Source organism: Ranitomeya imitator, chromosome 3 (assembly GCF_032444005.1).
Source record: "Ranitomeya imitator isolate aRanImi1 chromosome 3, aRanImi1.pri, whole genome shotgun sequence".
Taxonomy (NCBI): domain Eukaryota; kingdom Metazoa; phylum Chordata; class Amphibia; order Anura; family Dendrobatidae; genus Ranitomeya; species Ranitomeya imitator.
In genome coordinates, this window is record NC_091284.1 from 836,964,993 (window position 1) to 837,109,171 (window position 144,179).

At 47.0% G+C, this 144,179-nt stretch overlaps 1 protein-coding gene across 1 annotated transcript; it reads right to left on the minus strand.

The window, feature by feature from the left end:
* Positions 1-11,555: 11,555 nt before the first annotated feature.
* LOC138672388 (vitamin D3 hydroxylase-associated protein-like) lies at positions 11,556-76,786 on the minus strand. The gene is made up of 15 exons (XM_069760325.1): positions 76,571-76,786; positions 74,083-74,196; positions 56,563-56,706; positions 56,269-56,402; positions 45,518-45,724; positions 42,119-42,159; positions 33,140-33,264; positions 32,819-32,944; positions 31,511-31,605; positions 28,248-28,347; positions 28,005-28,048; positions 23,278-23,317; positions 15,165-15,273; positions 12,384-12,529; positions 11,556-11,996 (listed from the first exon to the last, which is right to left on the minus strand). Exons 1-15 carry the CDS (start codon positions 76,784-76,786, stop codon positions 11,871-11,873), a joined length of 1,767 nt encoding a protein of 588 aa, XP_069616426.1. The 3' UTR covers positions 11,556-11,870.
* Between the last annotated feature and the right edge of the window lie 67,393 nt (positions 76,787-144,179).

The window sequence follows — 144,179 nt, forward strand, 5'->3', positions numbered from 1 at the left end:
GGTGGTGAAGAGACAGATGGCTGCTCTCCAGTGCTCTGTGCCTGAGAGGATGTGGCACTAACTGAAGTCGATGCCGAGGCGTTAGCTGCCATCCACCCGACAACGGCTTCAATTTGGTCTTCACGCAGCAGCGGTGCACGGCGCTCTCCGACAAAGCTGCGCATGAAGGACTGTTCCCTGCTGAAACTGAGTGACGACGAGTCACCGGCGCCCGCAGCAGGCACAGAATCACCGCGTCCTCTCCCTGCTCCTCTCCCTGCTCCGCGCCCACGCCCACGCGCCTTACTCCCTGCCCTCTTCATCTTGGTTGACAGATAAAGATAAGCAGAAAAGTACTAAGGCCTTAGTGTGCTTATTCCTGAAATGCTCCTCCTAAGAGGTGTAAGAAACACTAATGTTGTAAATTGTGGACTAAACTTTATTATTTTTCAAATCTGGCCTACACAAGTGTTAAGTTGTGTTTGGTGAACTTAACTTTTTTTTTGTGCAGATCGGGCTACAGAGCTAGTTTAAATCACACGGAGACCGTGCAGACAGCCGTAAACGGCGCTGCAAGGCCAAAAAACCCTCCTCTCGGTTATCCTATATAGTGTTTTTCCACTATTTAGCTGGATACGAGTGGAAAGACACTAATAGGAATTTTTTTTTTCAAATTTTAAACTGGCTGCACTATTTGAAAAAAAGGAAATTGTTTTTCAAGGTATGAGGCAGTAACGCACCCTGAGCTGAATCCAACCGGCTATGGTTGCACACAGACTACAGGGCGAGCTGCGCTCACACAGAGACCGTGCAGACAGCCATAAACGGCGCTGCAAGGCCAAAAAACCCTCCTCTAGGTTATCCTATATAGTGTTTTTCCACTATTTAGCTGGATACGAGTGGAAAGACACTAATAGGAATTTTTTTTTTTCAAATTTTAAACTGGCTGCATTATTTGAAAAAAAGGAAATTGTTTTTCAAGGTATGAGGCAGTAACGCACCCTGAGCTGAATCCAACCGGCTATGGCTGCACACAGACTACAGGGCGAGCTGCGCTCACACAGAGACCGTGCAGACAGCCGTAAACGGCGCTGCAAGGCCAAAAAACCCTCCTCTAGGTGATCCTATATAGTGTTTTTCCACTATTTAGCTGGATACGAGTGGAAAGACACTAATAGGAATTTTTGTTTTTCAAATTTTAAACAGGCTGCACTATTTGAAAAAAAGTAAAATTTTTCTCTAGGTATGAGCCAGTAACGAACCCTGAGCTGAATCCAACCGGCTATGGCTGCACACAGACTACAGGGCGAGCTGGGCTCACACGGAGACCGTGCAGACAGCCGTAAACGGCGCTGCAAGGCCAAAAAACCCTCCTCTAGGTTATCCTATATAGCGTTTTTCCACTATTTAGCTGGATACGAGTGGAAAGACACTAATAGGAATTTTTTTTTTTCAAATTTTAAACAGGCTGCACTATTTGAAAAAAAGTAAAATTTTTCTCTAGGTATGAGCCAGTAACGAACCCTGAGCTGAATCCAACCGGCTATGGCTGCACACAGACTACAGGGCGAGCTGGGCTCACACGGAGACCGTGCAGACAGCCGTAAACGGCGCTGCAAGGCCCAAAAACCCCCCTCTAGGTTATCCTATGTAGTGTTTTTCCACAATAGAGCTGGAGACTGGTGGAAAAACACTAATAGGAAATTTGAGAAAAAATGTGCAGCAGGCTGCACTAAAAGCAAAAAAGGACAACTGTGTGAGGCAGTGTGAACCCCCCCTGAGCTGAATACAACCGGGTATATGGCTGCACACAGACTACAGAGTGAGCTGCACACACACACACACAGAGACCTTGCAGAACGCTGTTAAAACAGCGCTGCAAGGCAAGAGCAAGGTGAACAGCGAAGAACACACAGCGTTTTGCTAAATTAGCCTTTGGAAAGGAAAATAAAGCAATTAGCTATCTCAACTGGCCCTCAGTTAGAACACAGCGTCCTGTCCCTAACTGAAATCACAGCAGAGTGAGCGCAAAATGGCGGCAGCGTTTTTTATAGTGCAGAGTGACATCATTTCAGCAGCCAATCCAAGCCTTGCCAGTACTTACATGCCCACCATGCTAAACAGGATGTGCCCACACTTCCAATCATTCCTCATTGGCTGCTGCGTTCAGTTTGAATTCTGGGAACTTCCGATTCCGGTATCCGATACGCGGGAAGTATCGGAATTCGGTATCGGAATTTCGATACCGCAAATATCGGCCGATACCCGATACTTGCGGTATCGGAATGCTCAACACTAGTTAGGAGCATTAAAGGGGATGTCCAGGTTTGTGATGAGTCTGCAGTCATTCTTTGTGACTGCAGACTTCTGACTTCTCACAGTGCGAACTGCACGCTGTCAGGATTCTCGTGCTGGCGATTTACATACATGCGGTCACATGCTGACTAGACATGTGTGACCTCAGTCAATGAAAATGAACTAAGCGAGGCCGGGCACGTCTAGTGGGAATGTGGTCAGAAGTATACAAATCACATGCTTGTGCTGACATGACTGTCCACTGGCAGGGGAGAATCCTAGTAGTGTGCAGTGCATGCGTTGTGAGAATTCAGAAGCTGCGATGTCAGGATTCAGCTCTGCAGGTTCCAGTAGTCATCACATGGACACTTCACTCACATGTGATTTTCATACTTATGGTCCTGTGACATCGAGCTTCTCTTCTGCTTCTCTCAGTTTTTCACTGAACATTGAGAGTGTTAGAGAGAGGAGCTCGTGGGCACATGACTAAGTGTGCAAATCGCATATGTCCTTGGTGGAGGGGGGGCACCAAAATGAATTCTTGTCCCTGGTGCCAGAAACCCTAGATACACCTCTGCTGGTATGCTACTGTGAGCGGTGATTACCGGGTCCGGTGGAGGGATGTGTGTGCACAGGCAGTGAGGCAGGGACTGTGGGGGGGGGGGTGCCATTCTTCCGTTCGCCTCAGGCAGCAGAGAGGATAGTTTCACCCCTGCATAGAAGGACAGCTTATGCCAGGTGTCCAGCTTTGAGACCCAATAGTTGAAAGTCACAAAGGAATTAGGGAGCACGCCGGTATGGTCGGCCAGGAATTCTTCTTGTCAAAAATACCCGGTCAACAGGCCCATGGCACTGGGCTGGTGAAATGAAATTGGCCCACGCCTTTGACAGTGTACACCTGCCTCTGCTGTGTGTTTTCATAGCCTCTCCTCCTTGGTGGGGCAAGGAAGCTCGCCACCTGTGCAAGTATTGGCTGATGGGAATTTTTTCAACATATTTTCCACAATGGCCTTCTGGTATAGCACCATTGTAGAGGACCTCTCAATCTTGTAGCATGGGTCTAGCAGGATGAACAACCAGTACTATTCTTTTTGGCCAAGATGAATGTAACGCAAGGTTCAAGGGAAAGGTAGCCGTACATAAAGTTGGCCATATGTGCCAAGCTCCATCCAGCCAACACTTCCCTGTCTCCACCATCATGACGACTCTCCATCTCCTCCTACTCCCTCTCGTCCTCCTCATTCCCCTCAGCCCATCCACATAGGAGAGACGAGCTGAGTGTTGTGTGGCAATTAGCCTTGGTTGTGCTAGCCACCAGCTCCTGTCCCTCCTCTTCTTTCTCCTCAGTGTCCACCTCCTTATTGATTCCCAATCCGCACTGAGCAAATGAGACTGGCTGGACTGGCTACAGTCTCTCTGTGTCATGACTTCCTCCATCCCCACCTGCACTGCATGCAATGCTTCATATTTAATTGTGAGCAGCAACTGTTTAAGTAGGCAGGATAGTTGCACTAACTATGGCGTCATTGCCGCTCTCCATCTTTGGAGACCTCAAAATCTTGGAGAACCACTCAAATGTCAGACATCCATGCTAGTGATGAACAAATATATTCGGCACTATTCGTTTCTCTCACAAATAGTATGGTATTCGGGCTATTCATTACTCGGCGAGTAATTTGGTATACGCAATGGTATATTCGAGTGACCCGCTCAGCATGTTTGGCGCTTTATTTGCAGGCAATGAACATGCTGGGCTTGCTTGCCAATCACAGTAATGCCAGCACCCTCTTCGGTGTGTCATTACTGTGCTTGGCTGACCAGAGGTAACCTCGATGACGCCACCGCCGGTCACTGACGTTGCGCTTGCAGCAGCTCATTCACCAGTGGTTCTCAGCCTGGACGGTTGCATCTTGGCACCTTCCAGTTTGAAAACTGTTTATCCTCCAGCCATGGATTACGGCATGGGACAGAACATCGGACAGGTGAGGGATATGGTTGTTTTTTGTTTTTTCTTTCTTACAGGAGACGAGGGATTCAGTGGAATTGGTCGTTAGGTGAATATAGGTGTTTGTTATTTTTAAATAAAAATGGAAAACTGTGTTATGTTTTATTTCTAATAAAAGACTTTATTCTGGCCGTGTCTTTATTTACCATGTAACTATAGGATTAGTAAAGGATAGGTGACTTATAAACGCCTTTCCATTACTAAGCTGTGGGCTTGATGTCACCGGACAATACAAAGGTGACATCAACCCCACAAATATGAACCCCACTTGCCACCACTACAGGGCAAGTGGGAAGAGCTGGGCAAAGTGGCAGAATTGGTGCATCTAATAGATCTGCCTTTTCTGGGTGGCTGCGGGCTGCTATTTTTAGGCTGTGGGGGACCAATATCCATGGCCCTATACCAGCCTGTGAATACCAGCCCCCAGTTGGCTGCTTTAGCAAGGCTGGTTGTCAAAAATGGGGGGACCCCAAAAGTTTTTTTTTATTATTTATTTAAAAAATACAGTGTGGGGACCCCTCTATTCTTGCTAACCAGCCTTGCTGAAGCTGACAGCTGTGAGTTGCAGTACCCAGCTGTGAGTTTTGCCTGGCTGGTTATCAAAAATATAGGGGAAACCACGCAGTTTTCTTTTTCTAACTATTTACAGCACAGGAGCGGCTGATGAATACTCCCATCTGCCGCTCCTGCTCTCACTGACTCACTGACATTAGCGTCAGCAGGCGTCAGCTGATGAGAGCTGTAGTCCCACCCACTGACATTAGTGACCGGAGGTAAACTTTATACCTCCGATCACAGGTGTACGCTCATGATGTTTTTGACAGTGTGGGAACCGCGGCTCTCTGACCTGCGGGGATTATTTCACTGCTGATCAGAAGCGGTGTTTGCCGCGCTGTCAGGTCCATGGAGCATATATGGGGCCATAATGAACGGTGCAGAGCATCTATTTTTATTTTTGAAATTCACCGGTAGCTGCTGCATTTCCTACCCTAGGCTTATACTCGAGTCAATAAGTTTTCCCAGTTTTTTGTGGCAAAATTAGAGGGGTCGGCTTATACTCGAGTATATACGGTAATATATATACATACAGTCAAGGCCAAAAGTATTGACACCCCTGCAATTCTGTCAGATAATACTCAGTTTCTTCCTGAAAATGATTGCAAACACAAATTATTTAGTATTATTATCTTCATTTAATTTGTCTTAAATGAAAAAACACAAAAAGAATTGTCCTAAAGCCAAATTGGATATAATTCCACACCAAACATAAAAAAGGGGGTGGACAAAAGTATTGGCACTGTTCAAAAAATCATGTGATGCTTCTGTAATTAGTGTAATTAACAGCACCTGTAACTTACCTGTGCACCTAACAGGTGTTGGCAATAACTAAATCACACTTGCAGCCAGTTGACATGGATTAAAGTTGACTCAACCTCTGTCCTGTGTCCTTGTGTGACCACATTGAGCATGGAGAAAAGAAAGAAGACCAAAGAACTGTCTGAGGACTTGAGAAACCAAATTGTGAGGAAGCATGAGCAATCTCAAGGCTACAAGTCCATCTCCAAAGACCTGAATGTTCCTGTGTCTACCGTGCGCAGTGTCATCAAGAAGTGTAAAGCCCATGGCACTGTGGCTAACCTCCCTAGATGTGGACGGAAAAGAAAAATTGACAAGAGATTTCAACGCTAGATTGTGCGGATGTTGGATAAAGAACCTCGACTAACATCCAAACAAGTTCAAGCTGCCCTGCAGTCCGAGGGTACAACAGTGTCAACCCGTACTATCCGTCGGCGTCTGAATGAAAAGGGACTGTATGGTAGGAGACCCAAGAATTCCAAAAATTCCATGGCACATTGCGGGGGGACAGGAAACATGGCATCGGACCATTTTTCTTTTCGTAATTTTTGGTTTCCTGTCCCCCGCAATGTGCCATGGAATTTTTGGAATTTTAAAATGTTTCTAATAAAGGATTTTCATATTTTTATGGATTGTTGCCAGGAGCTAGAATCTTCTCTATTGATCCCTATACTTCACGTTTTGGTGAGAACGTCATTCATTCATTCCGTGCATACTGGACTACATAACGCAGGATGTGCTGAGCTGGTTCCAATTTTACTTTTCTCTTATAAGTAACATATGAGGGTTCAGTGATGGCGGCAGCCGGGGGCGGGAGTCGCCTCTCATCTTCATTCGTCTTCTTAATTCTCCGATTTTGTCAGTGAAAAATATGTCGAAATCTTTCCATTGTGAAGCTCCCCCCTCACTGGTGCGATTATCATTCCCCACCCTCCATAGTGTAATATCCCCCCACCCTATATATTATCACATTCAGTAGGGGGAGATTTCCCCGCATAGTGTATAATGAATTATGCCTCGTCCTGAATATTATGCAGAATTTTTTTTTCTCAAGCCGACAGAGACATTAACCCCTTCCCGACCTGTGACACAGCGTATGCGTCATGAAAGTCGGTGCCAATCCGACCTGTGACGCATATGCTGTGTCACAGAAAGATCGCGTCCCTGCAGATCGGGTGAAAGGGTTAACTCTCATTTCACCCGGCCTGCAGGGACAGGGGGAGTGGTAGTTTAGCCCCCCCCCGTGGCTACGATCGCTCTGATTGGCTGTTGAAAGTGAAACTGCCAATCAGAGCGATTTGTAATATTTCACCTAAAAAACTGGTGAAATATTACAATCCAGCCATGGCCGATGCTGCAATATCATCGGCCATGGCTGGAAACACTTATGTGCCCCCCCCCAGTCCACCGATCGCCCCCCCCAGCCCCCCGATCTGTGGTCCGCTCCCCTCCGTCCTGTGCTCCGCTCCCCCTTCCTCCTGTCCGCTCCCCCCGTGCTCCAATCAGACCCCCCGTGCTCCAATCAAACCCCCCCCTCACTCCGATCCCCCCCAGCACAGCGATCCCCCCCGTGCTCCGATCCACCCCCCCGCACAGCGATCCCCCACCCCGTGCTCCAATCCCCCACCCCGTGTTCCGATCCACCCCCCCCGTGCTCCAATCCACCTCCCCGTGCTCCGATGCCTTCCCCCCCGTGCCCTGATCTCCCCCCGTGCCCTGATCTCCCCCCCTTATACTTACCTAGCCTCCCGGGGTCCGTCCGTCTTCTTTGCTGGGCGCCGCCATCTTCCAAAATGGCGGGCGCATGTGCAGTGCGCCCGCCGAATCTGTTCCAAAGTGAGTTTTGATCATTGAGATATGACCTATCTCAGTGATCAAAATAAAAAAAATAGTAAATGACCCCCCCCCCTTTGTCACCCCCATAGGTAGGGACAATAAAAAAAATAAAGAATTTTTTTTTTTTGTTCCACTAATGTTGGGGTAAGAACTAGGGTTAGGGTTAGGGGTAGGGTTAGGGTTAGGGGTAGGGTTAGGGTTAGGGGTAGGGGTAGGGGTAGGGTTAGGGGTAGGGTTAGGGGTAGGGGTAGGGTTAGGAATGTGCACACGTATTCTGGTCCTCTGCGGATTTTTCCGCAGAGGATTTGATAAATCCGCAGTGCTAAACCGCTGTGGATTTATCGCAGATTTACCGCGGTTTTTCTGCGCATTTCACTGCGGTTTTACAACTGCGATTTTCTATTTGAGCAGTTGTAAAACTGCTGCGGAATCCGCAGAAACAAGTGACATGCTGCGGAATGTAAACCGCTGCGTTTCCGTGCAGTTTTTCTGCAGCATGTGTACAGCGATTTTTGTTTCCCATAGGTTTACATTGAACTGTAAACTCATGGGAAACTGCTGCGGATCCGCAGCGTTTTCCGCAGCGTGTGCACATACCTTTAGAATTAGGCTATGTGCACACGGTGCGGATTTGGCTGCAGATCCGCAGCAGTGTTCAATCAGGTTTACAGTACCATGTAAACATATGGAAAACCAAATCCGCTGTGCCCATGGTGCGGAAAATACCGAGCGGAAACGCTGCGTTGTATTTTCCGCAGCATGTCAATTCTTTGTGCGGATTCCGCAGCGTTTTACACCTGTTCCTCAATAGGAATCCGCAGGTGAAATCCGCACAAAAAACACTGGAAATCCGCGGTAAATCCGCAGGTAAAACGCAGTGCCTTTTACCCGCGGATTTTTCAAAAATGGTGCTGAAAAATCTCATACGAATCCACAACGTTGGCACATAGCCTTAGGGTTAGGGTTGGAATTAGGGTTGTGATTAGGGTTAGGGGTGTGTTGGGGTTAGGGTTGTGATTAGGGTTATGGCTACAGTTAGGATTAGGGTTAGGGGTGTGTTGGGGTTAGTGTTGGAGGTAGAATTGAGGGGTTACCACTGTTTAGGCACATCAGGGGGTCTCCAAACGCAACATGGCGCCACCATTGATTCCAGCCAATCTTGTATTCAAAAGGTCAAATGGTGCTCCCTCACTTCCGAGCCCCGACGTGCGCCCAAACAGTGGTTTACCCCCACATATGGGGTACCAGCATACTCAGGACAAACTGCGCAACAATTATTGGGGTCCAATTTCTCCTGTTACCCTTGAGAAAATAAAAAATTGCTTGCTAAAACATCATTTTTGAGGAAAGAAAAATGATTTTTTATTTTCACGGCTCTGCGTTGTAAACGTCTGTTAAGCACTTGGGGGTTGAAAGTGCTCACCACATATCTAGATAAGTTCCTTTGGGGGTCTAGTTTCCAAAATGGGGTCACTTGTGGGGGGTTTCTACTGTTTAGGCACACCAGGGGCTCTGCAAACGCAACGTGACGCCTGCAGACCATTCCATCAAAGTCTGCATTTCAAAAGTCACTACTTCCCTTCTGAGCCCCGACTTGTGCCCAAACAGTGGTTTACCCCCACACATGGGGTATCAGCGTACTCAGGAGAAACTGGACAACAACTTTTGTGGTCCAATATCTCCTGTAACCCTTGGGAAAATAAAAAATTCTGGGCTAAAATATTATTTTTGAGGAAAGAAAACGTATTTATTATTTTCACGGCTCTGCATTATAAACTTCTATGAAGCACTTGGGGGTTCAAAGTGCTCACCACACATCTAGATAAGTTCCTTTCGGGGTCTAGTTTCCAAAATGGGGTCACTTGTGGGGGGTTTCTACTGTTTAGCCACATCAGGGGCTCTGCAAACGCAACGTGACGCCCACAGAGCATTCCATCAAAGTCTGCATTTCAAAACGTCACTACTTCACTTCCGAGCCCCAGCATGTGCCTAAACAGTGGTTTACCCCCACATATGGGGTATCAGCGTACTCAGGAGAAACTGGACAACAACTTTTGGGGTCAAATTTGTCCTGTTACCCTTGGGAAAATAAAAAATTGCGGGCTAAAAAATCATTTTTGAGAAAAGAATTTTTTTTTTTATTTTCATGGCTCTGCGTTATAAACTTCTGTGAAGTACTTGAGGGTTCAAAGTGCTCACCACACATCTAGATTAGTTCCTTTGGGGGTCTAGTTTCCAAAATGGGGTCATTTGTGGGGGATCTCCAATGTTTAGGCACACAGGGGCTCTCCAAACGCGACATGGTGTCCGCTAAAGAGTAGAGCCAATTTTTCATTTAAAAAGCCAAATGGCGTGCCTTCCCTTCTGAGCCCTGCCGTGCGCCCAAACAGTGGTTTACCCCCACATATGGGGTATCTGCGTACTCAGGACAAACTGGACAACAACATTTGTGGTCCAATTTCTCCTATTACCATTGGCAAAATAGGAAATTCCAGGCTAAAAAATCATTTTTGAGAAAAGAAAAATTATTTTTGATTTTCATGGCTCTGCATCATAAACTTCTGTGAAGCACCTGGGGGTTTAAAGTGCTCAGCATGCATCTTGCTAAGTTTCTTGGGGGGTCTAGTTTCCAAAATGGGGTCACTTGTGGGGGAGCTCCAATGTTTAGGCACACAGGGGCTCTCCAAACGCGACATAGTGTCCGCTAACAATTGGAGCTAATTTTCCATTCAAAAAGTCAAAAGGCGCGCCTTCCCTTCCGAGCCCTGCCGTGTGCCCAAACAGTGGTTTACCCCCACATATGAGGTATCGGCGTACTCGGGAGAAATTGCTCAACAAATTTTAGGATCCATTTTATCCTATTGCCCATGTGAAAATGAAAAAATTGAGGCGAAAAGAAATTTTTTGTGAAAAAAAAGTACTTTTTCAATTTTACGGATCAATTTGTGAAGCACCTGGGGGTTTAAAGGGCTCACTAGGCATCTATATAAGTTCCTTAGGGGGTCCAGTTTCCAAAATGGGGTCACTTGTGGGGGAGCTCCAATGTTTAGGCACACAGGGGCTCTCCAAACGCGACATGGTGTCCGCTAACGATGGAGATAATTTTTCATTCAAAAAGTCAAATGGCGCTCCTTCCCTTCCGAGCCTTACCATGTGCCCAAACAGTGGTTTACCCCCACATGTGAGGTATCGGTGTACTCAGGAGAAATTGCCCAACAAATTTTAGGATCCATTTTATCCTGTTGTCCATGTGAAAATGAAAAAATTGAGGCTAAAATATTTTTTTTGTGAAAAAAAAGTACTTTTTCATTTTTACGGATCAATTTGTGAAGCACCTGGGGGTTTAAAGGGCTCACTATGCATCTAGATAAGTTCCTTGGGGCGTCTAGTTTCCAAAATGGGGTCACTTGTGGGGGAGCTCCAATGTTTAGGCACACAGGGGCTCTCCAAACGTGACATGGTGTCCGCTAAAGAGTGCAGCCAATTTTTCATTCAAAAAGTCAAATGGCGCTCCTTCCCTTCCAAGCCCTGCCGTGCGCCCAAACAGTGGTTTACCCCCACATATGCAGTATCATCGTACTCAGGACAAATTGGACAACAACTTTCGTTGTTCAGTTTCTCCTTTTACCATTGGGAAAATAAAAATATTGTTGCTGAAAAATCATTTTTGTGACTAAAAAGTTAAATGTTCATTTTTTCCTTCCATGTTGCTTCTGCTGCTGTAAAGCACCTGAAGGGTTAATAAACTTCTTGAATGTGGTTTTGTGCACCTTGAGGGGTGCAGTTTTTAGAATGGTGTCACTTTTGGGTATTTTCAGCCATATAGACCCCTCAAACTGACTTCAAATGTGAGGTGGTCCCTCAAAAAAATGGTTTTGTAAATTTCGTTGTAAAAATGAGAAATCGCTGGTCAAATTTTAACCCTTATAACTTCGTAGCAAAAAAAAATTTTGTTTCCAAAATGGTGCTGATGTAAAGTAAACATGTGGGAAATGTTATTTATTAACTATTTTGTGTCATATAACTCTCTGGTTTAACAGAATAAAAATTCAAAATGTGAAAATTGCGAAATTTTCAAAATTTTCGCCAAATTTCCATTTTTATCACAAATAAACACAGAATTTATTGACCTAAATTTACCACTAACACGAAGCCCAATATGTCACGAAAAAACAATCTCAGAACCGCTAGGATCCGTTGAAGCGTTCCTGAGTTATTACCTCATAAAGGGACACTGGTCAGAATTGCAAAAAACGGCAAGGTCTTTAAGGTCAAAATAGGCTGGGTCATGAAGGGGTTAAGCATCTCCCTTTTCAGCAGTCAAACTCCATTATAGATCTCAAACGCTGTAGTTTACACCACTTTACTCCATCAGCGGACAATACTGGTGAGGCGCCATTTATCTCTTGTGGTGGCGGCTACTGAGGGTCTCAAGTTCCTTCATGAGGCGCAAGCAGATCTCATCCTGGTAAGGGAGCGAAACACACTGGACCGACAGCGGCAGACCCACCCCGCCTTCAACAGCCTGCAAAGAGCATATATAAAGAGAGAGAGTCACCAGAGGTGGCAAAAAAAGGTGAAATGCATCATTATATGCAGAGAGTCACCAGAGGTGGCAGAAGAGGCGAAACGCATCATTATATACAGAGTCACCAGAGGTGGCAGAAGAGGCGAAACGTATCATCATATACAGAGAGTCACCAGAGGTGGCAAAAAAGGTGAAACGCATCATTATATGCAGAGAGTCACCAGAGGTGGCAAAAAAGGCGAAACTCACCAATTCATAGAGTCTCAAAAGAGCAGGAGAAGAGGTGAAACACCCCATTAATATTCAGAGAGTCACCAGAGGAGGCAGAAGAGATGTTGGGCAGATACTCCCTTCATCCCTTCTGTCTCCTGCCCTTGTACTCACCTTTTTGTAGAGTTTGTCCCACGGGTCGTTGTTGTAGCCTCTGTAACTTTTTAGTTTCTTCTCATCTTCATTGGTAACAGAACCAAAAGGTATGACTCCAGCCGGGAACTGTGTGATGTTGTAGAGCATGGTGCAGGAGAGCGGAGCTGTGGGGACATAAAGGCGACAACATCAGATCTAATGCTGGGATTTCTGATCTCTTTGCCTTTTTGGGGTTCTTGACTCTGGGATTCCTTGGGATTGTGTCTGGGCCTTCAGGTTCTGTGATCTGACGGCAGTGTCTGGATACAGGGGTCAGGTAGCATGGCTCCAGGGGTCCGTGGATCAGTGTCACCTTTGAAATTTGCTTTATTTAGACAATTTCTGTGTTTTATTGGCAACTCCACAATCTATGGAGATGACACAAGAGCTGACCATACAGTCCTCATCTTCTGGGCTATCTGCTGTCCAGAGACCATATGAGCCTCAAACAGCTGGAAGTTCAAACTACCATGAGTGACACAGACCCAGGACACATGTCAGTCTTTACTGCAAGATCCGACCAGGAAATCAAAAGTAACAAGAATCCTGAGTCATTAACGATCAGGAAAGTGACAAAGGGACAGAAATTATGTCATTACGTAGGAACAGAATGGCGCCAATCCAAAGGAAGAAAGAATTACATAGGATGGAATTGATGTCACCACATACAGTGGTATATAAAAATTTGTACACCCCTGGTAAAAATGACTGTTATTGTGAACAGTTAAGCAAGTTTGATCTCTAAAATGCCAAAAGTTACAGCTGACACATTTCCTTTGTATTTTAGGCACGTATCTTGTAAACCCTTTTTGTATCCAGACAAGAGTCTTTCAGTTCTTGTGTGAGGGATTTTCCTCCGTTCTTCCTTGCGGAATTCCTCCAGTTCTGTGAGATTCCTGGGGCGTTTTGCTTCCTCTGCTATTTTGAGGTCTACCCACAGATTTTCAATGATGATCAGATCAGAGGACTGTGAGGGCCATTGTAAAACCTTCATCTTGCGCCTTTTGAGATCTATTGTGGATTGTGACGTGTGTTGAGGATCATTCTCTATTTCTAGAAGCCGTCCTCTTCCTCGTCCTCTTTTCACCTTCAGCTTTTTTACAGATTGTTTTATGTTTGCATCAAGAATTTGTAGAAATTTCATTGAATCCATTCTTCCCTCTGCTTGTGAAATGTTCCCTGTGTCATTGGCTGCAACACAACCCCAAAGCATGATTGATCCACCCATGGATAATGGTTGGCAGGATGTTCTTTTCCTGAAGTTCTGTAAACTTTTCGCCACACATACCTTTGATCACTGATCATAGTTCCATTTTAGCTCATCATCCACAGCACTTGTTTCCAAAATGCAAAAGGCTCATTTAGATGTTCTTTTGCAGACTTCTGACACTGAATTTTATGGTGAGTGAGGATGCCGGAGAAGTTTTTTTTCTTGTAATGGCTCTCCCATGAAGGCCATATTTATGCAGGTGTCTCTGAACAGTAGAACAATGTATCACAACTCCAGAGTTAAATCTTCCTTAAGGTCTTTGCATTCAAGCGGGGATTCTGATTTACCTCTCTAGCAATCCTATGAGCAGCTCTCACTGAAGTTTTGTTTGATCTTCCACATCTTATCTTGATCTCTATTATTCCTAGTAACGGCCATTTCTCAATTACATTCCTAACTAAGGAAAGGGCAACTTGGAAATGCTTTGCTATCTTCTTAACGCCTTCTCCTGCTTTGTGGCCTCCACCATTTTCATTTTCAGAGTGCTCGGCAGCTGCTTAGAAGATCCCATGGCTGCTGTTTTTTGGCACAAGGTTAGAGGAGGCCGGCTTTGTATAAAGCTTGGAAGTGTGCATCATCTGGCCTCTCTGCCACACTGTGACGGTCTTCGGTAAGGAAGGGGGGGCCTCATACTTGAAACTGGGACCCTAACTATCCCTGTCCTGGGGGTATTCTTGAAGGTCTATGACCTTACTATGCTCCTATTAAACCCCGATCTGCCCCTCTCCCACCACATGAGGCATGGGACCAAAAAGTAAGGTAAACAAATACAAATACAAAACATAGATAACCAACAATATGGAGGAGGATAGGTACAGAAAGGACTAAACTAAATGGGAACATGGACCAGGAGATACACACACACACGTACTACAGCAAACCACAGAACACTTCCACAACAACTCTACTCCAACCACTTAGCTTTAGCACACAGCACAGGAAGACAAATCTTTCACTGGCAGGGACAATAAGGTCTGATCAATTTTTTTAAGAAGAGGTAATGACCCGATCAGGAGCAGCTGAAATGCAGATGCATGTTGCTGACCAGCACAGAAAGGGTCATTAACCTCTTCAGCACCAGAAGAAACTAAATCCATTTAATATGGGAAACAAATCAGACCTGCGATCCAAGTGACTGTCTAACTCCATGTTTTCCAGGGAGACATGACACCCTTGTGGTCTCCCGCGCACAGCAACTTTGGGATTAATTGAAGACCGATCTATTGCAACATTTCAGCTGTATATATGGACGGACACCGAGACAAAAGAATATCGTCACCCATTGCAGGATGCCACAGCTCTCCATGGGAGAGTTTGGGGTCATTAGTGTCATCCACAATCATTCACCATACACCATACACATGAATAGTTGTACGCTGACCACCACGACCCCTGAGAAACGGTCCACCAATCTCATGATGATGTGAGCGCTGACCACGTCTCAAAAACACAATAATGGAAGAGACCAGTGAATGGCCCCTCGTATTTACCGAGCAGTCTCCCAGGATAACCATGGTTGTAGGCCGGACCCAACATGGGGCAGACAATGGCGTCCAGATTCAGCTTCCTCCATTCACTGATGAACTCTGCCCGATACTCCTGGAAGAGAGCAGGAACAACAAGAGCTGACAATCAGGGCTCAAACAGATGAATGGTCCATGTCTGCTATGGACCACACGTAGAGCACACGGACACATAGAGCAAATGCTCCAGTCCACGTGGATGATTTTCCACAGATTTCATTTGTCCGCATATGTCACGATATGGTATGAAATACCAGCAGCATCCCATAGACTGGGATATATGGAAACTGCCCTAGCCTGATTGCCTGCAATGCTTTTAACATGTGAGTGTTATCTTTTCTCTTTTATTCCCTTTATGTTATAATTACCCATGTACATATTTGCAATTGTCTCATTTGTAACTTCTTTATAAAATATTTTTGATAAAGCACTGCCTAATTAATTTCAATGGGATATACTATTATATATTAGTCCGTTCTCCTGTTCTAAACTTACCCTGTCTTCTGAAGGGAAATACGCTACTGTTACTGTTGTGTTGGGTTAGCTTCGGACCCGTTTAATCGAAGCTGGTGGCAGCGATATGTGTGCCGACTGTTGAGGGATGCTGTAGTGACTGCGGCGTTAATAATTATTGTTCCTGCCTGAGTGGGAGTAGTTATCGCGTCGCTGCAGCGTGCCCAATAGCCAGTACATAGCAGGCAGTCTGTCTGGCGACTAATTACCCAGGGTGCAGTACCTAATCTGACCTGAGAGTAAGGGGGGCGCCAGAGAGCTGCAAGTGTTAAGTGGAACTGTAAGCGGGATATACATAAATCCCTGCAGTTCGTGGTATATAGAAAAGCAGTGGGATACCTAGAATAAGCCCCTGCTGTAAACTAAGAGGTCAATAGCCTTGTGTGTGTTTTTTTTCATCACATCGTGGAGTGGAGGGATAACTAAGATAAGCCCCCCTGCACATGTGATAGCCGTCTGTTGGCCTAAAGTCACCTCAATCCGTGACGTAGGGGTGACGGTCACGGTGTGAATCCTGACCCATTGGTGACAGCGGTCAGGGGAATCGTGACAATTGGTGGCAAGGCGGTGGGATATCTTAGAGCATTAGTGATTTGGTTTGAGCAATCATTCCTCTCACTAAAAACTTGCAGAAAGTTCTTGCGAGGACTCTGCGCAAATAAGTTTGGAGAACGAACTCAGTGCTTTTTAGTTGTGAGACAATTGCGTACTGGTAATTATCCCCTCCCTTTCTCTTCGTTTTTCTATCCTATCTTTTATTTGGCAACCATGGCTGCGAAAGGGGAAGCCTGGTACAACCAGCAGAAGAAGGACATTCTTGCTGGGATATGCACGTACCATGGCCTGAACCCCCAGGGTAAGACCAAGACTCAAATGGTCGCTGAACTGGTGCAATTTGAAGCAGACCAAGCCAGTTCACAGAGCCCAGAGGCCGCAGAAGCCAGCACAAGTGAATATGGTGCTGCAGCAGAGGTCCAACCCCTGAATACGGGCCCTACTGGCAACCAGGGGGGTGCAGACCTCCTCCTGCAGCTGGCTCTGCAACAATGCTCCGCAGATGACCTAGAGAGACGTCTGCAGCTGATCCAGCAATACCAGGAGCAAGCCGAGAGACAGGCCCGAGCTGAGAGAGAGGCCCAGGCCCAGCGAGCTGAGAGAGAGGCCCAGGCCCAGCGAGCCGAGCGGGAGGCTGAGAGAGCTGACCGGGAGGCTGATAGAGCCGAATGCCAAGCTCAGCGAGAACATGAACTGGAGATGCTCCGGCAGGGGGGGATGCCCTCCACCGCCCAGAGACGTGAGCCCAGCAGCGCTCAGATACCTAAGCCCCGGCCCGATCACTTTCCTGTTATGGAGAAGGACGGGGACTTGGACACTTTTCTGCGGGCCTTTGAGAAAGCCTGCAGACAGTACCGGCTGCCTACCGATGAATGGGCCCGATACCTGACACCAGGGCTGAGAGGTAAAGCTCTGGAGGCGTTTGCTGCCCTCCCTCAAGAACAAGATGGTGACTATGAGGCCATCAAGCAGGCTCTGATAGCCAAGTACCAGCTTACACCCGAGGTGTACCGTAGAAAGTTCCGGACCCTCCAACGTGGCCCACACGACAGTTACAGTGACGTGGTGCATGGACTGGGGACCCACTTTGACCAGTGGACCCAAGAACTGTCAGTGACCACCATTGCACAGCTGTGAGACCTGATGATCAAAGACCAGTTCTTTCATCTTTGCCCAGCTGAGGTGCGACAGTTCGTGATGGACAGAGAACCCAAAGACGTGACGAAAGCAGCGCAGATTGCCGATGCCTATGAGGCCAACCGTAGATCAGAAGTGCGGAAGCCAGTCACCACCAGCTGGAGAGGGGGTAAGCCTGCAACCAATGCCAGTACCCCTGCCAGCCAACACACCAGAGGTCCTGGCCCTGTGGCCAACAACACCAGACCTACCACCGAACCGCGCAAGTGTTTCACCTGCAATCAGACTGGTCATATCAGTACCTACTGCCCAACCAAGCAGAAGAACACCCAAGCCAAGGCCCCAGGGCCTAATGCAGCAGTTCTTTTGGTGGGTGGTGTGGTTGGGAGGGTATGTGACAACGTACAGCACGTCACTGTGGGAGGCCATGTTGCTACAGGCCTCAACGACAGCGGGGCTGAACAAACCCTCATCCGACCCGAACTGGCGGCCCCTGAAGAAATCATTCCGGGGAAAACCCTAACTGTCACTGGGATTGGGGGCATCAGCTGTCCCTTACCGATGGCCCGGGTTTTTATTGATTGGGGTGCTGGGAGCGGGGTGAAGGAAGTGGGGCTGTCTGATAATTTGCCCACTGATGTTTTGTTGGGGACTGATTTGGGGAGGATGTTTGCATACTACGTTCCTGACACCCCTCCCCAATCTACTAATGCGGGTAAAGTTAACCCTGATGATGATGATGATGATGGGAAATCGCATGTGTTACCTGACCATGCTTTATCTTGTAATGATGCATCTAATAACCATTTTTTTCCCTAGGATTGATGGTGAAAATGTTGTACCTGTGCCAGCTGAACCTGATAATGATTTTTCTGTGAAGGTTAATGTGTCCATAGGTACAGGCGTGCCCAGCCACGTCGCTCTGCGGAGTGAGACGGCTGAGGAACCCCTAACAGGGGCAAGTGTCGGTGCTACAGGAAATGGGGAGATGCATGGGAACCATGAGGAAGGTGATGCCATGAAAGTGACCAGTGCCACCGAGGAAGGTAACTGGCCCATAAGTAGCACTGCCCCTGGAGTGTTGGGGGTGGATGGGGAGGTAGAGCCCATAGCAGCGCCGGCTGATGGGCCTGTAGAAACCCCCGGGGAGACAGCCTACGTAGCTGCTGTCACCCGCAGTCAGAGTGCCCGGAACGCAGATAACTGTCTGCCTTCCGGACCCTCCTCAGTCACCACTGTGACTGAACCAGAGGTGGACCCAGAGCAGTTCCCAGAGGGTTCCCGTGGGGAAGGGGCCCTGACGTCGCTTTTGGCTTCCCCTAGCCAGGAGTTTCAGGCCGCTCTGCACACAGATGCGAGCCTAGAGAGTTTGAGACAACTCGCCGGGACGCGCTTCTCCGAGACTGATAAGGAGAGGGTGTTCTGGGAACAAGGAAGGTTGTACCGGGAGACAGTACCCGGAGAATCACAAAAGGAGAGGTTGAGGGAAAGACAGCTGGTCGTCCAGCAGCAATTCCGGGGTGAGTTGTTGCGGATTGCCCATGAGATCCCGCTAGCTGGACACTTGGGGATCAGCAAAACTAAGGCCCGGCTGTCTCAACACTTCTATTGGCCTAAGATGGGGACAGATGTGTCAAACTACTGCCGCTCCTGTGTCACTTGTCAAAGAGTGGGGAAGGCGGGACCTGCTCTTAAGGCTCCCCTGATCCATTTGCCAGTGATAGAGGAGCCTTTCCAGAGGATCGCGGTGGACATTGTGGGCCCGCTGGCCGTCCCCAGCAGCTCTGGAAAGCAATACATCCTTACTGTGGTAGACTATGCTACCCGGTACCCAGAGGCAGTAGCTCTGTCGTCAACTAGGGCAGATAAGGTGGCGGATGCCCTGTTGGCCATCTTTTCACGTGTAGGGTTTCCCAGGGAAATGCTTACTGATCAAGGGACCCAATTTATGTCTCGCCTAATGGAGGCTCTCTGTAAGAGAATGCAGGTGAAGCACAGACCAATGGCTTGTGTGAACGCTTCAATGGTACCCTCAAACAGATGCTGCGCATGCTGGTTGAGACTCAAGGGCGCGACTGGGAGCAGTACCTCCCACACCTGCTGTTCGCTTACCGAGAGGTTCCGCAGGCCTCGACGGGGTTCTCCCCCTTCGAGCTCCTGTACGGCAGGCGAGTTCGGGGACCCCTTGGGTTGGTAAGAGAATCCTGGGAAGAGGAGCCGAACCCTTCTGAAGTGTCCATAGTGGAGTATGTCATGCGCTTCCGTGACAAGATGCAGACCTTGACGCAGTTGGTGCATGACAACATGACGCAGGCTCAGGCTGATCAGAAGCACTGGTACGACCAGAACGCCTGGGAGCGGACCTACCACGTGGGTCAAAAGGTGTGGGTGCTGGTCCCCGTACCAACGGATAAGCTTCAGGCAGCCTGGGAGGGCCCATACGTCGTCCACCAACAGCTCAACCCGGTCACTTACGTGGTCACGCTTGACCACGCTCGGGGTAGGCGAAAGGCCTTTCACGTCAACATGATGAAGGCTCATCACGAACGTGAACCTTTCGTCCTACCAGTCTGCAGCTTGCCCGAAGACGGTGAGGAAGACACCCTCCTGGACTTGCTGGCCCAAGCCAAGGCCAATGGGTCCATTGAGGACGTGGAGGTAAGCGCCTCGTTAACTGAACCCCAGTGGGTGCAGTTGCAAACCACACTGGAACCTTTCCGGGTCGTGTTCTCCAACCGACCTGGGAGGACTGAGTTAGCAGTCCACAAGGTGGACACCGGGAATCACGCCCCACTACGGCGAACACCCTATCGAATCTCTGACCAGGTGCAGCAGATTATGCGCCAAGAGATTGATGAGATGTTACAGCTAGGGGTGATTCGACGGTCAAAGAGTGCGTGGGCCTCACCTGTAGTTCTCCTGCCAAAGAAGGACCGGACCACCCGGTTCTGCGTGGACTACAGGGGGCTCAACCCCATCACAGCCTCTGACTCGCACCCCATGCCGCGCATCGAGGAGCTGCTTGAGAAGTTAGCTGGCGCAAAATACCTGACAATAATGGATTTGAGTAGAGGATACTGGCAGATTCCCCTGAGCCCCGAGGCGCAGGAGAAGTCCGCCTTTATCACGCCCTTCGGACTGTACGAGTCCACGGTCATGCCCTTCGGCATGAAGAATGCCCCTGCCACTTTCCAGCGGATGGTCAACCTCCTGCTTCAGGGACTGGAGACGTACGCCGTGGCGTACTTGGATGACATTGCCATCTTCAGTCCCTCCTGGAAGGAACACCTGCAGCATCTCGAGGAGGTGCTCAGGCGAATTCACCAAGCAGGACTGACTATCAAGCCGGGAAAGTGCCAGATGGGCATGAGGGAGGTTCACTACCTGGGGCACCGGGTAGGCGGGAACACCCTGAAGCCAGAGCCTGACAAAGTGGGAGTGATCGTGAACTGGCCCACTCCCGTGACCAAAAAACAGGTGATGTCCTTCTTGGGCACTGCAGGGTACTATAGGCGCTTCGTACAGCACTATAGTAGCCTGGCAAAACCTTTGACGGACCTCACCAGGAAGAAGCTACCCCACATCGTCAACTGGACAGATGGCTGTGAGGGGGCCTTCCAGGCATTGAAAACCGCACTGTGAAACGCCCCTGTGTTGAAAGCAGTCGACAGCAGTCGACCGTTCTTGGTGCAGACCGACGCCAGCGAGTTTGGCCTTGGTGCTGTGCTCAGCCAGGTTGACTCGGAGGACCAAGAGCACCCCGTGTTATACCTGAGCCGGAAACTTTTGCCGAGGGAAGTGGCCTACTCCACAATCGAGAAGGAGTGCCTGGCCATAGTCTGGGCCCTGCAGCTCTTGCAGCCCTACTTGTACGGTCACACTTTCACTGTGGTGACCGACCACAACCCTCTGCGCTGGCTAAACGCCATGTGTGGAACCAACGGCAGGTTGCTACGCTGGAGCCTTGCCCTTCAGCAGTTTGACTTCACCATTGAACACAAAACGGGCAGGGAGCATGGGAATGCAGATGGACTCTCCCGCCAGGGTGAACCTACTGAGGTGCCCATGGAGGCATACCGTCGGGTTCTACCTCCCTAGCGCACACCAAAAGGGGAGGTGTCACGATATGGTATGAAATATCATAAGTAGTTCTCTTGCTAGCCTGCGTGGGCTAAGCCCCCCTTCTTGGAGTAACAGTTTGTAGCTGCAAATTCCTGGCTTTCCTTCTCTGAGAGTATGGGGGAAGAGAGGTTTTAGTGCCGAATGGAATTTACGACTGGCATTTCCTGTGTAAGCTCTTGTTCAGCTATACGTGAAGTAGAAACTTCAAGGATCCATGAAAGATTCTTTGTTTAGTTTTTGTTAGATATTAGGCAAACGATTTAAGCTAGAAATACGAAAATATATATTCTTAGTCTCACTCGGTGTATCTACACATCCCATGACACTCGGGCTTCTAACTCCATCTGCTAAAGAAGTAGGGATTTCTCTGTAAATATGTATCCCAGATAGGACATATTTGATCTCATTAGAATGCTAACGTTAATCTGAGATGAATGATAGGTTGAGTCTGACTCTGTCATGTTTTGTAGCAAAGTTATAGCAAGTAGATAAATTTAAGATTGAAGTACTCAGAATGTAGAGAGAGGAGGGTCTGGATAAGCCAGCCTTTCTGTGATGTCACAGCCTTGAAAGTATAACTGGCTGCACACATCCCCAGCTGTGCCTCTGCTAGATTTCTTCCTGACTTCTTGTCTTCTCCTGAAGCCAGCAGCATCCCATGGACTGGGATATATGGAAACTGCCCTAGCCTGATTGCCTGCAATGCTTTTAACATGTGAGTGTTATCTTTTCTCTTTTATTCCCTTTATGTTATAATTACCCATGTACATATTTGCAATTGTCTCATTTGTAACTTCTTTATAAAATATTTTTGATAAAGCACTGCCTAATTAATTTCAATGGGATATACTATTATATATTAGTCCGTTCTCCTGTTCTAAACTTACCCTGTCTTCTGAAGGGAAATACGCTACTGTTACTGTTGTGTTGGGTTAGCTTCGGACCCGTTTAATCGAAGCTGGTGGCAGCGATATGTGTGCCGACTGTTGAGGGATGCTGTAGTGACTGCGGCGTTAATAATTATTGTTCCTGCCTGAGTGGGAGTAGTTATCGCGTCGCTGCAGCGTGCCCAATAGCCAGTACATAGCAGGCAGCCTTTCTGGCGACTAATTACCCAGGGTGCAGTACCTAATCTGACCTGAGAGTAAGGGGGGCGCCAGAGAGCTGCAAGTGTTAAGTGGAACTGTAAGCAGGATATACATAAATCCCTGCAGTTCGTGGTATATAGAAAAGCAGTGGGATACCTAGAATAAGCCCCTGCTGTAAACTAAGAGGTCAATAGCCTTGTGTGTGGTTTTTTTCATCACATCGTGGAGTGGAGGGAATCGTGACAGCATAAAAAAAATCCAGCATGCATGGGTCAGTTTTATGGACCAGAAAATGCATGAAGGAAAGGCGGCTCCAGCGCCCGTCCATGATGTGGAGGAGCACATGGAGCTGCACATGGAGCCAGGCACATCTGAATCTTCAGTAAGGCGTCTGAGCCCGACCTTACCCCGACACTGATACTTATTAGTCAGAATTTTGCTGACACATTGAAGTCTCATCAGCCATATCTGTTAAAGGCTCGGGAATTGCAGTAGCGGAGAGGACAGTAGATTCCTCTCAGCTTCTGTGCAGCTCACCAGCACAGCGTCCCAACACTTCACACTAGTGAGTACTGCAATAAATGAGGGACTTGTTTCTGTGTGTGTGATCTGTACGTGACAGGGAAAAAATCCGGGTAAGCTTCATATAAGGTTACACTCTGTACCTCGATCTCTATCTGGTCAGCCCAGTGATCCTTCACAGACCTAGATGGGGAGAGAGAGGGAACAACACATGTATATCAGATATCGAAAACAGGTACGAGGGCAGGAGGACGAGGATACAAACAAGTCAGGACAGGTGTATGAAGACAGAGTACTAGATTAGCATAGGACAGGTATATGAAGACTGGAGAATGAGGATAGGAGTACTAGGACAAAACAGGACGGGGGTATGAAGATAGGAATACCAGGATAGAGCAGGACGGGGGTATGAGGACATTGGAACCAGGATAAAACAGGACGGGGGTATGAGGACATGAGTACCAGGATAAAACAGGACAGGGGGTATGAAGACAAAGTACCAGATTAGCATAGGACAGGTATATGAAGACTGGAGAATGAGGATAGGAGTACTAGGACAAAACAGGACAGGGGGTATGAGGACATGAGTACCAGGATAAAACAGGACGGGGGTATGAGGACATTGGTACTAGGATAAAACAGGATGGGGGTATGAAGACATGAGTACCAGGATAAAACAGGACGGGGGTATGAAGACATGAGTACCAGGATAAAACAGGATGGGGGTATGAAGACATGAGTACCAGGATAAAACAGGACAGGGGGTATGAAGACATGAGTACCAGGATAAAACAGGATGGGGGTATGAAGACATGAGTACCAGGATAAAGCAGGACAGGGGGTATGAAGACATGAGTACCAGGATAAAACAGGACAGGGGGTATGAAGATATGAGTACCAGGATAAAACAGGACGGGGGTATAAAGACATGAGTACCAGGATAAAACAGGACGAGAGTATGAAGACATGGGTACCAGGATAAAACAGGACAGGAGGTATGAAGACAAAGTACCAGATTAGCATAGGACAGGTATATGAAGACTGGAGAATGAGGATAGGAGTACTAGGATAAAACAGGATGGGAGTATGAAGACATGAGTACCAGGATAAAACAGGACGAGAGTATGAAGACATGAGTACCAGGATAAACAGGATGGGGGTATGAAGATAGGAGTACCAGGATAAAACAGGATGAGAGTATGAAGACATGAGTACCACGATAAAACAGGATGGGATTATGAAGATAGGAGTACCAGGATAAAATAGGACGAGAGTATGAAGACATGAGTACCAGAATAAAACAGGACGGGGGTATGAAGACATGAGTGCCAGGATAAAACAGGACGGGGGTATGAAGACATGAGTACCAGGATAAAACAGGACGAGAGTATGAAGACATGAGTCTTCCAGGCTCGATGGTCGCTCTTTTTCTCCCGTTTTGATTTTGTGGTGTCATACCTTCCGGGATCTAAGAATGTGAAGGCTGACGCCCTGTCAAGGAGTTTTGTGCCTGACTCTCCGGGTGTTCCGGAGCCGGCGGGTATTCTTAAAGAGGGGGTAATTTTGTCTGCCATTTCCCCTGATTTGCGGCGTGTGCTGCAAAAGTTTCAGGCTGATAGACCTGACCGTTGTCCTACGGAGAAACTGTTTGTCCCTGATAGATGGACTAGTAGAGTTATCTCTGAGATTCATTGTTCAGTGTTGGCTGGTCATCCTGGAATCTTTGGTACCAGAGATTTGGTGGCTAGATCCTTTTGGTGGCCTTCTTTGTCACGGGATGTGCGTTCTTTTGTGCAGTCCTGTGGGACTTGTGCTCGGGCTAAGCCCTGCTGTTCTCGTGCCAGTGGGTTGCTTTTGCCCTTGCCGATCCCGAAGAGGCCCTGGACGCATATTTCCATGGATTTTATTTCAGATCTCCCTGTTTCTCAAAGGATGTCGGTCATTTGGGTGGTTTGTGATCGCTTCTCTAAGATGGTTCATTTGGTACCCTTGTCTAAATTGCCTTCCTCCTCTGATTTGGTGCCATTGTTTTTCCAGCATGTGGTTCGTTTGCATGGCATTCCAGAGAACATCGTCTCGGACAGAGGTTCCCAGTTTGTTTCGAGGTTTTGGCGGTCCTTTTGCGCTAAGATGGGCATTGATTTGTCTAACTAATCAGACTTTGGAGACATATCTGAGATGTTTTGTTTCTGCTGATCAGGATGATTGGGTGTCCTTTTTGCCTTTGGCTCAGTTCGCCCTTAATTATCGGGCCAGCTCGGCTACTTTAGTTTCTCCTTTTTTTTTGTAATTCTGGTTTCCATCCTCGTTTCTCTTCAGGGCAGGTTGAGCCTTCGGACTGTCCTGGTGTGGATGCGGTGGTGGACAGGTTGCAGCGGATTTGGACTCATGTGGTGGACAATTTGACATTGTCCCAGGAGAAGGCTCAACGTTTCGCTAACCGCCGGCGTTGTGTTGGTCCCCGACTTCGTGTTGGGGATTTGGTTTGGTTGTCATCTCGTCACGTTCCTATGAAGGTTTCCTCTCCTAAGTTTAAGCCTCGTTTCATTGGGCCTTATAAGATTTCTGAAGTTCTTAATCCTGTGTCATTTCGTTTGGACCTTCCAGCTTCTTTTGCCATCCATAATGTGTTCCATAGGTCGTTGTTGCGGAGATACGTGGCGCCTATGGTTCCCTCCGTTGATCCCCCTGCCCCGCTGTTGGTCGAGGGGGAGTTGGAGTATGTGGTGGAGAAGATTTTGGATTCTCGTGTTTCGAGACGGAAACTTCAGTGCCTGGTCAAGTGGAAGGGTTATGGTCAGGAAGATAATTCCTGGGTTTTTGCCTCTGATGTCGAGCTCCCTCCTGTGGTCGTGAATGGTACTTCGGCGAGTTCTGTCTATGGGCTCCCTCTGGTGGCTATGAGTGAAGCTGCGGCTTCTGAGGTTCCTTACACAGGTGACGTGGTTTATCCTTTGGTTGGCTGCTCTATTTAACTCCTCTCAGATCGTTACTCCTTGCCAGCTGTCAATGTTTTTGCATTTGTTCAGTTCGCTCCTGGATATCTCTGGTGACCTGCCTTCTCCTGCAGAAGCTAAGTTCCTGATAGTCATTATTTGTTCTTTGTTTTCTTGTCCAGCTGGTTATCATGATTTTGTCTTGCTAGCTGGAAGCTCTGGGATGCAGAGTGGTCCCTCCGCACCGTGAGTCGGTGCGGAGGTCTTTTTTGCACACTCTGCGTGGTCTTTTGTAGGTTTTTGTGCTGATCGCAAAGTTACCTTTCCTATCCTCTGTCTATTTAGTAAGTCTGGCCTCCCTTTGCTGAAACCTGTTTCATTTCTGCATTTGTGACTTTCATCTTTACTCACAGTCAATATATGTGGGGGGCTTCCTTTACCTTTGGGGAATTCCTCTGAGGCAAGGTAGGCTTTATTTTCCATCTCTAGGGCTAGATAGTTCTTAGGCTGTGACGAGGCGCCTAGGTCTGGTCAGGAGCGCTCCACGGCTATTTCTAGTGTGTGTGATAGGATTAGGGCTTGCGGTCAGCAGAGTTCCCACATCCCAGAGCTCGTCCTGTATGAGGTTTAACTATCAGGTCATTCCGGGTGCTCCTAACCACCAGGTCATAACAATCCTGGTACTCATGTCTTCATACTCCCATCCTGTTTTATCCTGGTACTCATGTCTTCATACAGGACGGGGGTATGAAGACATGAGTACCAGGATAAAACAGGACGGGAGTATGAAGACATGAGTACCAGGATAAAACAGGATGGGAGTATGAAGACATGAGTACCAGGATAAAACAGGATGGGAGTATGAAGACATGAGTACCAGGATAAAACAGGATGGGAGTATGAAGACATGAGTACCAGGATAAAACAGGATGGGAGTATGAAGACATGAGTACCAGGATAAAACAGGACGGGGGTATGAAGACATGAGTACCAGGATAAAACAAGAGGGGGGTATGAAGACATGAGTACCAGGATAAAACAGGACGAGGGGATGAAGACATGAGTACCAGGATAAAACAGGATGGGAGTATGAAGACATGAGTACCAGGATAAAACAAGAGGGGGGTATGAAGACATGAGTACCAGGATAAAACAGGATGAGGGGATGAAGACATGAGTACCAGGATAAAACAGGATGGGAGTATGAAGACATGAGTACCAGGATAAAACAGGACGGGAGTATGAAGACATGAGTACCAGGATAAAACAGGACGGGGGTATGAAGACATGAGTACCAGGATAAAACAGGACGGGGGTATGAAGACATGAGTACCAGGATAAAACAGGACGGGGGTATGAAGACATGAGTACCAGGATAAAACAGGACGAGGGTATGAAGACATGAGTACCAGGATAAAACAGGATGGGAGTATAAAGACATGAGTACCAGGATAAAACAGGATGGGAGTATAAAGACATGAGTACCAGGATAAAACAGGACAGAGCTATCAGGACAGGAGTACCAGGATAAAACAGAGTGAGACAGGCGTACCAGATTAGTATAGGACAGGTATATGAAGACTGGAGAATGAGGACAGGAATACCAGATTAAAACAGAATGGATATATGAGGACAGGAGTACCAGTGCAAAACATGACAGATGTATGTCGCCAGGAATATCAGGATGGGACAGCATGAGTGTATAAGGACAAGACAGGACCAGTGTTTTAAAACGGAAGTACAAGAGCAGAACAGGATAGACGTACTCGGTCATGATTATCAGGATACAACAGGACAGGAGTATGAGCACAGAATAGATCAGGTGTATGAGGCCATGAATATCGGGATAGCACACCATGGGTGTATGAGGACAGAACAGGATGGGTGTGTGAGGACAGGACAAAAGAGGACGGATGTATGAGAATGAGTCTCACCTTGCTCCACACATTGAGTTTAAGCTCCTGGAAATTCTGGGAAACTGAAAATAAAATAAAATAATTGAGCTACAGGAAGAACTTTGATATGACACTAAACAGAGACAAACAGGCGTCTCCACCGGTTCCGGTCCGATAGTCTGTGGTTACATTTAATGATGCAGGAAGGATTTATGGGTTTTTGTGATAAGACAGGAATATTTCCACATTTTGTGGCCGGCGCCATCAGTTGCCTCTACTTACAACAGGGCGGAGAACGAATGCGAGGAACTTCTTCATCACACCAGACATTTTGTAGAGAAATAAAGTTTCCTCCAAGTTGGGGTCCACAAAGTTGTTGTCACTGATGGGAATAGAAGAGACAGAGAGGTTATGTGGCCCACCCATACACACGAGGGGAACGTCTGAAGACTTGTTCCACCATCCTCCATCTTCTCTGCATATTTCAGGTCACATAATTGTCATCCATCACATCCACCTCTAGTTATAAAATGTCAGCTGTCTTCCAGGAATAAGATCCCACCGACACGTATACTTGTATCTACACAAGCACTGGAGCCTGAACCTGTGTGCAGTAAGTATGTGAACCCCAGCATAGGACATCTAATATATAAAGCTGAATGTGTGTGTGTGTGTGTATGTGTGTGTGTGTGTGTGTGTGTGTGTGTGTGTGTGTGTGTGTGTGTGTGTGTGTGTGTGTATGTGTGTATATCCGGGATTGGCATCTGCACCGTCGCCGCTACAGCCACAAAATTTTGCACAGTCACACGTCTGGACCCCGAGAGCGTCATAGGCTATGTTGTGAGGTGAAATTTTAACCCTGCGCATTCCAATTCACCAAACCATTTTGCCCCTATCTAGATAATGGAGAAAAAGTGAAAGGAAAAGTGTTGGAGGCAAATTGACAGCTGCCAGATGTGAACAAGGGGGACTTAAAGAGTGAGAGCGATGGCGCCAAAGAGTATATACCGTATAGTTGCTAAGGTGGGGTCCCGACATGGGATACTCACCACACACGGGGATATGAACACACACACAAAATGTGCCACACACTACCACGTGCTTGAACACATATTACCCTCATCACACTATTCACCACACATACACCAACCTCGCCACATAAAAGTCTAAACACAAAAGTCACCGCTCAAAATTCACCACGCTCAAAACTCGCCACATGTAAAACTAGGCTCACGCAAAACTCGCCACAAGTGCAAAACTCACCTCATGGAAAACTCGCCACACGCAAAACTTGCACACGCGGAAAAATTGCCACATGCACAAAATTTGCAACACATGCAAAAGTTGCCTCACACAAAACTTGCACATACTCAAAAGGCACCACACATAAAACTCGCCACGCGCAAAACTCGCCACACGCAAAACTTGCACACGCGGAAAAATTGCCACATGCACAAAATTTGCAACACATGCAAAAGTTGCCTCACACAAAACTTGCACATACTCAAAAGGCACCACACATAAAACTCGCCACGCGCAAAACTCGCCATGCGCAAAACTTGCTGCACACAACTTGCTACACTAACCTGTCACATGCAACTCGACACACAAAAGTCGCTACATGCATGTCACCACACGCAACTCAACACACACAATTTGACACAGGAAACTCGCCCTAAAACACACACAAGTCTGGTATTATCCTTCAAAAATAAAAATCTGATTAATAAGCAGACAAACTACAAGAGCAACAAATGTACCATATAGGAAATACGGCAGCTGTCAGTCACATGACCTGTCTATTATGTGTATGTGTGAGCTAATATATACTGCCAGGGGGGAGGGCTTACTGTTGGCTGGGGATTTATCAGGCTGCCAATTTAGCTTACAAATACTGAGGTAAATATACTGAGCAAATAACGTGTGAACGCGGTCTAATACAGGAGGAGATGACACACAGGTATATACTATATACAGGGGAGATGACACACAGATATATACTATATACAGGAGAGATGACACACAGGTATATACTATATACAGGAGGAGATGACACACACATATATACGATATGCAGGGGAGATGACACACAAGTATATACTATATACAGGAGATGACATACAGGTATATACTGTCTATATACAGGAGGAGATGACACACAGGTATATACTATATACAGGGGAGATGACACACACATATATACTATATACAGGGGAGATGACACACAGGTATATACTATATACAGGAGGAGATGACACACAGGTATATACTATATACAGGAGGAGATGACACACACATATATACTATATACAGGGGAGATGACACACATATATACTATATACAGGAGATGACATACAGGTATATACTATATACAGGAGGAGATGACACACAGGTATATACTATATACAGAGGAGATGACACACACATATATATTATATACAGGGGAGATGACACACAGGTATATACTATATACAGGAGGAGATGACACACAGGTATATACTATATACAGGGGAGATGACATACAGCAGGTATATACTATTTACAGGGGAGATGACATACAGGTATATACTATATACAGGGGAGATGACATACAGGTGTATACTATATATAAGGGAGATGACAAACATGTATATACTGAGGTGAAAATGAAAAGGTGTGAGTGCAAAATGAGAGGAGTGAGGGAAAATAGTGGAGTGATCGGAAAATGACAGATGTGAGGTCGAAATGACAAGTGTTAGGGGGGAATGTGAGGAGTGAGGGTCTCCGGTGTATAAGAAAGACATACCTGAACTAGAGCGGGTGCAGAGAAGAGCGACCAAGGTTATTAGAGGACTGGGGGGTCTGCAATACCAAGATAGGTTATTACACTTGGGGCTATTTAGTTTGGAAAAATGAAGACTAAGGGGTGATTTTATGTTAATGTATAAATATATGAGGGGACAGTACAAAGATCTTTCTGATGATCTTTTTAATCATAGACCTGAAACCGGGACAAGGGGGCATCCTCTACGTCTGGAGGAAAAAAGGTTTAAGCATAATAACAGACGCGGATTCTTTACTGTAAGAGCAGTGAGACTATGGAACTCTGTGCCGTATGATGTTGTAATGAGTGATTCATTACTTAAATTTAAGAGGGGACTGGATACCTTTCTGGAAAAGTATAATGTTACAGGGTATATACACTAGATTCCTCGATAGGGCGTTGATCCAGGGAACTAGTCTGATTGCCGTATGTGGAGTCGGGAAGGAATTTTTTTCCCCAATGTGGAGCTTACTCTTTGCCACATGTTTTTTTTGCCTTCCTCTGGATCAACATGTTAGGGCATGTTAGGTTAGGCTATGGGTTGAACTAGATGGACTTAAAGTCTTCCTTCAACCTTAATAACTATGTAACTATGTAACTATGAGGGGGAAAATAAGAGGAGTGAGGGGGAAAATGAGAGGTGTGATGGGAAAATAAGAGACGTGAGGTGCTATAAATAACCACAGATATTTACTATGCCCAGGCAACGCCGGGCTCTTCAGCTAGTTTACAATAAACGTACAACTTATCCGCTAGCGTTCTCCCTCCATCTGAAACGAGAGCTTTCAAAAATATCTGGAACATGTCGTCTACCCGTGGGGGCTTAAACGGGATGAGCTGAGGACAAAAGAGAAGAGTAAAAAGCAGAACGTGGAGGAGGACGTACACAGGTCATAAATAGACAGCATCTTTGTGCCAGGTAGGTGGAGAGCCACCCATATAACTATATGACCTGTGACCTCCACCAGCCTAGAGCACAGAAGCTTCTAGAATATTCCTGAATGAAGAATGTTAAAGCCCACAATTGAAGAAAATCATTGCTATAAAAGGACTCTAAGCTCCAAAGATGATGAAGAGGCACACGTCCCAGTGACCCCCAATCATACATAACAGGAGATAAGAAGAGGCAGCGCTCTACAGTTGGTGGAAAACCAATGTATCGTAATCTACATACTATTTTTTTAAGCTACTCATTTATATAGCGCCATTAATTCCTCAGCGTTTTTCATACACCATCATCACTGCCCCCATGGGATCTCACAAACTACATTCCCCATCAGTATGGCTTTGGAGTGTGTTAGAAAATCGGAGAACTTAGGAGAAACCCAGCAAACACGGAGAGAAGATATAATCTCCTCTTAGATGTTGACCTTGGTGAGACCTTGGTGAGATTTGATCTAAGGACATCAGACTACAATCTTAATCACTGATAGTCAAGAAAGATCTAGAAGTAACCCAAGTGAACTGCGTTATTTCGGGAGGTCTAAGCTGTTCTCGGATCTCTTGCAGTTGAAGCGTTGTATTGCGTTTGGATTACATACATCGGTTTCGCACCCAGGTTGGAGCGATGTCTCCGCAGTCTAAGTGGATCGCCTGCCACCTGCTCTGTGGACTAAGTAGATTTCCCCATTCTTCATGCTCTGACCAGCTTTTGAGGACTGGACTGTGACCTCTCTACCTCTGTGAAGCTTTGTCTTTAAGGCCTTAAGGACAGCAATAAGTCTTCCTCCAAGACTTTCTTCTATATCCTCACACTTCTCACGGAAGTCTACGCACCATTGCCTCCATTGTGTCAGTTATTACCAATGATGAGAAGGCCAGGGGATTTGCAGTGAGGTCCAACTGTCCTTTCATGCCCAGAACAGGTCTTCTCACTAAGCCAGGTGATATCTTGGTAACTACTTATGATTTCCTAAACCAAGTGTCTGCTTCAGTGGAGATCATGGTAAGATGCGTCATAGCAATGGGGACGAGCTCTGAATTCAGCAATACACAAGAATGTCCAAGCCTGAGCACAAACCTGGACCTTGAATCACACACGTGCCCTCACCTGGTGCCCAGCCTCCTCCAGAAGCTGCTTGGCCTCCAGTAGAACCCGTTTCATTCCAGGATTAGTCTGGAAAAATCCATCCTCTGTATAGTATCCAATGCGGAGGGGAGCGGTGGAGGAGAACGTCTGCAAAACATGGGGGAAGATCAGGAAATACCTGAGTAAGGGCAAAATAACATTATCCTATGGATCAATTCCCTCATTCTTCCACCCCAATAATCTACTGGGTTCCATTTCTTAAGACAACTGCAAGACCACTTTCCTAACTGCTTCTCTTACTTCCTATGGAAACCTCCATACATCACATGGTTGTCTCATTACCTTCTCATTAAAATACATTGGGGGAATGTATGGGTCCAGCTGGAACAACTCATCACACCATAAAGCCTTCATGGTGAGGATCAGACTGTCCACGTCTCTTGCCATAGGTCCAATGCAAAATGGCACTGAAATAAAGACATAAAAATCGTCAGTCCTGCCCCAAGAAGCCCAATAGACATGCCTAAAGTGTCACCCCCTACTGCTGCTGAAATAACCGACTGAGATGTCTTCTCCGGGACTCCCATAGTTCTCTCAGAACTGATGGATGGGCGAGATGTCTCCAGCAGGGTGGACATATTGGTGCAACCTATGCAGCCGCACAATGACCCAAGACTTAAAGGGAGCTACTACTGCCTCCAAAGTAGGTGGAATTGTGCATTATGATGAACTTCTGGACTGGAAAGGGCCCATATATTGTTTTATTGTCAGTAAGTCGGCGATTATCTGATAGGGAATTAACTCTTTGTAACTCTCTTATATGTCGTTGTTCTTAGCTCGTGTCAGTTGATTTATGACCACAGACAAATCAAAGTTGAATGTGCAACGAAGCAAAGAGCCTGTAAAAACTGACAATGCTAAATAATTTTTAAAGAAACTCAATTGCAAACACAATTTTTAGCCTGAAATTAATGAATTTAAGTAAAAAAAAAAAACCCAAAGGTGGACAACCCCTTTAAGTTGGTAAACCTACCCTTTCACAGATCTGTGACCCCGCAGAATCTATGAATCTGTTTCAGTATGAATCCATATTAGAATCGCAACATTAAGCAATCGACATGGAACGAGTCCTGGTCACAGGATTATGAAATGGGAGATAAGAGGATGTGAAAGATTGTTCTGATAAAAATGGACCGATAAGATAGGAATAATGTCATGGCTCAGTTTCGGGGTTCAATCCGGTGATCTTATGCTGCATGGTCGGCTTCCCTCTGTGCTCAGCTATAGTTCTTTTCGTCTCTGTCCAAATGCTGACTTCTTGTTTTGTCTTGGTTTTCCTTTCTTGGTTGGCTTCTCGTCAGGCGTTTTTTTTCATTTTCCCTTTTGGCTCTGTCCTATCACATTTTGGGATGGGCTTTTTATGTTTAACTTTCACTTACCTCACTTGCTGGCTATACTTCCATATACATTGATATTTGGAGCTCCAGCTCCTCTGCTAGGGGTTTAACTTGTCCAGTGAGCCTCAGTTGTTTTTTTCTGCTGTGAATTTGTGAGTTTTCCTCCCCAGCACCTGTCCCTTCTTCCTGTTTGGGGGTCTGGGAGGTTTCACTTATTCTGTTTGTTATTTTGGTTCTCCTTATTTATCTCTGTCTATCTTTTGTGAACTGGTTTTAGTTTCTCACCCTAGAATCTTGTGCCTCCCTGCACACTTTCTACCTTTGTTAGATATGTGTTGCAGCTTCCCCTCTGGTTCCTCAGGAGATACGAGAGACCCCTTGATGGCCTTTTAGGGAGCCAGGTCTATATAGTTGTGTGGCTAGGGCCTCATCTAGTTTGTACAGGGACCAGTTGGGTACAGGCGCAGCTTCTCTCTTTGGCAGTCCTTTCCTTCTTCTGCTTCCTATGCGAGTGTGTGAGCACGATCATAACAAATAATTGTTCTCATGAAAAGGGGTGAGAGGTGAAATGGGTGAAGGTTCATTCTGATGAAAGGATCAGAGGAGGGTTCAAAAAATTATTCTGATCGGAGTAAAATGTGAAGAAGCGTTGTGATGAAATTGATGAGAGGGAGATGTGAAGAATTGTTCTAATGAAAGGTGTTAGAGGAGGGTGTGAATAATTATTCTTATAAAGGAATATTCATTCACAGGTTTCAGAGGAGCCAGGATGCGCCAAGAAAATCCTCCCCTATCACTTCTCCACCTCTAGCAGCCTGACAAGGGGTCATCCATATACACAAATATCAGAAAATCTACCCCTCCCCATTACTTCACTTACATCCGGAAAACAGTAAGAAGGTTTTAAAAAAATAAATAAATAAATAAATAAACACACCCTAGATTCTTAGCCATTTCCTGTGTCGCTGGTGGAGAAGAGTAACGTTTCTCGCACGTTCTGTCTCCTCTGATACTTGTGGAAGGATCAATCTTTCATGTCAGTCTGGTGGAGGTGTAGTAATGTTGGAGGAAGGTCTTTTTGGTGCACCCCGGCTCTTTCAATACCTATGGATGGATGAATCCTTCCTGTCTGGCTGGTGAAAGTGCATTATTTGGGAAGGTTGGTGCTCGCTGATTCTGCCGATACCTGTGGGTGGATGATTCCAATAGTGGAAGAAGAGATCCGACCCACAAACAGATGAGAGATGTAACTCCGAACGAAGACGTCCAGTGCTTGCTGCACACTGTGCATCCATCTGTTATGGTCGTTCAGCTTTCCCCCCCTCATGTCGTTCCATTATGGGTGGATGTGCTGCCTGCCAAGAACAAGTTCTACATCAGCATAAAAGATGTGATCAATGACTGTCAGAGGAATAGGTAAAAATCCATACACACATCTCCAGAAGGGAAAAAGAGTTGACACTAAAACTACTTTTGAAGTAGAACTACACATTGAACATCTGGGATTAATTACGCCTAGAGAAAGGGAATGTAATTAAACAACCGAAATAAGGCAAGAGATAACGCTTTAACCTCTTTTGAGGTAGAGATCTCCTGAAGTGGCCAGTGTAATGCAACTGCAAGGCAGTTGCACAAAACCTCCACCGGGGGGCGCAGGTAAGGGGAAAAAGGTAGCACTCACCCTGCAGCACCACAGCGCAAAGTGCGGAGCACCACCAGGACGCAACCAACGGGCACTTCATCGCATTCAAACAGTCCCTCACTACTTTCAAGACCACACTCGCCACAGCTAAACAAAGCTACTTCTCATCTCTCATCCTCCCTGTCTCACAACCCGAAACAGTTATTCAACACCTTCAACTCTCTCCTCCGTCCCCCAACACCTCCTCCCTCCCCACTCATCTCAGCTCAAGACTTTGCCTCATTTTTCAAGCAGAAGATTGAGAATATCAGAGACAGTTTTAGTTGACAAACCCCAGAGCCCTTCCTCCCGACTTCCCAGCCCTCCACCTCCAAAACCAACTTGTCCACCATTACAGAAGATCGACTCTCCACTCTACTCTCAAGATCACATCTCACCACCTGTGCACTTGACCCGCTCCCATCCCACTTCATCCCAAACCTCGCCACAGTCTTCATCCCAACCCTAACTCATCTCTTCAACCTATCACTAACTGGTGTTTTCCCCTCAAGCTTTAAACATGCCTCAATCACACCTATCCTATAAAAGCCTTCTCTTGACCCACCCTCTGTATCTAGCTATCGCCCTATATCACTTCTCCCCTATGCCTCCAAACTACTGGAACAACACGTCCATCTTGAACTGTCCTCCCATCTATCTTCCTGCTCCCTCTTCGACCGCTTACACTCAGGCTTCCGGTCACATTACTCCACTGAAACTGCCCTAACTAAGGTCACCAATGACCTACTAACTGCCAAGAGCAAGCGACACTACTCTGTCCTCCTCCTCCTGGACCTGTCCTCTGCCTTTGACACAGTTGACCATTCCCTATTACTACAGACCCTCACATCACTTGGCATCACAGACTTGGCCCTATCCTGGATCTCATCATACCTAACAGACCGGACATTCAGCGTCTCCCACTCACACACCACCTCCTCACCTCGCCCCCTATCTGTCGGAGTCCCTCAGGGTTCAGTCCTAGGGCCCCTGCTCTTCTCCATTTACACCTTCAGCCTGGGACAGCTCATAGAATCTCACGGTTTTCAGTATCACCTCTATGCTGACGACACACAGATCTACATCTCTGGACCAGATATCACCTCCCTACTAACCAGAATCCCTCAATGTCTGTCCGCTATTTCATCCTTCTTCTCCACTAGATTTCTAAAACTTAACATGGACAAAACAGAATTCATCATCTTTCCCCCATCTCACGTGACCCCCCCAACGAACCTATCCATTACAGTAAATGGCTGCCCACTCTCCCCAGTCCCACAAGCTTGGTGTCTCGGGGTAATCCTTGACGCTGATCTCTCCTTCAAACCACATATCCAAGCCCTTTCCACTTCCTGCCAACTTCAACTCAAAAATATTTCACGAATCCGTTCATTCCTCAACCAAGAATCTGCAAAAACCCTAGTCCATGCCCTCATCATCTCCCGCCTCGACTACTGTAACCTCCTGCTCTGTGGCCTCCCCTCTAACACTCTCGCACCCCTCCAATCTATTCTAAACTCTGCTGCCCGACTAATCCACCTGTCCCCCCGCTATTCCCCGGCCTCTCCCCTCTGTCAATCCCTTCACTGGCTCCCCATTACCCAGAGACTCCAGTACAAAACCCTAACCATGACATACAAAGCTATCCACAACCTGTCTCCTCCATACATCTGTGACCTCGTCTCCCGGTACTTTCCTGCACGCAACCTCCGATCCTCACAAGATCTCCTTCTCTACTCCCATCTTATCTCCTCTTCCCACAATCGTATACAAGATTTCTCTCGCGTATCACCCCTACTCTGGAACCCTCTACCACAACATATCAGACTCTCACCTACCATCGAAACCTTCAAAAAGAACCTGAAGACCTACCTCTTCAGACAAGCCTACAACCTGCAGTAACCACCGATTGACCAAACCGCTGCATGACCAGCTCTATCCTCACCTACTGTATCCTCACCCATCCCTTGTAGAGTGTGAGCCCTCGCGGGCAGGGTCCTCTCTCCTCCTGTATCCTCACCCATCCCTTGTAGATTGTGAGCCCTCGCGGGCAGGGTCCTCTCTCCTCCTGTACCAGTTCTGACTTGTATTGTTCAAGATTATTGCATCTGTTTTTATTATGTATACCCCTCCTCACATGTAAAGCACCATGGAATAAATGGCGCTATGACAATAAATAATAATATTAATAGGAGGCGGCAGAGAAGTCAGACAGGCCGGGTAGCAACAAACAAGAAGACAAAGTACCAGAGGTCACAGCAATGCACGCAGTCAGAGACAAGCCAGAAATCGGAACCAGATGAAAGTGCGGGATCCAAAACGTGAGACAGAAGATGTAGTCGGGGTATGAGCCAAAGAGTCAAAGCCAGATGGGAAATGTAGTAACAGAGACGGAAAGCAGGAGGCAGGGTTCAGAATTCAAGCAGAGTCATACACTGTAGGGAACCACCAAACACACACTAAGTCAGGGATAGGGAACGGCTCAGGGACAAATACGGGTAGTCATAGGGAGAAGGATCATCAGGGGATACAGGTCAGCTGCTCAAGCCAGAGACTGGAACTATCACTGACAAATGCTACCAGGAGAGGCACCAATAAAGAGCCACCCAGGAAGAGAGGCAGGAATGGTTAACCCCACCATAACCAGGCCGGGAAAAGAAAAGCAAGAAGCAAACCCCGACCTGAATCATGACAGCCAGGAAATTAAACAGGAAAGGTCTTCTCTATAAAAATGACCAGGCTGAAATCTGTTTACCATAGGAGGAGAAGTGTGCTTTCCCAGGCATGGAGCTTCCTTTCATAAAGCACAGACTGCAGACCAGCCGGTGGTCAGGAATGAATATTGGGGTTTGTATGGATTCGATATTTATGAGATATAGATTTTCGGTAGCGAAGGGACAGACATGACGCACTCACTCACATCACTGTAGGGCTGCTAAAACTCCTCCAACTTAATAACAATCTAATAGATTATACGAACCAAGTCGTATTTGATCTCTATGTATAAGTAAAAGCAAGATAAAAAATATGACGTCGATATCTCCCACCTGGGACCTCCGGGGGCAAAGATATCCTGTGTTAGGGATTTAATAAAATTCTGAAGGGCTGAGCATATCCCACAAACAGACCCCACATGAGGTCATCAAGGGGAGGTCAAGCAGAAACTGGGTTTGGGTCTTTGTCATTCTGGGAAGACATAGTTCGCTGTGTGAGTGACCATCTCCAAATCAGGAGTGCTGCCCTCTGCTAAGCTCTGACCCATTTCTCTGACCAGGTTTAGTAAGTTTTTTTTGTTACCGCTTTTATTTTATGTAATTGTAAATATCATATTGTTTTGTTCCCATTTTATATCATCTTTGCATATTTTTTTAAACCCTGACGATCTTTCTGGATTAAATATAAAATAGCTCTGTTCCTCCTGTGTAAACCACAACCCTGAAACTATTCGCTACCTGCAACAGGCGTCCAATCGGCCTGTGTAAACGATTTGTGGGGGGCAGCTAATGGTTCCTTTGTTATTGGTGAGTTGGCAGTGATGGTGTATGCAGTGGCTTGAGAAAATTTTCACCCCCTTGGCTTTTTACCCATTTTGTTACTTTACAACCGGTATTGATATATTTTTGTAATCAAATTTGTGTGTGACGCATTAGCATTAAATAATCTAAGTTGGTGAAGTGGGAAAATAGAATTTTAAAAATTACATTTATGGGATCAAATAAGTAAAAATTGACATGTACATATGTATTCACCCCTTTTGCTACAAAGCCCCTAAAATTTCTGGTGCAAGCCATTCCCTTCATGTGTCCCATGCATAGTGACATGACATCCGTGTGCAATCTAAGTGTCACGTGTCTGTCAGTATATTCACTTTACCTTTCCTGAAAGGCCACAGAGGCTGCAACACCATTAACAAGAGGAACAACTAACCAAACACCATCAGGAAGACCAAGGAGATCTTCAAACACCACCATGAAGACCAAGGAGATCTCCAAAAACCACCATGAAGACCAAGGAGATCTCCAAAAACCACCATGAAGACCAAGGAGATCTCCAAACAACACTGTGAAGACCAAGGAGATTTCCAAACACCACCATGAAGACCAACAAGATCACCAAACAACACTATTAAGACCAAGGAGATCTCCAAACAACACCATGAAGACTGAGGAGATTTCCAAACACCACCATGAAGACCAACAATATCACCAAACAACACTATGAAGACCAAGGAGATCTCCAAACAACACCATGAAGACCAAGGAGCTCTCCAAGCACCACCATGAAGACCAAGGAGATTTTCAAACATCACCATGAAGGCCAAGGGGATCTCCAAACACCACAATGAAGACCAAGAAGATCTCCAACAACCACCATGAAGACCAAGGAGATCTCCAATCAAATACATTATCAACAAATGTTAAAATAAAATTGTTCCACTATTAACCTGCCAAGATAAGGTGTCCACCAAAATTCAGCCCGGGCAAGGAGGGCATTAATCAGAAAGGCAGCACAAGAGACCATAGGTATCCCTGAAGGAGCTGCAGAATTCTCAGCAGAGACTGGAGTATCTTTCCATATGACCACAATAAGCCATACACTCCATAGAGGTGGCCTTTATGGAAGAGTGGCCAGAAAAAAAGTCTTTACTTACATACAAATATTGTAATATTGAGTTTGCGAAAAGACATGTGGAAGGCTCCCCAAATTTATGGAGGAATTGTAGTCAGATGAGACCAAAACTGAACTTTTTGGCCACCAAGGCAAATGCAATGTCTGGCGCCAAACCAACACAGCTCATCACCCCAAGAACACCATCCACAAAGTGAAACATGGTGGTGGCAGCATCATACTTTGGGGATGTTTTTCAGCAGCAAAGACAGGGAAAATGGTCTGGGTTGAGGGGAAGATGGATGGAGCGAAATACAGGAATATTCTTGAGCAAAACCTGTTTCAGTCCGTCAGTGATTTGAGACTGGGGCGGAGGTTCACCTTCCAAGACAATGACCCAAAGCATACTGTTAAAGCAACACTTGAGTGGTTTAAGAGGAAACGCATAAATCGTTTGGAGTGGTTGAGTCAAAGCACAGACCTTAATCCACTTGAGAATCTGTGATGAGACTTGAAGATTGATGTTCACCAGAGGAAACCATGTAATGTGAAGGAGCTGGAGCAGTTTGGCATTGAGGAGTGGGAAAAAAATCCAAGTGGCAAGATTTGGAAAGCTCAGAGACACTTATCCAAACTAACTTGCAGCTGTACTTGCACTAAAAGGAGGCTCTTCAAAGTACTGTTTTTATGGGGGTGAATAGTTACGCACGCTGAAGTTTTTAGTTGTTTTGTTCGATTTGTTATTTGCTTTACAATAAAATGAGAAACAAATGTTCACAGTTGTAGACGTGTTCTTTACAGGAACTGATGCAAACCTCAAAAAAAATTCTAAATTCTGAGGTAACAAAACACAAAAAATGCCAAGGGGTGAATACTTTTGTAAGCCACTGTATGTATATTCCATGTGTTGGAATCAGAGGTGTAGTATATACCATACGCTCACTGCGAGTTTCCCAGTAACCGGTCTTAGTGGAAGCAGCCGCGGTCTCGTCCGTCACTCGTCAGCCAATTCCATTACTGTACTGATGATTGGAGGCAGCGTGCCTTTGATAATTGGTGGGATCCGTGTGATCTCTCCAAAGTGGTATTAGTGATGGGGCAGCGTGACCCATCGGCTGTGCGTCACTGACAGAGACCAAACAGCAAATTATCATTCATTGATGGGGGTGACCGGATGACTCACCATCAGGACAACCATCTGGCATCGTTGACTACTCAGAAAATGGAAGAAAGCCTTTGGATGGTCATAAATCCAGACGGCCATGATCTATAAAGGACCATGAACCGTCCACGCCAGGAAACCATCAGTCATCTGAACGGCCCAATTCATCATTTCCTTTTTTATCTTTTGGTTTTTGAGGCTTTTTTCATCGCAGGTTTTGGAAAATGTCACACAAATTACTGGGGGGACTTGAGTATAATTCTGACAAATCAGCTGAAAACATCTGAAAACCTCAAGCCCTGCCCACTATGGGGAAGTAAAAAAAAAACAAAAACAAATATAAATAGTATGAAACTGACCTAAAATGGTGGGAACGGAAATGCGCAAAACACCAAAAATATTTCTCATGATCATTTCAGTAACTGTATTATCGTTGTGTGAAAATCGAGAAAAAAAAAAAAACAGACTCTTACCTGCTGTGAACCCATCAACGCAGTGCCGGACGCCGAACATGCTGCGAAATAAAAGGAGAGAGCACAGTGAGAGCCGTCACCACGTGCTGCACAGCATCAGCAATTACTAACCCTCCAGGGGCTGGGGGTCAGCCATTTGTGAAAAACCTGTAACCCACCAACACCCCAATCTGCAGCCTCTCTAAGGGCTTTTATATATATATAAGGGCCTGAGCTAGAGAGCTGAAGAGAGATGAGATGTAGACCCTAGTGAGAGAGGAGCCAACGCTGCAGCCACCTCCTGAGGGTTTTCATCGGGTAGAGGTTCTAGATCTTTGCTGCCCCTTGTGGCTGGTACGTGGATTTTTCCTGTGTACTATTCCTTTTCCATGTATCCTGGCCTACTGTACTGTATCCCCGCCGTTGACCGTTCTCTTTTGTAACATGCTCCTTACCCAGGACACTGGTTGTTTCTTCTCTGGCTGACTTTTTTACTGATCCCATTAATCTTTGGTGTATATGTACACATACGTGTATACTTGTAATATTTTTATACCGTATATATTTACGTGGGAATAAATATAATATATAAATATAAATATATAAATATTTATGTGGGAATAACCGAGACATGGTTAGATGAAAGCTATGACTGGGCAGTTAACTTACAGGGTTACAGTCTGTTTAGAAAGGATCGTAAAAATCGGAGAGGAGGAGGGGTTTGTCTCTATGTAAAGTCTTGTCTAAAGTCCACTTTAAGGGAAGATATTAGCGAAGGGAATGAGGATGTCGAGTCCATATGGGTTGAAATTCATGGAGGGAAAAATGGTAACAAAATTCTCATTGGGGTCTGTTACAAACCCCCAAATATAACAGAAACCATGGAAAGTCTACTTCTAAAGCAGATAGATGAAGCTGCAACCCATAATGAGGTCCTGGTTATGGGGGACTTTAACTACCCGGATATTAACTGGGAAACAGAAACCTGTGAAACCCATAAAGGCAACAGGTTTCTGCTAATAACCAAGAAAAATTATCTTTCACAATTGGTGCAGAATCCAACCAGAGGAGCAGCACTTTTAGACCTAATACTATCTAATAGACCTGACAGAATAACAAATCTGCAGGTGGTTGGGCATTTAGGAAATAGCGACCACAATATTGTGCAGTTTCACCTGTCTTTCACTAGGGGGACTTGTCAGGGAGTCACAAAAACACTGAACTTTAGGAAGGCAAAGTTTGACCAGCTTAGAGATGCCCTTAATCTGGTAGACTGGGACAATATCCTCAGAAATGAGAATACAGATAATAAATGGGAAATGTTTAAGAACATCCTAAATAGGCAGTGTAAGCGGTTTATACCTTGTGGGAATAAAAGGACTAGAAATAGGAAAAACCCAATGTGGCTAAACAAAGAAGTAAGACAGGCAATTAACAGTAAAAAGAAAGCATTTGCACTACTAAAGCAGGATGGCACCATTGAAGCTCTAAAAAACTATAGGGAGAAAAATACTTTATCTAAAAAACTAATTAAAGCTGCCAAAAAGGAAACAGAGAAGCACATTGCTAAGGAGAGTAAAACTAATCCCAAACTGTTCTTCAACTATATCAATAGTAAAAGAATAAAAACTGAAAATGTAGGCCCCTTAAAAAATAGTGAGGAAAGAATGGTTGTAGATGACGAGGAAAAAGCTAACATATTAAACACCTTCTTCTCCACGGTATTCACGGTGGAAAATGAAATGCTAGGTGAAATCCCAAGAAACAATGAAAACCCTATATTAAGGGTCACCAATCTAACCCAAGAAGAGGTGCGAAACCGGCTAAATAAGATTAAAATAGATAAATCTCCGGGTCCGGATGGCATACACCCACGAGTACTAAGAGAACTAAGTAATGTAATAGATAAACCATTATTTCTTATTTTTAGGGACTCTATAGAGACAGGATCTGTTCCGCAGGATTGGCGCATAGCAAATGTGGTGCCAATATTCAAAAAGGGCTCTAAAAGTGACCCTGGAAATTATAGGCCAGTAAGTCTAACCTCTATTGTTGGTAAAATATTTGAAGGGTTTCTGAGGGATGTTATTCTGGATTATCTCAATGAGAAGAACTGTTTAACTCCATATCAGCATGGGTTTATGAGAAATCGCTCCTGTCAAACCAATCTAATCAGTTTTTATGAAGAGGTAAGCTATAGACTGGACCACGGTGAGTCATTGGACGTGGTATATCTCGATTTTTCCAAAGCGTTTGATACCGTGCCGCACAAGAGGTTGGTACACAAAATGAGAATGCTTGGTCTGGGGGAAAATGTGTGTAAATGGGTTAGTAACTGGCTTAGTGATAGAAAGCAGAGGGTGGTTATAAATGGTATAGTCTCTAACTGGGTCGCTGTGACCAGTGGGGTACCGCAGGGGTCAGTATTGGGACCTGTTCTCTTCAACATATTCATTAATGATCTGGTAGAAGGTTTACACAGTAAAATATCGATATTTGCAGATGATACAAAACTATGTAAAGCAGTTAATACAAGAGAAGATAGTATTCTGCTACAGATGGATCTGGATAAGTTGGAAACTTGGGCTGAAAGGTGGCAGATGAGGTTTAACAATGATAAATGTAAGGTTATACACATGGGAAGAAGGAATCAATATCACCATTACACACTGAACGGGAAACCACTGGGTAAATATGACAGGGAGAAGGACTTGGGGATCCTAGTTAATGATAAACTTACCTGGAGCAGCCAGTGCCAGGCAGCAGCTGCCAAGGCAAACAGGATCATGGGGTGCATTAAAAGAGGTCTGGATACACATGATGAGAGCATTATACTGCCTCTGTACAAATCCCTAGTTAGACCGCACATGGAGTACTGTGTCCAGTTTTGGGCACCGGTGCTCAGGAAGGATATAATGGAACTAGAGAGAGTACAAAGGAGGGCAACAAAATTAATAAAGGGGATGGGAGAACTACAATACCCAGATAGATTAGCGAAATTAGGATTATTTAGTCTAGAAAAAAGACGACTGAGGGGCGATCTAATAACCATGTATAAGTATATAAGGGGACAATACAAATATCTCGCTGAGGATCTGTTTATACCAAGGAAGGTGACGGGCACAAGGGGGCATTCTTTGCGTCTGGAGGAGAGAAGGTTTTTCCACCAACATAGAAGAGGATTCTTTACTGTTAGGGCAGTGAGAATCTGGAATTGCTTGCCAGAGGAGGTGGTGATGGCGAACTCAGTCGAGGGGTTCAAGAGAGGCCTGGATGTCTTCCTGGAGCAGAACAATATTCTATCATACAATTAGGTTCTGTAGAAGGACGTAGATCTGGGGATTTATTATGATGGAATATAGGCTGAACTGGATGGACAAATGTCTTTTTTCGGCCTTACTAACTATGTTACTATGTTACCTCAGTCTGTTCGGAGTTGGCTTAAATCCAGAGATTCCACAGAAGCTGGCCGGAAGCCGGATGCTGCCACCAATGTCCGTTCCTATGCCAACAATAGAACCTCTGCCGCCAATCAATGCCCCTTCTCCCCCAGAGGATCCTGAAGCCCCCTTGGCTTTGTTGTGGGGGTTCAAAGTGTGTCCATATATTGGGTTACTGCACTCATAGCTGGAAGGAAAATGTTGACAGGGTTATAATAAGATGAGTATTTCTACCTTCCCCGGGACCAAGTGTTGCCCATAGTGGACATGGATGCATCCTAAAGTTATACACCCAAAATCAGTCCATGAAGAGGAATAGAGCAGAATGAGAGCCAACGAACTGGAGAAGACAAGAGGATGGTGGATGGTGAGGACAACTCAAAGATGACTGGTGACCTGAACACAAGAAAAAAGCTTCCGGGGAAACATGAACTGGATGACACACTTGATGGTGAGGATGATGGTGAGGATGATGATGGGGATGATGGTGAAAAGAATGAGGGTGAGGTTAAAGGTGGTGATCAGAGTTAGGATGACAGTGAGGATGACGGTAAGGCCGGGTGATGGTATGCGTGATGATGGGGATGATTTTTCGGGTGAGGATGATGGGGAGGATAAGGCGGGTGGCAGGGCTAAGGGTAGCGCAGGGATGACGGCTGCGGCAGGCATGGGGATAGTGACAGGTGATTATAGGGGTGAGGATTGTGGTGGGATGAACACAGATAAACTAGGATTATGCTATGAAGAGACATAGTGGATGCTTTCCTGAAACGGAAAGTACTTGCAAGCAGCATAATACAAAGAATAGCAGGTTTACCCAGAATCCTTTGCAGTAGGCAGAGCTATGCAAATCATCTCTGTATGTATCGCTATGAAGAGAAACACTCACTAATCCTGGAAATAGCTGAGAATATATCTATTTATTAATCTATCATCAATCTCTCTGTGACGACACAGCATTTTACCTTAATTAACCAGATGTCTATTATCAGCAAACCAGGAGGAATAGACTGTTATCTATATGCTGACTTTAGAATGTACTTATTTGTTCTTCAGTTGATCAAGAACCTGGATCTGTTTATACCAAGGAAGGTGACGGGCACAAGGGGGCATTCTTTGCGTCTGGAGGAGAGAAGGTTTTTCCACCAACATAGAAGAGGATTCTTTACTGTTAGGGCAGTGAGAATCTGGAATTGCTTGCCTGAGGAGGTGGTGATGGCGAACTCAGTCGAGGGGTTCAAGAGAGGCCTGGATGTCTTCCTGGAGCAGAACAATATTGTATCATACAATTATTAGGTTCTGTAGAAGGACGTAGATCTGGGGATTTATTATGATGGAATATAGGCTGAATTGGATGGACAAATGTCTTTTTTCGGCTTTACTAACTATGTTACTATGTAACCATTCACTGTTGTCATACGAGTCTTATACGTTGAGCTTTGATATTTTTGAATGGCTAATGTTTGCCTCTTATATCAGCTCCTACAACTTATTGCCTGCTATTATAGCATGACAGTGATACAGGGTCATTGAACAATGGATGTTTGCCTAATATGTTGAATGAACATTGCGTGGGTTCTGTGGCTTGTTGACTTGCAAACATTGAAGGATAAACTATAAATAATCAAAGTTAACCTCATCACATCTTTCTCTTCACACTTTCTATTCACACTGCGGGGCTGGGATTCCTGGGCATGCGCACTGCGACTTGGGTGAGTGGCTTAGACACGCAGTGTGCATGCCCAGGAATCCCAGCCCCGCAGTGTCAATAAATCATAAGACACTGAGGGGCTGCGATTTACAAGCAGGGCGGCCGCACAGGCGCAGTCAGCGACACTGCATATGAGGACAGACGGGCAGCACTCACTGCGCCTGCCCCAGGCAAGACATAAGACCGCAGGCGCTGGCAGATTTCAAAACAAACAGCACTGAGGAGGCGGCGCCCGGAAGACCTGAGTGATGGCTGTGAGGCGTCTGCAGAATGCAGCATTACTGCTGCACAAGGTGACTCTTTTAGTTTCAAACGCCTGGGTGGGTGACAGATTCCCTTTAACATTTGATGTAACATATTGTGCTCTTATCCTTGATGACTAGTGATGTTTGCCAATATGCTAATTATGCATTGTCTAGGCCAGCTAGTTTGTTGACTTTTAAAATAGAGAAGAAAAAACTATGCAAATAGATCTCCACTGTTCCCCTTTTATTTGTGAATACTGGATGAAGGAAACTTGTTAATTATAAAAAAGAGGTTATATGCCTCTGTATGAAGAGAGACAGCCAGAGATTCAGCCAAGACATTAAAACATTCAAAGGACCAGAGATAGGAGAGCAGCCAAGACATCATGGCACCTTTACAAGGGACACAGATCTATCATTCCACAGGATGTCAGCTTAGGGGACCACAGCCCCGGCTGGAAGACTACATATCTGCTCCATTGACCATCGCTGAACCATGGATACGTGAAAGCCAGTATTGGGATCTGCTGGTCGCCTGGTGTCATGGATCACACCGTGCTGCCAACAATCAACCCTCGGATCTTTTAGATGGAACCTGAAAACCCATCTCTTCAGGAAAGCCTACAGCCTGCAATAACCATTCTACCGCCTCACCAACCACCTGAGCTACCGCCTCACCAATCACCCGAGCTGCCGCCCCACTAACCATCCGGGCCGCTGCCACCCCACCATCCACCTGAGCTGCTGCCTCACTATTCATCCGAGCTGCCGCCTCACCAACCACCCGAGCTGCCACCTCACCAACCACCTGAGCTGCCTCCTCACCACCACCAGAGCTGCTGCCTCACAACCACCAGTCCTGCAGCACACCGACCTCCTGTATCTTCCCCTTTATCCCGAAGAATGTAAGGCCGCAAGGACAGGGTCCTCTCCCCTCTGTACCAGTCTGTCACTGTAAATTTGTTTACTGTTAACGATATCTATAATCCTGTATGTAACCCTTTTCACATGTACAGCACCATGGAATTAATGGTGCTATATAAATAAATAATAATAATAACAATATGTCATGGATCCAACCGTGATCCCAACAATCTGTCACGGTTCATGGGGAAGATACCTTTATCATCCCCATCACTCACACCAATTTGTCATGAACCTGGTTTGTTTGGTTGCCCCTGGTTCCTTCTGAAGGGGATTTATCTATATCCCTCTTCCCAGTTCCGGTTTGGAACTTGCAGCTCTCTGGCGCCCCCTTATCCTCAGGTCAGTCGGGGTACTGCACCTAGGGTAAGAAAAGCCAGAAAGGCTGCTTGCTATGTACTGGCTATTGGGCACGCTACAGAAAGGGCAATATAACTACTCCCACTCAGGCGGGAACAATAATTATCAACGCCGCCGGTCGCTGCAAAGATGCCCGATTGCACAGGTCCGGAGCCAACCCAAATCAGTAGTGTAATTTACCTCAGAGGACACACAGTTAGTTATAGAGCAGGGAGAGACAAGCTAGTAATTTTATATTTTACTTCAAAAAAGGTAGGCAGTGTTTACAAAGTATAAAAATATATTATATGGAAGACAAAATCATGTGTACAATACAATTACAAATAAAAGAAGGACTAAAATTGAAAAAACAATTACATAGCATTCAGATCATTTCATATTATCATGGCTGGCCTGTGGGCTTTGTAGGATGCACACATCTAGATGCATATCACATGTATATAGCAGCAGCACCCTGGACACAAAGACACTGAGGTGTTATGAAAGGCAATTCAGAATCACAATGGACATGGAGGTCAGAGCACATACAGTGAACTGACAATAACCCAAAATAATAGAACGAGCTCTGAGACGTGGGAACTCTGCAGACCGCAATCCCTAAGCCTATCAAACCACACTAAAGGTAGCCGTGGAGCGCTCCTGACCAGAACCTAGGCGCCTCGTCACAGCCTGAGAAACTAGCTAATCCTGAAGATAGAAAAATAAGCCTACCTTGCCTCAGAGAAATTCCCCAAAGGAAAAGGCAGCCCCCCACATATAATGACTGTAAGTAAGATGAAAACACAAACATAGAGATGAAACAGATTTAGCAAAGTGAGGCCCGACTAGCTGAACAGAACGAGGATAGGGAAGATAACTTTGCGGTCAGCACAAAAACCTATAAAAAACCACGCAGAGGGGACCAAAAAGACCCTCCGCACCGACTAACGGTACGGAGGTGGTGCCTCTGCGTCTCAGAGCTTCCAGCAGGCGAGAAAAACCAATAAAGCAAGCTGGACAGAAAAATAGCAACAAAATAACATAAGCAAAACTTAGCTTTGCAGAGCAGCAGGCCACAGGAATGATCCAGGGAAAAAACAAGTCCCACACTGAAACATTGACAGGAAGCATAGATCAAAGCATCAGGTGGAGTTAAGTAGAGAAGAAGCTAATGAGCTCACCAGATCACCTGAGGGAGGAAACTCAGAAGCTGCAGTACCACTTTCCTCCACAAACGGAAGATCCCAGAGAGAATCAGCCGAAGTACCACTTGTGACCACAGGAGTGAACTCTGCCACAGAATTCACAACAGTACCCCCCCTTGAGGAGGGGTCACCGAACCCTCACCAGAGCCCCCAGGCCGACCAGGATGAGCCACATGAAAGGCACGAACAAGATCGGGAGCATGGACATCAGAGGCAAAAACCCAGGAATTATCCTCCTGAGCATAACCCTTCCATTTAACCAGATACTGGAGTTTCCGTCTTGAAACACGAGAATCCAAAATCTTCTCCACTATATACTCCAATTCCCCCTCCACCAAAACCGGGGCAGGAGGCTCAACAGATGGAACCATAGGTGCCACGTATCTCCGCAACAATGACCTATGGAATACGTTATGTATGGAAAAAGAATCTGGAAGGGTCAGACGAAAAGACACAGGATTAAGAACCTCAGAAATCCTATACGGACCAATAAAACGAGGTTTAAACTTAGGAGAGGAAACCTTCATAGGAATATGACGAGAAGATAACCAAACCAGATCCCCAACACGAAGTCGGGGACCCACACGGCGTCTGCGATTAGCGAAAAGTTGAGCCTTCTCCTGGGACAAGGTCAAATTGTCCACTACCTGAGTCCAAATCTGCTGCAACCTGTCCACCACAGTATCCACACCAGGACAGTCCGAAGACTCAACCTGTCCAGAAGAGAAACGAGGATGGAACCCAGAATTGCAGAAAAACGGTGAAACCAAGGTAGCCGAGCTGGCCCGATTATTAAGGGCGAACTCAGCCAAAGGCAAAAAGGACACCCAGTCATCCTGATCAGCAGAAACAAAGCACCTCAGATATGTTTCCAAGGTCTGATTGGTTCGCTCGGTCTGGCCATTAGTCTGAGGATTGAAAGCCGAGGAAAAAGACAAGTCAATGCCCATCCTACCACAAAAGGCTCGCCAAAACCTCGAAACAAACTGGGAACCTCTGTCAGAAACAATATTCTCTGGAATGCCATGCAAACGAACCACATGCTGGAAGAACAAAGGCACCAAATCAGAGGAGGAAGGCAATTTAGACAAGGGTACCAGATGGACCATCTTAGAAAAGCGATCACAGACCACCCAAATGACTGACATCTTTTGAGAAACGGGAAGGTCAGAAATAAAATCCATAGAGATATGTGTCCAAGGCCTCTTCGGGACCGGCAAGGGCAAAAGCAACCCACTGGCACGAGAACAGCAGGGCTTAGCCCGACAACAAATCCCACAGGACTGCACAAAAGTACGCACATCCCGCGACAGAGAGGGCCACCAAAAGGATCTAGCCACTAACTCTCTGGTACCAAAGATTCCAGGATGACCAGCCAACACCGAACAATGAAGTTCAGAGATAGCTCTATTCGTCCACCTATCAGGGACAAACAGTTTCTCCGCTGGGCAACGATCAGGTTTATTAGCCTGAAATTTTTGCAGCACCCGCCGCAAATCAGGGGAGATGGCAGACACAATTACTCCTTCCTTGAGGATACCCACCGGCTCAGATAAACCCGGAGAGTCGGGTACAAAACTCCTAGACAGAGCATCCGCCTTCACATTTTTAGAGCCCGGAAGGTACGAAATCACAAAGTCAAAACGGGCAAAAAACAACGACCAACGAGCTTGTCTAGGATTCAAGCGCTTGGCAGACTCGAGATAAGTCAAGTTCTTATGATCAGTCAATACCACCACGCGATGCTTAGCTCCTTCAAGCCAATGACGCCACTCCTCGAATGCCCACTTCATGGCCAGCAACTCTCGGTTGCCCACATCATAATTACGCTCAGCAGGCGAAAATTTCCTGGAAAAGAAAGCGCATGGTTTCATCACTGAGCAACCAGAACCTCTCTGCGACAAAACAGCCCCTGCTCCAATCTCAGAAGCATCAACCTCGACCTGGAACGGAAGAGAAACATCTGGTTGACACAACACAGGGGCAGAAGAAAAACGACGCTTCAACTCTTTAAAAGCTTCCACAGCAGCAGAAGACCAATTGACCACATCAGCACCCTTCTTGGTCAAATCGGTCAATGGTTTAGCAATACTAGAAAAATTGCAGATGAAGCGACGATAAACATTAGCAAAGCCCAGGAACTTTTGCAGACTTTTCAGAGATGTCGGCTGAGTCCAATCATGGATGGCTTGGACCTTAACAGGATCCATCTCGATAGTAGAAGGGGAAAAGATGAACCCCAAAAATGAAACCTTCTGCACACCGAAGAGACACTTTGATCCCTTCACAAACAAAGAATTAGCACGCAGGACCTGAAAAACCGTTCTGACCTGCTTCACATGAGACTCCCAATCATCCGAGAAGATCAAAATGTCATCCAAGTACACAATCAGGAATTTATCCAGGTACTTTCGGAAGATGTCATGCATAAAGGACTGAAACACTGATGGAGCATTGGCAAGTCCGAACGGCATCACGAGATACTCAAAATGGCCCTCGGGCGTATTAAATGCAGTTTTCCATTCATCGCCTCGCTTAATTCGCACCAGATTATACGCACCACGAAGATCTATCTTTGTGAACCAACTAGCCCCCTTAATCCGAGCAAAAAGATCAGATAACAATGGCAAGGGGTACTGAAATTTAACCGTGATCTTATTAAGAAGGCGGTAATCTATACACGGTCTCAGCGAACCATACTTCTTGGCTACAAAAAAGAACCCTGCTCCCAATGGCGACGATGACGGGCGAATATGCCCCTTCTCCAGGGATTCCTTCACATAACTGCGCATAGCGGTGTGCTCAGGCACGGACAAATTAAACAATCGACCTTTTGGGAATTTACTACCAGGAATCAAATTGATAGCACAATCACAATCCCTATGCGGAGGTAGGGTATTGGACTTGGGCTCATCAAATACATCCCGGTAATCAGACAAGAACTCTGGGACCTCAGAAGGAGTGGATGACGAAATTGACAGAAATGGAACATCACCATGTACCTCCTGACAACCCCAGCTGGACACCGACATGGATTTCCAATCTAATACTGGATTATGGGCTTGTAGCCATGGCAACCCCAACACGACCACATCATGCAGATTATGCAACACCAGAAAGCGAATAACCTCCTGATGTGCAGGAGCCATGCACATGGTCAGCTGGGTCCAGTATTGAGGCTTATTCTTGGCCAAAGGCGTAGCATCAATTCCTCTCAATGGAATAGGACACTGCAAGGGCTCCAAGAAAGACCCACAACGCTTAGCATATTCCAAATCCATCAAATTCAGGGCAGCGCCTGAATCCACAAATGCCATGACAGAATATGATGACAAAGAGCAGATCAAGGTAACGGACAGAAGAAATTTTGACTGTACAGTACCAATGGTGGCAGACCTAGCGAACCGCTTAGAGCGCTTAGGACAATCAGAGATAGCATGAGTGGAATCACCACAGTAGAAACACAGACCATTCAGACGTCTATGTTCTTGCCGTTCAACTCTGGTCAAGGTCCTATCACACTGCATAGGCTCAGGTTTAAGCTCAGGTAATACCGCCAAATGGTGCACAGGTTTAAGCTCACGCAAGCGTCGACCGATCTGAATGGCCAAAGACATAGACTCATTCAAACCAGCAGGCATAGGAAATCCCACCATGACATCCTTAAGGGCTTCAGAGAGACCCTTTCTGAATATTGCTGCCAGCGCAGATTCATTCCATTGAGTGAGAACGGACCACTTTCTAAATTTCTGACAATATACCTCTATCTCATCCTAAGCCTGACAAAGAGCCAGCAAATTTTTTTCTGCCTGATCCACTGAATTAGGCTCATCGTACAGCAACCCAAGCGCCAGGAAAAACGCATCGATATTACTCAATGCAGGATCTCCTGACGCAAGAGAAAACGCCCAGTCCTGAGGGTCGCCGCGCAAAAAAGAAATGACGATCCTAACCTGTTGAATTGGGTCACCAGAAGAGCGAGGTTTCAAAGCCAGAAATAATTTACAATTATTTTTGAAACTCAGAAATTTAGTTCTATCTCCAAAAAACAAATCTGGAATAGGAATTCTCGGTTCAAGCAAAGAATTCTGGACCACAAAATCTTGAATATTTTGAACTCTTGCCGTGAGCTGATCCACACATGAAGACAGACCTTTAATGTCCATTGCTACACCTGTGTCCTGAACCACCCAAATGTCTAGGGGAAAAAAAAGACAAATCACAGTGCAAAGAAAAAAAAAATGGTCTCAGAACTTCTTTTTTCCCTCTATTGAGAATCATTAGCACTTTAGGCTTCCTGTACTGTTATGAAAGGCAATTCAGAACCACAATGGACATGGAGGTCAGAGAACATACAGTGAACTGACAATACCCCAAAATAATAGAACGAGCTCTGAGACGTGGGAACTCTGCAGACCGCAATCCCTAAGCCTATCAAACCACACTAAAGGTAGCCGTGGAGCGCTCCTGACCAGAACCTAGGCGCCTCGTCACAGCCTGAGAAACTAGCTAATCCTGAAGATAGAAAAATAAGCCTACCTTGCCTCAGAGAAATTCCCCAAAGGAAAAGGCAGCCCCCCACATATAATGACTGTAAGTAAGATGAAAACACAAACATAGAGATGAAACAGATTTAGCAAAGTGAGGCCCGACTAGCTGAACAGAACGAGGATAGGGAAGATAACTTTGCGGTCAGCACAAAAACCTATAAAAAACCACGCAGAGGGGACCAAAAAGACCCTCCGCACCGACTAACGGTACGGAGGTGGTCCCTCTGCGTCTCAGAGCTTCCAGCAGGCGAGAAAAACCAATAAAGCAAGCTGGACAGAAAAATAGCAACAAAATAACATAAGCAAAACTTAGCTTTGCAGAGCAGCAGGCCACAGGAATGATCCAGGGAAAAAACAAGTCCCACACTGAAACATTGACAGGAAGCATAGATCAAAGCATCAGGTGGAGTTAAGTAGAGAAGAAGCTAATGAGCTCACCAGATCACCTGAGGGAGGAAACTCAGAAGCTGCAGTACCACTTTCCTCCACAAACGGAAGATCCCAGAGAGAATCAGCCGAAGTACCACTTGTGACCACAGGAGTGAACTCTGCCACAGAATTCACAACACTGAGGCCTCCTGCTTCAACCCAGATATTCCTAGCCTAAAACCCAGGCACTCTCCCTCTGATGACATCACTTAGAGGCTGGATATTCCCTTGTCTTAGCAGTATGAAAAATCATCATCCCACATATCTCGGCGTCGGAACCTCATAGGAAGACGACACCTGTGTCGTTATGTTCAGCGTGCCATAGGGATTCATTTAAGTATAGACATGGGGTGGTTGGGTGATCCAGTTCCGTAGTAATCCGGTTCTCAACTGTGCTGGTTCTGCAACTTAGAAAACTCACTGGCTGATAGTTCTACTGAAGCCGATGTCAAAAATGTATTTGTCTCACTTCTATCATTAATCGGTGCTATGATATTTACATTAGCAAAGACAAAGAAACTTGTTTTTTTTCCCCATGTGTTTCTACTTTTACTTTGAAGCCATAAAAATTCTTGAGGGAGGGGGAAATCAGTGGCTTCAATTTCACTAGGCTGCAGCAGAGGAAAGAAGGGGGGTCGAATCTGCAGCGTGTGTGTCTGTGCCATGGTACCTTCTAGAACTAAACTCACATTATGGTGACACCTAGCTCCATGGAGATGTTCGGAGAAGCCAGGTTGTGACCCTCCGGTCAACTGGCCTTGTACCTGAATGGACTGTTATCTTCCTAAGCTTGTCGTTAGCTTCTCTCTGTGCGTACCACATGTGGGGCAGTCAGCCCTGGAAGATGAAGCCAGTTTGTGATCCTTCGGTCAACTGGCCTTGTACCTGAATGGACTGTCATCTTCCTACGCTTGTCGTTACCTCCTCTTTGTCTGCGTGCCACAGGTGGTATAGTTGGCGCTGGAAGATCTAAAGTAACAGCTGCTATTATCCTGATGAGTCAGTGGAAGGGTGAGACTCTGTAATGGGCACCATTTTGGGGTACTGTGCTGGGACTGTTCTATGTGTCATCTGCCTGTTTTGTGGTTCAATAAAGCATTGTCACACTGTTTTTCCCTCACCCTGTGTTGTTTGAGTAGCGTTATGCCCACGTTAAAAGGAGAGCGGGCGTTCTATGGGATGATCTCTGGTCCACGCGGTTTCGGCTAGCGGACACTGACTCCCCGTGTCTCCACACTAGCTATTATCTACTCATCTATCTAGTGCCAGAAAAAGAAGGTATAGTCCACAGTGATGAACGTGACTTTAAGAAGAAGAGCTGAACTCACCATATAAGGCTCTGAGGAACGTTTGTCTTGGCAAACACGATGGCCCCTTGCTTCTTTAAGACACTGACAATGACGCTGTCTTCTTTTTCCAGAACATCAATATACTGAACCAGGCCACAGGTGGAGGGGTGACCCTGAAAATTCACCCGGAGACCTGGTGAGAAATATCTGCTCCACCACAGACATATCTTATTAGAGCTGGTTACCCCAGTCCTTCCCCGTAGAGGTTACAGTCTAATCATAGAGATGACAATTACAAGTGTCTCTACCTGACGTGGAGCAGTGAGGACTTACCTGATAACCGACGTGTTCTTTTATGGAGACCGGTACTCCATACAGGGGCCCCTTCACGCTATTATCTCGCAGTCTATTCAGTTGCTCCTCAAAGTCGGGCAGGAAAAGCGTCACACAATTCACGTCTTTGTTCACTTCCAGGGCCTAAGAAACATATATGAGGGTGAGTCTAAAATTCACCAATTTGTTACAAAATACATGGAACATCATGGCATGAGAACTGGAACCCGGAAGCCTCCTGAGAAACCTCAGAAATGATGGGAAACACGTAGAGGCAGGAACAATTACTACATCACTCTTTGAGATAATTTAATAATATTACTTATGGTTGATTTTCCAGTACAATTGGTTGCTGTATATATTATCAGTAAATCTATTGTGATTACCAATATACTCATTTGTAGATAAGGCAGGAGTAATACTCGTTGTGAGACAAGTGAGAACATTTATATATTGTTAATTCCAGTATATTTTTGTGTGCATGAATTATTATTATATCAAGTGTGATTATTACTATTTTTATATGAAAACATAATTGGATCTATCAAGGCCGGAATAATAATTGGTCCTCACCCTATCTTTATAGTTGTGATTTAGCACTCCCCATGTTGTATTCGCCATCAATAATGGGGACCCTTGCACAGAAAGTTTTTTTATTTTAAGGGTATGGATATGTACTGTCAGGGATCAGCTCTGCAGTAGACGTTGGTTCACAAACGGGACTTAGGTCGTTGGTTCAAAATAAACAGGCAGTTTATGAAAAAAAAGTCCATAAACCGTCAGGTTTATAAAATAAAGCAGCCTTTTCCAGGTAAACAAAGGTATAACAGACCAAAACGGAAAATAACAAGTCCATATAACACACGGGCTCAGCCGTGCTAAATGTGAGTCTTTTCCTCTCAGACTCCAGCAGGGTCGGAGCTACACATGCAAGGCCTCATCACCTTGTAAAACACAAACCAAGTGAGACAGCCCCATCTGCCTTAAAGCAGACCATCCAAGACCTGAACTGGACTGGATCCCACCCAGCTCTTTCAGCTGCTCGTAAAACCCAGACCCATAATCTGGGCTCATTTTAAACACTTCTCAGCACTATTGTGCTGGAGCTTGGTTCTCCAGGCACTATATCACAGAGGCTTGGCACCTCGGGGACACATACCTCTCATTGACGACCTGACCAGCTGCCACCTTACATACCCCCCTGTCCAAAACCGCGGGGGGGGGGGGGGGGTGGTCTATCACCTTCTGCTAATGTACAACAGACCCTTGATAGGGCATCTGCATTCCCATGTTGTTTCCCAGGCCTATGCTACACCTGAAAACTAAGATATTGTAGGGCTAGGAACCACCTCGTTGCTCGGGCATTGTTTCCCTTCTCTCGCATCCCCCTTAGTGGGGCATGGTCCGACACTAACCTGAACCTTCAACCTAACAGGTAATACCTCAGTTTGTAATATCTCAGAGTGTCCAATGGCCACTTGATGGCCAAACATTCTTTTTCCATTATGGAGTAGTTACTCTCACATGTGGATAGCTTCCAACTGATGTACATTACAGGGCGTTGCTCTCCATTAATCTCCTGGGACAAAACTGCTCCCATCCCGACTTCCGATGTGTCCGTCTAGACCTCAAACTCTTTAGAGAAGTTGGGCGCTACCAAAATGGCTGTTTATAGAGGACCAGCTTTAGTTCCTGGAAGGCCACCTCAGCTTTCAGAGACCACTTAGCCACAGTCGACTTCGTCCCTTTCAGAAGATCCATCAGCAGGGCTGCCATCAGGCCAAAGCTAGGGACAAATCTTCAATAGTAGCCCACGATACCTAGAAATGCCATGACCTGCTTCTTTGAGAGAGGCTGTGGCCAGCTCTAGATCGCTTCCACCTTATTTAGTCAAGGTTTTATTTCACCTCTACCTACCACATAGCCCAGATACTTGGCTTCTTCCATCCCCATAGCACATTTTTGGGGTTGATTTTAAAGCACGTCTTCCTTAGGGCGTCAAGTATGGCCTTAACTTTGCCAAGATAACTTCCCCAGTCCTGGCTGAATATGACAATGTCATCTAGCTAGGCCGTTGCATTCTTTTTGTGGGATGCCAAGATCCGGTCCATGGTTCTCTGGAAGGTGGCCGGCGCTCCCTGCAACCCAAACAGCATCCTGACATAATAATTACTGTATATCCCCCTGGTTTCGAGAAAGCAGTCTTCTCCTTGGCCTCATTGGACAGGGGAATTTGCCAGTATCCTTTAGTGAGGTCCAGGGTGGTGACGTACCAAGCTGGTCCTAACCTCTCAATAAGCTCATCTACCCTAGGCCTCATTGAGTTTCCTGTAGTCATTACAATGCTGCCACTCCCCTTCTGGTTTTGGAACCAACACTATGGGATTGGGCTAGCAACGCTTCGATTCTTCAATGATTCCTAGATTCAGCATCCGCTTCACCTCTTTCAAGATCACCTCTCTGCGAGCCTCTGGAATCCAATACGGCTTGAGATTGATGCGAACAGGAGGCTCTGTGAGTTCCTCATGCTCTATAACCTCATTGCGGCTTGGCAACTCAGAAAACAGGTCTTTGTTTCGCTGCAACAGCTCCCTACATTGCTGTTTCTGTGAGCGGGACAAGATGTCCATCACCTTAGCATTTTCTACCACCTCATAGGTGTCCTACCACTTTGCCAGGAACTTGCTCTCCACTGTGGGCATCAGCACAAGCACTTGATTCCCCTGGGTTCAACTGTCTCACCCTGGTTGACCCATTATACACACTAGATGGTGCTTCTTGTGCCTTGAGGAGGTGTCCTTCACAATGGGTATCACGTTGGCCATCCTCTCTTGCATCTGGGCGATATGCTCTACCACGCTTCTATAGAGTGTGGTTTCCAGGATGCTATCGTCATATCCAGGAGTCCTCGAGGGTGTCAGCCCTAGAGTAGTTAAAAAAGGAAGAAGCCTGTGGAAGCTTGGTGAACTTCCCTGATGGAGAACAACAGGTAGGGAAGCAGACAATCCCAGTTTTGGCCATCTTTCTCCAATGCTTTCCTCAACATAGGCTTCAAGGTTTTATTCCACCTCTCCACCAGTCCATCAGTTTGGAGATGGTACACTGAGTTTCTGAGTTGTGAAAACTGCAGTGTTTTGCATATCTGCCTCACGACCTTCTACGTGAAGGGGATCCCTTCATCTATCAGTATCTCCTTCACCAGACAGGTTCAAGAGAAGATATAAAGCAGCTCCCGAGAGATACACTTTGCAGAGGAATTTCTTAAGGGTACCGCCTCTGGGTACTGGGTAGCATAATCCAGGACCACTAATATATATTGTTGTTCTCTTACGGACTTCACCAGGGATCTCACTAAATCCATCGCTATGCGCTCAAATGGAACCTCAATGATGAGCAACGGTAATAGAGGACTGCAGAAGTGGGCCACCGCGGAGGTTAGTTGGCATGTGGGGCAGGAACGACAATAGCTCAAAATTTCTCTGTAACACCCAGGCCTGTAGAATCTCTGGAAGATGCTCTCCTGGGTCTTTTCTGCACCCAGGTGACCACCCAACACATGGTATTGAGCCACATCAAACACTCTACGCCTATAGGGCCCTGGCACCCCGTTTAATACTGTTACATTTTCAAAAGCCCCTTTAAGAGTTAGGTACCTGAGCCGGGCAGTTCCAAAGTTTCCCTCGGACAACTGCTGCTTAGGGATGTTGGCCTCAGGGGATGCTACCTCACACTCATCGCCAATAAGCACACACATGGGAAATCCATCTGCTATGGCCTGTGATGAAGTTTCTTTAGGGACAATCTGGCTGTCGTCTAAACACTCAGGTGCCCTCACTTTCCCCCACATGTCCCAGAACAATGCAAAGTCTCGTTCTGTTATTATGGAGTGCAACAAGTTCTTGACGACACTCACTTCCTGAGATGCAGTGCCATAGTCAGAGCTTACATCGACCTGGGCCACAAAATAGTTCTTAGTGTCCCCATTGATGCACCAGATGCCCACCACCTTCGCAAAGAACAGCCAATGAAGAAGTGTGACCCTTATCAGAGTTACTAAACTTCCTGAGTCCAACAATCCAGTCACTTGCAGCCCGTTTACAGACACTGATCATGCCTGAGGGCCCTCGACAGGTTGAGGAACCACCCTGTAGGCGAGGTAGGCAAACTAGGAGCAGCAATGGCTACAGTCAATTGGCTCAGAGTTCATTTGACACTATATGGCCAGGGGCATGACACCTTCAACAGAGAACGACAAGGGACTGATTACTCAGCTGCGATTCAGATCTCTCCTGGGACTTTGGATGCCCCCCAGTGTGGATTAAGTCCCCTTCTTTTGGGAGCCATTCCCCTTTGGGAAAGCCAGAAAGGTGACCTTACCCCTGCTTGACCACCCAGGGAAGCCTCGACCGCCTGGTACCTTAACACCAGGCCTAACAGGTCAGCATTTTGGGGATCTCCCTGGGCAGCTAAGGACTGAATAAGCCTTCAGCAGAGAGTAGATAAAACGATCCATGACCACTCTATCGACCATCTGGCCTGGAGAACAAGTCTCTGGCTGCAATCACTTCTGTACCAGGAGCAGAAGGTCAAACATTTGTGACCTGGGAGGTGTATCACTGTGAAAGTCCTAGAGGTGTACCCACTGTGCCCTGACTGCCAGGGCTACACCCAGAAGAGCCAAGATCTCAGCTTTAAGTTTGTCATACTGGATCGCCCCCCAAGGGCCGTGGGGTACCCAGTACCGGATCCTGCAGTTCACAGCGGGATGTCATGGTGGCTGACCCGGTCCGCTGACCCGGTCCGTGTGTTCGTGACACCACCTGTGGTATTCGGTCAGGGTGACTGATGCTGCTTTAAAGGGTCCGCTGGGGTGATGTTATGGCAGCTAGATGGTATACCTTCCCACAGGTTAAGTATGTCCCAAGGGCTTCCCGGTGTGTAGATGGTGGTATGGTGAGAGGCGCATAGAAGAACGAGGACACAAGGTTGCATTCTCTACCATCTACAGTCCAGCGCACCAGATCACAGGGCAGGCAGAGTCCGGACGGTTTGGAGGCAAGTCCAGAGTTCCCTTGTCCAGGTGGAAATCAGTAACCTTCCTTTGCGCTGCGGTGATGTAGTCAATTACTGCCTATGGCTTTACATAAGGGTCTCACTGATGCGACGTTTTGCTCTCTCTGTCCCTCGTATAGGATAGGGCAAAACCCATATGACTGGTGACTTGAGCCTGTTTATAGGGTCTCTTAGATAACCCGGCTCTGTAGGTGTCACCGTGCCTCCTGGGTGTAGGTGCGGACAGGTAACCTGCAATTAGCTGTCCTGCCGGTCTCTGAAATAAGGCGTAGAGGTCCTTACTCTCTCGGTGTTCCGGCTAACGGGATTTTACACCTCAGAAGGAGGCAGCCTGAGCGGGGCTGTTCCCCTTCTGGTATCCTCTCCTTTGCTTCGACTTCCTTCACGCTCGCTGCAATACAATTCTGCCTTTCAATGTCTCTTTCTGGGAGCTGCAGCTCTGAGGGCATGCATAGCTTCGTTGACCCTCTGTCCTCCTCAGACTCTGGTCTGGAACTCACTAACAGAACTCCTGCCTGGAGCTCTATTAGGAACTGACTCCTGTCTGGAACCAACTGAGCTGAGCTCAGGCAGCAACTAACTAACTTTCCCTACAGACTACCAGTTATATATATATGGGGAGTGTCCTAATAAATAGGAGCAGAAGCTCCCCCTGGTGGCCTGGAGTGTGAATGTGTTGCATGTTTGTGATTCCTGGATGCAGTTATCCTTCCTTGCCTCCAAACGTAGCATCACTCTCCCCGAGAGGAAAGCAATACCACTGCGATGACCAGGACCCTGGGGCACCGCAATACTCTTTTGACGTATTGTATGTCCAAAGCAAAGTACGCTTTCTGTGGCTCTCAGGTCAGATACCTAAAACCTCCGCCTGTAATGACCAGAGGTCCGAATAAGATCCAGTGAGTCACAAACCAAGACCAAGGCAGAAATCTCCAACGGTATTTACTCAAAGGCAAATTAATCAAGGTAATATGGAGAATATTAAGTCAGATGCACCCCAAAGATACACTAGCTCAGCAGCAGCTGAAATCACTGTGCCACTCCAAGGTCTCCTGAGAACTGTGTACTACAACAGACTAGTAAGAAATTTACCTTACAGGCAACTAAAAACAGGAACAAGTGTAAATTGAATGTAGTGTTATTAAGGGAGCCCCTGGAATGGCACATTGAGTATAACTTACACAACTCTAATATAAGATACACCTCTAAAGTAACAATTTAACACTCTGAGCAGAGATACCCGGGTATCTATAACTATGGTACCGTATCCTGAGATGGATTTCCTCTCAGGCAGGAATCCGCACAGGCTGCAGCCAGTTCATATTTTCAGCGCCAATAAGTTACAGCAAACTCCTCTTGTCTTGTCGGCCGATGCCGAGCCCAAACGCCGGGGACTTAGTTAGTGGTCTCACGATGTAGTCTCTGCTTCTGTAGCTCCTAGGAATGCTTCCACGACAATCCGTCCGTCTCTGTATCAGCAGTCTGTCCAGACTTGGTTCTCCACTCAATGCACAGGGAATCCACAGACTTCCAAATACGTACTGGGTTCTTAGTAAAGTCTCAGTCTTTTGTTAAATAAAGGGTTAACTCCTCTCCAGGAAACGTTAGCCACACAAGTCCCTCACAGAGTTAAACAAAAGGTTAATTCTTCTCCAGGGGAACGTTAGCAACAAAAAGTCTCTCAAAAGCTTCTTTTCCTCCAAAAACACTTGCAGTAAATCCACACACAGTCTCTCTTTAAGATATCACAGCAGCTTCTGCCTTTGCTTCCCGCCTTTTTCTCTCTCAGCTCTCACTTCCTAGTTTCACTTTACACCCGAGACACTAGACCCCACCCAGCAGCACACATTGTCTCTGGGAGTTTTGCACGGTCTGTTCTCTTCTGCAATAGGCAAAAACCTGCCCTCTCAGTGGGACTACAGTTCACCCTCTTACACGCCAATTCCACTCCGGGGGTAGTCTCTCATTATCCGCCACCCTCTCAAACATGGCCAGGAATGCTTCTACATCATCCACTGGATTAATCTTTTGAAATGGCCCTCTCATGGTTTTCCTCACCTGGTTCTCGTCTCTTTGGCCTGGAAGTGGTGCGGCTTCTGTGAAATGGACATTCCCTGCCAGCAGCATCAACTGTTCCTGCTGCTGTCATTGCTGCTGCCTTAGTTGCTGTTGTAGCTGGAACTGTTTTATCAGCTTGTTGGTCTCCTGCTGAGCTTGCTGCTGCAGTAGATTGGCCTGCACCTGCTGTTTAATTAGATCCTCCATGGTTGCAGGCTGCGCTTGCACCACTACAGCTGCCTTCACCCAGGACATGCAGTTTCCAGACAGCAATTGTAAGAGGGTGGTGCTGTTATGGACAATAAGGAACATGCTGTCACTTTAAGAGGCTGCACCCCCTTGACTGGCGTGATGGAATGTTCTGCTTCTCCCCTGCAATAGTCGGTGTAATGAACTAGTCTGTTCAGAGTGCAGGGGTGGAGCTGGAGCAGCATGTGTGAGCTGAGGCTTCTGCAGAGAGGACTTTTTGTGCAGATAGCTGAAAGAAAGAAGAACCGTGTCCTGATATAGCTGCAAGGGAGCCACGAAGATACAGAGAAAGGGATTTACAGTTTTCAGGAGCATCCCTAGGATCCAGAAGCAAGGAGAAGACCACGTTTCACTGAGCTGACAGAAAGCCGTGCGCACCACCGTATTGGACTGCTGGGGGCCCCCCTGGGACTTGATCTGATTCTCCAACATCACTGTGAGTCTGTTCCTGTTTGGTGCACCTGTTAGGACCTAGTGTAGGCTTCAATAGTCAGTACACGGGAGCCGTGTGGCCTACTTAGTAAAGGCCAGGGAGGTTATACGTAGAGTAGCATCATCACTCGTTTATTGTTTACATTTGCTTGTTAGACATATTTTGAGTCTGTAATAGTTGGAGCACCGTGCTATTTTACGGACACCCCTAACCCTAATCCCAACCATAGCCCTAACCACACCCCTAACCCCAGGGCCGCCATCAGGGCATTACAGCCGTGACTGGCGTATGGGGCCCGGTGAGCAGAGGGGGCCCGCATCGGCCGCAGGCTGAACCGGGCCCTTAGCGGCGGCCGGCGCTGCAGCTGTTTAACGCTATTGACGTGCGGGCCCGCGCGGGGGTAAGCAGAACTTTTTTTTTTTCATTGAGAGCGTCGATCTGGGGGGAAAGGGGGGGGGGCCCAGGGCAGTAAAGCTGGACACAGGGGGGGCAGAAAGCTGGATACAGGGGGGGGGGGGGCAGAAAGCTGGACACAGGGGGGGCAGAAAGCTGGACACGGGGGGAGGCAGAAAGCTGGACATGGGGGGGCAGAAAGCTGGATGCGGGGGGGGGCAGAAAGCTGGACACGGGGGGGGCAGAAAGCTGGACACGGGGGGGGGCAGAAAGCTGGATACGGGGGGGCAGAAAGCTGGACATGGCGGGGCAGAAAGCTGGACACAGGGGGGCAGAAAGCTGGACATGAGGGGGGCAGAAAGCTGGACACGGGGGGGCAGAAAGCTGGACACAGTGGAGGGGGCAGAAAGCTGGACACAGGGGGGGAAGAAAGGTGGACACAGGGGGGGCAGAAAGCTGGACACAGGGGCAGATTGCTGGACACGGGGGGGGCAGAAAGCTGGACACAGGGGGGGGCAGAAAGCTGGACACAGGGGGGGCAGAAAGCTGGGCACAGGGGCAGAAAGCTGGACACAGGGCAGATTGCTGGACACAGGCAGAAAGCTGGACACAGGGGGGGCGTAAAGCTGGACACAGGGGAGGCGGAAAGCTGGACACAGGGGGGGCAGAAAGCTGGACACGGGGGGGCAGAAAGCTGGACACAGGGGGGCGGAAAGCTGGACACGGGGGGCGGAAAGCTCGACACAGGGGGGGCAGAAAGCTGGACACAGGGGGGGCAGAAAGCTGGACACCGGGGGCAGAAAGCTGGACACGGGGGGGGGGGGGGCAGAAAGCTGGGCACAGGGGCAGAAAGCTGGGCACAGGGGCAGAAAGCTGGGCACGGGCAGAAAGCTGCACAGAGGGGCAGAAAGCTGGGCACAGGGGCAGATTGCTGGACACAGGGGGGGTCAGAAAGCTGGACACGGGCAGATTGCTGGACACAGGGGCAGAATAGAGAAACGGGGTATGATTGGAGACACGGGGCAGGATGACAGACATGGCGGCATGACTGGAGACACTGGGGCATGACTGGAGACAGATGGGGCAGAATTGAGACACAGGGGGCATGATTGGAGACGGGGCAGAATGGTGATACGGGCATGATTGGAGACACTGGAGGCAGGAATGGAGACAGATGGGGCAGGATCATGGGGCAGGATGGATACGATGGAGACAGATGGGGCAGGATGGGGAGATCATATGGGGCAGGATGGATACTCATTAGGGCAGGATGGGAGAACATATGGCTGACGCCAGGAATGAGACACACGGGGGCTAGGATGGTGAATATTATTACCATAGGGGCTAATTTAGGGATATTATTACTGCAGTGATGTATTTATTTTATTTTTTGAGTATACTGTTCTAAATGGGGGGGGGGGGGGCGGTCCTATTACTGTGTAGAGTGATACTATGTCGCCTTCTTCATGTGGTGTAATGTAGAAGTTGGGAAAATTAAGTAATGTGTTCTGCAAGTGGAACTCGAGATAACGGTGTTATTTCCTGCAGAGACAAGTCCTGGCTGGATGAAGTGATGGCGGTCTGTGCTGGATGAAAGATGAAGGACTTCACCTAGAGACGTCACTGGTGAGTCAGTGTGTTACCTATACACTGACACTATACACTGTATACTATATACAGAGGTCCTGTGTATAATGTCACCAGTGATCACTGGATTACCTATACACTATATACAGAGCTCCTGTGTATAATGTCACTGGTGATCACTGTATTACCTGTACACAGACACTGCATACTAAGTACAGATCTCCTGTGTATAATGGCACTGATGGTGATAGTATTGTGGTTTTTTTTTATTATTGATCAGTATTGTAGTATTCAGTCACTATGTGGTGGTAATATGTGGTCTGGTCATGATGTTGTGGTATTTGTTCCTTGTATTTGATATTATTCGATCACTGTGGTGGTAATATGTCATCTGGTCATGGTGTGGCGGTATTTGTGTCTTGTAGATAGTATTATAGGTCACTGTGGTGATATGGTGTCTGGTCATAGTGCTGTGGTATTTGTTCCTTGTATGTGGTATTATAGGTCATTTTAAAAATTGAAAAATAAATAAAAATATACCTAAATTGTATTACATATTTTAACAAATATTTAATAGGTTACAGTAGAGTAGGGCCCGGCCAAAAGTGTCTACCTTGTCATTTTGGTGGCTTAAAAAATCTTTTGGCCAAAACAAAAGCTGCTGGCTATATGTGTGATCTGGTGATGGGAACTGTCAATGTGTGATAGGTGAGAAGTGGAGATTTTCCAAGAAAGAGCGGTGGGACTGTGGACAGTTCGTGGGGTGGAGCCTGGAGGCGGGGCTGGGGTGGAGCCTGGGCGGAGTCTCAAGGGGACCCCGGAAATTTTGCCAGTATGGGGCCCTGAAATTTCTAGTGGCAGCCCTGCCTAACCCTGACATGCCCCCTACAAGTGACACAATTTTGGAAAGTAGACCCCCTAAGGAACTTATGTAGAGGTATGGTGAGCACTTTGACCGACCAAGTGCTTCACAGAAGTTTATAATGCAGAGCCGTAAAAATAAAAAATAATTTTTTTTCACAAAAATTATATTTTCGCCCCCAATTTTTTATTTTCCCAAGGTTAAGAGAAGAAATTGGACCCCAAAAGTTGTTGTGCAATTTGTCCTGAGTACGCCGATACCCCATATGTGGGGGTAAACCACTGTTTGGGCACACGGGAGAGCTTGGAAGGGAAGGAGCACTGTTTTACTTTTCAATGCAAAATTGACTGGAATTAAGATGGGACGCCATGTTGCGTTTGGAGAGCCCCTGATGTGCCTAAACATTGGAAACCCCCAATTCTAACTGAAACCCTAACCCAAACACACCCCTAACTCCAACTACACACCTAACCCCAACACACCCCTAACCCTAATCCCAACCATAGCCCTAACCATACCCCTAACCCCAGGGCCGCCATCAGGGCATTACAGCAGTGACTGGCGTATGGGGCCCGGTGAGCAGAGGGGGCCCGCATCGGCCGCAGGCTGAACCGGGCCCTTAGCGGCGGCCGGCGCTGCAGCTGTTTAACGCTATTGACGTGCGGGCCCGCGCGGAGGTAAGCAGAACTTTTTTTTTTTCATTGAGAGCGTTGATCTGGGGGGAAGGGGGGGGGGGGCCCAGGGCAGTAAAGCTGGACACAGGGGGGGCAGAAAGCTGGATACGGGGGGGGGGGGGGGGGGCAGAAAGCTGGACACAGGGGGGGCAGAAAGCTGGACACGGGGGGAGGCAGAAAGCTGGACATGGGGGGGGCAGAAAGCTGGATGCAGGGGGGCAGAAAGCTGGACACGGGGGGCAGAAAGCTGGACACAGGGGGGGGCAGAAAGCTGGATACGGGGGGGGCAGAAAGCTGGACATGGCGGGGCAGAAAGCTGGACACAGGGGGAGGCAGAAAGCTGGACACAGGGGGGGCAGAAAGCTGGAGACGGGGGGGCAGAAAGCTGGACATGGGGGGTGCAGAAAGCTGTACACGGGGGGGCAGAAAGCTGGACACAGTGGGGGGGGCAGAAAGCTGGACACAGGGGGGGAAGAAAGGTGGACACAGGGGGGGCAGAAAGCTGGACACGGGGGGAGGCAGAAAGCTGGACATGGGGGGGGCAGAAAGCTGGATAGCTGGATGCAGGGGGGCAGAAAGCTGGACACGGGGGGGGGCAGAAAGCTGGACACGGGGGGGGCAGAAAGCTGGATACGGGGGGGCAGAAAGCTGGACATGGCGGGGCAGAAAGCTGGACACAGGGGGAGGCAGAAAGCTGGACACAGGGGGGGCAGAAAGCTGGACACGGGGGGGCAGAAAGCTGGACATGAGGGGGGCAGAAAGCTGGACACGGGGGGGCAGAAAGCTGGACATGGCGGGGCAGAAAGCTGGACACAGGGGGAGGCAGAAAGCTGGACACAGGGGGGGCAGAAAGCTGGACACGGGGGGGGCAGAAAGCTGGACATGGGGGGTGCAGAAAGCTGTACACGGGGGGGCAGAAAGCTGGACACGGGGGGAGGCAGAAAGCTGGACATGGGGGGGGGGCAGAAAGCTGGATGCAGGGGGGCAGAAAGCTGGACACGGGGGGGGGCAGAAAGCTGGACACAGGGGGGGCAGAAAGCTGGATACGGGGGGGGCAGAAAGCTGCACACAGGGGCAGAAAGCTGGACACAGGGGGAGGCAGAAAGCTGGACACAGGGGGGGCAGAAAGCTGGACACGGGGGGGGCAGAAAGCTGGACATGGGGGGGGCAGAAAGCTGGACACGGGGGGGCAGAAAGCTGGACACAGTGGGGGGGGCAGAAAGCTGGACACAGGGGGGGAAGAAAGGTGGACACAGGGGGGGCAGAAAGCTGGACACAGGGGCAGATTGCTGGACACGGGGGGGGCAGAAAGCTGGACACAGGGGGGCAGAAAGCTGGACACAGGGGGGGCAGAAAGCTGGGCACAGGGGCAGAAATCTGGACACAGGGCAGATTGCTGGACACAGGCAGAAAGCTGGACACAGGGGGGGCAGAAAGCTGGACACAGGGGGGGCAGAAAGCTGGACCCCGGGGACAGAAAGCTGGACACGGGGGGGCAGAAAGCTGGGCACAGGGGCAGAAAGCTGGGCACAGGGGCAGAAAGCTGGGCACGGGCAGAAAGCTGCACAGAGGGGCAGAAAGCTGGGCACAGGGGCAGATTGCTGGACACAGGGGGGGTCAGAAAGCTGGACACGGGCAGATTGCTGGACACAGGGGCAGAATGGAGAAACGGGGCATGATTGGAGACACGGGGCAGGATGACAGACATGGCGGCATGACTGGAGACACTGGGGCATGACTGGAGACAGATGGGGCAGAATTGAGACACAGGTGGCATGATTGGAGACGGGGCAGAATGGTGATACGGGCATGATTGGAGACACTGGAGGCAGGAATGGAGACAGATGGGGCAGGATCACGGGGCAGGATGGATACGATGGAGACAGATGGGGCAGGATGGGGAGATCATATGGGGCAGGATGGATACTCATTAGGGCAGGATGGGAGAACATATGGCTGACGCCAGGAATGAGACACACGAGGGCTAGGATGGTGAATATTATTACCATAGGGGCTAATTTAGGGATATTATTACTGCAGTGATGTATTTATTTTATTTTTTGAGTATACTGTTCTAAATGGGGGGGGGGCGGTCCTATTACTGTGTAGAGTGATACTATGTCGCCTTCTTCATGTGGTGTAATGTAGAAGTTGGGAAAATTAAGTAATGTGTTCTGCAAGTGGAACTCGAGATAACGGTGTTATTTCCTGCAGAGACGAGTCCTGGCTGGATGAAGTGATGGCGGTCTGTGCTGGATGAAAGATGAAGGACTTCACCTAGAGACGTCACTGGTGAGTCAGTGTGTTACCTATACACTGACACTATACACTGTATACTATATACAGAGGTCCTGTGTATAATGTCACTGGTGATCACTGTATTACCTGTACACAGACACTGCATACTAAGTACAGATCTCCTGTGTATAATGGCACTGATGGTGATAGTATTGTGGTTTTTTTTTATTATTGATCAGTATTGTAGTATTCAGTCACTATGTGGTGGTAATATGTGGTCTGGTTATGATGTTGTGGTATTTGTTCCTTGTATTTGATATTATTCGATCACTGTGGTGGTAATATGTCATCTGGTCATGGTGTGGCGGTATTTGTGTCTTGTAGATAGTATTATAGGTCACTGTGGTGATATGGTGTCTGGTCATAGTGCTGTGGTATTTGTTCCTTGTATGTGGTATTATAGGTCATTTTAGAAATTGAAAAATAAATAAAAATATACCTAAATTGTATTACATATTTTAACAAATATTTAATAGGTTACAGTAGAGTAGGGCCCGGCCAAAAGTGTCTACCGTGTTATGGTGGCGGCTTAAAAAATCTTTTGGCCAAAACAAAAGCTGCCGGCTATATGTGTGATCTGGTGATGGGAACTGTCAATGTGTGATAGGTGAGAAGTGGAGATTTTCCAAGAAAGAGCGGTGGGACTGTGGACAGTTTGAGGGGTGGAGTGTGGAGGCGGGGCTGGGGTGGAGCCTGGGCGGAGTCTCAAGGGGGCCCCGGAAATTTTGCCAGTATGGGGCCCTGAAACTTCTAGTGGCAGCCCTGCCTAACCCTGACACACCCCTAATCCTAATCCCAACCGTAAATGTAATCCAAACCCTAGCCCTAGCCCTAATCCGAATGGGAAAATGGAAATAAATACATTTTTTAATTTTTTAATTTTTCCCTAACTAAGGGGGTGATGAAGGGGGGTTTGATTTACTTTTATAGCGGGTTTTTTAGCGGATTTTTATGATTGGCAGCCGTCACACACTGAAAGACGCTTTTTATTGCAAAAAATATTTTTTGTGTTACCACATTTTGAGAGCTATAATTTTTCCATATTTTGGTCCACAGAGTCATGTGAGGTCTTGTTTTTTGTGGGACAAGTTGACGTTTTTATTGGTAACATTTTCGGTCATGTAACATTTTTTGATCGCTTTTTATTCTGATTTTTGTGAGGCAGAATGACCAAAAACCAGCTATTCATGAATTTCATTTGGGGGGGCGTTTGGCAAAATTGATAAAGCAGTTTTATTCTTCGGGTCAGTACGATTACAGCGATACCTCATTTATATCATTTTTTTATGTTTTGGCGCTTTTATACGATAAAAACTATTTTATAGAAAAAATAATTATTTTTTGCATCGCTTTATTCTGAGGACTATAACTTTTTTATTTTTTCGCTGATGATGCTGTATGGCGGCTCATTTTTTGCGGGACAAGATGACGTTTTCAGCGGTACCATGGTTATTTATATTCATTTTTTTGCTCGCGTGTTATTCTACTTTTTGTTTGGCGGTATGATAATAAAGCGTTGTTTTTTTGCCTCATTTTTTTTTTTCTTTTACAGTGTTCACTGAAGGGGTTAACTAGTGGGCCAGTTTTATACGTTGGGTCGTTACGGATGCGGCGATACTAAATATGTGTACTTTTATTTTTTTTTATTATTTAGATAAAGAAATGTATTTATGGGAACAGTATATATTTTTTTTAAGGAATTTTTTTTAATTTTTTTTTACACATTTGAATATTTATTTTTTTACACTATAACATTGCCCCAGGGGGGGCATCATGTTATAGTGTAAGATCGCTGATCTGACACTTTGCTGTGCACTGTGTCAGGTCAGCGATCTGACGTGCACTCCTGCGCAATGCTTCCCTATACCGCCGGAACGCTGCGATCATGTTTGATCGCAGTGTGCCGGGGGTTAATGTGCCGGGGGCGGTCCGTGACCGCTCCTGGCACATAGTGCCGGATGTCAGCTGCGATAGTCAGCTGACACCCGGCCGCGATAGCCCGCGCTCCCCCCGTGAGCGTGGCCGATCGCTATGACGTACTATCCCGTCGGTGGGCATACGGGCCCACCCCACCTCGACGGGATAGTACGTCTAATGTCAGAAAGGGGTTAAGGGAATTTGGTGACTGCCATACCAAGGTAGGTAATTAAATTTGGGAGTTATTTTGGAAAAACAGAGGCTTAGGGGCGATCTTATTACAATGTACAAGTATATCAGGGGATAGTTCAGAGATCTGTACAGTGATCTTTTTACACTTAGGCCTTTGACAGGGACAAGGGACATATTCTATGTCTGGAGCAAAGAAGAATTAAAGGGAACCTGTCACCCCCCCCCAGGGTCTATTAAAGTAAAACCACCTCACAGCCGTCCATCATCCCGCTCTGTCCTCCGTGCACCGCCTCCACTCTTTCTCGTGACGTCACCGGTGCCTGTGCTCTGCAATCAGTTCTCGGGCATGCGCCGTACGCGCTGCCTGTGGACTTACATCAGGCGCCTGCGTGTAGCGGAGGCCCCCAGATACCACCCCGCAGTGTGTTATCATGTATTCACACTGCGGGGCTGGGAATCTGGTGCCTGCACAGTGGAGTTGGTCACTGTGCTACATTGAAGATAGTTCCGATGTCTCGCGAGATTTGTGAAGTATCGGAAGTCTTCGGCACTTCTATCGAGGAGCACGGTGACCTGCTCCACTGCGCAGGCGCCAGATTCCCAGTTGTAATGTTTGATTCACTACTAAAATTCAAGAGGCTTTTAGTGTCTGCCCCATAGGGGTTTTACTTTCCTCTGCACTGACATGTTAGGCTATATTTTGTACTCTATGGACTTAAGTTCACTGTGGAGACATGAGGGGTCAGTGGTTGCTCTAATCCATTGGCTCGAGACTGCATGGACCAGGGAACATCCCACCTAATGCCACCTCTCCTTTCACCGTGGGCATAATACTACTCAGACAACAAAGGGTGAAGGTAACAGAATGCTGCAATTCTTTACTGAAACACGAACAGACAATAACACATAGAACAGTACCAGCAAAATACCCATGATGGTGCAAAATTACAGTCTCACCCTTCCGCTGACTTGCCAAGATAAGAGCAGCTGTGACTTCAGAGCTTCCAGGACCGACTGCCTCACCTGTGGCACGCACACAGAGGAGATAACGACAAGTAAAGGAAGATGAGACTCCATTGAGGTACAAGACCAGGTGACCGTAGGGTCACAACCTGGATTCTCCAAACATCTCAATGGAGTCAGGTGACCGGTGGGTCCCAATTCTGGCTTTCCCAAATGTATCCATGGGTTCAGTGATGGTCAATGGAACAGATCTGTATTCTTTCAGCTGGCACCGTAGTCCCCTAAGCTGGCATCCTGTAGAATGTCACATCTGTGTCCCTTGTGATGGAGCCATGATGTTCTGGCTTCTGACCTGTAGAGTTCCTAGCTGTGGTTTTGTAAAGAGTCTTTGGATCTTTTGTTAAAGAGTCATATCCTCCTTATATAGTTCACAACTGTTGTCCTTTAATCCATCATTCAGAGGTCAAGAGGAAGGTGTTATGAGTTTAACTCATTGAGTATTTTATCAATTTGCATAGTTTTTCTTCCTCTGTTTTGCAAGTCAACATCTATTGTTCAAATATCCAATGTCTCTATCCCTCTAAGATAGCAGACAATGAACTTGCAGCAAACAGCAACACCAGAGTCACATTCAGGCTATTCAGGCTAGTATGAACAACAGTTGTTTCTTGACCAACCAAAGTAAGATACATACGGTAAATTGAAAAGTCAACATAGAAATAAAAACGTACGTCTCGTGGCCTAATTTACGTCTGGATAATTAAGATTAAATGCTGTGTCGTCACATCGACCTTCAACCTTAAAATTATGAAACCATTCACCTTCTCAATATAGGAGTACAGGACGCTCTCTGGGCTCAGAGACCCGTCCTTCAGCTTCTCGGTCAGCTCCAGCAGAGTCAGCTCCAGGATTGCCCCGCTGTCCAGTCCGGGGTTCTGGAAGAAGAGACAAAGGTCAGTACACAGAGGGAGGAGAAGATGGCACCATGGCCCTGCTCCAGTCTCCGCACTGCCAGTGGAGAAGTCATCTCATCAGAGCAGATCCAAAACTCTGAAGAAATAATTTGTAATGAATTATCATACTGGGACAGCGCCAACCTATTACCATATGGAAATAAGAGTCGGACTGGACATGAGCGTCTGTACAGGATGTGTGCGCTAGGTACAATGTCTGTACAGGATGCGTGCGCTAGGTACAATGTCTGTACAGGATGCTTGTGCAATATGTCGTGCCTGCATAGTATGGATAGTGACATGTGCAGCATCTCTACAGTATGTCAGCCATATGTATAGTGTCTGTACAGTGGGTGCGGTATGTACAGTGTCTGTAAAGTAGGTGTGCAGTATGTATAGTGCCTGTGCAGTATGTGTGCAGCATGCAAATGTCTGCACAGTATGTGTGCATTATGTATAATGTTTGTACAGTATGTGTCCCGTTTCTAAAGTATGTATGCAGTATGCGCGCAGCGTGTGTGGTATGTGTGCAGTATGTGTGACGTATGTATCGTGTCTGTACAGTATGTCTGCCTTGTGTCGTGTTTGTACAGTGCGTGTGTGCTGTATGTTTTGTGTCTGTACAGTTTAGGTACGGTATGTGTGCAGTGTGTACACTATGTGTATAGTGTCTGTACAGTATGTGTGCAGAATGTACAGTATGTGTGTGCTATATGCAGTGTGTGCGGAATGTGCAGTATGTGTGCCGTATGTATTGTGTCTGTACAGTGTCTGTACAGTATGTGTGGGGTAGGTGTACAGTGTGTGTGCCGTATGTACATGGTGATGGCGAACTCAGTCGAGGGGTTCAAGAGAGGCCTGGATGTCTTCCTGGAGCAGAACAATATTGTATCATACAATTATTAGGTTCTGTAGAAGGACGTAGATCTGGGGATTTATTATGATGGAATATAGGCTGAACTGGATGGACAAATGTCTTTTTTCGGCCTTACTAACTATGTTACTATGTTACTATGTTACATTGTACGGTATGTGTACAGTATGTGTGGGGTATGTGTACAGTATGTGTGCGGTGTGTACAGTGTCTGTACGGAATGCGTGCAGTATGTGTGCAGTATGTACAGTGTCTGTACGGTATGTTTGCAGTATGTGTGTGGTATGTACAGTGTCTGTACGGTATGTGTGCGGTATGTACCGTGTCTGTACGGTATGTGTGCAGTATGTGTACAGTATGTGTACAGTGTCTGTTCGGTATGTGTACGGTATGTGTGCGGTGTTTACAGTGTCTGTACGGTATGTGTGTGGTATGTGTGCGGTATGTGTGGGGTATGTGTACAGTATGTATGCGGTATGTGTACAGTATGTGTGTACAGTATGTGTGTACAGTATGTGTGTGGTGTGTACAGTATGTGTGGGGTATGTGTGCAGTATGTGTACAGTGTCTGTTCGGTATATGTACAGTATGTGTACGGTGTGTACAGTGTCTGTTCGGTATATGTACAGTATGTGTACGGTGTGTACAGTGTCTGTTCGGTATGTGTACGGTATGTGTGCGGTGTGTACAGTGTCTGTACGGTATGTGTGTGGTATGTGTGCGGTATGTGTGGGGTATGTGTACAGTATGTATGCGGTATGTGTACAGTATGTGTGTACAGTATGTGTGTGGTGTGTACAGTATGTGTGGGGTATGTGTGCAGTATGTGTACAGTGTCTGTTCGGTATGTGTACAGTATGTGTACGGTGTGTACAGTGTCTGTTCGGTATGTGTACAGTATGTCTGCGGTGTGTACAGTGTTTGTACGGTATGTGTACAGTATGTGTGCAGTATGTACAGTGTCTGTACGGAATGTGTGCAGTATGTGTGCGGTATGTGTGGGGTATATGTACAGTATGTGTGCGGTATGTGTGCGGTATGTGTGCTGTGTGTGTACGGTATGTGTGCGGTATGTACACTATGTGCATCGTGTCTGTACAGCACCTAGAAGGAGAAGTGGAGAATGATGGAGACGTCACTGATCTATAAATACTGAGTTTACCAAACCCTCTGGATTTCTCAGGGTTTCTCTGGATTTCTGTGGATTTCTTCAGTCCGGGTCTGAGTGTCGGTGACGTCTCCGTCCTGTCATTTCCATCATTCACTACTTTCCCTTTCTGGTGACGTCTCTTCCATGTTGAGAACCAGTTCACCGGTCAGACAAGGTTGTGTCCGCACAGTTGGCAGCCGCACATGGTGGCCCTCAGGTCGCAGGTTGTGGCCCCGGCTGCAGTGTACGGGCTCCAGACAGGTGTGATGTTACCCGGCCACGTGAGGAGAGCAGCTCTGGAAGGGTTAATAGTGCATAGAAGACATTCTGACCTTTCTGTGATACTCGGCCACCGCCGTCCTCACGAGCCGCACACTGTCCTCTCTCCTCTTCCTCTCTTCCTCCATTCTACTGAGGATCTTCTGTCTCTTCCTCCATCTCAGGCCAAATACAGACACAGCCAAGACGCATCCAGCAGTGACCAAGAGCTTACACTCCAGGGCGTGCTCCGAGAGGATCTCAGCCACCTTCTCCTGCATGGTGGCCATGTGAAATCTCTGCTGTGGAGACGAGAGAGGGCGATGTTCAAAATCAGCAACAGATGAAACCTGCCAACCTGGAACCCAGAACCTGGAGCCCGGAACCTGAAACCTGGAACTTGGAGCCCAGAACCTGGACCTTGGAACCCGGAACCTGGACCCCGGAACCTGCCAACCTGGAGCCCGGAACCTGGAGCCCGGAACCTGAAAACTGCAAACCTGGAACCCAGAATCTGGACCCTGGAACCCGGAACCTGAAACCTGGAGCCCAGAACATGAAACCTGCAACCTGGAATTTAGAACCTGGAACCCAGAACCTGGATCCACGACCCCGAAACCTGCAAACCTGGAACATGGAACCCAGAACCTGGACCCTGGAGCCTGCAAACCTGGAACCCAGAAGCTGGAACCCGAAACCTGCAAACCTGGAACATGGAACCCAGAACCTGGACCCTGCAAACCTGGAACCCAGAAACTGGAACCTGGAGCCCGGCCCAATGACAAAACGCCTCTACAAAGTCAAAGGGACAGTGAAATCTGACAGAACTAGAACCAAAACTTCACTGCAGCTCTGGAGGTGACTGGAGGATAAGACCTGATGTAAAAGAATAGTGAGTGCAGCTCTGGAGGTGACTAAAGGATAAGATCTGATGTAAAAGCAGAGTAGTGAGTGCAGCTCTGGTTGTGACTGGAGGATAAGACCTGATGTAAAAGAATAGTGAGTTGCAGCTCTGGTTGTGACCTGAGGATAAGACCTGATGTAAAAGCAGAATAGTGAGTGCAACTCTGGTTGTGACTGGACGATAAGACCTGATGTAAAAGCAGAATAGTGAGTGCAGCTCTGGAGGTGACTGGAGGATAGGTGCTCACAATCAGCCACACCCTGCTAGGAGCAGCACTTGTCTTGTGAGCTCCAGCACTTCCAGCAGGAGGCCCAGAGTCGGCCTCTCTTCTCCCCAGGGAGAGGCAGGCTTCCTGGGAGGCCGGCATGGCTTCCCAGGCTTCTGTTCCCCGGTCTATGCTGGCGGGGGACAGAGAGCAGCTGCAGCAACCGGCCCAAGAGGGACTGAGGAGGTCGGGACGGGTGAGAAGAACCATACCCACCTACACCAACCCTGAGACGGCTCATCGTCCGCCCAGAGAGGGAGACAGGGGCGCCCCAGGTCCCAGGAAGGAGAGCCCAGGAACATCCTGGGGGAGAGGAGCTCCGGCGAGTCCACGAGTACCTTCTCCTCCCGAGTGGTCGCCATGCTACGTGAGTACGAGGACGCCGGCAAAGCACTGACCGGGCTGAAGGAGGAGCTGCGGGTGGCCCGGGTCCTGAACACCCAAGCCTCTAACAGGGAGAGACCCGCGACCTCCCAGAGGTTCAGAGCCCTCAGAGATGAGATGGTCTGGTTAGTGCTCCTCCGGGAGGGGATTGAGAAAAGCGCAGGTCCCTTCCTGGAGAGGTTTAAGAACCAGCGGCGGTTCTCAGAAATGAAGGGGTTAAATACCTCAGGAGAGCCGCCAGCCGGCGTCCTAAGCGACGAGGAGGAGGAGGACGACGTGGCTGTGACTGGAGTCCTACAAGCTGGAACCAGCCGGGAGAGTGAGTCGCAGATCCGACAACAGGGGAGCGGCCTCCCGGCACGGCAGAGGACTCCGACAGCACAGGCCGGAGTGTCAGCGGAGGAAGAGGAGGAGGGCGGTCTGCTAGAGGAGGAAGAGGAGGAGGGCGGTCTGCTAGAGGAGGAAGAGGAGGAGGGCGGTCTGCTAGAGGAGAAAGAGGAGGAGGGCGGTCTGCTAGAGGAGGAAGAGGAGGAGGGCGGTCTGCTAGAGGAGGAAGAGGAGGAGGGCGGTCTGCTAGAGGAGGAAGAGGAGGAGGGCGGTCTGCTAGAGGAGGAAGAGGAGGAGGGCGGTCTGCTAGAGGAAGAGGAGGAGGGCGGTCTGCTGGAGGAGGAAGAGGAGGAGGGCGGTCTGCTAGAGGAGGAAGAAGAGGAGGGCGGTCTGCTGGAGGAGATCCGACAGCTGGAGTCTCCAGTGAACCTGGACCGCTTTTCCTTTGCTGAGGACGACCCAGCAGAGGAAACCAAGAAGAGGAAGAAGACGACGAAGGAGACCGCACGGGAGGTGGTGAGTTACAGATATGTACTGATGGCTGATGTTACACCTACCGCCTCCTGTGTAAACCCCACCAAACCTAAAGGCACGGGCTCTGCAGTGGGTCCGGAGCATAGGCAAGGTGGGGAGAGGAGGAGGACGTCCGGCGGTGCTGCCGTCTGTGCGGGGAACAGTGCAGGGGGCGAGGCTGTGGTGGTACTCACGGCGCCGGACATAGGGGACCCCGAGGAGTTTCCCTCACTGCCCTCTGCGGCTAAGCTGGTTCTCACCGGGGCTGAGGGGGGCGAGGGGGATGTCCACGCCGTTGCGAAGGGGGGACGGTGTGGGCAGACTCCATCCCTGCTCGCTACGGCTTAGCCGGCCGACGCTGGGGCTGTGGGGGGCAGGTCCTAGAAACTTGGTGCGGCGAAAGGGGGGCGCACTGTTGTGACAGGGGCGCAGTGCGCCTCAGCAGAGAAGAGGCATGCGGCTGCGACAGGAGAGCAGCGAGTCCAAAAAGGACAAAAAAAGCAGGAAAAATCATCTGCAGGGAACACTGGGCGCCCTGCTGCGACGGGGGGACAGAGCGCTCCAGCACCCAAATGTGACACCAGGACCCCGAAGTCTGTGGGTGTGGGGCAGGCGGCGCCCCCCAACAAGCAACAGGTCCAGAACAATAAAATGCAAACTGCTCCAGTGGGGGGCAGGGCGCTCCAGAGACACAACACAGCACCAATCAAGGGAAAACGGGTGTGGTGCTGCACCCCTCCCCCGGTCCAGCAGGTGTGAGTGCAGAGAAGCCAGACACAAGTGAGGAAGGAATGGATGTGACTGTGGAAGGTGCAGAGAACACTGGGACAAATGGTGGTGAGAATACTGGTAATAAAGTGACGGGAAGTGGTGGCAATGGTAAGGGGAATGACTGTCTCAAAAACATTTCTAGAATTCGCCCTTTTCTTACTTTCGACTCTGCAAAAACTCTTACTGTTTCACTTATTCATTCTCGTCTGGACTATTGTAACTCTCTACTAATCGGCCTCCCTCTTACCAAACTCTCCCCGCTCCAATCTGTCCTGAATGCTGCAGCCGGGATCATATTCCTCACCAACCGTTACACCGATGCCTCTACCCTGTGCCAGTCATTACACTGGCTACCCATCCACTCCAGAATCCAGTACAAAACTACTACCCTCATCCACAAAGCGCTCCATGGCTCAGCACCACCCTACATCTCCTCTCTGGCCTCAGTCTACCACCCTACCCGTGCCCTCCGCTCCGCTAATGACCTCAGGTTAGCATCATCAATAATCAGAACCTCCCACTCCCGTCTCCAAGACTTTACACGTGCTGCGCCGATTCTTTGGAATGCACTACCTAGGTTAATACGATTAATCCCCAATCCCCACAGTTTTAAGCGTGCCCTAAAAACTCATTTGTTCAGACTGGCCTACCGCCTCAATGCATTAACCTAACGATCCCTGTGTGGCCTATTTATAAAAAAAAACACAAAAAAAACACAATCAGGTTCCTCGCATCATGTTCTCATACACTTTATGCAGTATTAGCCCTCTGTGTCTGTACTGCTACATACTTAGGCTGATAACTGGTTCATGCAGCTTTACATGAACACCTGAGCCTTACACTATGGCCGGTCCGAATAACTAAAGCAATTGTTACCATCCACCTCTCGTGTCTCCCCTTTTCCCCATAGTTTGTAAGCTTGCGAGCAGCAGGGTCCTCACTCCTCCTGGTATCTGTTTTGAACTGTATTCCTGTTATGCTGTAATGTCTATTGTCTGTACAAGTCCCCTCTATAATTTGTAAAGCGCTGCGGAATATGTTGGCGCTATATAAATAAAACATATTATTATTATGGGAGTAGTAGTGGAGTGAATGGTGGGAGTAGTGGTGGAGTGAATGATGGGACCAGTGGTGGAGTGAATGATGGGACCAGTGGTGGTGGAGTGAATGATGGGAGTAGTGGTGGAGTGAATGATGGGAGTAGTGGTGGAGTGAATGATGGGAGTAGTGGTGGAGTGAATGGTGGGAGTAGTGGTGGAGTGAATGATGGGACCAGTAGTGGTGGAGTGAATGATGGGAGTAGTGGTGGAGTGAATGATGGGAGTAGTGGTGGAGTGAATGATGGGAGTAGTGGTGGAGTGAATGATGGGACCAGTAGTGGTGGAGTGAATGATGGGAGTAGTGGTGGAGTGAATGGTGGGAGTAGTGGTGGAGTGAATGGTGGGAGTAGTGGTGGAGTGAATGGTGGGAGTAGTGGTGGAGTGAATGATGGGAGTAGTGGTGGAGTGAATGATGGGAGTAGTGGTGGAGTGAATGATGGGACCAGTAGTGGTGGAGTGAATGATGGGAGTAGTGGTGGAGTGAATGGTGGGAGTAGTGGTGGAGTGAATGGTGGGAGTAGTGGTGGAGTGAATGGTGGGAGTAGTGGTGGAGTGAATGGTGGGAGTAGTGGTGGAGTGAATGGTGGGAGTAGTGGTGGAGTGAATGATGGGAGTAGTGGTGGGGTGAATGATGGAAGTAGTGGTGGAGTGAATGATGGGAGTAGTGGTGGAGTGAATGATGGGAGTAGTGGTGGAGTGAATGATGGGAGTAGTGGTGGAGTGAATGATGGGAGTAGTGGTGGAGTGAATGGTGGGAGTAGTGGTAGAGTGAATGATGGGAGTAGTGATGTTGCAAATGATGGGAGTAGTGGTGGAGTGAATGAGGAGAGCATTACTGGTGTTGGTGGAGGGGAGGCAGGTAGTGGTCCCGCTGCCCCCCCAGCGGTGGCGGGGGCTTCAGCCCCAAGCTATTCAGGAGCTGTCACTGCTGGGGGTAGTAGTGCACCCTTGTCTGGTGACCCTGAGGATGGTGACTTGCAGCAGCGCTTCCTGGACGCCCTGAGGAGAGGGGAGAGTTCCATCAATGTAGAGGGGAGGGAGGTTGATCTGTCTTTAATAATAATAATAATAATAATCTTTATTTTTATATAGCGCTAACATATTCCGCAGCGCTTTACAGTTTGCACACATTATCTGTCTTTATTCAGTCGCCATGACAGCACAACGAGAGAGGGGATCCACCCTTCAGGGACAGGAAACCTCAGACATAAAAAGGGAGGCACCTCACTCCCCTGCCAGTTGGTTTCCTGTCCCTGACAGAGGAACCTCTTCAGACAGACCTTGCGAAGAAGGTTGAAGAAAAGAAGCTATCCCACTCCTGACGGGCCGATACAGGTAGCGGGGGTCCCCTGCCTCGGTCTGGTCAGGAGGTTGGTAGCACCACACGGCAGGGGGACTGTTGGTGTAGGTGGCAGCAGGAGGAAGCAACCCAAGGGAAAGGGTTAGCTTCTTAGGTGTCCGCGTGGTCATACCTGGTAAGTAGGCCGTAGCACCATGTCTGTGGGGCCTCTGGGGTCTGTCCACCGCTGCCGCTGTGGTCCGCTTTTGCCGGGGGACGCTGTCGTCCCTGTTCGGCGCGTCTGTCCTCAGCGCCGCAGCTGTGACCGGAAGGGGCGTGTCCGGATGACGCGGCGAGCGGCGCAGGGTGATGACGCGACCGCGCATGCGCAGTAGCGCTTTTTTTCTCCGGCTAATGGCGGCGCCCAGGGGCGGTAGGGGGATTGTGGCCACAGGGAGTCCGGCGCTCAGCGTGGGGGCGCGGCTCACAGTGGACGGAGTCTATCGGCGTAATGCCGATTATTGACACCTGGAGGAAGCCCTGCTGACCCCCATCCGGGGGTGGTACCCAGGGGGAGGATTTAAGACCTGCACAGACGCCTCTGCTTGTTCCTGTCCTCTTTCCTAATGGAGTCACCGGAGGGAACTCCGCAACTCCGCGGTGAACAGCAGCAACCACTGGAGCAGCCACAGACAGGGAAGTCTCTGAGAAGCTCCCAGCGGCGTTCTAGTGGCAGTAGTCGTGCTGGTGGAGCTAAAGCTGCTCAAAGATCTACCAAATCCTCAGGCCGTAAGGATTCTCCGGCTAAAGAGGACCCCCTGATTACGGTACAATTTGCTGCAGGGATGGGTAAGTGAGCTACGTGAAAGTACGCTTTCTGATTGCTGTCCCTCCTTGTATCCCCTCTCTCCTTATCTAGGGGAGAAAATGTGCTTCCAAAGCCAAGCATAGGGAGTGTGCCGTATGTACAGAGCCACTTCCAGATGGGCATAAAAAGAAGCTGTGCAGATCCTGCATACAGCGCTTAATCGAGGAGGAGGCCCCTGACCTGACGTCTACCCTTAGGGACATGGTTAAACAGGAGGTCAGGGATTCCTTAAAGTCCAGTTCTCATAGGACAAGGTCCAGAAAGAGGATAGAAGTTTCATCCCCAGTGTCAGATGTGGATTCAGATGGTGCGAGCTCGGATTCTCATCCATCATCTTCATCTTCAGAGGACGTAGAGTCTAGCCGAGCATGTCTGTCACTAGATAGGGTTAATCACCTAGTGAAGGCTGTCAACAACACCATGGGGATTGAAGAGACCCAGTCAGAATGCTCCATTCAGGACATTATGTTCAAGGGCATAGACCGTAAATCCCGAAGGGTTTTTCCTGTAGTGGAGAAAATCAAGTCACTGATTACGAAGGAATGGAAGAAGCCCGAAAGGAAGGGGTCACTTCCACCAGCATTTAAAAGAAGGTATCCGTTCGAGGAAGAGGCTTCGGCTTCTTGGGACAAGGTCCCGAAGTTAGATGCAGCGGTGGCCAAGGCATGCAAAAAGTCTTCTCTTCCATTTGAAGATTTAGGTAACCTAAAGGACCCGCTTGATAGAAAAGCTGATGTGTTCCTTAAAGGGGCTTGGGAGACTTCTGCGGGATCCCTGAGACCAGCAATTGCGGCCACTTGCACAGCTCGGTCTTTGATGGTGTGGCTAGGTCACCTGGAAGACCAACTCAAGGATAAAGTTCCTAGAAATGAAATTCTATCCTCTATGCCCATGATCCAAGATGCTGCAGCCTTCCTTTCAGATGCGTCAGCAGATTCAGTTAGGCTGGCCGCAAGATCCTCAGCCTTATCCAACGCAGCCCGCAGTGCACTTTGGATTAAATGTTGGCCAGGTGATTTACAGGCCAGATCAAGACTATGTGGCATCCCCTGTGAAGGGGTTCATTTGTTTGGTCCGGTACTTGATGAGCTGCTTGAGAAGGCAGGCGACTCTAAAAAGCGGTTCCCTCTATTGAGAAAACCTTTTTATAGGCGTGATTACAACAGGGGATGGTCTTATCGCCGGAGATCTGATAGAGAACCAAATAGAGATTCGTCCAGATATTACAGCAGCAGAAGAAGAGGTAGGGGGTATATGTTTAACTCCCCTCGGGACTCTAAGAAAACTCAATGACTGGCGGTCCAGGTGGGTGGTAGGCTTTTAGCCTTCTTCCCAGCCTGGTTGAGGATCACCAATAGTCCATGGATACTCAGTATCATTAAAGAGGGATTAAAGTTCCAGTTTCATCAGATCCCTCAGGACAAATTTAAACTAACTCCTATCCGTTCTTCTCCTGCAGAACAGTTGGCATTGGAGTCAGAGGTTCAAGATCTCCAACAAAAGGGAGTTCTTATTAGAGTACCCACGGAAGAACGAGGTATGGGGTTTTATTCCCCTTTATTCCTGGTAAAGAAGCCAGATGGGTCATATCGTACCATCATCAATCTAAAAGGCCTGAATGAATTCTTGCTGATCCCATCCTTTAAAATGGAATCTGTGAAAACGGCAATAAAGCTTCTTTTTCACAATTGCTTCATGGTTGTCTTAGATCTGAAAGACGCCTATTATCATGTCCCGATACATGTAAATCATCAGCGCTTTCTCAGGGTAGCGGTTTCTCTTGCCGGCACAGTAGAGCACTTTCAATATCGGGAACTCCCCTTTGGTGTTGCAGTCGCACCCCGGGTTTTCACTAAGATTATGGTAGAGGTTATGGCGCACCTTCATGAGCAAAACATACTAATAATTCCCTACCTGGATGATTTATTGATCGTTGGGCGTTCAGAGTTACACTGTAAAGAGCAGTTGGAGAAAGTGATGGCAGCATTGCATAACTTAGGATGGATTATCAATCTCAAGAAATCGCGTCTTCAGCCCTCAACATCACAGCAGTTTTTGGGTCTTATTGTGGATTCGGGTCAGCAGGAATGTCGCCTGCCAGACTCAAAAGTTGATACTATTCATCGCCTGGCCTCCAGAGCAATTAATAATCCCGTAGTCTCCTTAAGAAGTGCTATGTCACTTTTGGGTTCACTTACTTCTTGTTTTCCGGCGGTGATGTGGGCACAGTTTCACTCCAGGTCTCTGCAATGGGATGTTCTGCATAATTTTCGGCGGCTGGGCGCTAACCTTGATAAAAAATTTTCCCTATCCGTAGAGGCCACGGGTTCACTAATGTGGTGGACGCACATCCCTAATCTGCGTAGAGGGGTACCTTGGACATATCAGATAACACGAGTGATAACAACTGATGCTAGCCCCACGGGTTGGGGGGCACACTGGGAAGATGATTGCATTCAGGGTCTGTGGTCCCAATCTGAGCGGGACTCATCTTCCAATCTGAAGGAATTGATGGCAGTAGAACGCGCCTTGGATAAGTTCCTTGTACCTCTGCAGGGTAGACATGTTAGACTACTCTCTGACAACCAGGTGACCGTTGCTTATGTGAACCACCAAGGAGGTACACGGTCTAGGTCATTAATGAACGTTACAAATCGTATTTTTCAGATGGCCGAAAATCACCTACTCTCCCTTACGGCCCTTCATATAAAGGGAAAACTAAATACCATGGCCGATTATTTAAGCCGCAACGAGCTCAAACAAGGGGACTGGTCTCTAAAACCGGCTGTCTTCAATCAGATCGTACGGTTGTGGGGATGTCCAGAAATAGATCTGTTTGCCAGTCGAGGAAAAAAGAAACTTCATCAGTTCTGTTCCCTAGATCCAAGGGACAACCCGTACGCAATCGACGCTCTTCTGATCTCCTGGAACTTCAGTCTCGCCTATGCTTTTCCCCCTCTGAATCTAATTCCTATAGTTCTGAGGAAAATTCGGGAAGACAGGGCCCGAGTGATATTAATAGCCCCGTTCTGGCCCAGAAGGTCTTGGTTCCCATGGTTGAGAAGCATGTCCATTTCCCAGCCATGGATCCTCCCAGAAATTCCAGACCTCCTTTCCCAAGGTCCAGTCTTGCATCCACGAGTAACCAACTTGCACCTGACAGCGTGGAACCTGAGAGGTCACTTCTGAAAAGGAAGGGATTCTCTCAAAATCTTGTAAATACTCTGCTTAAAAGTAGGAAACCCTCCACGACTAGCATTTATGTTAGGGTATGGAGGAAGTTCCTATCAAGTTCAGGGGCACGAATTGATCAAAAACCTGATATTACTCAAATCTTAGAATTTTTACAGAAGGGCCTAGAGTTAGGCTTAGCTACCAGCACCCTTAGAGTTCAGGTTTCAGCTCTAGGGGCACTATATAATTCCAACATAGCCAGTAATCACTGGATAACAAGGTTTTTCAAAGCAGTTACCAGATCCAGGCCGGTTATTAAACAAAGAATAGTTCCATGGGACCTAAATCTTGTGCTCTCGGCTCTAACACAAGCTCCGTTCGAGCCTATTGACTCTGTCCCAATCAAGATCCTGTCAGTCAAAACAGCCCTCTTAGTTGCCCTCACATCGGCTAGAACGGTTAGTGATCTACAGGCATTGTCCAGACAACGTCCATATATGCAATTTACGGAAGATAGAGTGGTGATGAGGCCTGACCCTCTTTATCTTCCAAAGGTTGTGTCAAAATTTCATAGATCTCAGGAGGTGGTCCTGCCTTCATTTTGTCCTAATCCCTCTAACGATAAGGAACAGAGATTTCATTGTTTAGACATACGTAGGTGCCTTCTCAAATACATTTCAGTAACAGACACCTGGAAGAAAGATCACTCCTTATTTTTATCCTACCAGGGAGTTAGGAAGGGGCTTAGAGTATCAAAAAATACGCTAGCCAGATGGATTAGGGAGGCGATATCTCTTGCTTATACTGCAGGTGGCGTGGAAATTCCAGAAGGTATAAAGGCTCACTCCACTCGTGCGGTAGCCACATCCTGGGCTGAGAGAGCAGACGTGTCGATTGAAGACATCTGTAAGGCGGCCACATGGTCTTCTCCATCCACCTTTCTTAGACACTATAGGTTAGATCTAGATGGCTCCTCCGACCTCACGTTTGGGAGAAGTGTGCTGGAGGCTATCATCCCTCCCTAGTCACTTTATTCACTTCTCTGAAAGTCTCTCGTTGTGCTGTCATGGCGACTGAATAAATACGTACGCTACTCACCTGGTAGCAGTGTTTTTTCAGGAGCCATGACAGCACCCTTATATTCCCTACCCTCTTTGCCTATGGGTTCAACACTTCCGTTAGAAAATTCCTAAGTTTATTCACTGGGTGAATTGTACCATATATTAATATTGTTTATGTGCTACTAACCTAGAAGGTCCTTTCATACTCTGTAAACCAACTGGCGGGGGAGTGAGGTGCCGCCCTTTTTATGTCTGAGGTTTCCTGTCCCTGAAGGGCGGATCCCCTCTCTCGTTGTGCTGTCATGGCTCCTGAAAAAACACTGCTACCAGGTGAGTAGCGTACGTATTTCTGGATAGAGAGACACGGTCTTTCCGCCTTCCGAGATAGAGGGGCAGAGACTGTCTGATCTCTGCCGACAACGGGGCAGAGGAGTAACCGTAGGAACGTGGCCCGTCTCCAGTGGGTAAGCAAGGATGCCTGTCCTGATTGGTCAAAGGTTGCTGAGCTCCTGCTGGGGATGGGCTTCGCGGCATATGACATCTTTGCCTTGATCCATCCCTATGGGACCTCCTACTTCGATGTCAGCTTCGTGAGACCGGAGGGCCTTGAGCTTTTCTGGTCTCGCCATGAGCTGGCTCGGGGTTGCCCCGAATGGCAGGGTTTCCTCGCTGTATCAATATCCCGCCAGAACTCAGTCAGGAAGGTGACCGTTTTGACCAGTAACGATTCACTTTCCTGTGTCGACATTTCTACCTGGGTTGGATGATACGGCGACATCGTCGGTATTCCCGAGAAGACCCTCGATGAGCATGGTATCTGGTCAGGAGCCTGGACCTTCATGGTGAAATTGAAGGTTTCAGGAAACACTGTTACCCATATCCCTTCCTCAACATTTTTGGGGAGGGACAGGATCTTGATTTTCTACCGGGGGCAGCCTAAGGTCTGTCACAGGTGCGGCAGCCCCACACACTTCAGTGCGCAGTGTACCACCCAGAAATGCGCACTGTGTGTGGACCCCGGCCATCTTGCTGCTACCTGTGGCAGGATTAGGTGTAACCTGTGTGGTGACCTCGGTCACCCGTTCAGTCGCTGTCCGCGTTCCTTCGCCAATGCGGTCCTGAAAGCGGCGAGTGCGGGACAGGCAAAAGTCGGGACTAATCTCGCCGGTGAAGGGACCAGCAGAGGCGGAGGAGGCAGGGAACCGGTGAGGAGCAGGCTGCCGCCATCCAATATCAGGCGGCAGGAGCAGCGCCATGGGAACAGGGGGCAGGGAGTAATGACCCTAAACTCTGACCTGGGTGCTTCACTTGCAGCTGAGGATCCTAAAGACAGCGAATTGAGCGAGGAAGTCAAGAGACTTGAAAGGGAGGAGCAAAAGGACGCCATGTCTGTCCAGGAACCTTCATCCGGTGACAGTCTGGATGAGGGAGAGGGCGAGTGGTCACAGCAAAAGAAAAAGGGTAACAGGAAAACAACTAAGGATAAGAGGGGGTCCGTGCCTCGAGCCTCCTCCTTGGATTGCGACCCCTCTGACTCCGTAGCCCTGATCCAGGTGCCATTGGAAGGTCCAGCCGCCCCCCCTCTGGTGGATCTCTCTAACCGGTTCCGGGCCCTCCAGGACTCCCCTCCAGAGGGGGGCGATGGGGACCCGGGGCCAGAGGTTGCGGACAAGGTTGTTGGGGCTCAGGAGGTCGCTGGGTCTTCTTCTCACAAAGCCTTCTGAGGGGGGGACTACCTCAGGACCACCAGACAAGGGCCAGAGTGTATGTAAGGAGAGAATGGATGAGTCTGTTTGTCTTAAGCGCACTAAAAACTCATCAATGTCAGAGGAAGAGGGTGAAACTGTTGGGGGTGGGAAGAAAAAGGCTATCTAATTCAATCAGTCATGATGGCGGCACCCCGTTGACGCTGGCAACCATTAATGTTGCCAGCATAAAGTCAGAAGCGGCAAGGTACATGGCCTTTCATTTTCTCGGCCAACTTGATGCCGACATTTTGTTTTTGCAGGAGACCAGGTTGACCGACCTATCAACCATGCATAAGGCAAGGCGGGAATGGAGGCACGGGCCCTCCTACTGGTATCTTGCGGCCGAGCCGTATAGCGGGGTGGCGGTCCTTTTTAAGACCGCAGCGGTTGAATGCAGACGATTGATCGAGTTAGAAATGGGGAGATGCTTGATCCTAGATGTCTCCATGGGGGGACAGGAGCTTCGGCTCATTAACATCTACGGTCCCCAGTCCAAGTGGGACCGCAAGTGTCTCTTCATGAAGATCAAACCTTTCTTATTTTCGAGCCGGCAGGTGGTCTTTGGAGGGGATTTCAACAACGTCACGAGACCCTGTGATAGAGGAGGTTCCGGAGACCGGCTGGCTTACGATTGCGTCGCACTAAATAGGATAGTAAGTGAGGCACGCCTGGTGGATGTCCACATCCGGCACAACACAGGCCACGCGGGGTTCACCTTTTTTTAGAGGTAGTCAGTGCAGGTCTAGGATAGACAGGTTTTATTTGAAGGAGGAGGCCGTCTCCTCGCCGTTGTCGGTTGTGGAGGTGGAATTCTCCGATCACTGTTTGATTATGTTTTTTCTGAGCGTTACAGAGACTCCTCGGATGGGAAGAGGTTATTGGAAGCTGAATTTGTCACTCCTTGAGGAAGAAGCTGTAAGACGGTCCTTTGAGGAATTTCTTCAGAGCCAGGTACCGCTGCTGGGCCTAAGTAACACTAAGTCTGAGTGGTGGGAGATGTTCAAACATCGGGTGGCGAGATTCTTCCGGCAACTCTCGAACCTCAGAAGCCTGAACAGGGATCGCCTGTATCAGAGCCTGAGGAGGAAACTCAAGCATCTTGTCTCGACTGGGGGTAGCCGCGAGGCGATCTCCAGTGTGAAATTCTTGCTAAAGAGGTGTCAGTACGATAGGCACGCATCTTTGGTTTTTGAGAGGGACTACGGGAAGTACTACTCACCCGACCCTTACAGAAGCTGCAAGATGTCAGTGAATAGTAAGATAGTGACAGGGCTGATGGACAGTACGGGATCCCTGAGAAGGTCCAGATCAGGGGTCTTGGAGGTCGTCAGTTCATACTACTCGCACCTCTTGGGAAGGAAGGAACTGGATCGTGACAGGATGTCGGCTTTCCTGGCTGAAGCTGTTCCATAGCCAGGGGCTGACCTCTCGCTGGGCGGTTTGACAGAAGCAATCAAGGAAGAGGAAGTGAGACTGGCGATCGATGGGCTCCGGCCCAAAAAATCGCCAGGTCCGGATGGCTTAACATCTGAGTTCTTTAAGACCTTTAGGGACTCCTTGGTCCCCCTCTTGACTCAGGTGTTTAATGAGTGTCTCTCCTCGGGCACTCTGCCGAGATCATTAAGGAGGTCGGCTTTGATCATTTTGTCAAAGGGTAAGGATCCGTCACGCATTGAGAATTGGCGTCCCATATCACTTCTCAATGTGGACAGGAAGGTTTTGGCTAAGATACTCTTCAACAGGCTGGTGAAGTTTGCGCCACGGCTCCTTTCGGAGGCCCAGCACTGTTGCGTTCCTGGCCGTAGCACTTTCAGTGCTGTTCTGGGTGTCCGAGAGGCCGTGGAGCGGGGCAGGGCAGGCCTTTGGAAGGGGTTCTTGCTGACCCTGGATCAGGCAAAAGCCTTTGATCGGGTCGACCACGAGTACCTCTGGTCCACTCTTTTGAGGTATGGTCTGCCTGGAGGGTTTGTGGACTGGCTTAAGACCTTATACGCAGGGGCTGAGACTTTCCCTTTGGTAAACGGGTGGATTGGACAACTGTCATGATCCCAATGGCAGGGGATCACTAAAGGACAAGCACAGATACAAACAAGCTCTAGGGCGATGGAACCTGAGCTGACCGCGACCCTGAACCTAACACACAAATAAAAGTAGCCGGGGAACGTGCCTACGATGATCCTAGACGTCTCGCTCCAGCCGAAGATCTAACTTCCCCTATTAGAAGAAACACAGACCTCTCTTGCCTCCAGAGAAATCCCCCACAGAAATAGCAGCCCCCCACATATAATGACGGTGAAATGAGAGGAAAGCACATACGCAGTATGAAAACAGTTTCAGCAAAATGAGGCCCGCTAAAGCTAGATAGCAGAGGATACAAAAGTGAACTGCGCGGTCAGCGAAAAACCCTTCAAAAAACCATCCTGAAATTACTTGAACTCATGTGCCAACTCATGGTACATGAGGAGCAATTTCAGCCCACTAGAGCAACCAGCAGCAAGAATCACATATCTGCAGGCTGGACTAAAAACCAAATAAAGCAAAACACCAAAACAGGAAAATCCAAACTTAGCTTGACCAGAAGGTTCTAGGAGCAGGGAGCAGAGGTAACAAGACACACTGGATACATTGATAACCGGCGAGGAAATGCCAGCAAAGCCAGGTTAAATAGGAAACTCCCATATGCTGATGGAACAGGTGGAACCCAGAAACCCAGGAAAGACAAGTCACCCAGTACCATCAGTAACCACCAGAGGGAGCCCAAAAACAGAACTCACAACAGTACCCCCCCCTTGAGGAGGGGTCACCGAACCCTCACGAAAACCACCAGGGCGACCAGGATGAGCCCTATGAAAAGCGCGAACCAAATCATCAGCATGAACATCCGAGGCAACCACCCAAGAATTATCCTCCTGACCATAACCCTTCCACTTGACCAAATACTGGAGTTTCCGTCTGGAAACACGAGAATCCAAGATCTTCTCCACAACATACTCCAATTCTCCCTCCACCAGCACTGGAGCAGGAGGCTCAAGCGAAGGAACAACAGGTACCTCATACTTCCGCAACAACGACCGATGGAACACATTATGAATAGCAAACGATGCCGGGAGATCCAAACGAAACGACACAGGGTTAAGAATTTCCAAGATCCTATAGGGACCGATGAACCGAGGCTTGAACTTAGGAGAAGAGACCTTCATAGGAACAAAACGAGAAGACAACCACACCAAGTCACCAACAAGAAGTCGAGGACCCACGCGGCGACGGCGATTAGCAAACTGCTGAGCCTTCTCCTGGGACAACTTCAAATTGTCCACCACATGACTCCAAATCCGATGCAACCTATCCACCACCATGTCCACTCCAGGACAATCAGAAGGTTCCACCTGACCAGAGGAAAAACGAGGATGAAACCCCGAATTACAAAAGAAAGGAGAAACCAAGGTAGCAGAACTAGCCCGATTATTAAGGGCAAACTCGGCCAGCGGCAAAATGGTAACCCAGTCATCCTGATCAGCAGAAACAAAACACCTTAAATAAGTTTCCAAGGTCTGATTAGTTCGTTCAGTCTGGCCATTCGTCTGAGGATGGAATGCCGACGAAAAGGACAAATCAATGCCCATCTTAGCACAGAACGTCCGCCAAAATCTAGACACAAACTGGGATCCCCTGTCAGAAACGATGTTCTCAGGAATCCCATGCAAACGAACCACATTCTGAAAAAACAGAGGGACCAACTCAGAGGAGGAAGGCAACTTAGGCAAGGGTACCAGATGAACCATTTTAGAAAAGCGATCACACACAACCCAGATGACGGACATTTTTTGAGAGACAGGGAGATCCGAAATAAAGTCCATAGAAATGTGCGTCCAAGGCCTCTTCGGGATAGGCAAAGGTGACAACAATCCACTGGCCCGAGAACAGCAAGGCTTAGCCCGAGCACAAACCTCACAAGACTGCACAAAAGAACGCACATCCCTCGACAAGGAAGGCCACCAAAAAGACCTGGCCACCAAGTCTCTAGTACCAAATATTCCAGGATGACCTGCCAATGCAGAAGAATGGACCTCGGAGATGACTCTACTGGTCCAATTATCCGGAACAAACAGTCTCTCAGGCGGACAACGATCAGGTTTACCCGCCTGAAACTCCTGCAAAGCACGTCGCAAGTCTGGGGAGACAGCAGACAAAATCACCCCATCCCTAAGGATACCAGAGGGCTCAGAATTTCCAAGGAGTCAGGCACAAAACTCCTAGAAAGAGCATCCGCCTTCATATTCTTTGAACCTGGCAGGTATGAAACCACAAAATTGAAACGAGAGAAAAACAGTGACCAACGAGCCTGTCTAGGATTCAGACGCCTGGCAGACTCAAGGTAAATCAAATTTTTGTGATCAGTCAAGACCACCACACGATGTCTAGCACCCTCTAGCCAATGACGCCACTCCTCAAATGCCCACTTCATGGCCAAAAGTTCCCGATTACCAACATCATAATTCCGCCCAGCCGGCGAAAACTTTCTAGAAAAAAACGCGCATGGCTTCATCACTGAGCCATCGGAGCTTCTCTGTGACAAAACCGCCCCCGCTCCAATCTCGGAAGCATCAACCTCAACCTGAAAAGGGAGCGAAACATCTGGCTGACGCAACACAGGAGCAGAAGAAAACCGGCGCTTAAGTTCCTGAAAGGCCTCCACAGCCGCAGGAGACCAATTAGCAACATCAGCACCCTTCTTAGTCAAATCCGTCAAAGGCTTAACAACACTAGAAAAATTAGTTATAAAACGACGATAGAAATTAGCAAAGCCCAAGAACTTCTGTAGACTCTTAAGAGATGTAGGCTGCGTCCAGTCACAAATAGCCTGAACCTTGACGGGATCCATCTCAATAGTAGAAGGGGAAAAAATATACCCCAAGAAAGAAATCTTCTGGACTCCAAAGAGACACTTTGAGCCTTTTACAAACAAGGAATTGGCCCGCAGGACCTGAAACACCTTCCTGACCTGCTGAACATGAGACTCCCAGTCATCAGAAAAAACCAAAATATCATCCAAATACACAATCATAAATTTATCCAGATATTCACGGAAAATATCGTGCATAAAGGACTGGAAGACTGAAGGAGCATTAGAAAGTCCAAAAGGCATTACCAAATACTCAAAATGGCCCTCAGGCGTATTAAATGCGGTTTTCCACTCATCACCTTGCTTTATTCGTATAAGATTATACGCACCCCGAAGATCAATCTTAGTGAACCATTTAGCCCCCTTAATGCGAGCAAACAAATCAGTCAACAATGGCAAAGGATACTGATATTTTACGGTAATCTTATTCAAAAGACGATAATCTATACAAGGCCTCAAGGAACCATCTTTTTTGGCCACGAAAAAAAAACCTGCTCCCAAAGGGGACAAAGATGGACGGATATGTCCCTTTTCCAAGGACTCCTTAACATAATCCCGCATAGCAGTATGCTCTGGCACTGACAGATTGAACAAACGACCTTTAGGAAATTTACTGCCTGGAATTAAATTTATAGCACAATCGCAATCCCTGTGAGGAGGAAGTGAACTGAGCTTAGGCTCCTCAAAAACATCCCGATAGTCAGACAAAAACACAGGAATCTCAGAAGGAGTAGATGAAGCGATAGAAATCGGAGGTGCATCATCATGAACCCCCTGACAACCCCAGCTTAACACAGACATTGATTTCCAGTCAAGGACTGGATTATGAGTTTGTAACCATGGCAGACCAAGTACTAGAACATCATGCAAATTATACAGTACCAGGAAGCGAATCACCTCCTGATGAACGGGAGTCATACGCATGGTCACTTGTGTCCAGTACTGAGGTTTATTCATAGCCAAAGGTGTAGAGTCAATTCCCTTCAAAGGAATAGGGACTTCCAGAGGCTCCAGACTAAACCCACAGCGATTGGCAAATGACCAATCCATAAGACTCAGGGCAGCGCCTGAATCCACATAGGCATCGACGGAAATGGATGATAATGAACAAATCAGAGTCACAGACAGAATGAACTTAGACTGAAAAGTACTAATGGCAACAGACTTATCAACCTTTTTTGTGCATTTAGAGCATGCTGATATAACATGAGCTGAATCACCACAATAAAAGCACAACCCTCTTTTCCGCCTATACTTTTGCCGTTCACTTCTGGACTGAATTCTATCACATTGCATTATCTCAGGTGACGGTTCAGACGACACCGCCAAATGATGCACAGGTTTGCGCTCCCGTAAACGCCGATCAATCTGAACAGCCATAGTCATAGACTCATTCAGACCAGCAGGCGCAGGGAACCCCACCATAACATCTTTAATGGCCTCAGAAAGGCCATCTCTAAACTTTGCAGCCAGAGCGCACTCATTCCACTGAGTAAGCACCGACGACTTCCGAAATTTTTGACAATAAATTTCTGCTTCATCTTGCCCCTGAGAGAGGGCCAACAAAGCTTTTTCAGCCTGAATCTCTTGGTTAGGTTCCTCATAGAGCAAACCCAATGCCAGAAAAAACGCATCCGCATTAAGCAACGCAGGGTCCCCTGGTGCCAATGCAAATGCCCAATCCTGAGGGTCACCCCGCAGGAAAGATATAATTATCTTGACTTGCTGAGCAGGGTCTCCAGAGGAGCGAGATTTCAAAGAAAGAAACAACTTGCAATTGTTCCTAAAATTCAGAAAACGAGATCTATCTCCAGAAAAAAACTCTGGGACAGGAATTCTAGGTTCAGACATAGGAGCATGTACAACAAAATCCTGTATATTTTGAACCTTAGTGGCAAGATTATTCAGGCTGGAAGCCAAACTCTGGACGTCCATGATAAACAGCTGGGATCAGAGCCATTCAAAGATTAAGAGGAGGAGGAAGTAGCCACGCTGCAATAAGGCTAGGCAACAAACTCTGAGGGAAAGAGAAAGAAAAAAAAAAAAAAAACTTCCTCAGACTACTTATCATCCTACTTCAGCCAATACAATTAACACTTTGTGGGCCGGTTATACTGTCATGATCCCAATGGCAGGGGATCACTAAAGGACAAGCACAGATACAAACAAGCTCTAGGGCGATGGAACCTGAGCTGACCGCGACCCTGAACCTAACACACAAATAAAAGTAGCCGGGGAACGTGCCTACGATGATCCTAGACGTCTCGCTCCAGCCGAAGATCTAACTTCCCCTATTAGAAGAAACACAGACCTCTCTTGCCTCCAGAGAAATCCCCCACAGAAATAGCAGCCCCCCACATATAATGACGGTGAAATGAGAGGAAAGCACATACGCAGTATGAAAACAGTTTCAGCAAAATGAGGCCCGCTAAAACTAGATAGCAGAGGATACAAAAGTGAACTGCGCGGTCAGCGAAAAACCCTTCAAAAAACCATCCTGAAATTACTTGAACTCATGTGCCAACTCATGGTACATGAGGAGCAATTTCAGCCCACTAGAGCAACCAGCAGCAAGAATCACATATCTGCAGGCTGGACTAAAAACCAAATAAAGCAAAACACCAAAACAGGAAAATCCAAACTTAGCTTGACCAGAAGGTTCTAGGAGCAGGGAGCAGAGGTAACAAGACACACTGGATACATTGATAACCGGCGAGGAAATGCCAGCAAAGCCAGGTTAAATAGGAAACTCCCATATGCTGATGGAACAGGTGGAACCCAGAAACCCAGGAAAGACAAGTCACCCAGTACCATCAGTAACCACCAGAGAGAGCCCAAAAACAGAACTCACAACAGACAACCTTTCGGGGTGGGATCTGGTGTCCGCCAGGGCTGCCCTCTTAGCCCTTTGCTTTACGCGTTTGCGATCGATCCCTTCCTCAGAAGGGTTGATTGTGGACCGTTGGCGGGGGTGAGGATGGGCGGGTTGGCGCCAGAGGCTATCCTGAGGGTAGTGGCCTACGCCGACGACATTACCGTCTTTGTTTCTTCGCAAGAGGAGGCGATGGTGGTGATGTCAGAAGTGGAGAGCTACTCGGAGGCATCCGGGTCCAAGGTCAACCAGGACAAGTGTGAGAGTCTCTGGCTGGGAGGCGGGGATCCCACGTTTGATCTTCCGGACACCCTCCCCGAACCCCAAGAACATGCCAAAGTCCTAGGCATCGAATTTGGCCAGGGTGATTACCCCACGAAAAACTGGGAAGGCAGAATCAAAGGTGTCGCCCAAAGAGTGGACCAATGGAAGGGTTGGTCTTTGACCCTGAGGGAAAGGGTTGACCTGTGCAAAGCTTTCCTGCTCCCCTTGCTAATCTACCTGGGCAGCGTCTGTGTCTTGCCGGAGCCTCTCTGGACACGGGTCTACAGTCTGTTCTTCCAGATGTTATGGGGGAATAGACTAAACCTAGTCAAACGGGAGGTCACTTATCGCACGAGGAGACTAGGGGGGGTTGAATATGGTGAACCCCGTGGTGTTTCTAGTGAACACCTTTTTGAAAGTTAACGTGGCAAACCTCTGGAAAGCGAGGGCTCCTCCATGGGTATTCTCCTGCAAAGGATGGTTTCAGCCTTTCTTCCAGGAATGGGAGAAAGGGGGAAGATTGAAGGATCTTCGCACACCCCACGGGCATCTCCTGGCTTATGTTACCCCAGTTCTGAAAATGATGCGCCGGTGGGGTCTGGGAATGTGGGAAGTGAGGTCCCTCCCGAGGAAACTCCTCGACATGCGGGTCTTGCTTTCGCATTTTCAGAGACCATTGGTCTTCAAGGACTGCCCGAGTCGGGATCTAGAGGTTGGGTTGAGTTTATTAAATTCTAGCAGGATCCCCAAGAAGTATTGGGACTTGACTTGGCGCTGCTTCCAAGGTAAGTTGTATGTGAGCGACAATTTGAAGCACAGGAGCTCCGTGGACAGGAATTGTCCCCGTGAGGCTTGCGCTAACATGCTGGAAAGCATGGAGCACTTCCTGCTTCATTGTCCCTTTAATACAGAGGTGTACAACAGGGTGGGCGCTTCCATTGGTTGGCCGCGGCTGGCCACTCTGTCCTATGCCGAGTGGGCCTATGGAGCGTTCAGAGACCTCGGGAGAAGGGACCGAGCCACTTTATTCTTAGTCAGTGTAGTGGTCAGGTACTTCACGTGGAACGCACGAGTTTGTTTCGACGCAGAGTAAAATCCTCCATGTAGATGAAGTTTGTAGCAGCATCCTAGGTGCCCTGGTGAAGGTGCGTTCTCTGGAGTGCGAAAGACTGGGTGCCCGGAGGGCGGCCCATCTCTGGAGGGGTTTCTCCTTCAGGGTGCCTTAGTCCGTTAGCGCTCCTATATCCTGGTGGTGGGCTGATGTCTTTACACCCTAGATTTTTGTTTTGTATTTCTGTTCCCTGAATAGAAGGTTTGCAGGCATCGAACTTGAGCCTCGGGTGGTGAGAATGTAGGTTGTGTTCTGTGATGTTGGTTTATGTATATATTGTATATAGTGTATTGTATATATTGTATATAGTGTGTATAATAGAGGGTCTTAGTTAGGTTGGGTGGGGGGATTGGGGGGTTCAACGGCGGTGATAAGAGACTGATCTGGCCTGGCCCAGGCCCCGCCTGGGGAAAAACTTTGGGGCCTGATCCTAGCTCGGATAATTCCTGAACTTTGTGGCCAGAGCTGGATCAGGGGTGGAGGGATAGTTAGAGTAGGTGTGTGTATATATATTTAAAAAAACAAACAAAAACAAATGTTAATGTTGTACACTGTGTTGTGTTTAGGTTTGCTGTAGGGTGAATGTGGTGGTGTAAGGGGGGCTGTAAGGTAAGGCAGTGGGACCAGCAGGGTTTTGTTGTGTTTGCGGTGTTGTATAATATTTGGTTTAGAGTAATGTGTTTATAGTGTATATATTGTATATAGGACGGTGTGAATGTAGTTGGGGTTGTATATAGTAGTATGAATGAAGCTGGGCCGGGGGTCTTACATGATTTTATACTATTTATTATTTATAATTTTTTACAGGTATTCACGTAAGTTATGAGTATTTTGTTTGTTGTCTTTTAGTTTTTTTATGTTATTGGAATTTTTCTTTCACGTCCTTGATTTGTAGGTCATGAACTTTCTCCATTTTTGTTCCATTTCCGGTTATTACTTTGTGGCTTTTGTCGTTTGTTGTCGTCTGATTGGAGCTTTGTTCTTATGTTCTGTTCTGTTGTGTTTTATTTGTAATGTATCACAGTTATTGTCATGTAAAGTATTTCATTTTATTTAATAAAAGACCTGGAGGACAGGTGCCCACAATCAGCACCTGCCTTGAGCTCCAGCACTTCCAGGAGGAGGCCCAGAGTCGGCCTCTCTTCTCCCCAGGGAGAGGCAGGCTTCCTGGGAGGCCGACATGGCTTCCCAGGCTTCTGTTCCCCGGTTTGTGCCGGCGGGGGACAGAGAGCAGCTGCAGCAACCGGCCCAAGAGGGACTGAGGAGGTCGGGACGGGTAAGAAGAACCATACCCACCTACACCAACCCTGAGACGGCTCATCGTCCGCCCAGAGAGGGAGACAGGGGTGCCCCAGGAAGGAGAGCCCAGGAACATCCTGGGGGGAGACGAGCTCCGGCGAGTCCACGAGTACCTTCTCCTCCCGAGTGGTCGCCATGCTACGTGAGTACGAGGACGCCGGCAAAGCACTGACCGGGCTGAAGGAGGAGCTGCGGGTGGCTCGGGTCCTGAACACCTGAGCCTCTAACAAGGAGAAACCCGCGACCTCCCAGAGGTTCAGAGCCCTCAAAGATGAGGTGGTCTGGTTAGTGCTCCTCCGGGAGGGGATTGAGAAAAGCGCAGGTCCCTTCCTGGAGAGGTTTAAGAACCAGCGGCGGTTCTCAGAAATGAAGGGGTTAAATACGAGGAGGAGGAGGAGGAGGACGACGACGTGGCTGTGACTGGAGTCCTACAAGCTGGAACCAGCCGGGAGAGTGAGTCGCAGAGCTGACAATAGGGGAGCGGCCTCCCGGCACGGCAGAGGACTCCGACAGCACAGGCTGGAGTGTCAGCGGAGGAAGAGGAGGAGGGCGGTCTGCTACAGGAGATCTGACAGCTGGAGTCTCCAGTGAACCTGGACCGCTTTTCCTTTGGTGAGGACGAGCCAGCAGAGGAAACCAAGAAGAGGAAGAAGACGACGAAGGAGACCGCACGGGAGGTGGTGAGTTACAAATATGTACCTAAAGAAACCACCGGAGACCAGACGGAGGTGGACATGACTTGGGGATGGGTGGACCGAGAACTCCTGCAGCTTTTGTTTGTATTTTGCGGTGTAGATTTTAAACAAGAGAGTTGTTGCCTTAAGAGGAAGTTTAGATGTTTGTGCCTGGTGTATTACATACCTCCCAACTTTTGAGGAAGGGAAAGAGGGACAAAGTTAGCGGCGCGCACAGCGCGCCGCTGCAAATTTTAAGCCACACCTCTGACCACACCCATTTCACAACTAGTCACGCCACAACCACACCCATTTAGCACTTCTGATCTCAATGTTTCGTAAACAATAATTATAAACAAAAAAATATGGCCACACAGTGCTCCATACTGTATAATGGCCACACATGATGCTCCATACTGTATAATGGCCACACATGATGCTCCATACTGTATAATGGCCCCAAATGATGCTGCGTACAGTGTACTGGCCCCACATGATGCTCCATGCAGTATAATTAAACTGTAAAGCGCTGCGGAATATGTTGGCGCTATATAAATAAAGATTATTATTATTAATGGGCCCACATGATGTTGCATACTGTATAATGGCCACACATGATGCTCCATACTGTATAATGGCCCCAAATGATGCTGCGTACAGTGTACTGGCCCCACGTGATGCTCCATACAGTATAATGGGCCCACATGATGCTGCATACTGTATAATGGCCACACATGATGCTCCATACTGTATAATGGCCCCAAATGATGCTGCGTACAGTGTACTGGCCCCACGTGATGCTCCATACTGTATAATGGCCACACATTATGCTCCATACTGTATAATGGCCACATTATGCTCCATACTGTATAATGGCCACAAATGGCCACATTATGCTCCATACTGTATAATGGCCACATTATGCTCCATGCTGTATAATAGCCCCACATGATGCTGCGTACTGTATAATGGCCACACATGATGCTCCATACTGTATAATAGCCCCACATGATGCTGCGTACTGTATAATGGCTACACATGATGCTGCATACTGTATAATGGCCACACATGATGTTCCATACTGTATAATGGCTACACATGATGTTCCTTACTGTTTAATGGCTCCACATAATGCTCCATACTGTATAATGGCCACATTATGCTCCATACTGTATAATGGCCCCACACGATGCTGGGTACAGTATAATGGCACCACGCGATGCTGGGTACAGTATAATGGCCACACATGGTTACCCCCACCCCCATCATTGCCTTCTCCATCACTACACACACACACACACACCTTTCACCGCGCACCCTCGCAGCAGCCAGCAGCTTCCACTCCCACGGCGCTGAATGGTGTCATCCAGCTGCGCAGCTGACTGCTCACGTTGCTGCAGCTGTGATACACCACTGATAAAGACCTCTCCGTGTCTCCTGTGCCACCTCTCCGTACACCTCGTACACACACCGCTCCGCTCCATACACCTTGCACACGCTGCTCCGCTCCGTATACCTTGCACACACATGGCTCCGCTCCGTACACCACATACACACACGGCTCTTCTCCATACATCTACACACACGGCACCACTCCGTACACCTCGTACACACACGGCTCCGCTCTATACACATTGCACATGCTGCTCCGCTCCGTATACCTTGTACAGCATGCCTCTGCTCCGCACACCTCGTACACAAGTGGCTCTGCTCTGTACGCCTTGTACACACATGGCTCCGCTCCGTTCACCTCGTACACACACACGACTCTGCTCTATATACCTTTAACACTCTGCTCCGATCCGCACACCTCTTACACACATGGCTCCGCTCCATACACGTCTTACACACACGACTCTGCTCCATACACCTTTCACACGCTGCTCCGCTCTGTACACCTCGTACACACGGCTCCGTACACCTCTTACACACACGACTCCGCTCCATACACCTTTCACATGCTGCTCCGATCCATACACCTCATACACACACGGCTCTGCTACATCCACACTGTAAACACCACTTGACCTCACACTTACCCTCATCCGGCGCCATGGCAACCAGCAGAGTCCTGTACACGGAGGTCCTCCCGATCATGTGACCCCTGGCTCCTCCCATCCTGTGACCTCATCACAGGTCCTGTGCGCACAGAACAGCCAATATGTGGTGTGGTGTGCTGCTCTGCGGGTGCAGGGACTCAGGGAGCTGACCAGGTGATATTACACACCTCCCAACCAGTGCGGGACAACTAATGTCCTACCCGGGATCGTGGGGCTGACTGTCAAAATCAGGACAGTCCCGCTGGATCCGGGATGGTTGTGAGGTATGGTATTACTGTGAGGAGGGTGGGGCTTATATAGGGGAGGCAACTCTGGCTCTCCCTCCTTCTCTCACACGATGGACAGGAGGAAACATGTCTGCAGTTTCAGGGAGTATAATACTGGGGTTATCACTTCACATTATAGCTGATAGGAGCACATTCACCTCACACATCATGTATTAGTGTAGTATCAGCTCCTATATCATATATGGGGTCAATTTTACCTCAGAAATTCATGTAGCCGCCATGTTCCCTCATGTGTACCTCCCTGCAGACATGGCTGATATACTATCCACATTCATCATGTATTAGTGTAGTCTCAGCTCTTACATCTTATTTGGGAGTAATATTACCTCAGAGATTCATGTAGCTGCCATGTTCCTTCATGGGTCTGTTACAAGTTGCCTCACACACTGCAGAGACAGCTCCTGTGTGACCTCCTCACAGACATGGCTGTTGTGTCTTATTTCTGCTGTATTATACAGTCTTCATGAGTTTTGTGTATCTGTGTGATGGGTCAGAGCATTGACACATACAGTGTCTGCTATTGGTAGCGTGGAGCTGGGCAGTTACAGGGACTAGTCACTGGTGAGAGGGAGCAGTAATGGGGTGGTATATATATATACCGTGTATATATGATGGTAAGAGGCTTCATGTCTGTGCATTGTATGCTGCTGTGTGCTGATCCCCCCCTTCCCAATTATGGAGTCTGGTGACCTGTATGCAGGGCTGTATTTAGAGTTTATGCCGCCCTAGGTACTTTTAGTGCTGCCTCCCCCATCGGTGAGTATGACTAATTCAGACACTATTGGCAGTCACTTAGGCTACTTTCACATCAGCGATTTTTGCCATTGGCAGCAGATCCGGCAGTTTTTCCACATCTGCCGCGTAACGGATCACTTACAGCAGCACTGCGTTCGGCCTCATTCATTCCCTATGGGACTTGCGGACATGTGCGGCACTTGCGGTTTTGCCATGATCCAGCAAATGCGGTACTTGCAGCAACAGAGAAAAAACGCTAGCGCTGTTTTTTTGTCCCATAGGGAATGAATGAGGATGAATCTATGTACATGCCCATGTAGCTCTTTCAGAGACAATTCCAGCAATATTTTTACATGTTCAGTCCATTCATCTGAAATTGGTTTGCATACATATGCAAATGAGGGAGTAGATCTGTTACTCCAGCTATATACCCGCTCAGTGCCACCTCTTCCTGATCGACTTACAGCTCTTTTTCCAGAAGGAAACACAGCATAGAGGCATTAGTGAAGCAAAAGGAGGTGGCACTCTGCGGGGGAAAATACTAAAACCCTATGTGTCATATTTGTCTATACCTATGCCTATGGTAGATTTTGCCTATGGTAGATTTTTTTAGTCATATTTGTCTATACCTATGGTAGATTTTTTTAGTCATATTTGTCTATACCTATGGTAGATTTTTTTAGTCATATTTGTCTATACCTATGGTAGATTTTTTTAGTCATATTTGTCTATACCTATGGTAGATTTTTTACAGTGTGCGGGAAATCAGCGATTCCGCAGAATTAATGAACATGTTGCTTTTTTTTCCGCGATTCGTTTTTTGCGCGGAAAAAAATCGCAACATTTGCACAAGTTTTGCGGATTACATTGAAATGATTGGGAACCATATGTAAGCGTTTTTTTCACGTTTTTATAGCAAAAAAAACGCGAAAAATACTGAACATTTGCACATAGCCTTACAACTCCCTTCTCTGTGTACCTGAACTGAGAGAGGGAGGGGGATGTTTTGAGTGAGGTAATATTAAGGCTAGGTTCTCATTTCATTTTCGGGTGAGCGCTAACAGACAGCGTTGCACGGCGAAATTAACGCCGTGCAACGTGTCCGTTAGCGCTCCCATTGCCAGCAATGTTAAAGCGCATTGCTAGTGCGTGCCATTTTCGGCACGCGCTAGTGATGTGCCGTTCTTTTGTGGCGCACCTCGGACGCTGCTTGCAGCGTCCGAGGCGCGCCCGAGGTCCGTTCCCCGCTCTCGCAGATCGGGGATCTGCGCTAGCGGGGACGTTTAACGCGACTCCTAAAAAGACATTGCGTTAGCGCAATCCCCTAGCGCTTAGCGCTAAACGGATTGCCCTAACGCAATGAGAACCTACCTAATATTGTCTACCTTGAGATAGTTTATAAACCCTCCTCTCACACATCCAGTAACCTAGCAACCACAGAATGCAGAGTAAGTGGACATGCTAGCTGGGGCATATCTTAGGGTACCGTCACACTCAGCAACTTTGCAACGAGAACGACAACGATCCGTGACGTTGCAGCGTCCTGGATAGCGATCTCGTTGTGTTTGACACGCAGCAGCGATCTGGATCCCGCTGTGCCATCGCTGGTCGTCGCTGAAAGTCCAGAACTTTATTTGGTCGTCAGGTCGGCGTGTATCGTCATGTTTGACATCAAAAGCAACGACGCCAGCAACGTTTTATATGGAGCGAGAACAATAAGCAAGTCGCCGTTACGTCACTGGATCGCTCCTGCATCGTTCTGCTGTTACAGTGTTTGACGTCTCTACAGTGACGCAAGCGATCTAGTTTAGGTCGGATCGTTCTCTATATCGCTGCAGCGTCGCTTAGTGTGACGGTACCTTACTGAAGTTAAACTGCAACACCAGGCTCTCCCATCATAACTTTGGTAAGAATTACGAATAACGGTTTTAAGCTCCGTTTTTTTTATTGGAAAAAGTTCATATTAGTGACAGAAAGTTACTTTCCAAGTTCCATTAGGATCTTTTTAGGGATTCAGTCTTTATGCGCCATATTCTGCCATACCTATGCCTAGTGTGTTATCACGGTTGGAAACGGAATAACGGTTTTGAGCTCCGTTTTTTTTATTGGAATATGTTCATATTAGTACAACAACGTTATCTTCCAAGTTTCATTAGGATCTTTTTAGGGATTCAGTCTTTATGCGCCATATTCTGCCATACCTATGCCTACAGTGTTATCATGGTTGGAAACGGAAAAACGGTTTTGAGCTCCGTTTTTTTTATGGGAATATGTTCATATTAGTACAACAACGTTATCTTCCAAGTTTCATTAGGATCTTTTTAGGGATTCAGTCATTATGCGCCATTTTCTGCCATACCTATGTCTATGGTAGTTTTTTTTTCTAAAGTTGAATTTTTTGAATCTATTTTTTCTTTCCACTTCACTCTATTTAAAAATAAATTAGCGGAGGTTAAACTTTAATTGCGTTTTCCACAAGGCAAACCCATACATTGCTATAGAGTAATTTTACATTTGAAATAAACACTGAATCCCTAAGAAGATCTTGATGAAACGTTGAAAATAAGTTTGTCATTAATATGAACTTTTTCCAGCAAGAAAAACAGAGCTTAAAAATGTAATTCTGTTTTCAGCAATGTTAATTCATACATTCCTATATAATAACTTTACATTTCAAATAAACAGTGAATCCCTAAGCATATCTTTATCGAAAATTTTTGCCTTAAGGTACCTTCACACACAACGATATCGTTAAGGATATCGTTGCAACGTCACGCTTTTTGTGACGTAACAACGATCCCGCTAACGATCTCGTTATGTGTGACAGCGACCAACGATCAGGCCCCTGCTGGGAGATCGTTGGTCGTTGGGGAATGATCAGGACCTTTTTTTGGTCGCTGATCACCCGCTGTCATCGCTGGATCGGCGTGTGTGACGCCGATCCAGCGATGTGTTCACCTGTAACCAGGGTAAATATCGGGTTACTAAGCGCAGGGCCGCTATGGGGACCAGAAAAATATGGATTACACACGGACCAACAGTGTGACTTGCGAGAAATACGCAGCGGTGTTCTATCGAAAAGCCGGAAATTAAGTGCAGTGTACAGTAAAATCACACTGACAGGTTAGAATAGAATAGCTAAAATAAATGTCTATACATAGTATAGGGATATATATATATATATATATATATATATACACACACTAGATGGTGGCCCGATTCTAACGCATCGGGTATTCTAGAATATGCATGTCCACGTAGTATATTGCCCAGCCACGTACTATATTCGCCAGCCCACGTAGTATATTGCCCAGTCATGTAGTATATTGCACAGCCCACGTACTATATTGCCCAGCCACGTACTATATTCGCCAGCCACGTACTATATTGCCCAGCCACGTACTATATTGCCCAGCCACGTAGTATATTGCCCAGTCACGTAGTATATTGCACAGCAACGTAGTATACAGCACAGAGCCACGTAGTATATTGCCCAGCCCACGTAGTATATTGCCCAGCCACATAGTATATTGCCCAGCCACATAGTATATTGCCCAGTCACGTAGTATATTGCACAGCGACGTAGTATACAGCACAGAGCCATGTAGTATATTGCCCAGCCCACGTAGTATATTGCCCAGCCCACGTAGTATATTGCCCAGCCCACATAGTATATTGCCCAGCCCACGTAGTATATTGCCCAGCCCACGTAGTATATTGCCCAGCTACGTAGTATATTGCCCAGCTACGTAGTATATTGCCCAGCCACGTAGTATATTGCCCAGCCAAGTTTGTCACATTTTAAAAAATAAAAAATAAATATATACTCACCTTTCTGAGGGCCCCTTGTAGTCCACGGCAGCTTCCGGTCCCAGGGTTGGTGTGAGCGCAGGACCTGTGATGACGTTGCGGTCACATGACTGTGACGTCATGGCAAGTCCTTCTCCCATACCATCTTCCAGATGTGCCTTTTCTGGGGTGGCTGGGGGCAGATGTTTTTAGCCGGGGGGCAAATAACCATGGACCCTCTCCAGGCTATTAATATCTGCCCTCAGTCACTGGCTTTACCATTCTGGCGGTGAAAATTGCGCGGGAGCCCACGCCAATTTTTTCAGCGATTTAACCCTTTAATTTAATAGCTAGAGCGCCCAAATTTTGCACATACATACTACTAACATTAGTAGTGTGGAATATGCTAAAAAAAAAGGGATATGAGATGGTTTACTATATGTAACCATGTCTCATATCATGTCGGGTTTGGGAAGGAGAAAGGAAAAGCCGGCAATTGAATTACCGGCTTTAAAGCTATCTTGTGCTGGATGAAATATTAATATATATACATATATGTGTCTCACTGACATATATATATATATAATTGTCTAAGGGTCACTTCCGTCTGTCTGTTCTTCTGTCACGGTTATTCATTCGCTGATTGGTCTTGCAAGCTGCCTGTCATGGCCGCCGCAACCAATCAGCGACAGGCACAGTCCAGGAGAAAATGGCCGCTCCTTACTCCCCGCAGTCAGTGCCTGTCGCCCGCATACTCCCCTCCGGTCACCGCTAACACAGGGTTAATTCTGGCGGTAACGGACCGCGTTATACCGCGGGTAACGCACTCTGTTACCGCCGCTATTAACCCTGTGTGTCCCCAACTTTTTACTATTGACGCTGCCTATGCGGCATCAATAGTAAAACATGTAATGTTAAAAATAATAATAATAAAAAAAAACTGCTATACTCACCCTCCGTAGTCGCTCGCGCCGGCCGCCTTCTTCCGTTGCAGGTTCCGGTGGCAAAGATGGTATGGGAGAAGGACCTGCTATGACGTCACGGTCATGTGACCGCAACGTCATCACAGGCCCTGCGCTCATACCACTGCTGGGACCCAAAGTGTTGTGAATTCTGTGGCTGAATTCACTCCTGTGGTCACAAGTGGTACTGCAGCTTCTGAGCTTCCTCCCTCAGGTGTTCTGGTGAGCTCGTTGACTGCTTCATTACTTAACTCCGCCTGATGCTGCTATCCTTGCTCCTTGTCAATTTTTCAGTGTTGGATCTGAGCTTCTCCTGATTGTTCCTGTGACCTGCTGCTCTGTATAGCTAAGTGCTTTTTGCTTTTTTGTTGCTTTTTTTCTGTCCAGCTTGTCTTTTGTTTAGCTGGAAGCTCTGAGACGCAAAGGGTGTACCGCCGTGCCGTTAGTTCGGCACGGTGGTTTTTTTTTGCCCCCTTTGCGTGGTTTTGCTTTAGGGTTTTTTGTAGACTGCAAAGTTCGCTTTACTGTCCTCGCTCTGTCCTAGAATATCGGGCCCCACTTTGCTGAATCTATTTCATCCCTACGTTTTGTCTTTTCATCTTACTCACAGTCATAATATGTGGGGGGCTGCCTTTTCCTTTGGGGAATTTCTCTGGGGCAAGTCAGGCCTATTTTTCTATCTTCAGGCTAGCTAGTTTCTTAGGCTGTGCCGAGTTGCCTAGGTAGTTGTTAGGCGCTATCCACAGCCGCTTTTAGTTGTGTTTAGGATAGGATCAGGTGTGCAGTCTACAGAGTTTCCACGTCTCAGAGCTCGTTCTTGTATTTTTGGGTATTTGTCAGATCACTGTGTGCGCTCTGATCGCTAAGCACACTGTGTTTCTGGATTGCCTTCATAACACCTGTCATTAGCAAACATAACAGTACAAGGAGCCCCAACTAATGATTCTCAATAGAGGGAAAGAAAAAGTTCTGACATCATTTTTTTTTTTTTTCTGCTCTGTGTTCACTTTTTTTTTTTCCCCTAGACATTTGAGTGATTCTGGACACAGGTGTGGACATGGATATTCAGGGTCTGTGCTCTTCAATGGATAATCTCGTTATAAATGTACAAAAAATTCAAGATACTATTGATCAGAAATCTATGTTAGAACCAAGAATTCCTATTCCTGATTTGTTTTTTGGAGATAGAACTAAGTTTCTAAGTTTCAAAAATAATTGTAAGCTATTTCTGGCCTTGAAACCTCATTCTTCTGGTAATCCTATTCAACAGGTTTTGATTATTATTTCTTTTTTGCGCGGCGACCCTCAAGACTGGGCATTTTCTCTTGCGCCAGGAGACCCTGCATTGAGTAGTGTCGATGCGTTTTTCCTGGCGCTCGGATTGCTGTACGATGAGCCTAATTCAGTGGATCAGGCTGAGAAAAATTTGCTGGCTTTGTGCCAGGGTCAGGATGATATAGAAGTATATTGTCAGAAATTTAGGAAATGGTCAGTACTCACTCAGTGGAATGAATCTGCGCTGGCAGCTTTGTTCAGAAAGGGTCTCTCTGAGGCTCTTAAGGATATCATGGTGGGATTTCCTATGCCTGCTGGTTTGAATGAGTCTTTGTCTTTGGCCATTCAGATCGGTCGACGCTTGCGCGAGCGTAAATCTGTGCACCATTTGGCGGTACTGCCTGAGATTAAACCTGAGCCTATGCAGTGCGATAGGACTATGACTAGAGTTGAACGGCAGGAATACAGACGTCTGAATGGTCTGTGTTTCTACTGTGGTGATTCCACTCATGCTATTTCTGATTGTCCTAAGCGCACTAAGCGGTCCGCTAGGTCTGCCGTCATTGGTACGGTACAGTCCAAATTCCTTCTGTCCATTACCTTGATATGCTCTTTGTCGTCGTTTTCTGTCATGGCGTTTGTGGATTCGGGCGCTGCCCTGAATCTGATGGATTTGGATTATGCTAAACGTTGTGGGTTTTTCTTGGAGCCTTTGCGGTGTCCTATTCCATTGAGAGGAATTGATGCTACACCTTTGGCCAAGAATAAACCTCAATACTGGGCCCAGCTGACCATGTGCATGGCTCCTGCACATCAGGAAGTTATTCGCTTTCTGGTGTTGCATAATCTGCATGATGTGGTCGTGTTGGGGTTGCCATGGCTACAAACCCATAATCCAGTATTGGATTGGAATTCCATGTCGGTATCCAGCTGGGGTTGTCAGGGGGTACATGGTGATGTTCCATTTTTGTCGATTTCGTCATCCACCCCTTCTGAGGTCCCAGAGTTCTTGTCTGATTATCAGGATGTATTTGAAGAGCCCAAGTCCGATGCTCTACCTCCGCATAGGGATTGTGATTGTGCTATCAATTTGATTCCTGGTAGTAAATTCCCTAAAGGTCGATTATTTAATTTATCCGTGCCCGAACACGCCGCTATGCGCAGTTATGTGAAGGAATCCCTGGAGAAGGGACATATTCGCCCATCGTCATCACCACTGGGAGCAGGGTTCTTCTTTGTAGCCAAGAAGGATGGTTCGCTGAGACCGTGTATTGATTACCGCCTTCTTAATAAGATCACTGTTAAATTTCAGTATCCCTTGCCATTGTTATCTGACTTGTTTGCTCGGATTAAGGGGGCTAGTTGGTTCACTAAGATAGATCTTCGTGGTGCGTATAATCTGGTGAGAATCAGGCAAGGAGATGAATGGAAAACTGCATTCAATACGCCCGAGGGTCATTTTGAGTATCTAGTGATGCCGTTCGGACTTGCCAATGCTCCATCTGTGTTTCAGTCTTTTATGCATGACATCTTCCGTGAGTATCTGGATAAATTCCTGATTGTTTACTTGGATGACATTTTGATCTTCTCAGATGATTGGGAGTCTCATGTGAAGCAGGTCAGAATGGTTTTTCAGGTCCTGCGTGCTAACTCTTTGTTTGTGAAGGGATCAAAGTGTCTCTTCGGTGTGCAGAAAGTTTCATTTTTGGGGTTCATCTTTACCCCTTCTACTATCGAGATGGATCCAGTTAAGGTCCAAGCCATCCAGGATTGGATTCAGCCGACATCTCTGAAAAGTCTGCAAAAGTTCCTGGGCTTTGCTAATTTTTATCGTCGCTTCATTTGTAATTTTTCTAGCATTGCCAAACCATTGACCGATTTGACCAAGAAGGGTGCTGATTTGGTTAATTGGTCTTCTGCTGCTGTGGAAGCTTTTCAGGAGTTGAAGCGTCGTTTTTGTTCTGCCCCTGTGTTGTGTCAGCCAGATGTTTCTCTTCCGTTCCAGGTCGAGGTTGATGCTTCTGAGATTGGAGCAGGGGCGGTTTTGTCACAGAGAGGTTCTGATTGCTCAGTGATGAAACCATGCGCTTTCTTTTCCAGGAAGTTTTCGCCCGCTGAGCGTAATTATGATGTGGGCAATCGAGAGTTGCTGGCCATGAAGTGGGCATTCGAGGAGTGGCGTCATTGGCTTGAAGGAGCTAAGCATCGCGTGGTGGTATTGACTGATCATAAGAACTTGACTTATCTCGAGTCTGCCAAGCGCTTGAATCCTAGACAGGCCCGTTGGTCGTTATTTTTTGCCCGCTTCGACTTTGTGATTTCGTACCTTCCGGGCTCTAAAAATGTGAAGGCGGATGCTCTGTCTAGGAGTTTTGTGCTCGACTCTCCGGGTTTATCTGAGCCAGCGGGTATCCTCAAGGAAGGAGTCATTGTGTCTGCCATCTCCCCTGATTTGCGGCGGGTGCTGCAAAAATTTCAGGCGAATAAACCTGATCGTTGTCCAGCAGAGAAACTGTTCGTCCCTGATAGGTGGACTAATAAACTTATCTCTGAACTTCATTGTTCGGTGTTGGCTGGTCATCCTGGAATCTTTGGTACCAGAGAGTTAGTGGCTAGATCCTTCTGGTGGCCATCTCTGTCACGGGATGTACGTACTTTTGTGCAGTCCTGTGGGATTTGTGCTAGGGCTAAGCCCTGCTGTTCTCGTGCCAGTGGGTTGCTTTTGCCCTTGCCGGTCCCAAAGAGGCCTTGGACACATATTTCGATGGATTTCATTTCTGACCTTCCCGTTTCTCAAAAGATGTCAGTCATTTGGGTGGTCTGTGATCGCTTTTCTAAAATGGTCCATCTGGTGCCCTTGGCTAAATTGCCTTCCTCCTCTGATTTGGTACCTTTGTTCTTTCAGCATGTGGTTCGGTTGCATGGCATTCCTGAGAATATTGTTTCTGACAGAGGTTCCCAGTTTGTTTCAAGGTTCTGGCGAGCCTTTTGTGGTAGGATGGGCATTGACCTATCCTTTTCCTCGGCTTTCCATCCTCAGACTAATGGCCAGACCGAACGAACCAATCAGACCTTGGAAACATATCTGAGATGTTTTGTTTCTGCAGACCAGGATGATTGGGTGTCCTTTTTGCCGTTGGCTGAGTTCGCCCTTAATAATCGGGCCAGCTCGGCTACCTTGGTTTCTCCATTTTTTTGCAATTCTGGGTTCCATCCTCGTTTCTCTTCAGGACAGGTTGAGTCTTCGGACTGTCCTGGTGTGGATTCTGTGGTGGATAGGTTGCAGCAGATCTGGACTCAGGTAGTGGACAATTTGATCTTGTCCCAGGAGAAAGCTCAACTTTTCGCTAATCGCAGACGCCGTGTGGGTCCCCGACTTCGTGTTGGGGATCTGGTTTGGTTATCTTCTCGTCATATTCCTATGAAGGTTTCCTCTCCTAAATTTAAACCTCGTTTTATTGGTCCGTATAGGATTTCTGAGGTTCTCAATCCTGTGTCTTTTCGTTTGACCCTCCCAGACTCCTTTTCCATACATAATGTATTCCATAGGTCGTTGTTGCGGAGATACGTGGCACCTATGGTTCCATCTGTTGAGCCTCCTGCCCCGGTTTTGGTGGAGGGGGAATTGGAGTATATTGTGGAGAAGATTTTGGATTCTCGTGTTTCTAGACGGAAACTCCAGTATCTGGTTAAATGGAAGGGTTATGCTCAGGAAGATAATTCCTGGGTTTTTGCCTCTGATGTTCATGCTTCCGATCTTGTTCGTGCCTTTCATGCGGCTCATCCTGGTCGGCCTGGGGGCTCTGGTGAGGGTTCGGTGACCCCTCCTCAAGGGGGGGGTACTGTTGTGAATTCTGTGGCTGAATTCACTCCTGTGGTCACAAGTGGTACTGCAGCTTCTGAGCTTCCTCCCTCAGGTGTTCTGGTGAGCTCGTTAACTGCTTCATTACTTAACTCCGCCTGATGCTGCTATCCTTGCTCCTTGTCAATGTTTCAGTGTTGGATCTGAGCTTCTCCTGATTGTTCCTGTGACCTGCTGCTCTGTATAGCTAAGTGCTTTTTGCTTTTTTGTTGCTTTTTTTCTGTCCAGCTTGTCTTTTGTTTTGCTGGAAGCTCTGAGACGCAAAGGGTGTACCGCCGTGCCGTTAGTTCGGCACGGTGGGTTTTTTTTGCCCCCTTTGCGTGGTTTTGCTTTAGGGTTTTTTGTAGACTGCAAAGTTCGCTTTACTGTCCTCGCTCTGTCCTAGAATATCGGGCCCCACTTTGCTGAATCTATTTCATCCCTACGTTTTGTCTTTTCATCTTACTCACAGTCATTATATGTGGGGGGCTGCCTTTTCCTTTGGGGAATTTCTCTGGGGCAAGTCAGGCCTATTTTTCTATCTTCAGGCTAGCTAGTTTCTTAGGCTGTTCCGAGTTGCCTAGGTAGTTGTTAGGCGCTATCCACAGCCGCTTTTAGTTGTGTTTAGGATAGGATCAGGTGTGCAGTCTACAGAGTTTCCACGTCTCAGAGCTCGTTCTTGTATTTTTGGGTATTTGTCAGATCACTGTGTGCGCTCGGATCGCTAAGCACACTGTGTTTCTGGATTGCCTTCATAACACCTGTCATTAGCAAACATAACACCAAAGCTGCCGTGGACTACAAGGGGCCCTCAGAAAGGTGAGTATATATTTTTTATTTTTTAAAATGTGACAAACCTGGCTGGGCAATATACTACGTAACTGGGCAATATACTACATGGCTCTGTGCTGTATACTACATGGCTCTGTGCTGTATACTACATCGCTGTGCAATATACTACGTAACTGGGCAATATGCTACATGGCTCTGTGCTGTATACTACATGGCTCTGTGCTGTATACTACATCGCTGTGCAATATACTACGTAACTGGGCAATGTAGTACGTGGCTGGGCAATATACTACGTGGCTGGGCAATATACTACGTGGCTGGGCAATATACTACGTGGCTGGGCAATATACTACGTGGATGGGCAATATAGTACGTGGATGGGCAATATACTATGTGGCTGGGCAATATACTATGTGGCTGGGCAATATACTATGTGGCTGGGCAATATACTACGTGGGCTGGGCAATATACTACGTGGGCTGGGCAATATACTACGTGGCTGGGCAATATACTACGTGTTATGGCTGGCAATCAGGCAACACAGCGTGCAGTAATCAGCGCACATACAGAGATCTGGCAATAACCAAAAACAATAGGACGAGCTCTGAGACGTGGAATCTCTGTAGACTGCAGTACCTGATCTATCCTCACACAACTATAAGCAGCAGTGGATTGCGCCTAACAACTACCTATGCAACTCGGCACTGCCTGAGGAGCTGACTAGCCTGAAGATAGAAATACAAGCCTGACTTACCTCAGAGAAATACCCCAAAGGAATAGGCAGCCCCCCACATATAATGACTGTTAGCAAGATGAAAAGACAAACGTAGGAATGAAATAGATTCAGCAAAGTGAGGCCCGATATTCTAGACAGAGCGAGGATAGCAAAGAGAACTATGCAGTCTACAAAAAACCCTAAAACGAAAACCACGCAAAGGGGCAAAAAGACCCACCGTGCCGAACTAACAGCACGGCGGTGCACCCCTCTGCTTCTCAGAGCTTCCAGCAAAAGACAATAGCAAGCTGGACAGAAAAAAACAGAAAACAAACTAGAAGCACTTATCTAGCAGAGCAGCAGGCCCAAGGAAAGATGCAGTAGCTCAGATCCAACACTGGAACATTGACAAGGAGCAAGGAAGACAGACTCAGGTGGAGCTAAATAGCAAGGCAGCTAACGAGCTCACCAAAACACCTGAGGGAGGAAGCCCAGAGACTGCAATACCACTTGTGACCACAGAAGTGAACTCAGCCACAGAATTCACAACAGTACCCCCCCCTTGAGGAGGGGTCACCGAACCCTCACCAGAACCCCCAGGCCGACCAGGATGAGCCACATGAAAGGCACGAACAAGATCTGGGGCATGGACATCAGAGGCAAAAACCCAGGAATTATCTTCCTGAGCATAACCCTTCCATTTGACCAGATACTGGAGTTTCCGTCTAGAGACACGAGAATCCAAAATCTTCTCCACAATATACTCCAATTCCCCCTCCACCAAAACAGGGGCAGGAGGCTCCACAGATGGAACCATAGGTGCCACGTATCTCCTCAACAACGACCTATGGAATACATTATGTATGGAAAAGGAGTCTGGGAGGGTCAGACGAAAAGACACCGGATTGAGAATCTCAGAAATCCTATACGGACCAATAAAACGAGGTTTAAATTTAGGAGAGGAAACCTTCATAGGAATATGACGAGAAGATAACCAAACCAAATCCCCAACACGAAGTCGGGGTCCCACACGGCGTCTGCGATTAGCGAAAAGCTGAGCCTTCTCCTGGGACAAGGTCAAATTGTCCACTACCTGAGTCCAGATCTGCTGCAACCTGTCCACCACAGAATCCACACCAGGACAGTCCGAAGACTCAACCTGTCCTGAAGAGAAACGAGGATGGAACCCAGAATTGCAGAAAAATGGAGAGACCAAGGTAGCCGAGCTGGCCCGATTATTAAGGGCGAACTCAGCCAACGGCAAAAATGACACCCAATCATCCTGGTCAGCGGAAACAAAACATCTCAGATATGTTTCCAAGGTCTGATTGGTTCGTTCGGTCTGGCCATTAGTCTGAGGATGGAAGGCCGAGGAGAAAGATAGGTCAATGCCCATCCTACCACAAAAGGCTCGCCAGAACCTCGAGACAAACTGGGAACCTCTGTCAGAAACAATATTCTCAGGAATGCCATGTAAACGAACCACATGCTGGAAGAACAAAGGCACTAAATCAGAGGAGGAAGGCAATTTAACCAAGGGCACCAGATGGACCATTTTAGAAAAGCGATCACAGACCACCCAAATGACCGACATTTTTTGAGAAACGGGAAGGTCAGAAATGAAATCCATCGAAATATGTGTCCAAGGCCTCTTCGGGACCGGCAAGGGCAAAAGCAACCCACTGGCACGTGAACAGCAGGGCTTAGCCCTAGCACAAATTCCACAGGACTGCACAAAAGCACGCACATCCCGTGACAGAGATGGCCACCAGAAGGATCTAGCAACCAACTCCCTGGTACCAAAGATTCCTGGATGACCGGCCAGCACCGAACAATGAAGTTCAGAGATAACTTTACTAGTCCACCTATCAGGGACGAACAGTTTCTCGGCCGGACAACGATCAGGTTTATTAGCCTGAAATTTCTGCAACACTCTCCGCAAATCAGGGGAGATGGCAGACACAATGACTCCTTCCTTGAGGATACTCGCCGGCTCAGATAACCCCGGAGAGTCGGGCACAAAACTCCTAGACAGAGCATCCGCCTTCACATTTTTAGAGCCCGGAAGGTATGAAATCACAAAATCAAAACGAGCAAAAAATAACGACCAACGGGCCTGTCTAGGATTCAAGCGCTTGGCAGACTCGAGATAAGTCAAGTTCTTATGATCAGTCAATACCACCACGCGATGCTTAGCACCCTCAAGCCAATGACGCCACTCCTCGAATGCCCACTTCATGGCCAGCAACTCTCGGTTGCCCACATCATAATTACGCTCAGCAGCAGAAAATTTCCTGGAAAAGAAAGCACATGGTTTGAACACTGAGCAACCAGAACCTCTCTGTGACAAAACCGCCCCTGCACCAATCTCAGAAGCATCAACCTCGACCTGGAACGGAAGAGAAACATCAGGTTGACACAACACAGGGGCACAGCAAAAACGACGCTTCAACTCCTGAAAAGCTTCCACGGCAGCAGAAGACCAATTAACCAAATCAGCACCCTTCTTGGTCAAATCGGTCAATGGTCTGGCAATGCTAGAAAAATTACAGATGAAGCGACGATAAAAATTAGCAAAGCCCAGGAATTTCTGCAGACTTTTTAGAGATGTCGGCTGAGTCCAATCCTGGATGGCCTGAACCTTAACCGGATCCATCTCGATAGTAGAAGGGGAAAAGATGAACCCCAAAAATGAAACTTTCTGCACACCGAAGAGACACTTTGATCCCTTCACGAACAAGGAATTAGCACGCAGTACCTGGAAAACCATTCTGACTTGCTTCACATGAGACTCCCAATCATCTGAGAAGATCAAAATGTCATCCAAGTAAACAATCAAGAATTTATCCAGATACTCACAGAAAATGTCATGCATAAAAGACTGAAAAACAGATGGAGCATTGGCAAGTCCGAACGGCATCACCAGATACTCAAAATGACCCTCGGGCGTATTAAATGCCGTTTTCCATTCATCTCCCTGCCTGATTCTCACCAGATTATACGCACCACGAAGATCAATCTTAGTAAACCAACTAGCCCCCTTAATCCGAGCAAACAAGTCAGAAATCAATGGCAAGGGATACTGAAACTTAACAGTGATCTTATTAAGAAGGCGGTAATCAATACACGGTCTTAGCGAACCATCCTTCTTGGCTACAAAAAAGAACCCTGCTCCCAATGGTGACGACGATGGGCGAATATGTCCCTTCTCCAGGGACTCCTTCACATAACTGCGCATAGCGGTGTGTTCAGGTACGGACAAATTAAATAAACGACCCTTAGGGAATTTACTACCAGGAATCAAATCGATAGCACAATCACAATTCCTATGCGGAGGTAGGGCATCAGACTTGGACTCTTCAAATACATCCTGAAAGTCCGACAAGAACTCTGGGATGTCAGAAGGAATGGATGACGAAATAGACAAAAATGGAACATCACCATGTACTCCCTGACAACCCCAGCTGGTTACCGACATAGAGTTCCAATCCAATACTGGATTATGGGTTTGTAGCCATGGCAACCCCAACACGACCACATCATGCAAATTATGCAGTACCAGAAAGCGAATAACTTCCTGATGTGCAGGAGCCATGCACATGGTCAGCTGGGCCCAGTACTGAGGCTTATTCTTGGCCAAAGGTGTAGCATCAATTCCTCTCAACGGAATCGGACACCGCAAAGGCTCCAAGAAAAATCCACAACGTTTAGCATAATCCAAATCCATCAGATTCAGGGCAGCGCCTGAATCCACAAACGCCATGACAGAATACGATGACAAAGAGCACATTAAGGTAATGGACAAAAGGAATTTGGACTGTACAGTACCAATAACGGCAGAGCTATCGAACCGCCTAGTGCGTTTAGGACAATTAGAAATAGCATGAGTAGAATCACCACAATAGAAACACAGTCTGTTCAGACGTCTGTGTTCTTGCCGTTCTACTTTAGTCATAGTCCTGTCGCACTGCATAGGCTCAGGTTTACTCTCAGGCAGTACCGCCAGATGGTGCACAGATTTACGCTCGCGCAAGCGACGACCGATCTGAATGGCCAAGGACATAGACTCATTCAAACCAGCAGGCATAGGAAATCCCACCATTACATCCTTAAGAGCTTCAGAGAGACCCTTTCTGAACAAAGCCGCTAGTGCAGATTCATTCCACAGAGTGAGTACTGACCATTTCCTAAATTTCTGACAATATACTTCTACATCATCCTGACGCTGGCATAAAGCCAGCAGATTTTTCTCAGCCTGATCCACTGAATTAGGCTCATCGTAAAGCAATCCGAGCGCCAGGAAAAATGCATCAACATTACTCAATGCAGAATCTCCTGGTGCAAGAGAAAACGCCCAGTCCTGTGGGTCGCCGCGCAAAAAAGAAATAATAATCAAAACCTGTTGAATAGGATTACCAGAAGAATGAGGTTTCAAGGCCAAAAATAGCTTACAATTATTTCTGAAGCTCAGGAACTTAGTTCTGTCACCAAAAAACAAATCAGGAATCGGAATTCTTGGTTCTAGCATCGATTTCTGATCAATAGTATCTTGAATCTTTTGTACATTTACAACGAGATTATCCATTGAGGAGCACAGAGCCTGAATATCCATGTCCACAGCTGTGTCCTGAAGCACTCTAATGTCTAGGGGAAAAAAAAGACTGAAGACAGAGCTAAGAAAAAAAAATGATGTCAGGATTTCTTTTTTCCCTCTATTGGGAATCATTGGTGGGGCTCCTTGTACTGTTATGGCTGGCAATCAGGCAACACAGCGTGCAGTAATCAGCGCACATACAGAGATCTGGCAATAACCAAAAACAATAGGACGAGCTCTGAGACGTGGAATCTCTGTAGACTGCAGTACCTGATCTATCCTCACACAACTATAAGCAGCAGTGGATTGCGCCTATCACTACCTATGCAACTCGGCACTGCCTGAGGAGCTGACTAGCCTGAAGATAGAAATACAAGCCTGACTTACCTCAGAGAAATACCCCAAAGGAATAGGCAGCCCCCCACATATAATGACTGTTAGCAAGATGAAAAGACAAACGTAGGAATGAAATAGATTCAGCAAAGTGAGGCCCGATATTCTAGACAGAGCGAGGATAGCAAAGAGAACTATGCAGTCTACAAAAAACCCTAAAACGAAAACCACGCAAAGGGGCAAAAAGACCCACCGTGCCGAACTAACAGCACGGCGGTGCACCCCTCTGCTTCTCAGAGCTTCCAGCAAAAGACAATAGCAAGCTGGACAGAAAAAAACAGAAAACAAACTAGAAGCACTTATCTAGCAGAGCAGCAGGCCCAAGGAAAGATGCAGTAGCTCAGATCCAACACTGGAACATTGACAAGGAGCAAGGAAGACAGACTCAGGTGGAGCAAAATAGCAAGGCAGCTAACGAGCTCACCAAAACACCTGAGGGAGGAAGCCCAGAGACTGCAATACCACTTGTGACCACAGAAGTGAACTCAGCCACAGAATTCACAACAACTACGTGGCTGGGCAATATAGTACGTGGCTGGGCAATATACTACGTGGCTGGGCAATATACTATGTGGCTGGGCAATATACTACGTGGCTGGGCAATATAGTACGTGGGCTGGCCAATATAGTACGTGGGCTGGGCAATATACTACGTGGGCTGGGCAATATAGTACATGGGCTGGGCAATATACTACGTGGACATGCATATTCTAGAATACCCGATGCGTTAGAATCGGGCCACCATCGTGTGTGTGTGTGTGTATGTATGTATATATGTATGTATGTACAGTTAGGGCCAGAAATATTTGGACAGTGACACAAGTTTTGTTATTTTAGCCGTTTACAAAAACATGTTCAGAAATACAATTATATATATAATATGGGCTGAAAGTGCACACTCCCAGCTGCAATATGATAGTTTCCACATCCAAATCGGAGAAAGGGTTTAGGAATCATAGCTCTGTAATGCATAGCGTCCTCTTTTTCAAGGGACCAAAAGTAATTGGACAATGGACTCTAAGGGCTGCAATTAACTCTGAAGGCGTTAACCTGTAATCAATGAAGTAGTTAAAAGGTCAGGGGTGGATTCCAGGTGTGTGGTTTTGCATTTGGAAGCTGTTGCTGTGAGCAGACAACATGCGGTCAAAGGAACTCTCAATTGAGGTGAAGCAGAACATCCTGAGGCTGAAAAAAAAGAAAAAATCCATCAGAGAGATAGCAGACATGCTTGGAGTAGCAAAATCAACAGTTGGGTACATTCTGAGAAGAAAGGAATTGACTGGTGAGCTTGGGAACTCAAAAAGGCCTGGGCGTCCACGGATGACAACAGTGGTGGATGATCGCCGCATACTTAATTTGGTGAAGAAGAACCCGTTCACAACATCAACTGAAGTCCAGAACACTCTCAGTGAAGTAGGTGTATCTGTCTCTAAGTCAACAGTAAAGAGAAGACTCCATGACAGTAAATACAACGGGTTCACATCTAGATGCAAACCATTCATCAATACCAAAAATAGACAGGCCAGAGTTAAATTTGCAGAAAAACACCTCAAGAAGCCAGCTCAGTTCTGGAAAAGTATTCTATGGACAGATGAGACAAAGATCAACCTGTACCAGAATGATGGGAAGAAGAAAGGGAACGGCACATGATCCAAGGCACACCACATCCTCTGTAAAACATGGTGGAGGCAACGTGATGGCATGGGCATGCATGGCTTTCAATGGCACTGGGTCACTTGTGTTTATTGATGACATAAGAGCAGACAAGAGTAGCCGGATGAATTCTGAAGTGGACCGGGATATACTTTCAGCCCAGATTCAGCCAAATGCTGCAAAGTTGATTGGACGGCGCTTCATAGTACAGATGGACAATGACCCCAAGCATACAGCCAAAGCTACCCAGGAGTTCATGAGTGCCAAAAAGTGGAACATTCTGCAATGGCCAAGTCAATCTCCAGATCTAAACCCAATTGAGCATGCATTTCACTTGCTCAAATCCAGACTTAAGACGGAAAGACCCACAAACAAGCAAGACCTGAAGGCTGCGGCTGTAAAGGCCTGGCAAAGCATTAAGAAGGAGGAAACCCAGCGTTTGGTGATGTCCATGGGTTCCAGACTTAAGGCAGTGATTGCCTCCAAAGGATTTGCAACAAAATATTGAAAATAAAAATATTTTGTTTGGGTTATGTTTATTTGTCCAATTACTTTTGACCTCCTAAAATGTGGAGTGTTTGTAAAGAAATGTGTACAATTCCTACATTTTCTATCAGATATTTTTGTTCAACCCTTCAAATTAAACGTTACAATCTGCACTTGAATTCTGTTGTAGAGGTTTCATTTCAAATCCAATGTGGTGGCATGCAGAGCCCAACTCGCGAAAATTGTGTCACTGTCCAAATATTTCTGGCCCTAACTGTATATCTACTATATAAAGCTGAATGTGTATGTGTGTATGTGTGTGCGTGCTTGCGTGTGTCCGGGATTGGCATCTGCACCGTCGCAGCTACAGCCACAAAATTTTGCACAGTCACACGTCTGGACCCTGAGAGCGTCATAGGCTATGTTGTGAGGTGAAATTTTAACCCCGCGCTTTCCAATTCACCAAACAATTTTGCCCCTATCTACATAATGGGGAAAAAGTGAAATTAAAAGTGTTGGAAGCGTCGCAGCTACAGCCACAAAATTTTGCACAGTCACACGTCTGGACCCTGAGAGCGTCATAGGCTATGTCGTGAGGTGGAAATTTAACCCGGCGCTTTCCAATTCACCAAACAATTTTGCCCCTATCTACATAATGGGGAAAAGTGAAAGGAAAAGTGTTGGAGGCAAATTGACAGCTGCCAGATGTGAACAAGGGGGACTTAAAGAATGAGAGCGATGGCGCCAAAGAGTATATACCGATCAGTTGCTAAGGTGGGGCCCCGACATGAGATACTCACCACACATGGGGATATGAACACACACACAAAATGCACCACACACTACCACGTGCTTGAATACATATACCACCCTCAGCACACATTTCACCACACATACACCAACCTCGCCACATAAAAGTCGAAACACAAAAGTCGCCGCTCAAGACTCACCACGCGCAAAACTCGCCACATGCAAAAACTAGGCTCACGCAAAACTCGCCACAAGTGCAAAACTCACCTCATGGAAAACTCGCCGCACGCAAAACTTGCACATGCGGAAAAATTGCCACATGCACAAAATTTGCAACACATGCAAAAGTTGCCTCACACAACTTGCACATGCTCAAAAGGCACCAGACATAAAACTCACCACGCGCAAAACTTGCTGCACACAACTTGCTACACTAACCTGTCACATGCAACTCGACACACAAAAAGTTGCTACACACATGTTGCCACACAAAACTCATCTCACAAAAGTCGCTACATGCATGTCGCAACACACAACTCAACACACACAACTTGACAAACGAAACTCGCCCTAAAACACACACAAGTCTGGTATTATCCTTCAAAAATAAAAATCTGATTAATAAGCAGACAAACTACAAGAGCAACAAATGTACCATATAGGAAATACGGCAGCTGTCAGTCACATGACCTGTCTATTATGTGTATGTGTGAGCTAATATATACTGCCAGGGGGAGGGCTTCCTGTTGGCTGGGGATTTATCAGGCTGCCAATTTATCTTACAAATACTGAGGTAAAAATACTGAGCAAATAACGTGTTAACGAGGTCTAATACAGGAGATCACACAGGTATATACTATATACAGGGGAGATGACACACAGATATATACTATATACAGGAGAGATGACACACAGGTATATACTATATAAAGGAGGAGATGACATGCAGGTACATACTATATACAGGAGGAGATGACATACAGGTATATACTATACACAGGAGGAGATGACACACAGGTATATACTATATACAGGAGCAGATTACCTACAGGTATATACTATATACAGGAGGAGATGACATACAGGTATATGCTACATATAGAAGATGACATGCAGGTATATACTATATACAGGAGGAGATGACACACAGATATATACTATATACAGGGGAGATGACACACAGGTATATACTATATACAGGAGATGACATACAGGTATATACTATATATAGGAGGAGATGACATACAGGTATATACTATATATAGGAGGAGATGACATACAGGTATATGCTATATATAGGAGGAGATGATATACAGGTATATACTATATACAGGGGAGATGACACACAGCAGGTATATACTATATACAGGGGAGATGACATACAGGTATATACTATATACAGGAGATGACATACAGGTATATACTATATACAGGAGATGACATACAGGTATATACTATATATAAGGGAGATGACACACAGGTATATACTATATAAAGGAGGAGATGACATGCAGGTACATACTATATACAGGAGGAGATGACATACAGGTATATACTATACACAGGAGGAGATGACACACAGGTATATACTATATACAGGAGCAGATTACCTACAGGTATATACTATATACAGGAGGAGATGACATACAGGTATATGCTACATATAGAAGATGACATGCAGGTATATACTATATACAGGAGGAGATGACACACAGATATATACTATATACAGGGGAGATGACACACAGGTATATACTATATACAGGAGATGACATACAGGTATATACTATATATAGGAGGAGATGACATACAGGTATATACTATATATAGGAGGAGATGACATACAGGTATATGCTATATATAGGAGGAGATGATATACAGGTATATACTATATACAGGAGAGATGACACACAGGTATATACTATATAAAGGAGGAGATGACATGCAGGTACATACTATATACAGGAGGAGATGACATACAGGTATATACTATACACAGGAGGAGATGACACACAGGTATATACTATATACAGGAGCAGATTACCTACAGGTATATACTATATACAGGAGGAGATGACATACAGGTATATGCTACATATAGAAGATGACATGCAGGTATATACTATATACAGGAGGAGATGACACACAGATATATACTATATACAGGGGAGATGACACACAGGTATATACTATATACAGGAGATGACATACAGGTATATACTATATATAGGAGGAGATGACATACAGGTATATACTATATATAGGAGGAGATGACATACAGGTATATGCTATATATAGGAGGAGATGATATACAGGTATATACTATATACAGGGGAGATGACACACAGCAGGTATATACTATATACAGGGGAGATGACATACAGGTATATACTATATACAGGAGATGACATACAGGTATATACTATATACAGGAGATGACATACAGGTATATACTATATATAAGGGAGATGACAAACATGTATATACTGAGGTGAAAATGAGAGGTGTGAGGTGAAAATGAAAAGGTGTGAGTGCAAAATGAGAGGAGTGAGGGAAAATAGTGTAGTGATCGGAAAATGACAGATGTGGGGTCGAACTGACAAGTGTTAGGCGGGAATGAGAGGAGTGAGGGAGAAAATGAGAGATGTGATTGGGAAAATGAGAGGCGTGATGGGAAAATAAGAGAAGTGACGTGCTATAACTAACCACAGATATTTACGGGCTCTTCAGCTAGTATATATATATATATATATATATATATAACCTATTCTATGTGTAGACATTTATTCTACCTATTCTACTGTAAGCTGTCAGTGTGATTTTACTGTACACCGCACTGAATTTCCGGCTTTTCGATAGAACACTGCTGCGTATTTCTCGCAAGTCACACTGCTGGTCCGTGTGTAATCCGTATTTTTCTAGCCCCCATAGACTTTCATTGGCATATTTTTTGCGCAATACGGTGACAAATGCAGCATGCTGCGATTTTCTACGGCCGTAGAGGACCGTATAATACGGATCAATAAAATACGGCTGATAGGAGCAGGGGCATAGAGAAGCATTGTACCGTATGCAATCCGTATTTTCTGCACCTCTCATACGTCCGTAAAACACGTTAGTGTGACGCCGGCCTAAGGCAAAAATTTTCGATAAAGATATACTTAGGGATTCACTGTTTATTTGAAATGTAAAGTTATTATATAGGAATGTATGAATTAACATTGTTGAAAACAGAATTACATTTTTAAGCTCTCTTTTTCTTGCTGGAAAAAGTTCATATTAATGACATACATAGTTACATAGTTAGTAAGGCCGAAAAAAGACATTTGTCCATCCAGTTCAGCCTATATTCCATCATAATAAATCCCCAGATCTACGTCCTTCTACAGAACCTAATAATTGTATGATACAATATTGTTCTGCTCCAGGAAGACATCCAGGCCTCTCTTGAACCCCTCGACTGAGTTCGCCATCACCACCTCCTCAGGCAAGCAATTCCAGATTCTCACTGCCCTAACAGTAAAGAATCCTCTTCTATGTTGGTGGAAAAACCTTCTCTCCTCCAGACGCAAAGAATGCCCCCTTGTGCCCGTCACCTTCCTTGGTATAAACAGATCCTCAGCGAGATATTTGTATTGTCCCCTTATATACTTATACATGGTTATTAGATCGCCCCTCAGTCGTCTTTTTTCTAGACTAAATAATCCTAATTTCGCTAATCTATCTGGGTATTGTAGTTCTCCCATCCCCTTTATTAATTTTGTTGCCCTCCTTTGTAGTCTCTCTAGTTCCATTATATCCTTCCTGAGCACCGGTGCCCAAAACTGGACACAGTACTCCATGTGCGGTCTAACTAGGGATTTGTACAGAGGCAGTATAATGCTCTCATCATGTGTATCCAGACCTCTTTTAATGCACCCCATGATCCTGTTTGCCTTGGCAGCTGCTGCCTGGCACTGGCTGCTCCAGGTAAGTTTATCATTAACTAGGATCCCCAAGTCCTTCTCCCTGTCAGATTTACCCAGTGGTTTCCCGTTCAGTGTGTAATGGTGATATTGATTCCTTCTTCCCATGTGTATAACCTTACATTTATCATTGTTAAACCTCATCTGCCACCTTTCAGCCCAAGTTTCCAACTTATCCAGATCCATCTGTAGCAGAATACTATCTTCTCTTGTATTAACTGCTTTACATAGTTTTGTATCATCTGCAAATATCGATATTTTACTGTGTAAACCTTCTACCAGATCATTAATGAATATGTTGAAGAGAACAGGTCCCAATACTGACCCCTGCGGTCCCCACTGGTCACAGCGACCCAGTTAGAGACTATACCATTTATAACCACCCTCTGCTTTCTATCACTAAGCCAGTTACTAACCCATTTACACACATTTTCCCCCAGACCAAGCATTCTCATTTTGTGTACCAACCTCTTGTGCGGCACGGTATCAAACGCTTTGGAAAAATCGAGATATACCACGTCCAATGACAAACTTATTTTCAAAGTTTCATCAAGATCTTCTTAGGGATTCAGTGTTTAATTCAAATGTAAAGTTACTATATAGAAATGTATGGGTTTGCCTTGTTGAAAACGCAATTAAAGTTTAACCTCCGCTAATTTATTTTTAAATAGAGTGAAGTGGAAAGAAAAAATAGATTCAAAAAATTCAACTTTAGAAAAAAAACTACCATAGACATAGGTATGGCAGAATATGGCGCATAAAGACGGAATCCCTAAAAAGATCCTAATGAAACTTGGAAGATAACGTTGTTGTACTAATATGAACATATTCCAGTAAAAAAAACGGAGCTCAAAACCGTTTTTCCGTTTCCAACCGTGATAACACTGTAGGCATAGGTATGGCAGAATATGGCGCATAAAGACTGAATCCCTAAAAAGATCCTAATGAAACTTGGAAGATAACGTTGTTGTACTAATATGAACTAATTCCATTAAAAAAAACGGAGCTCAAAACCGTTATTCCGTTTCCAAAAAATGTAACCCCTACATTCATGTATTGCAACTTTATGTCAAATAAATACATATGTAAATAAATTGGTTACTCTGCTTCAAATGGAGTGAAGTGGAAAGGAAAACTAAATTAAGAAAATGAAATGGTAAAAAAAAAATCTAAAATAGGCAGAGGTGTAGATGAATACGACTAAAATATCTACCATAGGCATAGGTATAGGTTAATTTGACACATAGGGTTTTAGTATGCACCCTCTGCGGGAAATAGAGCTGGAGTGATAGAGGGTTAAGATCCACCATAGTGGTTAGGCATTATTTATAGATCAATTGAAATGCTGATTTGGCCCATTATACTGATTACAATGATACCTGGTGATAAAATCCGTCTTGTGGTTGTTTAACTCAAAACTGAAGATAAAGATTACTGATATGCTCCTGCTCTGTGGTGGCTTCATGTGGTGCTCTGATTAGCTATTCAACTGTATGGCTTCTGACAGGTCACTGAATGTTTTATATATTAATTTAATTCTTTGGCATAAATTTATAAAAAAAAAAAAAAAATATATATATATATATATATATATATATATATATATATATATATATATATATATATATATATATATATATATATACACACACCGTATATACTCGAGTATAAGCCGAGATTTTTGGGCTGAAAGTGCCCCTCTCGGCTTATACTCGAGTCACGGTGGGCGGCAGGGTCGGTGGGTGAGGGGGAGAGGGCGCTGAGGCATACCCACCTAGTCCTGGCGCTCCCCCTGCCTGTCACACTGCTCCGGGCCCCGCAGCTCTTCCTGTCAGCGGTCACGGCGAAATTAACGCCGTGCAACGCGTCAGTTAGCGCGCCCATTCACAGCAATGGGGACGCGCATCACTAGCGCGTGCCATTTTCGGCACGCGCTAGCGATGTGCCGGTGTTTTGTGGCACGCTGCTTGCAGCGTCCGAGGCACGCCCGAGGTCTGTTGCCCGCTCTCGCAGATCGGAGATCTGCGAGAGCGGGGACGTTTAACGCGACCCCTTTACAAAACATTGCCTTAGCACAATCCGCTAGCGCTAGGCGCTAAACGGATTGCACTAACGCAATCTGAACCTAGCTTTAGACCAGCAGCCCCCGGGGTTATGCCAGAACATCGCAGAGGAACATGATGGGACATTAGTACAAGACATAATTTGAGCAAAGTCGCTTGATGCCCAATAAATGTGGTATAACCCCTTTTGAGAAATCACAATACGATTTCCCCAGATAACACACGACTCCTTCAGCACTGCTACATCCATACTCACGCGGCTGCTGTCCGGTCTCCTAGTAACAATTTTGCACAAGTCTTGACACCTGGAGATCAGTCATATTGTGCAGTAATTCTGTGCATTTAGTAAGAACATTAGCTTCTCACTAGATTTCTAATGCACAAAGCAGATTTGCACCATCCACTAAGCTTCAGCTATAAGCTAGCAACCCCTGCCCCAGAGACTGGGGCTGCATATCTCACCTGCAGCTTCTAATGCTCCAACTTCTCCAAGCACAAAGTCTGTGTCCCATTCTCAGCGCAATTAGCAATATAAGTAAAACAAGTTCTGCAGTCCGCCCTCCTTCCCCCACACAGGCTGCAGCGGACTGAGGCGTCAGACCGGACACAGCACTGACCTGCTGGAGGACACTTGGCACAGCAGGGAGCCTGGCCGCATCTGCACAGGAGCAGCTCCTGCTAGGTATTGACCATAACTTAGGAACTACATGACACAGGTAGGTCCCTGCAACATTGGGGTCTGCAGTGTATAGCACAAGTGTATAGCCGGCGCCCGAGACCCCCTCCCCCCCGCAGCAGCCGGGACTGAGGTGGGTGGGGGGGGCGACCCTGAACTTTAAAAAAATTTTTTTTATTTATTTATTTTTTAAAACTTGCTCAGGTGCCGCCCCCTGCATTGTCCCCGCCCTAGGCACGTGCCCTCAAGTGCCTAGTGGCTAATACGGCCCTGATCTCAGGTATGGACCCTCTGTTTAGGGGGGTGTTCATCATAGTATCCCCCCTTGTGTGGTGGAGTAAACATCCACCACCGGATGGAGGGGTGTACATCATAGTATGGCCCCCTGATATGGAGGGGTAACCATCATTGGTATGACCCCCTGGTGTGGAGGAGTGACCATCGCGGTATGGCCCCCTGGTCTGTAGAAGCATTTATGTTTTACAAGACCCTGTTAGGGTAAAGTCCCTGTGGTCATGGCAATCATATTCTACATGCATACAAATTGGATCCTATGAGCTAGGAACCATAGCGGGGAATGACTTGAGAATGCTGAGGCACAGATTTTGACTGTTTATATTGACCAACTCCCATTTCTTTCAAGGTTGTTGTCTGGACAATGCAGTAATCTGGGGCATTAAACTGAAGAGCAATGTACCTAATATGGGTGCCCTGGAGTCAGTGGGAGTGACTAACGGAAAAGTAATAAAGTGCATCCCGATGCCCTTAAGCCAGTGGGAGTGGCTAAGGGTGAAGAAATCAAGTGCATTAACACGAAGGGCAATGTGCTTATTCCCAATGCCTTTGTCCCAGTTGGAGAGGGTTAATGGTATATGTTATCAAGTGCCTGTAAAGCAATTAACAATGGCGTGGCAAGGTTATTAATAATGCCTTTGTAGACTTTTCTGCTATAGGCTTATTTCATTTACTATGTCCAAATATTACAGAAAATATTTAATGATCGGTTATAATGTCGATATTATATTGTGTATGGCTTTTAATTACTCCTTGTTTATAGTATCTTTCTCTTTATATACACTCATCACTTTTTGGGTAGTATTAGTAAGTGGGTTTAAGAATTGGTTACTGCACAGCCCAGCTACTGTATGTAATGGTGGTTTCTAGAACTAAAATATATGAATTGGTGAGTTATTAGAGCTGGCTACCATACATGCGGTATAATAGTTTTTGAGGCATCACAGATGTCATTATACAGGTAGTCAGACTGTGGCTACCCCTTTGTTATGGTTTAGTTTCTGCATTCCCCAATACACATCCCCCAATACCCCAATATACATCCCCCAAAGCCCCAATATACATCCCCCTCAAAACCCCAATATACATCCCCCTCAAAACCCCAATATACATCCCCTCAATACCCCAATATACATCCCCCAAAGCCCCAATATACATCCCCCAATACCCCAATATGCATCCCCCTCAAAACCCCAATATACATCCCCCTCAAAACCCAATATACATCCCTTCAATACCCCAATATACATCCCCCTCAATACCCCAATGTACATCCCCCAATACCCCAATATACATCCCCCCAATATACATCCTCCCAATACCCCAATATACATCCTCCCAATACCCCAATGTACATCCCCCAATACCCCAAAAAAAATCCCGTCAATACCCCAATATACATCCCCTCAATACCCCAATATACATCCCCTCAATACCCCAATATACATCCCCTCAATACCCCAATATACATCCTCTCAATACCCCAATATACATCCCCTCAATACCCCAATACACATCCCCCAATATTCCAATATACATCCCCTCAATACCCCAATATACATCCCCCAATATTCCAATATACATCCCCCAATACCCCAATATACATCCCCTCAATACCCCAATATACATCCTCCCAATACCCCAATATACATCCTCCCAATACCCCAATACACATCCCCCAATACCCCAATATACATCCCCCTCAATACCCCAATATACATCCCCTCAATACCCCAATATACATCCCCTCAATACCCCAATATACATCCCCCAATACTCCAATATACATCCTCCCAATACTCCAATATACATCCTCCCAATACCCCAATATACATCCTCCCAATACCCCAATATACATCCCCCTCAATACCCCAATATACATCCCCTCAATACCCCAATATACATCCTCCCAATACTCCAATATACATCCTCCCAATACCCCAATACACATCCCCCAATACCCCAATACACATCCCCCTCAATACCCCAATATACATCCCCTCAATACCCCAATATACATCCCCTCAATACCCCAATATACATCCCCCAATATACATCCCCCCCAATACCCCAATATACATCCCCCTCAATACCCCAATATACATCCTCTCAATACCCCAATATACATCCCCTCAATACCCCAATATACATCCCCTAAATACCCAAATACACATCCCCCAATACCCCAATATACATCCCCCAATATACATCCCCCTCAATACCCCAATATACATCCCCTCAATACCCCAATATACATCCCCTAAATACCCAAATACACATCCCCCAATACCCCAATATACATCCCCCAATATACATCCCCCTCAATACCCCAATATACATCCCCTCAATACCCCAATATACATCCCCCCAATACCCTAATATACAGTTAGGTCCATATTTATTTGGACAGAGACAACATTTTTCTAATTTTGGTTATAGACATCACCACAATGAATTTTAAACAAAACAATTCAGATGCAGTTGAAGTTCAGACCTTCAGCTTTCATTTGAGGGTATCCACATTAAAATTGGATGAAGGGTTTAGGAGTTTCAGCTCCTTAACATGTGCCACCCTGTTTTTAAAGGGACCAAAAGTAATTGGACAGATTCAATAATTTTAAATAAAATGTTAATTTTTAGTACTTGGGTTGAAAACCCGTTGTTGGCAATGACTGCCTGAAGTCTTGAACTTATGGACATCACCAGATGCTGTTTCTTCCTCTTTGATGCTCGGCCTTCACTGTGGTGGTTTTCAGTTGCTGTTTGTTTGTGGCCTTTCTGTCTGAAGTTTAGTCTTTAACAAGTGAAATGCTGCTCAATTGGGTTGAGATCAGGTGACTGACTTGGCCATTCCAGAATATTCCACTTCTTTGCTTTAATAAACTCCTGGGTTGCTTTGGCTTTATGTTTTGGGTCATTGTCCATCTGTAGTATGAAACGACGACCAATCAGTTTTGCTGCATTTGGCTGGATCTGAGCACACAGTATGGCGGCTCTGAAGACCTCAGAATTCATTCCGCTGCTTCTGTCCTGTGTCACATCATCAATAAACACTAGTGACCCAGTGCCACTGGCAGCCATGCATGCCCGCGCCATCACACTGCCTCCGCCGGGTTTATGCATGCCCGCGCCATCACACTGCCTCCGCCAGGTTCATGCATGCCCGCGCCATCACACTGCCTCCGCCGGGTTTATGCATGCCCGCGCCATCACACTGCCTCCGCCGGGTTTATGCATGCCCGCGCCATCACACTGCCTCCACCGTGTTTTACAGATGATGTGGTATGCTTTGGATCATGAGCTGTACCGCGCCTTCACCATACTTTTCTCTTTCCATCATTCTGGTAGAGGTTGATCTTGGTTTCATCTGTCCAAAGAATGTTCTTCCAGAACTGTGCGGCTTTTTTAGATGTTTTTTAGCCTTTTTATTCTTGATGCTTATGAGTGGCTGCACCGTGCAGTGAACCCTCTGTATTTACTTTCATGCAGTCTTCTCTTTATGGTAGATTTGGATATTGATACGCCGACCTCCTGGAGAGTGTTGGTCACTTGGTTGGCTGTTGTGAAGGGGTTTCTCTTCACCATGGAGATTATTCTGCGATCATCCACCACTGTTGTCTTCCGTGGGCGCCCAGGTCTTTTTGCATTGATGAGTTCACCAGTGCTTTCTTTCTCAGGATGGACCAAACTGAAGATTTTGCCATTCCTAATATTGTAGCAATTTCTCGGATGGGTTTTTTCTGTTTTCGCAGCTTAAGGATGGCTTGTTTCACCTGCATAGAGAGCTCCTTTACCGCATGTTTACTTCACAGCAAAACCTTCCAAGTGCAGCACCACACCTCAAATCAACTCCAGGCCTTTTATCTGCTTAATTGAAAATGACATAACGAAGGGATTGCCCACACCTGTCCATGAAATAGCCTTGGAGTCAATTGTCCAATTACTTTTGGCCCCTTTAAAAACAGGGTGGCACATGTTAAGGAGCTGAAACTCCTAAACCCTTCATCCAATTTTAATGTGGATCCCTTCAAATGAAAGCTGAAAGTCTGAACTTCAACTGCATCTGAATTGTTTTGTTTAAAATTCATTGTGGTAATGTCTATAACCAAAATTAGAAAAATGTTGTCTCTGTCCAAATATACAGTATATGGACCTAACTGTACATCCCCCAATACTCCAATATACATCCTCCCAATACCCCAATATACATCCCCTCAATACCCCAATATACATCCCCCAATACCCCAATATACATCCCCCAATACCTCAATATACATCCCCCCAATACCCCAATATACATCCCCTCAATACCCCAATATACATCCCCCAATACTCCAATATACATCCCCCCAATACCCCAATATACATCCCCCCAATACTCCAATATACATCCCCCAATACCCCAATATACACCCCCTCAATACCCCAATATACATCCCCTCAATACCCCAATATACATCCCCCAATACCCCAATATACATCCCCCAATACCCCAATATACATCCCCCCAATACCCCAATATACATCCCCTCAATACCCCAATATACATCCCCCAATACTCCAATATACATCCTCCCAATACCCCAATATACATCCCCTCAATACCCCAATATACATCCCCCAATACCCCAATATACATCCCCCCAATACCCCAATATACATCCCCCCAATAGAGTTGAGCGACCTTGACCTTTTTAGAGTCGAGCCGGGTTTCGCGAAACCCGACTATCTCAAAAGTCGGGTCGAGTGAAATCGGCCGATTATGACGTAAAGTCGGGATCGACCGAAACACGAAACCCAATGCAAGTCAATGGGGCAGCATAGTCGGCAGTGAGTGGGGGCCAGGAAAACACCTAGAGTGCCCATTTTAATGTCAAAACCATCCATTCTTCTTAATGAAGCTTGTCAAGCGTAATTTACCTTATAATAATTGGAAGGCATTTGAAATTGGGGGTCATTTGGCTAAAGTTGTGGTGGGTAGGGCTGGTTCAAGTAATTAGTGGGCCCAGGAAATCTGGACCACGTCACGGCAGTGGAGCAGGGAGAGGTAAGTATTTCAACTTTGCAAGTGCTGTGAACCTGAGCAAGCAGGGGGGGCCCACTCGTTGGCATTGGCACTGGCACAGGGCCCCTCAAAGTACAGCGGTGTGTTTGCACGGCGGGGGCGCCTCCCACCGGCAGCAACACTTTTGCGTACCATGAGAGGCCCTGTGCCAGTGACGTCGCCAACTAGTATTCCTCCCCCCACCTGATGAAGGAACCTGCACTTTCATCTGCACCTTCCTGTTTGTCCCCGTGTAAGGTGGTATGGTATGCGGGAAGGGGGACCTGACTTTCAGCAGGGTCACAATCTTGCAGTGTAGCGTGCACGGGAAATGTTGCGTTATGGGTCAATGTACCAGCAGACTCATCTATCACTGGCTGGGCAATGGGCAAGATGAGGAGGAAACACAGATATAGGCCCAAAGAATAAAGTGGGCTAAATGCAGTTCAAAATTGGTAACACAGGACTAATCAGGGGGCATTGCAGTGGAGGACAACTGGAATGAGAGGCTGACACAGAGAGTAGGCCCAAATCAGTAAGTACTCGAAATGCAGTTCAAAATTGGCAACAGTAGTAAACAGGCGGCACAGCTTTGTTCAGTGGAGGAGAACAGCAAGGAGTGGCAGACACCGATAGTAGGCCCCAACCCAACTAGTAGGCCAAATGCAGTCTAACATTAACAACTACTTAACGAGCGCCTGAAAACGGAATTTCAGGACAGGAAACCAGGAGAACAGCAAGGAGCGGCAGACACCGATAGTAGGCCCCAAACCAACTAGTACGCCAAATGCAGTTGTTCCGTTTAACCACAATTTAATGAGAGCCTGAAGATAGAAGTTCAGGAAAGGCAACCTGGAGAACACCTTGGAGTGGAACACACCATCTCTCTACACCCCATACCCAATTTGTAGGTCTAATGCAGCGTAGTTTCCAACAACTACTAAACGAGAGCATGATGATCGAAGCATTGGCGAGGAAACCTGGGGAACACCTTGGAGTGGAACACACCATCTCTCTACAGTGGAACACACCATCTCTCTACACCCCATACCCAATTTGTAGGCCTAATGCAGCGTAGTTTCCAACAACTACTAAACGAGAGCCGGAAGATCGAAGCAATGGAGAGGAAACCTGGGGAACACCTTGGAGTGTAACACACCATCTCTCTACACCCCATACCCAATTTGTAGGCCTAATGCAGCGTAGTTTCCAACAACTACTAAACGAGAGCATGAAGATCGAAGCAATGGAGAGGAAACCTGGGGAACACCTTGGAGTGTAACACACCATCTCTCTACACCCCATACCCAATTTGTAGGCCTAATGCAGCATAGTTTCCAACAACTACTAAACGAGAGCCGGAAGATCGAAGCAATGGAGAGGAAACCTGGGGAACACCTTGGAGTGTAACACACCATCTCTCTACACCCCATACCCAATTTGTAGGCCTAATGCAGCGTAGTTTCCAACAACTACTAAACGAGAGCATGATGATCGAAGCATTGGCGAGGAAACCTGGGGAACACCTTGGAGTGGAACACACCATCTCTCTACAGTGGAACACACCATATCTCTACACCCCATACCCAATTTGTAGGCCTAATGCAGCGTAGTTTCCAACAACTACTAAACGAGAGCCGGAAGATCGAAGCTCAGGAAAGGCAACCTGGAGAACACCTTGGAGTGGAACACACCATCTCTCTACACCCCATACCCAATTTGTAGGCCCAATGCAGCGTAGTTTCCAACAACTACTAAACGAGAGCCGGAAGATCGAAGCAATGGAGAGGAAACCTGGGGAACACCTTGGAGTGTAACACACCATCTCTCTACACCCCATACCCAATTTGTAGGCCTAATGCAGCGTAGTTTCCAACAACTACTAAACGAGAGCCGGAAGATCGAAGCAATGGAGAGGAAACCTGGGGAACACCTTGGAGTGTAACACACCATCTCTCTACACCCCATACCCAATTTCTAGGCCTAATGCAGCGTAGTTTCCAACAACTACTAAACGAGAGCCGGAAGATCGAAGCTCAGGAAAGGCAACCTGGGGAACACCTTGGAGTGTAACAAACCCTCTCTCTACACCCCATACCCAATTTGTAGGCCTAATGCAGCCTACTTTCCGACAACTACTAAACGAGAGCCGGAAGATCGAAGCTCAGGAAAGGCAACCTGGGGAACACCTTGGAGTGTAACAAACCCTCTCTCTACACCACGGAAGGGCTGATTCTTAGGAAGGAAGGCTGTCGGAAAGAAGCAGGGCGCGTCCGAGGGTGATTATATTCTTATTAGGTATATACTCACCCTCGGACGCGCCCTGCTTCTTTATTTGTAATGAATGTTTATTTGCAATGTGGTTTTGACTTACTCTATTTTTTTGGTAAATAATGATTTTATTATTTTCATTGTTTTGCATCTTCTTGGCAATAATATAAAGAAGACGCGACAGGACAACACTCGGTGGATGCCATATCTGTGTTTAAAATTGAAAAAACCTTTCAGTTAACTACTTGCAGGAGAAAGTTATTGTAGCTGGTGGCCATTTTTAGTACTGTACCAGATTTTTGTTGTATGTGTTTGTTTTTAATGTTAAAATGTCTGCATTTGATATCTCTCCAGTATTTTCTTTTTTATAAGCAAAATACTTATTTTTATATTTTCTGATGTTGGTTCCAGGGGTACACGGGCAGCAGTGGTGTGGTCAGTGGAGGCCTAGTGGAAGGAGTGACCGCAGACAGGCATCGAAGGCCTAAAATAATAACACATGGCTGTAGGCAATTTTAAATTGGTTACAGGGGTACACGGGCAGCAGTGGTGTGGTCAGTGGAGGCCTAGTGGAAGGAGTCACCGCAGACAGGCATCGAAGGCCTAAAATAATAACACATGGCTGTAGGCAATTTTAAATTGGTTCCAGGGGTACACGGGCAGCAGTGGTGTGGTCAGTGCAGGCCTAGTGGAAGGAGTCACCGCAGACAGGCATCGAAGGCCTAAAATAATAACACATGGCTGTAGGCAATTTTAAATTGGTTACAGGGGTACACGGGCAGCAGTGGTGTGGTCAGTGGAGGCCTAGTGGAAGGAGTCACCGCAGACAGGCATCGAAGGCCTAAAATAATAACACATGGCTGTAGGCAATTTTAAATTGGTTCCAGGGGTACACGGGCAGCAGTTGTGTGGTCAGTGGAGGCCTAGTGGAAGGAGTCACCGCAGACAGGCATCGAAGGCCTAAAATAATAACACATGGCTGTAGGCAATTTTAAATTGGTTCCAGGGGTACACGGGCAGCAGTGGTGTGGTCAGTGGAGGCCTAGTGGAAGGAGTGACCGCAGACAGGCATCGAAGGCCTAAAATAATAACACATGGCTGTAGGCAATTTTAAATTGGTTACAGGGGTACACGGGCAGCAGTGGTGTGGTCAGTGGAGGCCTAGTGGAAGGAGTGACCGCAGACAGGCATCGAAGGCCTAAAATAATAACACATGGCTGTAGGCAATTTTAAATTGGTTACAGGGGTACACGGGCAGCAGTGGTGTGGTCAGTGGAGGCCTAGTGGAAGGAGTCACCGCAGACAGGCATCGAAGGCCTAAAATAATAACACATGGCTGTAGGCAATTTTAAATTGGTTACAGGGGTACACGGGCAGCAGTGGTGTGGTCAGTGGAGGCCTAGTGGAAGGAGTCACCGCAGACAGGCATCGAAGGCCTAAAATAATAACACATGGCTGTAGGCAATTTTAAATTGGTTCCAGGGGTACACGGGCAGCAGTGGTGTGGTCAGTGGAGGCCTAGTGGAAGGAGTGACCGCAGACAGGCATTGAAGGCCTAAAATAATAACACATGGCTGTAGGCAATTTTAAATTGGTTACAGGGGTACACGGGCAGCAGTGGTGTGGTCAGTGGAGGCCTAGTGGAAGGAGTGACCGCAGACAGGCATCGAAGGCCTAACATAACAAAAATGTCAATACAATGGTATTGTCAGTGGCAGGCATTGAAGGATGTCAGCGCATAGACTAAACATTGGTGGAGCTGTGAGATAATTTTGCAAGTGGTAGAGCACTGTTTGAGCTGGGGTGGGGGGAAACTGTCTTGTGGCCGGCGGTACAGGCCCAGGGCCCCTCATATTACAACGGTGTGTCTGACGTTGGGTGCGCACCACCACCGCCAGAGACACTTTATTGTACTAGGAGGGACCCAGTGGCAGTGCCGTCGACCAAAAGCGGGCTCACCCACCTCTTCAGACAAACTGCACTCTCACGGGTGCTGTCGCCAAGTGTCGATACCACGGCCCCGTGTGGGGAGTTTGGCCATTTAGTGAGGTGTAAACATGTCGTATGCTGGACAATCAGGTGCAGAAAATTACGAGATTGGAAAAGGCATTCAGAATAGTCCACAGGCAAGACCTTTTCATAGGAAAGCTAGGTGTCAGCTGGGCAAGGTGGGGCAAAAGATTTCGAAATCCAGTTGTGGTTCATTTTAATGAAGGTTAGATCATCTACATTTTGGGTAGCCAGACGAGTCCTTTTTTCTGTTAGTATTGAACCTGCAGCACTGAATACTCTTTCTGATAGGACACTAGCTGCCGGGCAAGCAAGCTCCTGCAATGCATATTCTGCCAATTCTGGCCAGGTGTCTAATTTTGATGCCCAGTAATCAAATGGGAATGACGGTTGAGGGAGAACATCGATAAGGGATGAAAAATAGTTTGTAACCATACTGGACAAATGTTGTCTCCTGTCACTTTGAATTGATGCTGCAGTACCTGTCCTGTCTGCGGTCATAGCAAAATCACTCCACAACCTGGTCAGAAAACCCCTCTGGCCAACGCCACTTCTGATTTCTGCCCCTCTAACTCCTCTGGTCTGCTGGCCCCTGCAGCTCGTGTGAGAACGATCACGGGCGCTGTGTGCAGGGAATGCCAGAAGCAAACGGTCAACAAGAGTTGATTGTTTGGTTGCTAATATTAGTTCCAAGTTCTCATGTGGCATTATATTTTGCAATTTGCCTTTATAGCGAGGATCAAGGAGGCAGGCCAACCAGTAATCGTCATCATTCATCATTTTAGTTATGCGTGTGTCCCTTTTGAGGATACGTAAGGCATAATCCGCCATGTGGGCCAAAGTTCCAGTTCTCAAATCTGCGGTTGTGCTTGGTTGAGGGGCAGTTTCAGGCAAATCCACGTCACTTGTGTCCCTCAAAAAACCAGAACCCGGCCTTGCCGCGCCACCAATTTCCAGTGGCCCCGGAAAAGCTTCCTCATTAAAAATATAATCATCCCCATCATCCTCCTCGTCCTCCTCCTCCTCTTCGCCCGCTACCTCGTCCTGTACACTGCCCTGGCCAGACAATGGCTGACTGTCATCAAGGCTTTCCTCTTCCTCAGCTGCAGACTCCTGATCCTTTATGTGCGTCAAACTTTGCATCAGCAGACGCATTAGGGGGATGCTCATGCTTATTATGGCGTTGTCTGCACTAACCAGCCGTGTGCATTCCTCAAAACACTGAAGGACTTGACACATGTCTTGAATCTTCGACCACTGCACACCTGACAACTCCATGTCTGCCATCCTACTGCCTGCCCGTGTATGTGTATCCTCCCACAAAAACATAACAGCCCGCCTCTGTTCACACAGTCTCTGAAGCATGTGCAGTGTTGAGTTCCACCTTGTTGCAACGTCTATGATTAGGCGATGCTGGGGAAGGTTCAAAGAACGCTGATAGGTCTGCATACGGCTGGAGTGTACGGGCGAACGGCGGATATGTGAGCAAAGTCCACGCACTTTGAGGAGCAGGTCGGATAACCCCGGATAACTTTTCAGGAAGCACTGCACCACCAGGTTTAAGGTGTGAGCCAGGCAAGGAATGTGTTTCAGTTGGGAAAGGGAGATGGCAGCCATGAAATTCCTTCCGTTATCACTCACTACCTTGCCTGCCTCAAGATCTACAGTGCCCAGCCACGACTGCGTTTCTTTCTGCAAGAACTCGGACAGAACTTCCGCGGTGTGTCTGTTGTCGCCCAAACACTTCATAGCCAATACAGCCTGCTGACGCTTGCCAGTAGCTGCCCCATAATGGGAGACCTGGTGTGCAACAGTGGCAGCTGCGGATGGAGTGGTTGTGCGACTGCGGTCTGTGGACGAGCTCTCGCTTCTGCAGGAGGACGAAGAGGAGGAGGAGGGGGTGCGAACGGCTACAGCCAATTGTTTCCTAGACCGTGGGCTAGGCAGAACTGTCCCAAACTTGCTGTCCCCTGTGGACCCTGCATCCACCACATTTACCCAGTGTGCCGTGATGGACACGTAACGTCCCTGGCCATGCCTACTGGTCCATGCATCTGTTGTCAGGTGCACCTTTGTGCTCACAGATTGCCTGAGTGCATGGACGATGCGCTCTTTAACATGCTGGTGGAGGGCTGGGATGGCTTTTCTGGAAAAAAAGTGTCGACTGGGTAGCTCGTAGCGTGGTACAGCGTAGTCCATCAGGGCTTTGAAAGCTTCGCTTTCAACTAACCGGTAGGGCATCATCTCTAACGAGATTAGTCTAGCTATGTGTGCGTTCAAACCCTGTGTACGCGGATGCGAGGCTAAGTACTTCCTTTTTCTAACCATAGTCTCATGTAGGGTGAGCTGGACTGGAGAGCTGGAGATCGTGGAACTAGCGGGGGTGCCGGTGGACATGGCAGACTGAGAGACGGTGGGAGATGGTATTGTTGCCACCGGTGCCCTAGATGCAGTGTTTCCTACTACGAAACTGGTGATTCCCTGACCCTGACTGCTTTGGCCTGGCAAAGAAACCTGCACAGATACTGCAGGTGGTGCGGAAAATGGTGGCCCTACACTGCCGGAAGGGATGTTGCGTTGCTGACTAGCTTCATTGGCCGAGGGTGCTACAACCTTAAGGGACGTTTGGTAGTTAGTCCAGGCTTGCAAATGCATGGTGGTTAAATGTCTATGCATGCAACTTGTATTGAGACTTTTCAGATTCTGTCCTCTGCTTAAGGTAGTTGAACATTTTTGACAGATGACTTTGCGCTGATCAATTGGATGTTGTTTAAAAAAATGCCAGACTGCACTCTTTCTAGCATCGGATACCTTTTCAGGCATTGCAGACTGAGCTTTAACCGGATGGCCACGCTGTCCTCCAACAGGTTTTGGCTTTGCCACGCGTTTTGGGCAAGATACGGGCCCGGCAGATGGAACCTGTTGCGATGTTGATGCCTGCTGCGGCCCCTCCTCCTCCGCTTCAGAACTGCTGCCGCCTGCACCCTGTTCCCCCAATGGCTGCCAATCGGGGTCAAGAACTGGGTCATCTATTACCTCTTCTTGTAGCTCGTGTGCAACTTCGTCTGTGTCACCGTGTCGGTCGGTGGTATAGCGTTCGTGATGGGGCAACATAGTCTCATCAGGGTCTGATTCTTGATCAGCACCCTGCGAGGGCAATGTTGTGGTCTGAGTCAAAGGACCAGCATAGTAGTCTGGCTGTGGCTGTGCATCAGTGCACTCCATGTCAGATTCAACTTGTAATGGGCATGGACTGTTAACTGCTTCACTTTCTAAGCCAGGGACGGTATGTGTAAAGAGCTCCATGGAGTAACCCGTTGTGTCGCCTGCTGCATTCTTCTCTGTTGTTGTTTTTGCTGAAGAGGACAAGGAAGCGACTTGTCCCTGACCGTGAACATCCACTAACGACGCGCTGCTTTGACATTTACCAGTTTCACGAGAGGAGGCAAAAGAGCTAGAGGCTGAGTCAGCAAGATAAGCCAAAACTTGCTCTTGCTGCTCCGGCTTTAAAAGCGGTTTTCCTACTCCCAGAAAAGGGAGCGTTCGAGGCCTTGTGTAGCCAGACGACGAACCTGGCTCCACAGCTCCAGACTTAGGTGCAATATTTTTTTTCCCACGACCAGCTGATGCTCCACCACTACCACTACCCTCATTACCAGCTGACAATGAACGCCCCCGGCCACGACCTCTTCCACCATACTTCCTCATTGTTTTAAAAACGTAAACAAACTAACGGTATTTGTTGCTGTCACACAAATTACACGGTGAGCTATAACTTCAGTATGATTTAGCTACCCCTTTACAGGTGAGTGAGACCACAACGAAAATCAGGCACAATGTTACACACTCTGTTGTTGGTGGCAACAAATGAGAGAGATGCCACACACGCAGGACTGTCACTGAAGCACAAATGTAAATATTAATCTCCCACTGATTTGATTTTTTTTTTTTTTTAAGGGAGACTTTAGGAAAAAAAAATAATAGAATAAAATGATTTTTTCAGGTAGATTTTGGAACCCAAATCAAGCTAAAAAAATAATAGGCTTTCTATGGCCCACAATTGGAGAGAGAGAGAGAGAGATGGCACACCCAGGAGTCAAGACTGGCACACAAGCAGAAAGGGCAATATTAATCTCCCACTGATTTGTTTTTTTTTTTTTTTTTTTCAGGGAGACTTTAGGAAAAAAAAAAAATAGAATAAAATGATTTTTTCAGGAAGAATTTAGAAACCAAAGAAAATAAAATGATTTTTTCAGGGAGAATTTAGAAAACAAATAAAACAAAAAAAGGCTTTCTATGGCCCACTGAGTGAGAGATGACGCACACAGGAGTCAGGAGTGGCACACAAGCCCAGAGGCCAATATTTATCTCCCACTTTTTTTTTTTGTTCCAGGGAAAATTTATAAACCCAATAAAAAAAATAATAAATAGGCTTTCTATGGCCCACTATCTGAGAGACAGAGAGAGATGGCACGCTTAGGACTGGCACACAAGCCCAAAGGCCAATATTAATCTCCCTTTTTTTTTAAGGGAGAATTTATAAAACCAAAAAAAAATAAATAAATAGGCTTTCTATGGCCCACTATTTGTGAGAGAGATGGCACGCTCAGGACTGGCACACAAGCCCAGAGGCCAATATTAATCTCCCACTTTTTTTTTTTTTTTCCAGGGAAAATTTATAAACCCATTAAAAAAAATAAAAAATAAATAGGCTTTCTATGGCCCACTATCTGAGAGAGAGAGATGGCACGCTTAGGACTGGCACACAAGCCCAAAGGCCAATATTAATCTCCCACTGATTGATTTATTGATTTTTTCAGGTAGAATTTAGAACCCAAATAAAGCAAAAAAAAAAAAAAAATGGGCTTTCTATGGCCCACTGAGTGAGTGATGATGCACACAGGAGTCAGGAGTGGCACACAAGCCCTGAGGCCAATATTGTTCTCCCAATGATTGATGTAGTGATTTTTTCAGGTAGATTTTATAACCCAAATCAAGCAAAAAAATAAATAGGCTTTCTATGGCCCACTGACTGAGAGATGGCACACACAGGGATGGCACTCTAGCAGAAATGTCAATCTTAATCTCCCACAAAAAAAAAAAAAAAAACAGGGAGTGTCCTTCAATTACTATCTCCCTGCAGTAATCTCAGCCAGGTATGGCAGGCAGCAATAAGGAGTGGACTGATGCACAAATTAAATAAAAAGTGTGGACAAACCAAAAAGATAGCTGTGCAGAAAGGAAGGAACAAGAGGATTTGTGCTATGAAAAAAGCAGTTGGTTTGCACAGCGGCGTACACACAGCAATGCAGCTATCAGGGAGCCTTCTAGGGCAGCCCAATGAGCTACAGCGCTGAGGGGAAAAAAAAAAAAATGTAGCTTCCACTGTCCCTGCACACCGAAGGTGGTGTTGGGCAGTGGAAATCGCTACAGCACAAGCGGTTTGGTGGTTAATGGACCCTGCCTAACACTATCCCTGCTTCTGACGAAGCGGCAGCAACCTCTCCCTAA

Bases quoted from the DNA above. Each gene is read 5' to 3' on its own strand.
- LOC138672388 (XM_069760325.1), bottom strand. From the start codon at position 76,786: ATGGCCACCATGCAGGAGAAGGTGGCTGAGATCCTCTCGGAGCACGCC. The intron at 42,160-45,517 runs GTAACATAGTAA...TTTATTTCGCAG, and splicing joins CCAACTCCGAACAGACTGAG to CATGTTCGGCGTCCGGCACT. The intron at 28,348-31,510 runs GTACGTTTATTG...TATTCCCATCAG, and splicing joins AGAACGCTAGCGGATAAGTT to TGACAACAACTTTGTGGACC.